Source organism: Cucurbita pepo, chromosome 14 (assembly GCF_057944985.1).
Source record: "Cucurbita pepo subsp. pepo isolate OVF chromosome 14, ASM5794498v1, whole genome shotgun sequence".
Lineage (NCBI taxonomy): Eukaryota > Viridiplantae > Streptophyta > Magnoliopsida > Cucurbitales > Cucurbitaceae > Cucurbita > Cucurbita pepo.
The window spans coordinates 10,381,728-10,516,694 of record NC_141811.1 but is presented as its reverse complement, the minus strand read 5'-3'; the positions used below and the strand labels follow the sequence as shown (position 1 = coordinate 10,516,694).

Genomic DNA, 134,967 nt, shown 5'->3' with positions numbered 1-134,967 from the left:
GGAAATTAAATAGCTTAAAGGGAAATTTTAAATTACAATGTTTATGGTCGTGAACTGAGAATCCTAAATTACCAAAAAAAAAAAAATGTTAAAAAATTTAATAAATTATTGAGGTAACCGAGCTAAAAAATTAATGACTATGATTTAAAAGTATAGATTCACCAGTCAGTTCGCACACTGCTGGCCCCTTTTCTTGTCTGGCGAGCATATTCTGGGAGCTCCTTATACTGGACACCCATTAGAAATAGTAGCCGTCATGACAACACTAGGTTAAATATAATGATTGTTTTCCTGATCATCACAGCATTATGATAGCCACATTGATCGTTTTCCTGCCTCGTAACGTACAGGTTTGTACTATCGTGAAGGATGAATGGTCGTTTATCATATCTTTCATACATACGGTGGGGTTGTATTTCATGCTAGTTCGTCGTTTTGCATGTCAATCATATCATAAAATATCATTCAAAGTACATAAATATGTCATATCATAACATTTCATGCTTTCGGACATAACAATTTTCATCATATACATATCATACCATAACATCGTATTACAATATATCATATCATAAAAATGTCAATTTATCACATATCTCGTACCATAACATATTTCATATCATATCACAACATATATATATCTGTCATTCACATGTCGTATCATAATCATATCATATCATATCGTAAACACTTCGTAGTCATATCATTCCCTAACTTGTCATAGCCTTAACATTCTTATACCTATCACAGTCATATCGTTACATGAACGTACCTTAGTCATATCGTTACAGGAACGTATCCTAACGCTATCATTCTATCAATCTATTGTAATCTTATCCCTTTCTACCCATAACCTAACTATATTCTTTTATCAATTGATCGTAACCATATCGTTTTTATCAATCTCTCATATCCATAGCACTTCCATACATAACCTATAACATTTCATGAACATATCTTACTCCTATCATTATATTATGTTTAGTGCATCATTCTCGTATCCTATCTCAAACATATCATTGAACACATCGTACCGTAAGCCATGAGCAAATCAATCCATAAATAATTCACATATTATAACATATACATATCAAATCATAAGCAAATTGATCCATAAACAATTCACACATATCAATATATATGACACGTGCAAAATCACGGGGCAAGTGTCAACATGAACTATAACCATGCCGATAGTAAAGCCAAGTTAATAAAAGTTTGATTCTATCCTTTAAAATCCAAGTTAACCTGTGAATCATGACATCCGTTTGTTTAAACTCCGATAAAATTATTTCTTTCAAAATATATATATATATATATATATATATAAATTTATTTTTTTTATTAAAAATCTCTTTTTCAAAGTATTTAGTTCAAGTTTTTAATTGAATTCACTAATTTTTTTTTCTTTCTTTCTTATCTATATTTATTATGTTTAAAGATCTTCTCGACTCTCCACAATGGCATGATGTTGTCCACTTTGAGCATAAGTTCTCATGGCTTTACTTTGGGTTTCTCCAAAAGGCCTCATACGAATGGAGTTAATATTCCTCACTTATAAACCGATGATCATTCCCTAAATTAGCACACGTGGGACTTTCATCATCCAACATTAGCTACTTATATAAATTTTACTAATCTAATACTAGACGTGATTTACTAGAGTTCATAGACATTTAGTTTCTAAATCAAAGCTAAACAATTGCAATGATTCAGTGAATATCTAAGTATAACTGATCTAACATATAATTGATTAGTGAAGAATGTACAATTGGCTGTGATTTCTAAAAAAAATGAATGATGATAAAATAAAAGGAAAATTTAATATATACTTATTGACAATATCTCTCCACGTAAATCCACAGGTGAATCTATCTCATGTACGGGTGAATCTGTCACGGGGTAAATCTGTAACTGGGTAAATACACAGGTGAATCTATCTCGGGTAAATCTGTAACTAGGTAAATCCACAGGTGAATCTATCTCGTGTACATGTGAATCTGTAACTGGATAAAGGCTAAATATTTTTATTTTTCCTTTGTTGTTTTTTTTTTTGTTTCCTTCTATTTGCAAAATTTGCAGTAACTATAATGTAAGGATAGGTTGAGGAGAGATAATTGGAGAAGGAGATGAAAGGTTGGCAGAGAAATGGAGAAGAGTTTCTTTTTATTTATTATTTTTTTTAATAGTTTTTTTTTTTTATAATTTTTTTGGGCAATTACGGTGAAAAGGAAATAAAAAATTATACAATAAAAATGGAATTAATATTGTCAAGGAGTTGGAAAAATAACAACAACAACCAAAAAAAAAAAAAAAAAAAAAAAAAAAAAAAAAAAATTGAACGATTCACTCTCATATTTTAATAGAATATCAATTTTAAACAAATTTAGAAAAGAAATTACTTTATAAAGGAATATACATATAATCTATTAAAAATTATAAACTAATAATTAAAAAACAATTCGGTTTAAAGTCTTAATTACATTAAATTAAATCCAAACATAGGAAAGATGAAATTAATATGAATTTGATGTTAATTTTTCGTTAATCTAACAAAGAATTAAAGATACATCAACCATACATTAGCTTATTAACAAACAAAAGAAACGACATTACTAATATTTTACAAAATTCAAACCTAAGATGTAATATCAAGCTTACAAACAAAATATATATATATAATTTTGTTTTGAGTTCGATAAGACTATATATTCAAACATAAGACGTCATTTAAGATAATATATATATAAAAAAAAATTATTATTTTTTGAGTTTTATATGATCTTAATCCGCTATACATATTAAAATCAGTTGAACTATGCTCAAGTGCTATACATATTAAAATCGGTTGAACTATGCTCAAGTTGAATAGAATTAAAATATTTTTATATTATTATTTATGTCGAGTTAAAATTTGTAATAAATTTAAAAGGGTTTAAAATGGAGAGATTCCATTGCTTAAAAAGTTGTATCTATTTGGGAAGGTGGTATGAACAAAATTAAAGAGGATGATCTTGGCTGTCAAATGGGACATGACCATATAACCATAACATATTCATTCTTGATTCCATGTTTTTGGAGGAGGATGAGTTGTTAAATAATTTTCATTTTCTTACCATAATTTTCTTAATAATTTCTTCAAATAAAACACTCATCAACGTTATAAATACAGTAAGAAGGGATGAGGAGGAAGGAACCATTATTCTGAAAGAGGAAAAGAAATGGAGGCCTTCAATCTTCCTCCTTTACTTCTCTCTTTCTTTCTTTTTGCTCTTTTGCAAACATCCACCATTGCAGCCAAGAAGGTTACTCAATCATCACTTATAAATCCTTTTTAATGTTTATATCAACTGGGTTTTAGATATTGAAACGTTTTGTTTATGTTGTGCAGTCTTATATTGTTTACTTGGGATCACATTCACATGGCTTGAATCCTTCTGCCGTTGATCTCCAACTTGCAACACAAACCCACTACAATCTACTTGGATCCGTGTTAGGAAGGTGAAGCTTTTAGTTTTAAATCATGTAGTGTAGATTTGTTGAACTCTCCCTCTTCATTTACGCTCTTATGTTTTTGTTTCCGAGTACAGCAATGAAGCAGCTAAGGAAGCAATCTTTTACTCATACAATAGACATATCAATGGTTTTGCAGTTGTTCTTGATCAGAAAGTTGCAGAAGATGTAGCAAGTAAAATAATTCATCGAAACACACCATCAATTTTGAAAACATTTAAAAAGCAAATAACAAATTAACAAACGAAAGAAACTCATAATTTGAAAGTATTGTTTATAAGCTTACTTTTAAAAAACGAAACCGTACTTAATCAAGACTTGTTTTTTCTATTTTATAAAGATCGTATTTCTCTCCTTATCTTTTTAGAACATCCGGATGTGATATCAGTACATGAAAATAGAGGAAGAAAACTGCATACAACAAACTCGTGGAGTTTTCTTGGAGTTGAGAATCATGATGTAATTCCTTCAAACTCAATTTGGAATCTTGCAAGTTTTGGTGAATCTACAATCATCGGCAACCTTGACACAGGTTGGTCTTGTTTTCCTCTCCTCTTGTAAGTTCTTGGACATTCGTCAGCTTTGGTAATAATTTGGATACCTTTTCTTTTTGTAATTGCGATCAATACAGGTGTTTGGCCAGAATCAAAGAGCTTTAGTGATGAAGGATATGGACCTATCCCAAAAAGATGGAAAGGAAGTTGTGAAGGTGGCTCCAATTTTAGTTGTAACAGGTCCCTTGCATCAAATCTCTTATGGTTACTTCACTTCTATTTAATTCTTTTACACTAAGATACACGTACATTTTTATTTGACTAATATGTTAAGCACAAATTAAAAACTGTTGTTGGTAGATATACACTCAACACTAGTATTATAAAGTTAATATTAATCTAACTTATAAATGCATAAACTCATCATATTTTGAATTTTCTTCTTATATAAAATCGATAATAGAACTTTCTTGATCGTGTTTGTGTTGTGTTCAAGCAAATTTGATATCGATGTAAAATTGAAGCTTTTAAATGCAGAAAGCTGATTGGGGCAAGGTATTTCAACAAAGGGTATGCATCGATGGTGGGGCCTCTCAACTCAACAGCAAGGGATGATCAAGGGCATGGAACACATACTTTATCCACCGCGGCAGGCAATTTCGTTTCAAAAGCAAATATTTTTGGGAATGGTAATGGTACTGCAAAAGGGGGTTCCCCTAAAGCCCTTGTCGCTGCTTATAGAGTATGTTGGCCTCCTGTGGCACTTGGTGAGTGCTTTGAGTCCGACATTCTGGCTGGCTTTGAAGCTGCCATTAGTGATGGAGTTGACGTTCTGTCTATTTCACTCGGTGGAAGTCCTCTAGAATTTCATGATGATCCAATAGCTATAGCATCCTTCCATGCAGTGAAGAACGGCATCACTGTCGTTTGTTCTGCTGGAAACTCAGGACCATCTCCAGGCACTGTTGCAAATGTCGCACCATGGTTGATAACCGTGGGAGCTAGCACAACGGACAGGCTTTTTACCACTTACGTGGCGCTTGGAGACAAGAGACACATTAAGGTACTATTTTATGAAACACAAACACTTTAATTTAACTAACATATTAGTGTTTGACATTTGTTAACTCTAGATAGTTAAGTGTTTAAGCTGTTTATATAAATTCTAATTGTGTATTGATCCATAAATATATAAATTCCTTTTGAATTTCTTTATGGTATTATATATATATCATATTTTTGTTGTCTTTAATTATCTTCAATTGTCAATACCAGGGTGGAAGTCTTTCTAATAAAATATTGCCAGTTCAGAAGTTTTATCCACTGATACGTGCTTTAGATGCAAAAAACAACAATAGCTCTGAAATGGACGCGTGAGTATATTTTTTTACGGTGTATGTTTCAAGATTCAGGCAAACAAAATTACAGTAACCACATGATATTAAGCAAATTTTATTTTGATATTGTAGCCTACTATGTCTTGGAGGGTCTCTTGATCCTAAAAAGGTAAAAGGAAAAATTGTAGTTTGCCGTAGAGGGAACAATGGAAGAGTGGACAAAGGTTATGTGGCTGCTCAAGCAGGTGCTGTTGCGATGATTCTTGTTGATGACGAGGTAGATGGGGATGGACTTATGGCTGATGCACACTTACTTCCTGCTTCACATATAAGCTACGATGATGGTGAATTAGTCTACCAATACATAAACTCTACCAAGTAATTATTCCATCATATTCCATCACCTTTCCCATTTATTCATGAACTTTGGTTGGAAAATTACATGTGTTTTGTTTTAAAGTTTTTAGGTATGTCTCGATTTCGTCACTCAATTCATAAAATAGTTCGACGAGTCTTTGGATTTTCAAATTTTTACTAATAGGTCTTTAAACTTTAATAAAGATCGTATAAGTTATTAGACATCTTATAAAGTTTTACAGATATATTAGACATAGGAATTAAAAGTTTTAATGACTTTTTCAACACTTTTAAATGTATGACCTATTAAACACAAATTTAGAAGTTTAAGAAAGTTGAAATCCTTCAGAAGTTTAAGAAAGTTGAAGTAGGACTCATATGTCAAGTTTTGTGGTTGAATTAGAACTCCAATGGCTTACGTGACTCGTGTGAGGACAGAATCGGGAGTCAAACCAGCACCAATTATGGCTACATTTTCATCCAGAGGTCCCAACACAATTGAACCCTCAATGCTCAAGGTGGGTTAAGAACGGTGTGTTTGAGTAACTTTTTAGTACAAAGTTTAATGTGCCAATTGCCAACCATAAATTTTTTTTGAGTTTTTCATTTATCTTTTTTGATTTTCAGCCTGATATAACAGCACCAGGTGTGAATATATTAGCCGCTTATTCGGAAGCAACATCACCAACTGGTGCACCTTTTGATAAACGACGAGTTCCATTTATTATATTATCTGGTACTTCTATGTCATGCCCTCATATTTCTGGTATCATTGGCCTTCTCAAAACCCTTTATCCAAAATGGAGTCCAGCAATTATGAGATCTGCAATCATGACTACAGGTTCGTTAATTGAACTTCTTCAATCATTATAAAGTTCAAAGACTAATTAAACTAGTGTATTTTCAAACAATGAATAGTAAGAGATATTATTTACTGTATTTGCATTATTTTACGTTAAAAAATATTTGACTTAAATCTTGAAAAACTAATAGTTTTGTTTGGCAGCTCGAACGAAAGCCAATAACTTAAATCCAATACGAAGCTCAAGAAAGGAGAAAGCAAACTCATTTGCATATGGTGCAGGCCATGTCAACCCAAACAAAGCAGCAAATCCAGGCCTTGTTTACGACCTCTCCATTGAAGACTATTTGAACTACCTATGTGCTCGAGGCTACAACAAAACACAAATGAAGCTATTCTCGAATGATACTTCATTTGTTTGTTCAAAGAAATTCAAAGTAACAGATTTGAACTATCCATCAATCACGATAGATAATATGAGATCAAAAGTAGTGAGGATCAAAAGAAGAGTGAAGAATGTGGGAAGTCCAAGCACGTATGTTGCTAATGTCAAGGCACCACCAGGAGTTTCGGTTTCAGTAGAGCCAAATACTTTGAAGTTCACTAAAACCGGTGAAGAGAAGAGCTTCTCGGTTGTGTTGAAGAGAGTGCCAAATGATTATCGTCGGGGGGCTATGTTTGGGAGACTTGCATGGTCGAATGGGAAGCATCGTGTTAGGAGTCCGATTTTAGTGGTATTAGGATGATTTAGTAAAAGAACCACATGGGTTGTGTTTGGTTTGGCTTGTTTTTAGCACATTTCTCATATCTAATAATAATGGATATTTTGGTGCTTCACCTCTACAAATCAAGTTATTAGAGCCTATTTGGGCATGGCCTTGGCTTTCTCTAGGTTTGGATTTAGAACTCAAGCTCATGTTTGGTGTAATGAAGCTGGGTGGAGGCTTCCTCCTTCAAGCCCCCATCCTCTCAAACTTAATCAAACCCGTCACTGAAATATTTTGTATGATAATTATGAACGATTCTTACTACCAGATGTGAGGAATTCGATGAATGTGACACAAACGTTCAGTAAATAAACATCTTAAAAATTTTGTTCCGTGACCATTTTTCTATATTTTTTTTTAAAAGGGTATTATTGACGACTTTTTTCATTTTTTAAATGAATGTCGTTGGCAAATTAGGAATTTTTTTCCTTCTTATTCTTATTTTACTAGAGATGATTGAAAACTAAAATTCAAAAGATACAAAATCTTTGAGTGTCCAATTCTTACAAGAAAACTCTAATTTTGTCATTTAAAACCTCAAATAAAAGAATTTAATCATGATCATTAATTTTTAATTTTTTTTTAGGAAGGTTTAAATTTGATTGATTCCAGCTTTTTTTTTTTTTTTTTTTTTTTTTTTTTTTTTTTTTTTTCAAAGGGGTAGCATTTGTAATTTTTTCATATTTGAAAATAGTGTGTTAGCAAGTTTCTTTTCTTATACTTAGTCTACTAGAGACTTCGTGAGATTAAAATTCAAAACAAACAAAACATTTAACCTTGTATACAGACCTTAAAATCAAAACCTAGACCAGAAAAATCCTAATTTTACCATTTAAAGCATAAGGTAAAAAAAACTGAGGTAAGATCAATGTTTTTCATTTTTTTTGTGAGCGTGTTAAAATTTGATGAATTTGATGTATATGTCCTATAAAAAACACGTTTTAAGAAACCATCATGATAACGTTGAAACAAATCTAGCTACCTAGGCCGATAGCAGCTGGTACAATGTTTGTAGTACTTCTACTTCCCATTTCACTTCGATACGGTATCACTGAGCTAGGCGTAAGGTTGGTTAGAGTTGTGTAACTTGATAGTTTGCTTGGATTACCTTGCATGATGGATTTGTCCTGTAGGTAGGCATTGATCATGCGGGTAGTCAATAGAGTTGGCATGTATAGGGTGTCGCTCCCCCTAACCTTGAACGACTACATGATCGGATAGGTTTGTCAACTAACCTCCCATGGATGACAAGTAGGCTAGCAATCACCATGTTGTCTCTGCCTAATAGAGAAAGTTTTTTAAGGTAGCACCTAAACCACATATACAGAGTATTGTTGCAGCATAGGCTAAACTAGTTACTTAATTATGTGAACAACAAGAGCTCTTCACCTAGAGCTGAGAGTAAAGCTCGTGGTCTTCTATTAGGTCAAGGATGCTATGAGAGTCTACAAGTAAGTTGCTTATTAAGTATATTTTGATACGCATCTTCTTTCTCCTTCTTCTTTAAGGTGTTTGTATCTTGTAGATCGAGGTGGATGAGTATTTGAGAGCTACGCAGTCATAGAGGGGATCGTTTTGGAGCGTCAGTGTAACGACCCGAAATTTTCTACTTAATTTAAAGTCGCTACTATATACATACCATAAACATTGAATGCGGAAGACTTCACTTAAATTCCATAAAACATAACCTTTAACTTAAAACACAGCCATGGACTTACGTGTTTCGAAAACATCTTTAAAACGACACAACAAAAGATCCGAAATAAAATAAATAAGCGTTTAAGTTTAAAACATCCTATTCTATCCTAAGTCTAAGAAAATGAATACCACTATCCTATGCATGTGCCATGATCTCGAGTTGCAATGCCGTCGTCAGCCGTACAGGAATGTCTTGCCTTAACCTGAAAAATGTAGTAGCACATGACTTGAGTATTTAGCACATGACTTGAGTATTTAAAGAAATACTCAGTAAGTGGCCCCACTATTGGGGTTAAATGCAACAATCACATGCAATAAAATGATGGGACCTATCTTTCGTTTCGTTTCATTTCGTTTCGTTTCGTTTCGTTTCGTTTCATTTTCCCTACGGTGTAATCCTAACAGGTAATCGTGGACGTGTACCATATACTCTACACGCAGCCCATACGTGAGAGTATGAGCTCACCAGCTAGTTCGCACACCGCTGGGCCACTGTCCCTAGCCGGTGGGCATGCTCTAGGGGCCCACCGGGACCCATTAAAACTAAAACCGTCACGGCAGCGCTATGCAGGGCATAACGATCGTTGTCCTGCCATTTGGATGTACGCGTCCGTACCCTCATGATGGGATAGGGGTATCCCCCCAAATGCATGATCACACAATATACATGAGGTCCCACTAGTCCTACAGTCATCATTTAATGAACATAGCCCCGTGTCACGTTTTCATGCTTACATGTCATTCTCATTCTCATTCTGTTGCATATCATACATATTCCTAGCGGGGTTATGTATCATGCAATTTACCGTATTTCATGTCATACAATTCATTCAGTTACATTCCAATACTCATACAACAAGCCATAATCGTACAAGGGTCACACATCGTCACATGCATTCATATCACATAAACTAAGCAACATAAATAACATACATTCACGTTCACATGATTTCGTTCTTAAGCACAATAATCTAGCATACAATGTATCATATCATAACCAAGTCATAACGTAAACACTTCATAGTCATATCGTTCTCTAACTTACCATAGCCTTAACGTTCCTATACCTATCACAGACATATCATTACGTGACGTACCTTGGTCATATCATCACAAGAACGTACCCTAACGATATCGTTCTATCAATGTATCATAAACCTATCCCTTTCTACCCATAACCTGACCATATTCTTTCATCAATCTCTCATATCCATAGCACTCCGGTATGTAACCTAACTCTAACATTTCATGAACGTATCTTACTCCTATCGTTACATTTCGTTTTGTGCATCCTTCTCGTACCCTATCTCAAACATCTCCTAGAGCACATCGTACCATAATTATTATCATACAATCCACATATAATAACATAACATAACATAACATATAGGAAGCATATCGATCCTCAGACAATTCACACATATCAATATATATGACATGTGCAGAACCACAGAGCACGTGTCAACATCAAATATAGCCTTGCCGATAGTAAGGTCACTTACCTAGTTAGCTTAAGTCGTTGTCACGAATATATCCTTAATGAAAGTTCGATTCCGTCATTATCCTTGATGAAAGTCCATTGAACTCCAAGTCAACCTATGTGAGCCCATGACATCAGTTTCAAGTTTGAACTCTATAAAATTATTTCTCTAATTTATGTTGACCCATGTGTTATACTTCATGTGAACGTTAGAGTCTTGAACGTTAGGGTCTTTGCTTGAGTTAGGTGTTGAAATATTTATATATGTTTGTTATAGTATTATTTTCATACAAACCATTTAATACTCATCAAAATTTACCAGATATTCTATTTTCTCTGATGGTGTTTAATACCCTTTTAACATTTTCCAGATAATTTTCAATTATATTGACAGTCTTCCCTCTCTGTCTCTTACTGTGTTTTCTTTCCTTTAATTATCTCTCTTTGTTTGAGAATGACTCTTAATATCATTAAATAAAATAAAAGGAAAACTACTGACTCTTCAGATGCAATATCTCCTCTTAGCAAAATATCTCTTTCTACCAAAACAAAACTGAATCTGAACCCTTTTTGTGCTTGTTTTGGCAGGAGAGAAGAAATTCTGATGAGTTAAATCTGTTTAATCCTTTCTTTTTATTTTTGTTTGTTACTTTTTGAATTAGGTTGGCAATTACTTCTGGCCAATTTAATCGATTCTATTTTGTTTCTGCTATTGATTATGACGTATCTTTCTAATTTAAATTGCTAAATAAAACTAAATAATTGGATAAAAGAGAAGGAGATCTGAGATATAACTTACGAAGAAATCTCAAATCTCTCTCCCCTCTCTCAGGTAAATCTTGATCATCTCTGTCAACCCATCTCCTATAAATTTGATGCAAGGCATGTCTGTTTTCTCAAATCTGAGATTTTTCGTTTCTATTTCATTTGGTAGGATTGTGAGGTGTGTTGAGGAGAGATTATTGGGAAAGTGACTTACGGGAGAGAAAAGAGGGAATAATGGTTTTTTTTTTATTTACTTATTTATTAATTTATTATTTATTAATTTATTATTATTTTTTTTTTATACATCATAATAATTTTTATTTGTTTATTTATTTATTTTTGGGCTTACAGTCCGTTCATCTTTATGTGAGTTTTTTGTACTTTGTTTTGTAATTGTATCTCAAACTCATTTACATCGTTTCTCATAAATTTGACCAGTTATCATCTTATAATTAGATGTAATTTTGTATTTTAATGGAAGGTTCTTTTGATAAATTTGATTTTAATTTTCTCGTATTTTCTTATTTTATTTTATTTTCGCTTTCATCATTTTAATTTCGATCCGAGTTTCGTACCCTTGAAATTCGGGTCGTGACAAGTATTCTTCATAATCTAACATTTATATTATAGATGTAGGAACATCGTTTTAGGATTAAGTTATTTCAAACAATTTCAAAACCCTTCAAAGTTCCATCAAGCCAAAATGCCTAAAGCTGCACAATAAATGATTTCTAACTGCAGTCTTGATTAAGAGTCTTCCTTAGAGTGGTGTATCTCACTTGCACGGGTCAAATCAAATGTATGGGAAATTGAGTACGCCACAGAAGGTCGAGAAGTGTTTCAATCTCCTAGGATGAATTGGATTGTTCTAATCTCTCGCTTGGATGTTCGACTCCCACAACTGACACATGTCTCATGCCACATTTCGTGAAGAACTATACCTCAACAGTTCTTTTGACTTTCCAAAGATATTGATAATAAGGGAAGTGAAGTTCAAATTATATCAATTATCATCTGATAGGTAACCCATTTTAAATTTTAGATGTTACAAAACTAAAAATAACAAAAAAGTATAAAGTAATATGCATGTATATCAAATCATTAGAAAAATAATATGTTTTTACTCTACACTAGCCTATTCAATCAAATCTAGGCTTAAAATGTTTAAAATGTTGATTTCATGAAATTAAATTCAAATCTAAATCAACATGAAATTAATATGATTTTTTTCAATTGTGTAGTTATAATTAATTTGGTCCTTTGGGTCCATTCTTAGTTAGCTAACATGGAGTTGAGATAGATTAGCTTCCTTTAGCTAATTCTAAAAAACTAACAACCATATCATCTTAATTTTCTACTCTTAAGTCTAATATATTTCTTTCTTGAATTCTAGGCTTTTGGAGGAGTGTGTTATTAAATCATTTTCATTTTCTTACCATAATAATTTCTTCCCCCATTTTTGCGTTTTGATCTTATCTCTTCTCTTTAAATGGAAGATTTCATCATCACTTTCTATACATAAAAATGAAACTCCAAATTTGAGTCCAATCATAAAACATTGACCACCATTATAAAAGGCACCAAGGAACAAAGAGTATACCATTCTAACAAACACAATTATTTTGAGAGAACAAGAAATGGAGGGCTTCAATCTTTCTCCCTTCTTCCTTTTTGCTCTTTTGCAAACACCCACCATGGCAGACAAGAAGGGTACTCAATCATCACTTATAAATGCATTTTAATGTTTATATCAACTGGGTTTTAGACATTGAAACGTTTTGTTTATGTTGTGCAGTCTTATATTGTTTATTTGGGATCACATTCACATGAGTTGAATCCTTCTGCTTTTGATCTCCATCTTGGAATACAAATCCACTACAATCTACTTGGATCCGTATTAGGAAGGTGAAGCTTTTAGTTTCAAATAATGTAGTTCAGATTTATTGAACTCCCACTCTTGATTTACCTTCTTATGTTTTTGTTTCCAATTCCAAGTACATCAATGAAGCAGTTAAGCAAGCAATCTTTTACTCATACAATAGAAATATCAATGGTTTTGCAGCTCTTCTTGATAAAAAAGTTGCCGAAGATATAGCAAGTAAAATGATTCATCCATTTTAATTATTTGATAATGATTTTCTTTCTTAGTAAAATCATTCTCGTTCATTCTTAATTGTTGATTTTCTTTCTTAGTAAAATCATTCTCGTTCATTCTTAATTGTTTGGGTTTCAAATTTTTAATGATTTTCTTACTTAGTAAAATCATACTACTTTTTTTAGTTTCCAAAAGTATGTAGGCTGGGAGTAGTATTTACAAACTAAATTTTCAAAAGTCAAATAGTCACCGAGGGAGACTCATTTTTCTAAATTAATAATGATGGTGTTTTTATCATTTTAGAGCATCCTGATGTGATATAGTATATGAAAACAAAGAACTAAAACTGCATACAACACGATCATGAAACTTTTTTGGAGTTGAGAATGATGGTAGAATTCCTTCCGACTCACTTTGGAACCTTTCAAGATTTAGTGAATCTACAATCATTGGCAACATTGACACAGATCAGACTTTTTCCCTCTCAACAGTTCTTAGACATTTCGACCGCTTTTGTAATAATTTGGGTACCTTCTTGTAATTGGGATCAATACCGGTGTTTGGCCAGAATCAAAGAGCTTTAGTGATGAAGGATATGGACCTATTCCAACAAGATGGAAGGGAAGTTGTGAAGGTGGTTCCAACTTTCGTTGCAACAGGTCCCTCAAATCAAATCTCTTAGTGTTACTTTACCTCTATTTAATACTTTTACGTTAAGAAATACACACCTTCATTTGACTAATGTGCTAAGCACGTATTTGACACTTTTGATAGTATAATAGATGAAAAACGTGACACAAGTTGTTCAAAGTGAATATTAATTTAATATTTATTAGATGCATATGGAATCATTGTTACCAATACTAAATAGCCACATAAATGCATATATTTTTAGAGCAAAATTACATCAAATTCACTTTCTTTGTTAAATCACAACAACAGTTCCTAAACTTACAACAACAGTTCCTAAACTTTCAGATTTATGTTTAAGATATCTTAACCTTAAAAAGTATTATATTTGAACTTTAATTAATGTGTTTAAAAATCTTTTAAGATTTGTAATAGGTCGGAAGCATTTAATTTTGTGTCTCATAGGTTTTAGACATATTAAGATATTTAAGAATTGATTGATCCGTTAGATATAAAACTAAATTTTATGTCTAATAGAACTCTAAATATTCAATTTATTGTTGAGTAGGTTCCTGAATTTGAAATAAACCTTAAATGCGTCAATGATCTATTAGACACAAAATTGAAATTTCAAGATTTATTGTTTGTCGAAAGTTTAAGGACTTTAAGATATTTTTTAAGGTTGAAGAATAAAATTGATACAATAGTAAAACCTATTAAGCATGATTTTAGTTTATATATATATATATATAAATACAAACAAAAAAAAAATTGAAGAACTAAACTTATCATTTAACTTACTAATCGACTTTTAAATTTTCTTTCTTATATAAAAATGATAACAGATCTGTCCTTCTCGTATTTGTGTTCTAGCTATTCATTGTACCAAACGCTTGTATCGATACGTGTGATGTAGATGTAAAATTATAGATTTTAAATGAAGGAAGTTGATTGGAGCACAATATTTCAACATAGGACATATATCCATTAGGAAACCTAGACCTCCGAATTCAAGCTATGATACAACAAGGGACCATAATGGGCATGGAATACACACCTTATCTACGGCTGGAGGCAATTTCGTTCAAGGAGTAAGCAGTTTGGGAATGGTTATGGCATTGCAAAAGGGGGTTCCCCTAAAGCCCATGTTGCCGCCTATAGAATATGTTGGCCTCCAATGGGGGTAGTGATTGTTTTATGGCCGATATTCTAGCTGGCTTTGAAGCTGCCATTAGTGATGGAGTTGACGTTCTGTCGGTTTCACTGGGTGGAGATATTCAAGAATTTTCTGAAGATCTAATAGCTATAGGGTCCTTCCATGCAGTGAAGAACAACATCACTGTTGTCTACTCTGCTGGAAATTCAGAACCATTTGCAGGCACTGTCTCAAATGTCGCACCATGGATGATAACGGTGGGAGCTAGCACAGTTGACAGGCTTTTTACAAGTTACGTGGTGTTGGGAGACAAGAGGCACTTCAAGGTACTTTATCCGACACTTGTTAGTACTATAAAGTTATGTACTTGACACTATTTATATAAATATTTAGGTAAGTATCGAACCATTTTTTAACATAGTAAATTGCATTGGGCATATAAAATTGTTCATATCAATTGAATTTATGACTTTGTACTATGTTTATGTTGTCTTCAATAATTTTTCATTGTCAATACTAAGGTGAAAGTCTTACTAGTAAAATATTGCCAGTTAAGAAGTTCTATCCGTTGATTCGTGCTTTAGATGCAAAATCCAACAATGTCTCTAGTAAGGACGGGTGAGTATGTTTTTATTTAAACTATACAAAATATATTTAAATTTTGGATACATGCCCTAGTCTTTAAAATTTTCAAAGATAAAAAGATAAAAAAAATAAAATAAAAAAAAAATAAAAAAAAACTAGCCTTAAGGAATTTTCTATGGTAAATGTATAAATAATGTTAGCCATTGAAATAAACAATAAAACTTTTGAAAATGTAAGAACATAGTTGAAATACGTATTTCGTATAATTTAATCGACATGTTTCCACCATAATAATAAGAACAAAGTAACAATAGTTATAGGAGCGAAATATGTAGTAAGGGGTCTCTTGATTCTAAAAAGGTAAAAGGAAAAATTGTAGCGTGCTGTAACAAGGACGATTTAGAAGTGGACAAAGGTTATGAGGCAGCTCAAGCAGGTGCCGTTGGGATGATTCTTGTTAATGATAAATAAAGTGGTGATGAACTTTTTCCTACTCCACACATACTTCCTGCTTCACATATAAGTTATACCAATGGTAAATTAATTAACCAATACATACGGTCCACTATGTAAGTGCTCCATCTTATTCCTAAACTCTTTTAAACTTTATGATCTAATAAATATAAATTTAGAAGCTTATTAAACATATTTTTTAAGTTAAAAAATTTATAAGACTCAAAAGTTGTAACTTATACATCACGTTTTGTGGTTGAATCAGAACTCCAATGGCTTACATAACTCGCGTGAAGACTGAATTGGGAATCAAACCAACACCAATTATGGCTTCATTCTCGTCAAGAGGTCCCAACCGAGTTGAGCCCTCAATACTCAAGGTTGGTTAAGATCTGTGTTGATTAATTTTATAGTATAAACTTCAATGTGTCAACTGCTAACCGTCACAAAATTTGAAGTATAGTTTTTTTTTTTCCCCAATTTCTAGCCTGATATAACAGCACCAGGTGTGAATATACTAGCGGCTTTCTTTGACGAAGCATCACCAACTGGTTCACCTTTTGATAAACGTCGGGTTCTATATAATGTATTATCGAGAACTTCCATGTCATGCCCCCACATTTCTGGAATCGTTAGCTTCTAAAAACCCTTTATCCCCAATGGAATTCCGTAGCTATCAGATTTGCAATCATGACCACAGGTTCATTATGCAAAATTCTTTAATCATTTTAATAGTTGAAGGACTAGTTAATCTAGTACTATGTCAAAGTGTATTTCCAAACAATTAATAGTAAGATGCATTTGCTATGGGATTTGCATGATGACTTAAATCTCGAAAGCTAATGGTTTTGTTTGGTAGTTGAAACCGAAGCCAATGACTTAAATCCAATACTAAGCTCAGAAAAGGAGAAAGCAGACCCATTGGCATATGGTGCCGGCCATGTCCAACCAAACAAAGCCGCAAATCCTGGCCTTGTTTACGACCTTTCAACCCAAGACTATTTGAACTTCTTAAGTGCCCGTGGCTACAATAAAACACAAATAAAACTATTCTCTAATGATACTTCATTTGTTTGTTCAAAGTCATTCAAAATAACAAATTTGAACTACCCATCAATCTCGATGAATAATTTGAAATCAGATACAATAGAGATCAAAAGAAGAGTAAAAAATGTGGGAAGTCCAGGCACGTATATTGCTCAAATCGAGTCACCGATAGGAGTTTCGATTTCAGTAGAACCAAGTACTTTGAAGTTCACCAAAATTGGTGAAGAGAAGAATTTCAAAGTTGTGTTGAGGAGAGTGCCAAATAATCAAACTAAAGGGCATATGTTTGGAAAACTAGTGTGGTCTGATGGGAAGCATCGTGTTAGTAGTCCGATTTTTGTGACATTAGAGAGGCAGTAAAAGAAGCACATTAGTTGGGTCGAGTTGAGCTTGTATTAAGTCCATAAATGAATTTTTATTTTTTATTTTTGTTCAAAGTTCTTCTCTCCCATGATAATGAACAACTTGCTTGAATAGAACATACGAGTATAACAAATTTTTTAAACTTTCATTAAAACAGGTAAAAGTTGTGTTTACTAACATTGCTCTTAATATAGCACTAACGAAATTCCTAACATTGCTCTAAGTTGATAAATGTCTTTATGACTCATATTCTCGTGAAACTTAACCTTACTAAAGATTCTTCACTTAGACCTACTCCAGCTTCGTGCCAAACCTGGTAAACGAACAAATAGGTGGTCTTTCCGAAAATGTTAAACAAAAGTTTTTCCCTCGCATCTCCGCCACTTTTACTTTTTCGTTATTTCGTAATCCTTAGGGTATGATACCTTATAGCTTCACAGTTACAAGTCATTTTCTCACTACTTTGGGTCTCTCATTTTCTCTTTTTATTGGTATTACTACAGTGGGATTTCAAAGAAATGGACTTCAGTTTTTAAGTTTTTCATTACCTGCGGAAGTCCCACTACCATTAGCACCTTTTTTTAGTACTCCTTGAGCTAATCCCTCATTGTCTTTGCGCATTAAGCTCAAGAATACGTTTACTTAGACCAACTCCGGCATATCTGCAATGTTTAACCCTGGCTACCTCCTTGGTTAGAATATCTGCACTTTTCTTTGTAATGTCAACTTTGTTGGGTCCCTTATCAACTTCGTCTTCTTCATGTTCTAAGTTACTCCTATGTCTTTCAACCTTGTTATTATTGGATTCTTGTTTCTTTTTAAGTCTGCCTCTAGGCCTCTTTGGTTAAGATTGTAAGTTTGATGAAACACACTGACTTGTAGGTTGCTCTTTTTTAACTGTGGCCTTTGATTTCTTCTTAGCTCTGTTCGTTGGTTTCTTCGTAGCTCTATTCTTTGGTTCCTTCTTCTCTTGACTCAATGATTTCTTCTTATCTTTGTTCAAGATGTTAAATGAGTTCGTGAGCGTATTTTCAGAAGACCTACCAAGAATACCCCGTCTCCAAAGCCTTTATAGCATGACATCAATATGATTAAAGGAACTTGAGACGTAATTACAAGGCTTATTGGGTAAGGGCTTTATCCGTCATATCCTTGAGTTGCACCAACACTAATGGTCAAGTAGAAAGATAACTAGATGCATCTAGACATCGATCATTGGAAACATAATATAAGGATCCTAGTTTAAATAAAATTTTGGAGACAAATTAGCGGAAAGTTCGATGGCATATAGACTACTACTACCTGACAGACTTCATTCACGTAAATGAACTATAAACCTTGTCAAATTAACAAGGACTTAAGTTACAAAGGGAAGCCTAGAAAAATCTTAATCTGCAAGTTGAAAGGTTTCGCAAGAAATAGATGGCCTTCGTCAAAATACTGAGATGAAACCCGTATATGAAAGAGATCACAGGAGATAAGGTAAGAGAAAAGTACCCGAATTTAGGATACAAATTTTGAGAAGAGAATTTTGTTAAGCTTCCTTCTCGGAATTAGAAAGGAGTTGAAAAAAAAATAAAGTTTGTGCCTTTCTGTTAGGGTCACAAGACAATGGTTAAAATGAAACTTTGAGGATGTATTGGCAAAGATGTCAGTTATTAAACCTTTAGCTAAGTTTGAATTTGACCTGGAGGACAATGTAATGCAGTAAACTAGTAGAACTATTGATCTAGTTGATGGAAGAAGACAATCATCAGGAAAAAAAACTGAGGATCTTGGGATTAAGGTTGAGTAAGTTTGTCAATCTTAGTATCCACGTGAATATTGATTTCAATGAAGCACCTGAACCACAAACCTACTAAATGAGTTTCGTTGTTCATGAAATTTTAGGAGAAGAATGAATGTGACATGATAAGGTTATTTATGAAATTTTGGTGACAGCTAGACTATGATAATGTACTAAACCAAAGGTAGGTGTAAAATGACTAAAATGTCCTTATTAATTATGTACCACTAGCTTAGGACCAAAGTGACCTCTAAATGACAGGAAAGTTTATATGTCTATAATTAAAAAAAAATACATTGTTTTTTTAATAAAATATTTGATAACCACAATTTTAAATACCTCTTGTATTTTATTTTAAAGAATTAATTTTCTCATATATATTTTTTTTGAAGTATTAATTTTCAATTGATTAGTTGAAAATAAAGGATTATGTAGGTAAGAAAAAAGAAATACTATGAAATAAAAAAATGAAATTGATATTATCAAAGCTTATATTAGAAAAAAGAAAAAAAATGTTATTCTAGGTTATGAAATATATTCCTTCTATTATTATTTTAACTCTCAATTTTTAATTAATTAGTTAATTTTCAATTAAGTAGTTGAAAATAAATAGTCTTGTATAGATGAGAAAAAACTAAAATAAAAATAAAATAAAAATGAAATTGTTTACAAATCAGATTATGAAATGTATTTTCACATTATTATTCTAAAATTTCAATTTTTAATTAATTAATTGAAAATAAATAAAATTGTGTAGTTGTGAAAAGAAAACAAAAATTATAAAATAAAAACGGAATTAATAATATCAAGGAGTTGGAAAAATAACAAACAATAGAAAATAAAAAAAGGAAAAATAAAAACCCTATACCCTAAACCCTAAACAACAAGGACGACAACAACAACTACAAGGACGACGACAACAATGACAACAAGGAATGGACTAACATTTTACTAAATTCAAACCTAAGACCTTAATAATATCGAGCTTGAAAACTCATGAACAAAAAAAATGTACTTTTTTCCATGAACTTTTTAGGTCATTTAAGGTAGTTTAAAACTGTGTGATCCAATATCAGTTAGAGATAGGAACGAAACATTTCTTAAAAGGCTGTGGAAACCTCTACTATTGACGACGATACGTAACAGGCCAAAACGGACAATATGTACTAGTGGTTGACTTAGTTGTTACAAATAGTATCAGAATTAGATGCTGACCCCGAACAAATTGATTGGTGAGATCCCACACCATTAAGGGACTCGAACCGAACAAAAGGACTTATAAAGATTCCATTACTTAAAAAGCTTTATCTAATTTGGAAGGTGTTGTCAAATGGGACATAAACGTATACCATATTTATTCCCTGCTCAAATTTGATAACATCCCTTGATTCCATCAAAATTTTCACTTACCATAATTATCCTAACAAGTTTTTCAACATACCATGAACTTCAAAACACTGATAAGTATCGGAAGGAACCATTATTTTGAGACCAAAAAGAAATGGAAGCTTTTAATCTTCCTCCTTTACTTCTCTCTTTCTTTCTTTTTGCTCTTTTCCAAACATCCACCATTGCACTCAAGAAGGTTAGTCGTTGATCACTTATAAATGCCTTTTAATGTTTATATCAAATGCGTTTTTAGACCCTCGATTTTTTTTTTTTTTTTTGGCAGTCTTATATTGTTTATTTGGGATCACATTCTCATGGGTTGAATCCTTCTGCCGTTGATCTTCAACTTGCAACCCAAACCCACTACAATTTACTTGGATCTGTGTTAGGAAGGTGAAGCTTTTACGTCCAAATCATGTAATGTAATGCAGATTTGTTGAACTCTCACTCTTCATTTACAATCTTATGTTTTGTTTCCAAGTACAGCAATGAAGCAGCTAAAGAAGCAATCTTTTACTCATACAATAGACATATCAATGGTTTTGCAGCAGTTCTTGATCACAAAGTTGCAGAAGATATAGCAAGTAAAATAATTTATCTGAGCTATGATAATGATTTTGTTTTTGAAAGCTAAATTGTTTCTCCCAAATTATTGGGTTTCTTATATTTTTATGGAAACAATTGAATTTGGCATGAATTTTGAAAACATTTAAACAGTAAATAATAAACAAGGGAACTCATTGTTTGAAAGTATGGTTTAAAGCTTACTTTAAAAAAAAAAAAAAAAAAACTAAACAGTTATCAAGCAAGACTCGTTTTTTTCTATTTAATAATGATGATATTTTTCTCATTTTTTTTTTAGAACATCCAAGTGTGGTATCAGTTCATGAAAACAAAGGAAGAGAACTGCATACAACAAATTCGTGGAGTTTTCTTGGAGTTGAAAATAATGGTGAACTTCCTCCAAACTCTCTTTGGAATCTTGCAAATTTTGGTGAATCTACAATCATTGGCAACCTTGACACAGGTTCGTTTGTTTTCCTCTTATAAGTTCTTGAACATTCGACCGCTTTTGTAATAATTTGGATACCTCTTCTTGTAATTGGTATTAATACAGGCGTTTGGCCCGAATCAAAAAGCTTTAGTGATGAAGGATATGAACCTATCCCAAAAAGATGGAAGGGAAGTTGTGAAGGTGGCTCCAACTTTAGTTGCAACAGGTCTCTAACCTAAAATCTCTTATTGTTACTTCACCTCTATTTAATTCTTTTCGGCTAAGAAATACGAACACTTTCATTTGACTAATAAGTTAACCACAAATTAGACACTTTTATTAGCAAAATAAACACGCTATGACACTATTGTTATGAATATTAATCCAACATTTATATGTTATTAAGAATATAAATGTATAAACTCATGAATTTTGAATTTTCTTCTTATATAAAAATTATAATATATCTATCCTTATAGTATTTGTGTTCTAGCAAGTTGTTGTATCCAATGCTTGTATGCTTACGAGTGACCTCGAAGTGAAATTAAAGCTTTTAAATTCAGAAAACTGATTGGGGCGAGGTATTTCAACAAAGGGTATGCATCCATCGTGGGGCCTCTCAACTCAAGCTACGCAACAGCAAGAGACGATCAAGGGCATGGAACACACACTTTATCCACGGCTGGAGGCCATTTTGTTTCAAGAGCAAACATATTTGGGAATGGTAATGGTACTGCAAAAGGAGGCTCCCCTAAAGCCCTTGTTGCCGCTTATAAAGTATGTTGGCCTCGTGTGAAAGTTGGTGGGTGCTTTGACTCCGACATTCTGGCTGGCTTTGAAGCTGCCATTAGTGATGGAGTTGATGTTCTGTCTATTTCACTCGGTGGAAGTCCTCTAGAATTTCATGATGATCCAATAGCTATAGCATCTTTCCATGCAGTAAAGAACGGCATCACTGTCGTTTGTTCTGCTGGAAACTCAGGACCATCTCCAGGCACTGTTGCAAATGTCGCACCATGGTTGATAACCGTGGGAGCTAGCACAACTGACAGGCTTTTTACCACTTACGTGGCGCTCGGAGATAAGAGACACATTAAGGTACTTTTTTAGGAAACACAAACACTTTAATTTAACTAACAGGTTTGTGCCTGACATTTATTGGATACGTATTTACACTTGTTAACACTAGATAGTTATGTGCTTAATGTTGTTTATATAAATTCATGCCTCAAACATATAAATATATAAATTAATTTGATATCAAATTTTGAATTTCCTTAGAATATTAAATGATATATATACCATGATTTTGTTATCTTTAATGAGCTTCAGTTGTCAATACCAGGGTGAAAGTATTTCTAATAAAATATTGCCAGTTCAGAAGTTTTATCCATTGATACGTGCTTTAGATGCAAAAAACAACAATGTCTCTGATATCGAGGCGTGAGTATATTTTCTTACAGTATATGTTTCAAGATTCAAGGAAAAAAAAAACCACAATAACCACATGATATTAAACAAATTTTATTGTGATCTTGTAGCGTATTATGTCTTGAAGGGTCTCTTGATCCTAAAAAAGTAGAAGAGAAAATTGTGGTTTGTCTTAGTGGGGACATTACAAATGTGGAAAAAGGTTATGTGGCTGCTCAAGCCGGTGCTGTTGGGATGATTCTTGCTAATGACGAGGAAGATGGGGATCGACTTGAGGTTGATGCACACTTACTTCCCGCTTCCAATATAAACTACATTGATGGTGAATTAGTCTACCAATATATCAACTCTACCAAGTAAATATTCCATCTTATTCGACTACCCCATTTATTTATGAACTTTCATTATGTTTTGTTTTAAAGTTTTCGGTTTGTATCGATTTCATCACTCAATTTAGAAAATGATTGGAGGAGTCTCTAGATTTTCAATTTTGTACAATTTTTTTAAAACTTTAAAAAATATCCTAAGGTTCATTTTGACATCTTATAAAATTTTATGTATATTTTATGTATAGACAACAAAATTAAAAGTTTTATTGACTTTTTAAACACTTAAAGTTATGACTTATTAAACACAAATTTAAAAGTTTAAGGAAGTTGAAGTAGGACTAAAGTTATAACTCATATGTCAAGTTGTGTGGTTGAATCAGAACTCCAATGGCTTACATGACTCGTGTGAGGACAGAATTAGGAGTCAAACCAGCACCAGTTATGGGTAGATTTTCGTCAAGAGGTCCCAATATAATTGAGCCCTCAATACTCAAGGTTGGTTAAAGACGGTGTGTTGAGTAACTTTTTAGTACAAAGTTTAATGTGCCAATTGCCAATCATTACAAATTGTTGTGTTTTTTGGTTTTTCTTTTTGATTTGCAGCCTGATATAACTGCACCAGGTGTGAATATATTAGCTGCATTTACGGAAGAAACATCACCAACTCATTTGTCTTTTGATAAACGGCGGGTTCCATTTAATATATTATCTGGCACTTCTATGTCATGCCCTCATATTTCTGGTATCGTTGGCCTTCTCAAAACCCTTTATCCAAAATGGAGTCCAGCAGTTATGAAATCTGCAATCATGACTACAGGTTCGGTGCTTAAAATTCTTCCATCATTATAAAACTCAAGGACTAATTAAACTAGTTTATTTTCAAACAATGAATAGTAAGAGATTATTTATTGTATTTACATAAGGAATATTTGACTTGAATCTCGAAACACTAATGGTTTTTGTTTGGCAGCTAGAACCAAAGCCAATGACTTAAATCCAATACTAAACTCAGGAAAGGAGAAAGCAAACTCATTTGCATATGGTGCAGGCCATGTCAATCCAAACAAAGCAGCGAATCCAGGTCTTGTTTACGACCTCTCCATCGAAGACTATTTGAACTTTCTATGTGCTCGAGGCTACAACAAAACACAAATGAAGCTATTTTCCAATGATACTTCATTTGTTTGTTCAAAGAAATTCAAAGTAACAGATTTGAACTACCCATCAATCACGATAGATAATCTGACATTAGAGGTAGTGAAGATCAAAAGAAGAGTGAAGAATGTGGGAAGTCCAGGCACATATGTTGCTAACGTCAAGGCACCACCAAGAGTTTCAGTTTCAGTAGAGCCAAATACTTTGAAGTTCACTAGAACCGGTGAAGAGAAGAGCTTCACAGTTGTGTTGAAGAGGGTTCCAAATGATTATCATCGAGGGGCTGTGTTTGGGAGACTTGCATGGTCTAATGGGAAGCACCATGTTAAGAGTCCGATTTTGGTGGTATTAGGATGATACACCATGTTAGGAGCCCGATTTTGGTGGTATTAGAATGATACAGTAAAAGAAGCATATGGGCTGTGTTGGGTTTTGCTTGTTTTCGTCTACAAATCAGGTTATTAGAGACTATTTTGGACATGGCGGGTTGCGAGGAAGGTTCAAATTCATCAAATTTGGTCTACAAAACATGTAAGCTAGTCTATAGAATCTATAATCTAGAGTTCTGATACCAACTATAACGACTCTAGTTTTCTACTAACCTAAAGTCGCTACCATATGTATGATGCAACTTTTTTATGCAGAAAACCTTCATTTAAAATGACTTCGTAAGACGATGTCATGGATTTATACGTTCAAGAAAGGATCCTATAACAATATAAAAGAAATATTTAAATAAACAAAAAAGAAACTAACAAAAATGTTAAATTAACAATGCCCTATACTAACATATGATCTACTAAAATAAACGCAACTACCCTATGCAAGTTTCATGGTTTTTAGATGTGATGTCTTCGTCAACTATACAGAGGTGTCTTGCCTTTACCTTACATATAAAAGTACCACTTTGAGTTGAGTATTTTAAGAAATACTTAGTAAGTGACCCCACTATTGGCGTCAAGGAAACTACAAACACATGCACTAATGATCAAAAACCTATCATTGAAAACAATCATAGAGGTGACCTCCTGTACGAAAAAATTTGAGGTGTAATACTTCCCTATACACGCGACCACACGTGCGAGTGTGGGCTCATCCAAGTTTGCTCGCACACCCCCTGGGCCTGCATGGTCGAGCTAGTTGGCTATAGCTGGACGTCTAGAGGTACAATAAACCCTTAAATACCATGCAAGGCATGATGAAGATAATCATCATCATAGTGTACACGTATGTAATCATCATAAAAAATGAAGTATCCTGATGTAAATGAATATACAATATACATGAAGTCCCTTATAGTTTTCATCTTAAACCATTCGATCAGCACAACCCCACACTTCCTTTACATTTAACTCTAGGTAACATGCATGCATAAACATTCGTACATTTATCATCATAACATTACTCAGAGGTTGTGCCTCGTAAAACTCCTTATAATAATACATGTTGTGACATGTCACATCATACATGTAATATAATGTCTCATACATGAAAATCATCGTAACATGAGATGACATCATATTATATCAATCATCATACATCTCACATCATCATATCATAATATGTCGTCATCATCATAACATATCATAACATCATCACATCATATTGCATCATCATAACACATCATATCAACTTACATATGTGCATGGACAACTTGGCACGTGCTACAAGACATAAGAAATGTCTTCCGACCGAGCTGATAGTAAGGTCACTTACTTGGATGGTTTTAGCCGACGTTCTCTTTTCAACTTAGTTTTCTTTCGTCCTTCGAGTTCTTTCTCACTTATGACGAGACTTCATCTATTTGCAAAATTCGCTCAATAGCCTTAGTAAAAGTCGAATTCTTAATTAATTTAATTTAAACTAAGAAAAATGGCTCATACTAACCTTAAATGCCTTAAATAAGGTCAAAGTTAGCCGTGGGAGGGTCCAAAACATAGAAAATGGGGTCCAAATATAAGACCCGAGCTGGATAAGCTGAATTTGAGTCATGGAGCCATTGAGCCACAACTGGGGCCTTACGATGCTGAATGAGGTAGATAAGTCGAGGTGTAACGACCCTAAACTTCCACATATCTAGAGTCGTCACTAACGTGTCATGCTCATCTATAAAGCGGAAATATAGCTCTTACATGAACATCATTTATAACGTAAACTTCAAAAGCGCTTAAAACAACTTCTTCTCTAGAAAACACAGTCATGGTCTTACGTGTTTAAATACCAAATACTAAAATTTAGAGAAAATAAAAACAAATACAAAATAATTTAAAACAATGGAATGCAAAACAACCTATTCTAACTTAAAACTAATAATTTAAATATGAGTCTACCCTATGCACGTGCCACAGTCTCTGCTCGCGATGCCGCCGTCCTCCGTACAAGTGCGCCTTGCCTTTACCTAAAAAATGATGTGGCACACGGCCTTAGTATTTCAAAGAATACTCAGTAAGTGGCCCCACTATAGGGGCCGTGCAAATGCAAACACATGCAATCATGATTTAGGGACCTATCTCTATTCATCTTAGGGGTGGCCTCCAGTCTCGAAAAAATTGGATGTGTAGTACTTCCCTACACATGACTCACACGTGCGAGTGTGAATCCCCAGGGCGCTCGTACACCCCCTAGACCCTCTGGTCAAGCTAATCTTTAGTGACGTCCGGAGGTCAGCGGAACCCCATAGTGTCATGCGCCTCATGAACACCCTCATCTGTGTGCGTTCGCACCTGTGCGCATTCGCGCTCATCATATGGTGCGCGTCCGCACTCATCATCTCTAGGGGAAGTAGCCCTATGCTTATGAACATACAATATGCATGACGTCCCTCTAAATCCATCATAATGTCTCTTCTGACACAACCCTCTAGTCTCATCTCTTTGTTACTCTAGGTAACACATACTCGTGGATATTTATATTAATATCATTTTCACACTCTTAGGGTTGTGTCCTATGTCGATCTAACGACATGATGCAATATGGCACTCATCATCATATAGCATGCTCAATGACATCATCATATTAAGGTAAACGTCACGCAATCATCATACTCATCATATTGGCACAAAGTGCATCAAACATATCAAGTAGGACATTCATCAAAATATATATATACTGAGCACATCATCAAGTATCGTAACTCACACATCATCATAACTCATACATCATCATAACTCATATACCGCATTATACGACATAGTTCATAAATCATCGTAACTCATACAATTTTTAGCCTATCCTATAGTAAGACCACTTACCTGGTTGGCCTTAGCCGAAGAATTCCCTAATTTATTTACGTAAGCTCCCGTTCCTCGAGAACTACACCAAATGTTGCTGAGGTTTGCTTCCTATCGCATCGTTCGTCGCCTTTTGTTAGTATTTCACATTTTAATTAATAATCCAACTAACCGTGTGAAAAACGGCTCTAAACGATCTCAATAAAAATCAAATTCCATGTTTTCATTGTTTCTAAATTATATAGGATAATAAAACTTAAAACTTGAATTAATAATATGTCAATATTATGAATATTTCAAGTGGCTTGGATAATTAACATTTAATGTTATATCCTATGGATATAAATATAAAAATTTCTCATATCTTCTTCTCTCACTTATTTCTCTTCTATGTCATATTTTAATTCTATTTACAGTACTTGTCATATGAATGGTAATTGCCATTTTCAAACGGTTCTAACTTTCTTTTCTTTCCTAAAATCCTCTCTCTTTTGTTTTTTTTTTTTTTTTTGTTTTTTTTGTTTTTTTTTCTTTCTTTCTTTTAACTCTAATTTTGTTTAGTCTTTCAACTCTACTTCCATATCTAATTATTTTAAGCAATTTAAATTTAGTTCTTTTAATTAGTTTCATTCGATTAAGTAGTTTATTCCAAGAGGTTTAATTCTACTTCCGGAGATTTTATTTGGCTTTACTATTTCCAAATCTAATCTTCCTCTCTTTCCATTATTTTTTACGTAAATCTCTTTTGATTATGTTTTCCAAATTTGGTATTTTTTTTTTAATTTGATCCGTTTTCCAATCTTTCTCTCTTCTCTTTTCCTTCTTTGTCTCATATTTTAATTATATTCTTAGATTTTTTTTTATTTGAATATGTTTTCAGATTTTTCTTTTCCCTATCTTCCTCTCCTTCTTATCCATCTATTCTTTTTTTCTCTGATCAATTTTAATGGACTCTGGCTATGATAGATAATTTCTAATTCAAACTTCAGATCTAAATAATTGCTAATATCCTTCACATCTTTCTTCCTCTGTCTACCATCTCTCCATTATCTGCCTTCATTCCCGATCTCTCCATTATTGTATGACCATCTCTCAATTATAGGATGGAGAGATTCTCTCCATTATTGTATGACCATCTCTCAATTATAGGATGGAGAGATTAAAGGAGGTGGTCAGTTTTTTTTTTCTTTTCTTTATTTGTTATTTTTATTTTAATACACACTCTCTCATATATATATATATATATATATATATATATATATATATATATATATATATATATATATTAAACCTAACGGGGCGTCACATTATCTACCCCTAAAAAGAACTTTCGTCCTCGAAAGTCCCAACTCTTGTACTAGTTCGGAGAATTTTTCACTTATTTCGACCTCACTCTCCCACGTGACCTCTTTGGTGTGGTGATTTCGCCACAACACCTTAACGAACGCAACGTTTCTGTTGCGTAACGCTTTTACTTCTCTTGTTAAGATTCTTATTGGTTTTTTTTTTCCTCGTAACTCAGATCTTCATTGAGTTGGAGTGGTTCATAGTCTATTACGTGGATAGGGTTCGTAATGTACTTCCTCAGCATCGACACGTGAAATACATCGGAAACTCCTGAGAGGGCGGGAGGTAGGGCCAACTTATACGCTACTAGACCGACCTACTCGAGAATCTCGAATGGTCCAATGAATTTAGGACTTAACTTACCCGTACGTCCGAACCTCCAGACACCTTTCATAGGTGCCACCTTGAGGAATACTAGGCCCCTTGTCTCGAACTCTAAGCTTCTACGCCTTACATTGGCGTAGCTTTTCTATCGACTTTTAGCAGTACACATCCTCGCTCGAATTTTCTGAACAGCCTCATTGGTGAGTCGAACCAGCTCGAGTCCTACTAACTCTCTTTCGCCTACTTCGTCCCAACATAGTGGAGACCTACACCGTTTTCCATACAAGGCCTCAAACGGTGTCATACCAATAGTGGCTTGGAAGTTGTTATTATACGAGAATTCCATGAGGTGGAGTATGGAATCCCAACTTCCCTTAAAATCTAGTACGCAAGCGCGTAACATGTCCTCTAGAATTTGGTTTAAACACTCCGTTTGTCTATCTGTTTCGTGGTGGAAGGCGGTACTAAAGTTGAGGCGGGTACCCAGCGCTTTTTAAAGTCTGAGCTAGAACGCTGGCGTAAAGCGTGGGTCCCGATCTGACAATATAGATACTGGGACTCCATGTAGTCTTACTCTTTCTTTCACATACAGCTTTGCCCAATTGTCAACTGTATATGTATCTTTCCCAGGTAGGAAGTGTGCTGACTTGGTCAACCTATCGACAACTACCCGATCATTGTATAGCCTTTAAGCGTTTTGGGTAATCCTACTATGAAGTCCATTGCTATGTTTTCCCACTTCCACTCTAGTATGCTTAGGGGCTGAAACAACCCCGCCGCCTTTTATCTAGGAGCTTTCACTTGTTGACAAACTAATCACTTGCTCACAAACTCGGCCACGTCCATCTTCATGCTCTTCCACCAGAAGTGTTGTTTTAAATCTTTGTACATCTTAGTACCTCCTGGGTGCATGGCAAATGACGAGTTGTGAGCTTCGTTAATATTTCTTTCCTTAGCTCCTCTATTGTCGAGACATATAGGCGTCCCTGATACAATAGCCCTTCATCTGAGGTCTTCGAGAATCCATTTACTAGACTCTCAGCTAGCTGGGTTAAGACTTTCTATAGGTTTGGATCCTCTCGTTGGGAGGTAACCATCCTTTGCCTAAGTGTAGGTTGCATGGTAAGTCGGGCCAGTTGTGCCATGACTCTCTCAGTCGCTACAACTATGTTGGCTCCCTCAAATTTTCTTTGTACCCTTACTTCCCTCGTAATGAGGGCTGAAGAGTGAGTCGCCTTTCTACTCAAAGCGTCTACGACCACATTTGCTTTTCTAGGGTGGTACTGGATACCTACATCGTAGTCCTTCACCAATTCTAACCACCTTCTCTGCCTCATATTTGACTCTTTCTAGGTAAAGAAATATTTAAAATCTTGTGGTCGGTTAAGCTTTGAATTTTCTCTCCATACAGGTAGTGTCACCAAATTTTCAGCGTGAACACTACAACGGCCAACTCCAGGTCGTGGATAGGGTAATGATCTTCGTATTCTTTTAGTTGACGGGACGCGTATGCAACAACTTTACCGTGTTGCATTAACACACATCCTAGTCCATTCTTTAAAAGCGTCACTATAGATTACGTACTCTTCTGAGATCTCAGGTACCATGAGTACTGGGACGGTTACCAATCTCTCTTTTAGGTTTTGGAAGCTTGCCTCACAAGCATCATTTCATATAAATGGTATCCCTTTTCTCGTTAGTTGTGTCAAAGGTGAGGCTATTCTAGCGAAGTCCTACACGACCTTCGATAGTATCTCACTAGTCCTAAGAAACTCTGTACTGATGTTATCGAAGTTGGGCGTTCCTCCAGATTTTTTTTTTTTTTTTTTTTTTTTATATTGATACCAAATGATGTATTTTAGGGGATGGATTGAGAGATTAAGGGAGGTGGTCAATTTTTTTTTTTCTTTTCTTTATTTTGTTATTTTTATTTTAATACACACTCTCTCATATATATATATATATATATATATATATATATATATATATATATATATATATATTAAACCTAACGGGGCGTCACACGAGAAGTTGCCACTCGTCACGTGCGTGTAGGGGCTCAAGGTCGCATGGGTCAGGTCATACTCTCGGGTATATGCGGGTCATGTTTTTGGGCATGCGTTAGGTGGTCCGTGGATGTGGGTTGGTTGAAGATGCAAGAGCTCCGGTGCCTTGCTGTTAATCTCACGTTTTCTGATGACTGCGAATTTCTTTGTACCGTTACAGTAACCGATGGTCAATCTATTTGTACATTTTAAAGTATTTTGTATTTTGTTTTATAATTGTATCGCAATCTCATTTCCTCCTTGGTAATATTTTGAATAACATTGTCTTATTATTGAATTTTATTTTATATGTAATTTTTGTACGATGGATTTTATTTTGATTTAAATTTTATCACATTTTTATTTTTTATTTCAGTACTTTTTATTTTTATTTATTTTTTATTTCCTCTTTTTAAGTCACATTGAAGATTTGAAGTCTCCAAAATTCTCTTATATATACCATTCCCTTACAAATTTTAACATACTACTATGTTGGTATTTTTTAGAAAGTTCATGATAAGCAAGAAATCAAATTTCTATTTTTAATACATGATAATTAAAATCTAAAATTAGGAGAAAAAATTTTCATTCACAAAGTTAGGATTATTTTTATTTTTATTTTTATTATTTTCACACGAAGTTTCTTAAATTTTTCAGCTAAAAGGCTAGCTCAAAAAAGTATTTACCATTTAAGTAAGTAATCACACGAATTCTAGGAAGCAATACTTATAGGGATAGCTTGTTAATATGCATGCAAGTAAAAACAAATCCTAGGTAGATAAATTATCTATGACCTGAGCTTAGGACAATTGGATAAGCACGAGAATAGTCACTCTAGTTAGTAGCATAACTAAATTACTCCTCACATGATGTAACAAACTATTTTTGACTAAGAGTCTCATTACGGTGGTGTATCTTGCTTGCACGGGTCAAATTGAAGGTATGGGAAACTGAGTACGCCATAGAAAGTCGAGAAGGGTTTCGACCTCTTAGAATGAATTCAATTGGTCTAATCTCTTGCTTGGATGTTAGACTCCCACCACCAACACATATCTCATGCCATATGCCAACATATCTCATGTCATATGCCATGTATAGTGAATAACTATGTAAAAAAATGACACGACTTACGTGTTTTGAAAAACACCTTTAAAATGACACGACAAAAGACTAAAGAAAATAAATAAACCTTTGAATTAAAACCATCCTATTCTAGCCTAAGTCTAAGAAAATAAATACGAATACCCTATGCATGTGTCATGGTCTCAAGTTGCGATGCCACCATCAACCGTACAGGGACGTTTTACCTTTACCTAAAAAGGAGTAGCACATGACTTGAGTATTTTAAGAAATACTCAGTAAGTGATCCCACTTCTGAGGTCAGGAAATGCAAACACATGCAACTCATAATCAAGGGACCTATCATTTAAAACCATCATAGGGTGGCCTCCAGTGTTAGACAAATTAGATGTATAGTACTTCCCTACACACGACCAACACGTGCGAGTGTGAATCCCCAGGGGACTTGCACACCCCCTGGACCCTCTTTGGTCAAGTTAATCTGTAGCGACGTCCGAAGGTCATCGGAACCCTATAGTGTCATGCTCCCCATGAACACCCTCATCATCATACTGTGCGCGTCTACACTCATCATCATGAAAGGAGAAGTATCCCGATGCATATGAACACACAAAATGCATGAGGTTCCTATAGTTTTCATCTTTAAATCATCTTTAAAACACAACCCTATACACCGTTCACACATTACTCTAAGTAACATGCATGCATTGGCCTTCATACATTCATCATCATTTGTTTAACTAGGGCTGTGTCTTTAAAATCTTCTCATCATAATGCATCGCAATATTTAATACACGCACAACATCTTAATATGGAACATCGTCATACGAAGTTGTTTCATCTTATTATTATGCATCATCATCATCATGTAGACATCATGTACAACATAACATCATCATATAACATCATCATATCATTATCTAACGTCATCAAGTCATCGTATAACATCACATTATTATCTATCATCATCAAGTCATCATATAACATCACATCATCATCTAACGTCATCACGTCATCACGTCATCACATAACATTATCACATCATCATATAATATCATCACATCATCATTTAGCGTCATCACGCCATCACATAACATCATCAATCATCATATAACATCGTCAATCATCATAACATCATTGTGTCATTATCTAACGTCATCAAGTCATCATATTACATCATCACATCATCATACAACATCAATACATCATCATCTAACGTCATCACATCATTATATAACATCATCACATCATCATATAACATAAAACATAAATGACACGTGCAAGGGCCACTGGGCACGTGTCGTCATACATAAGATAAGTCTTCCGACCGAGTCGATAGTAAGGCCACTTAATTAGCTTAGGTAGTATAACCAATTTGTCCTTAGTGAGAGTTCGATTTTTGTCTTTTGTATCCAAGTCAACCTATGCAGACCAATGACATCATTTCAAGTTCAATTCTCTATATTATACAATGTCTCACATATTAGACTTAATGCGAGTATCAAATACTTTGTTTATATATATAATTTTATTTTTATCAAAGATTTCATTTTCTATTACTACTATTATTTTTCAAGAAAATATGATTACTCTATTCTCTACTTTTTGTCGTTTTCTATTTCAAAAGTCGTTCCTTTTCGTGGCCTATAATTTGTAATTCTTATTCTTAGAAATTAAGTTGTGTTTGAAGTAAAAATTACCAATATTATTAAGTTGTTTAAATCACACGATAATAAAATCAATTCCATATCTTCCATTTTTTCTTTCCGTCTATATTTTCTCAATTTTTTAGTTAATTCTATTAACAATTATCTTTGGTCAATTTTTAATCATTTTTGAATTGCATCCAAAATAAAATACTCCCATTTTTTCTTGTGTATACTTTTTTATTTATTTATTTATTTTTTATGTATTTTGTGAACCGAATCTCGCCAAATCTTATTTAATCTTTCTTCTTCTTCTCTGTACTTATTTATTCTTCCCTTTTTTTTTTCTTTCTTTCCATCCATTCTAAATTTCTTTTCTTTCTTAAAAATAAAATAGCTATATATGATAAAGCAACCTAAGTATTTGATTTATAACTCAAATCTAAATATAAATAAAGTAACAATATAGAGATAAAATAAAAGGGGCTATATATATATGATGCTTTATCACTATAGAACTCTAGATATTTGATTTATAATTAAAATCTAAATATAAATAAAGTAACAAAATAAGGGATAAAATTAAGGACAGATTTAATTAAAGTGACAATCTTACATTTTTGTTTTCTTTGCCATTTGTGTTCTGTTCCTTTCTTTTAGAACCGTTCTAACTTAATGGTTGGTTGAGGAGAGATAATTGAGGTAAGAACGACTCGTCAGGGGAGAGAACCGGGAAGAGCTTTATTTTTTTTTTAACTTAATATTCTTTTTTTAATTTAATTATTTTTATTCATTTATTTATTCCTTCTTTTCTTTTGGCTATTACCATTATCCTCCTATAAAATACTTAAGAGAGGCACCCAAATTTTAAATTTTGGGTGTTAAAACAACACTTTTATAAAGAAATATGCATGTATATAAAATCTTAAAAAATTTCAAATCAATAATTCCTTTTTACTCATAAGTTGAGACAAATTAGCAAAACTAACAACCATGTCTGGGCATATCATTAAATAATTTTTATTTCCTTACCATTTTTGGGTTCTCTTCAAATGGAAGATTTCTTCATCACTCTCTATACATAAAAATAAAAGTCCAAATTTGAGTCCAATCATAAAACACTCATAAGCCTTATAAAAAGGCATTAAGGAACAAAACAATTATTCGGAGAAAAAAAGAAATGGAGGCCTTCAATCTTCCTCCTTTACTTCTCTCTTTCTTTCTTTTTGCTATTTTGCAAACACCCACCATGGCAGCCAAGAAGGTTACTCAATAGTCCCTTATAAATACTTTTTAATATTCATATCAAATGGGTTTTAGAGATTGAAACGTTTTGTTTATGTTGTGCAGTCTTATATTGTTTACTTGGGATCACATTCACATGGATTGAATCCTTCCGCTCATGATCTCCAACTTGCAACACAAACCCACTATAATCTACTTGGATCGGTGTTAGGAAGGTGAACCTTTTAGTTTCAAATCATGTAGTGTAGATTTGTTGAACTCTCACTCTTCATTTGCGCTCTTATGTTTATGTTTCTAAGTACAGCAATGAAGCAGCTAAGGAATCAATCTTTTACTCATATAATAAAAATATCAATGGCTTTGCAGCTGTTCTTGAGCAGAAAGTTGCAGAAGATATAGCAAGTAAAATAATTCATCCATATCTATGACAATGGCTATCATATTATTTGATAATGATTATCTTTCTTAATAAATCATACTCCATCTTTAGTTTCCAAAACTTTGTCCATGGGAAGTAACCAATAATCACAAGCTTAATTTTGAGAAGTTAAATAGTTATCAAGCGCCTAGTTTTTCTATTTTAATAATAAGGTGTTTTCTCTTTTTTTTTTTTTAGAGCATCCTGATGTGATATCAGTATATGAAAACAAAGGACTAAAACTGCACACAACACGATCATGGAACTTTCTTGGAGTTGAGAATGATAGTGGAATTCCTTCAAGCTCACTTTGGAATCTTTCAAGATTCGGTGAATCTACGATCATTGGCAACATTGACACAGGTTAGACTTATTTTCCTCTCATAAGTTCTTGGACTCGACTGCTCCTGTAATAATTTGGATACCTCATTGTAATTGGGATCAATACAGGTGTTTGGCCAGAATCAAAGAGTTTTAGTGATGAAGGATATGGACCTATCCCAACAAGATGGAAGGGAAGTTGTGAAGGTGGCTCCAACTTTCGTTGCAACAGGTCCCTAACATCTAATCGATCCTAAGATCAAATCTCTTATTGTTACTTCACCTCTGTTTAATTCTCTTAGGTTAGGAAATACAAACACTTTTTAACTAACGTGTTAAGCATTTATTTGACACTTTTGTTAGCACAATAGACAAACACCTTGACACTAGTTGTTCAAAGTGAATATTAATCAAACATTTGTTAGATGCATTTAGAATCATTGTTATCTATAAATAGACACATAAATGCGTATATTTTTAGTGAAAAATTACATCAAATTCATTTTTTTAGTTAAATTACAAGTATATTTCTTAACCTTGCACGCTTATGTTTAATATATCTTTGAACTTTAAGAAGTATCCTATTAGAACTTTAGCTTTTTGAGTCAAAACCTTTTAAGATGTGTAATACATTGGGAACATTCAATATTGTGTGTAATAGGTCTTATACATATTCAGATATTTAAAAATCAATTGATTTATTAGATATAAAATTAAATTTTATGTCTAATAGAACTCTGAACATTGTTTAATTGGTTCGTGAATTTTAATTAAACGTCAAATGTGTCAATGATGTACTAGATAAAAAAAATTAAAATTTCAAAATTTATTGGTTATCACAAAATTGTAAGATTAAGGAACTTAAAAGATACTTTTTAAGGTTTAAGAATAAAAGTTATACAAAACTAAGTTAGAAAAAAAAAAAAAAAAAAATTAGGAACTAAACTCGTCATTTAACCTTAAGTTTTTAAGCATACAAATGTGTAAGCTCATCGACTTTTAAATTTTCTTCTTATATAAAAATTATAATAGATATGTCCTTGTCGTATTTGTGTTCTAGCTAGTCATTGTATTTAATGTTTGTATCGATATGTGTAACGTAGAAATAAAATTGAAGATTTTAAATGCAAGGCAGGAAACTGATTGGAGCACGATATTTCAACAAAGGATATATATCAAGCGTGGAGCCTAGACCTCTCAACTCAAGCTATGAAACAGCAAGGGACTATGATGGGCATGGAACACACACCTTATCCACAGCCGGAGGCAATTTCGTTCCAGGAGTAAGTATTTTTGGGAATGGTTATGGCACTGCAAAAGGGGGTTCCCCTAATGCCCTTGTTGCTGCCTATAAAGTATGTTGGCCTCCAACGTTGGATGGTGAGTGTTTCATGGCCGATGTTCTAGCGGGCTTTGAAGCTGCCATTAGTGATGGAGTTGACGTTCTATCGGTTTCACTCGGTGAAGATGCTTTTGAATTTTCTGAAGATTTAATGGCTATAGGGTCCTTCCATGCAGTGAAGAATGGCATCACTGTTGTTTGTTCTGCTGGAAATTCAGGACTATTTGAAGGCAGTGTCTCAAATGTCGCACCATGGATGATAACTGTGGGAGCTAGCACAATTGACAGGCTTTTTACCACTTACGTGGCGTTGGGAGACAAGAGGCATTTCAAGGTACTTTATCCGACATTTGTTAATAGTATATAGTTATGTTCTTGACACTATTTATACAAATATTTAGCTAAGTATTGAACCGGGCATATAAAATTGTAGTGTATACGTGTCTCCATATTTGTATCGGTTGAGTTTATGGCTTTGTATTACGTTTATGTTGTCTTTAATGATTTTTCATTGTCAATACTAGGGGGAAAGCCTTTCTAGTAAAATATTTCCATCTAAGAAGTTCTATCCGTTGATCTGTGCTTTGGATGCAACATCAGACAATGTCTCTAGTAACGACTCGTGAGTATATTTTTATTTAAATTATACAAAATATGTTTAAATTTTGGATACATTTCAATTTTGCCTCAAGGAATTTTTTTAAGGAATTTTCTATTGAAACCATCATGTAAATTTGTAAATCATGTTTAGCTATATTTTTTTGAGTTGAAATAAACCATAAAAATTAATTTTTACCATGTTTAGCTTAACTTGATTTATATCCTTTGACTTTCTTTCTTTTTTCTTTTTGTTTTTTTTTTTTTTTTGTTTTGTTTTTTGTTTTTTGTTTTTGTTTGTTTGAGTTAAAATAAAACATTTGAAAAGGTAAGAACATAATTAAAATATGTTTTAAATTTAAGGGTATTTTGTATAATTCATAATGATATTTTCACTATAATAATAGAACAATATTAATTAAACTGATTGTGATCTTGTAGCGCACTATGTCTAAAAGGGACTCTTGATCCTAAAAAGGTAAAAGGAAAAATTGTAGTTTGCCTTAATTCGTACGATTTAGAAGTGGACAAAGGTTACGAGGCTGCTCAAGCAGGTGCTGTTGGGATGATTCTTGTTAATGACGAAGAAAGTGGAGATGACCTTTGGACGGCTGAACACTTACTTCCAGCTTCACATGTAAGCTATATTGATGGTGAATCAATCAACCATTACATCCAATCTACTATGTAATTACTTCATCTTATTCCATCAACTTCCACGTTTATTTTCGAACTCTTTTAAACTTAATGATTTAATAAACAAAAACTTAGACTCAAATGTTGTAACTTATACGTCATGTTTTTGTGGTTAAATCAGAACTCCAATGGCTTACATAACTCGTGTGAAGACTGAGTTGGGAATCAAACCAGCACCAATTATGGCTTCATTCTCGTCAAGAGGTCCCAACCGAGTTGAGCCCTCAATACTCAAGGTTGGTTAAGATTTGTATGTTGATTAATTTTGTAGTATAAAGTTCAATGTATCAACTAATATCAGTCACAAAATTTGAATTTTTTTTTTCAATTTCTAGCCTGATATAACAGCACCAGGTGTGAATATACTGGCGGCTTTCTCTGAAAAAGCATCACCAACTCATTCACCTTTTGATAAACGTCGGGTTCTATATAATGTATTATCCGGCACTTCCATGTCATGCCCCCACATTTCTGGTATCGTTGGCCTTCTAAAAACTCTTTATCCAAAATGGAGTCCAGCAGCTATAAGATCTGCAATCATGACCACAGGTTGACCACAGGTTTATTATGCAAAATTCTTCCATTTCCATCCTTTTAAAAGTTCAAATACTAGTTATACTAGTAATTTGTCTTAAGATACATTATTTATGGGATTTTCATTTTTACTTAAACCTTGCAAGCTAATAGTTTTGTTTCGCAGCTGAAACCGAAGCTAATGACTTAAATCCAATACTAAACTCAGAAAAAGAGAAAGCAAACCCATTGGCATATGGTGCAGGCCATATCCAACCAAACAAAGCAGCAAATCCTGGCCTTATTTACGACCTCTCCACCCAAGACTACTTGAACTTCCTATGTGCCCGTGGCTACAATAAAACACAAATGAAGCTATTCACTAATGATACTTCATTTGTTTGTTCAAAGTCATTCACAATAACAGATTTGAACTACCCATCAATCTCAATGAATAATCTGAAATCAGAGGCAGTAGAGATCAAAAGAAGAGTAAAAAATGTGGGAAGTCCAAGCACGTATGTTGCTCAAGTCGAGGCACCACCAGGAGTTTCTATTTCGGTAGACCCAAGTACTTTGAAGTTCACTAAAACTGGTGAAGAGAAGGATTTCAAAGTTGTGTTGAGGAGGGTGCCAAATAATCAAACTGAAGGGTATATGTTTGGAAAACTTGTATGGTCTAATGGGAATCATCGTGTTAGTAGTCCAATTTTTGTGACGTTAGAGAGGCAATGAAAGAAGCACATGAGTTTGCTTGAGTTTGGCTTGTTTTAGCTCCATAATTAAAATTCTATTTTCGTGTTCACTATACCAGGCTAATAGATTTTTTTGTTGCTTTCTTTTTAAAAAAAATTTAATTTATTTAAGTTTTCTATGTTGAATGGACTCAAAAATAGCCTTGAAAAATGTGGAGGGTATTGGTTTTGACCTACAATCTAATGATACGGAAAAAGGACTTGACAGGAGAGTTTCTTAGACTAAGAACCTTAACCACTATAATTTTCAATTCCCTTACGTGGTTGTGAATAGAGCATACATATATTTGTTGGAGAGAAAATACTAACAAATTTTCTAAACTTTCTCTTTTAAGTTTAAATGGCTGACAATTCTCCTAAATAAATCGGTAATTATTGTCCAAAACTTGTTCCCAACAATTAACGATTCTTTTAAATGGAGCACTAACTATTTTCCTACCCCAATAATGACAACTATGGACAACTATCTTAAATAAAACACTAACCATTGTTGTAAACTTACTCAAGTTAATAACTATTTTTACTAAGTCAAATTTATTGGCTCACATCCTCATCCATAAGCTTGACTTTACCCAAAGATTCTTCACTTAGAGCAACTACGGCATGACTGTAAAGTTTAATCCTTGCTAAGGCCTTGGTTAGAATATCTACACGTTGATCTGCAATGTCAATGTTGCTTGGTCCCTTATCAACTCCGTCTTCTTCAAAAGAAATTTTAATTCTGCAACATGCCATTTCTTGAGATTCTCTCTTCTACGTAGGAATTTCATCCTGTTGTAAGGTACTCCTCTCTCTCTCAACCCAGTTATTATTGGATTCTTATTTTTTTTTTTTAGGTCTGCCTCTAGGCCTCTTTGGTTGACACGGTAAGTTTGATGAAGCACACTGACTTGTAGGTTGCGTTTTCTTAATTGAAGTGGCATCTGATTTCTTCTTAGCTATGTAAGTTTGTTTCTTTTTAGCTTTGTTCTTGAGTTACTTCTTCTCACGGCTCACTGAGTTCTTCTTCTCTTTCTTGCTTCCACTGCTAATGGAGGCTTCTGGAAGATGTTGAGGATCTTTTATGTCTTATACCAACAGTTTGGCGACCATTTTACATTTCGCAACAAGGCTCTGTTTCTGTTGAATATCTTGAGAAATGAGCAAACTAACTGCATTCTTCTTCGTTCTTCTGTCATTTGACCAAGACTAATAATATTGCTCTTCAAACTCAAGATGTAGTATACATTGGTCAATAAACGTTCATCGTTGTTCTTACACTAGAACAAGATGAATCATTTTTCTTGGGTCGATACAATTGTTGATTGATCCACGATCGAAATATAAGAAACAAATAAATGAAGCAGAAATAACAACGTGAGGGGAGAGTTTCTTGGACTAAGAATCTTAAGCACTGTGTATTCTCTTTTGTTGTTTTGAATCTCATACATCTAATGAGTATTTATACTATATAAAACCCTAACAAATTTTCTAAACTTTTTTCTCAATTTAAAACGGCTAACAATTCTCCTAAATAAATAATTTACTATTTTTCAAAACTTGCTCCTCAACCCCTAACAATTCATTTACATAGTTGTCAAGTTCTCCCTACATATACGGTTTAAGCGGTTGTTATCTTTTTGCTTGTATGCTTTATAACACCACTCTCAATCTCTTTCTCATTCTTACTTTCAAGACTCTTTTTCCTAAACCTATCTCCCCCATTTTCTAAAATCTTTTCTTCAAAATGGGACCTAACATTTGAACGCATGTTGCTCTACTGTAGGCAACGTGGTCCGAAGTTGGCTTGACTCACTCAGTGTTGAGAGTGAGTGACGCACAATCGACATATCCGCTGCCAAGAAAGGGCGATTGTGACAGTTGGTATCAGAGCCTAGTTGGCTCCAAAGTGACCGATAGACATGTCTTCGACCAAACAGTTGAAAAAGTCTCACGTTGACAGATTAGTCGAAATAGAAGAATAGATGCAATACTCGCAGAAAGTCACCGACAGTATGAATGTCCAAAGAAGGCGTCACTACAGGCATTTCAAGCCGCATTAAATGCAGACTTAGATGAAAAACCCGAAGGGGAAGAAGCTGAAAAGAACATTGAACGTAGAAACCCCTCGAATGGAAAAAGAAGACCGGGGAGCAAAGGGAGCCGATCGAAAAAGCTCTCATGTATGTGGAAGCGTGGGTGACTCACAAGTTGGCCAAGAGTACGATGGTCGATTCAGGAGCCACCCACAACTTCATGACCGAGACTAAAGTGAATCGATTGAACATCAAATGGCATCGAGCCTTGGGGAAGATGAAGGCCATCAACTCTATGGCTATACCGATTCTGGGAATAGCGAGAAAGACTACCCTTAAGTTAGAAACATGGAGTAGCCTAGTGGACTTTGTAATCGTCAAAATGGACGACTTTGATGTGCTACTGGAGATGAAATTCCTATTGGAACATAAGGTGATCCCCATGCCCTTGGCTAAATGTCTAGTCATAACAGGGTCAACCCCGACTATTGTCTAGACAAGTATCAAAAAGCCTGATGGAATTAAGATGATTTCGGCGTTCCAATTTAAATGTGGTCTTGCACGTAACGAACCAACGCTCATGGCCATCCCTGTGGTTGAAACTGAAGGAATGGTTGAATTTGTTCCCATAGAAATACAATGTATACTAGAGGAGTACTGCGAAGTAATGCCAGAGAGTCTACCAAAAAACTTACTACCTCGTCAAGGCATAGACCACGAGATTGAACTGATGCTGGGGTTGAAACCCTCGGCAAAGAACGCCTGTAGAATGGCTCCACTTGAGTTCGAGGGAGATGAACCCAAGACTTACGTCACTAGATATGTGGCCCTTGAATTTCTAATCATGCCTTTTGGGTTGATTAATGCTCCTGCCACATTCTGTACCTAAATGAACCAATTCTTCCACGAGTACCTTGATAAGTTCATGGTAGTCTATTTGGATGACATATTGGTCTACAGCTCCACCATGGAATTGTATGAACACCACCTACAGTTAGTTTTCGAAAAGCTAAGAGAACATCAACTATATGTGAAGACGGAAAAATGTGCATTCGCGCAACAGAGAATCAACTTCCTAAGACACGTAATAGAAGCAGGCAAGGTAGGTATGGAAGAGAAGAAAGTCAAAGCCATCAAGTAGTGGAAGACCCTCTCTTCAGTGATAGAAGTGCGCTCCTTCCTTGGGTTAGCAAATTACTATCGGTGGTTTGTTGAAAGATTCTTGAAGCGCGCACAGCCCTTGACCGAACTACTAAAGAAGGAAAACAAGTGGAGCTGGACTACACGTTGTCAAGAAGCCTTCGACAACCTTAAGAACACCATGATGGAAGGGCCAGTTTAAGGGATTGCCGATGTGATGAAACCCTTCAAAGTCGAGATGGATGCGTCAGACTTCGCCCTAGGGGGTGTCCTATTGCAAGAGGGACACCCCATTTCATACGAGAGTAGAAAGCTAAATTAGGCAAAAAGAAGGTACGCAACATCCGAGAAAGAAATGCTGACACATGTCTACTGTTTACGAACTTGGAGACAGTACCTCCTCATAACTAAGTTTGTAAGTCAAGACAGACAACAGTTCCATATGCCACTTCTTTGACCAACCCAAGTTATCGTCGAAACAAGCACGTTGGCAAGAATGCATGGCCAAATTCGACTTTCAGTTCAAACATAGGCTAGGTAAAGCAAATCAAGCTGCAGATTCCCTAAGTTGGAAGAGCGAACATGCGGCCCTGTGCATGTTAGCTGATCTACAAGCAAGTAAGCTGAGCGGACGATACGAGAAAGTATCGAAGAACACTTAGCCACCGAACCGCCCACACCATCATGCAGCTAGCCAGAGAGGGGAAGACTCGCCAGTTTTGGGTAGAAGATAATTTACTCTTCACCAAAGGAAATCGTCTTTACGTCCACCATTCGGGGAACTTGAGAAGACTCCTACTGAAAGAATGCCACGACACACCGTGGGCGGGCCACCATGGTTGGCAGAGAACCTATGCCCTCCTAAAAAGGGGTACTATCGGCCGAACCTCCGGGACAATGTGACACAGTTCACAAAGACCTGTCTTATCTGCCAACAAGACAAGGTTGAATGAAACAAAATTGCAGAACTGCTGGAATCTCTAACGGTCTCGTCCCGACTGTGGGAAATTACAGGATTGTTGGAATTTCGGCTGAAGTGACCGCACACCTATTCTTTCGACACGTAGTCAAGTTGTGGGGCATTCCCACCAGCATTGTCAGTGATCACGATTTGAGATTCACAGGGACCTTTTGGACTAAGTTGTTCGAGCTATTGGGATCAAGCCTAAATGTCTCTTCGAGTTATCACCCCAAAACTGACGGATAAACTAAAAGATTCAATAGTATGCTTGAGAAGCTCTTACGTCATTTCATCGATGCACGACAGAAGAATTGGATATAGATGATCGATGTTGCTTAGTTTAGCTTCAATTGTCAATAAAGCTCGTCGACAGGAAAAATCCATTTTGAAATAGTATGGGGTAGACAACCATTCATGCCCCATGTTATTGACGATTTGATGGTTTTCTTTATTTATTTTATTCACTTTTTTTTTTCTTAAATTAATTAGTTGAATCTTTATTAGACAATTTGATACATATCGGGAATAACATATTTTTAGCTGGCCATGTTTAGGCCAAGTTTAGTTGGCCACTTCAGCCATTTTTAGGATGTAAGTTTGTTTTAAATACTCCAATCACATGAGAAACACCAGCACCAGTGTTTCAGCAACAACAAAACCCAAAACTTCCGTTCCCTTGCTCCTTCTGTTATTTTCGTGCGCTTTATGCTTTTCTTTCCCTTCTTCTAACAATTTCTTTCGACGAAGAAAAAAACTTCAAGTGGTATCAGAGCGTAGTTTATCTACCTGTGGTATATCATTGTGGAGGAGCTAAGTTTATTAGCTCAATTGGTTAGAATGTCGTGTTAATAACGCATAGGTTCCAGGTTCAAGGTAGAAGAAAATGCACCAAAGCACGAAAATGCACAAGTCGTGGGGTCCATCCTAGACAGGCTCACGCACTCCTTCATGACGTCGTCGAGCCCATGATCAAGGAGACGACTATCTCTATGCTAGTACCCGATGCTGACGAGGTCCAACTACAACAAGTGGGCTGTGGAACGTCGTCGAGCTAGAGGAAGGAGAAGCGATCGTGAAGAAGATGCTGTTGTAGGTCACCCCAGATCACCACCTCGAGCAAGTCGCGATTTTGATCGAGACATTGCTTGACGTAAACGACCTCTCGATTGAAGAGATCGAGACATTGCTTGACGTAAACGACCTAACGGTTGAAGAGGTGACCAGAAGATTGTGCAACATCGAGCAGAGGAAGAAGAATGTCGCTTTAGCTAGCGACAAGCAGGGTCGTCTTCTCCTCAAGGAGGAATGGCTTGCACGCCTCAAGCGATGCGACAACTCTGACGAGGGCAACGACTCTCCAGCGGCAAGAAGCAGTGGAAACCTCGCGGGCGTGCACGCGGGAAAGAAGGGTGCCCGGGAGAAAGAAGGGGAGCAGAAGAAGGAGTCGGCTAATAGCGGGTCAATCCGGTGCTCGAACTACGGGAAAAAAGACTGTCTGAGCAAGGATTGATGGAGCAAGTTCGGGCCAATCTGGTACGATTGACGACGACTCCTCACGCGAGTTCGTCACATGGCAAACTGCCTCTACATCTTGGAGTTGAAGATAGAACAACCGGTCAGCTTCTCGGTTAAGGACCGAAGAAGTAGATTGGAGGTGGCATGCAAGGTACGGGCACCTGAGTTTTCTTGCTCTACAAAAACTACACAAGGAGCAGATGGTGTATGGTTTGCCAGCAATCGAAGGCGTGTCTCATCGGCAAGCAGAAGCGCATTCTACTGATAACTCTCTAAAAGTAGAGTCTTATCAAGTCTTTTTATAGTTAATATTGCACTCTTATTCACCATTTACTCATTTATTATCCCATTTATTCTACTTAGTGAGCATGAAATCGTTTATTGCCGTCCAACATGAAAAAAATATGATTTGACATAAATCGATCTTAATTGTATATTTAATTGAGTTATGTGGTATAATTTCAGGCATTTATGTTAAACCATGTGGGAGTAGCAAATTTGGAAACAAATGGGGGATGACATGGAAATTTTAAAACCGTCAGCAGTCTAAGTGGATCATTGACTACCCAATGAGGAACATCCTATTTGGACTACTTATTTCTTTTCAGCCCTAGAGGGGAACCCATGCTCAATATAAAAGAAAAAGGAAGATCAAGAGGGGGAGAGCCACACACTTTGGGAGAAAAAGATTGAATTACATAGTAGCAGCCTCTGCTGCAGTGAACTGCTGTGAAACCAGAGAAGAAGAAGAAAACCCTAATCCAGCAGCGGTTGACAGCAGAAGAAAAAGGAGACCAACAAGGATTGATTAGGGCAAAGAGATGGACGTGAGAGCTCAAGAGAAGGGAACTTCCATTGACGAACGGCAACAAACCGGGATAACTCTCTATTTCCTTATTCTCTTTCCTTATTCCATCAATTTTACGTGATGAAGATGCAGATTCCTTTGTTTAATTCAGTTTGTATGGAGAGCTAAACTTAATAGGGGAGGCGAGAGAGTTTTATATAGTTTAAGTATGTTGACGGTATGATTTTAGTTTATTAAAGAGTTGTTCTTAATGATTTACATGTATGTTTAATTAGCTACTTTACATACATAGTTGTTCTCTTATTCGGGAGAAGAGAGGGAGCAATGAAATCCTCTTTAATACTATAGTTCCATAGTAAGGAGACTTGAAGTGTAATAGAAGGGTTATGAATAATTCTTGTCCTAGAGCCTTGTTAATAGAAATTACAACGATTATGGAAATAATCACCATTCATGACCCTTGGAAGCGGGCTTACGAATCTATTTAAAAGGAACTAAAATCTACCACAAAACTCAACAACTTATTTATTTCATCTCTCTTAGCCGAATCTTTCTCATTATAGTTGATTTTCTCATCATTTTCTGTTTTTCGACAGCAGTGGCACTCTTTTTTAGTTTTGTTTAAATAGTTAAAATCTCCAACACTCATTTGAATGTTACCCAAAAACTCACTTAATTTCCAGCGATAATATTAACCAAAAAATTAGGTTCTCCGTGGAATCGATAATTTAGTTATTACTTGCTACTTGTGATAATGTATACTTGCACTTATTCTTGTGAATTTTACATCATTTTATTATATACATCCACAAGCGATCATCTATCGGGCCAGTGAACCATTGGAGCTCATACACGACGATCTCTATGGGTCTATCAAGCCAGCGAAGAGAGAGGTGGCATAAGCGATTAAGCGCATTCAAGCGGGCACGGAGGCCGAATGCGGGAAGAAGATGCGAGTGCTGCGCACGAACCAAGGCAGAGAATTTGCCTTGGTGAGTTTTGATAAGTTATGCGACGAGCTCGGCATGCAGCGGTACCTAACAATGCTCTACTCCTGCCAGAAGAACGGGGTGGTGGAGCGCTAAAATCAGACAATCGTTGAAACGATAAGATCACTGGTGATGACGGTTGGGATGTCCGAGAGGTTCTGGGGAGAGGTGGTCATGATGACCGCCTACCTCCTCAACCGGTCGCCAACACAAAGCCTCGACAGGAAGACGCCACACGAGGTCTGGTACAACAAGAAGCCTGTGGTACATCATCTCCGAGTGTTTAGCTACGTCGTGTACATGAAGATCACACATCCTCACCTCGCCAAGCTCGATCTTAGGGAGATGAAGGTCGTCTTCATCGACTACAAACCTGGGAGTAAGGCATACAGGCTCTATGATCCTGCAAGGGAACGTTCTCATGTGTCGTCTGGCAGTGACACGACGTGGCTGAGGTGATCCAGACCCTAGAATAATTCACGGTGGAGTACCTCGTCACCGAGCCAAGAGAAGGAAGGGCCCAACACCTGGCACTGTCACCGCCTCCAGCAGCTGCACCGAACATGCCTACGCAAACACCGACCACAACTCCTGCTACGCCCCCTGAGCCAGTGGAGTTCGCAACACCATGTATTGTAGATTCAACGCTGGATGCCAATCACGATGATGGCCTGGAGGCCAGGTACCAGAGGATTAAAGACCTACTAAAAGGAGGTGAACCACCGGGACTGGCGACACGCGAGCTCGAAGAAGAGGGGGCCTAACTCCATGCCATCGGCATGGATGAACCGAACTCTTTTGTCGAAGTAGAGAAGAACCCGTGCTGGCTGAAGGCAATGCAGGAAGAGATGACGTCTATCACTGAGAACAAGACGTGGAGTCTAGAGGACATGCCGCCGGGACACCAAGCCATAGGGCTCAAATGGGTGTTCAAACAAAAGCGTAACAAAGAGGGAGAACTTGTGAAGCACAAGGCCCATCTAATGGTGAAGGGCTACGTCCAGAAGCAAGGGGTGGACTTCAAAGAGGTGTTTGCACCGGTGGCAAGGTTGGAATTTGTCCACCTGTTGCTGGTGATCGTGACACATCATTCCTAGAAGGTCCACCACATGGACATGAAATCCGCTTTCCTCAACAGAAAGCGGAAGGAGACCATCTACGTCCGACAACCACCTCGCTTCCTCGACAATGACAAGGCCGACAAGGTATTGTGCCTGCAGAAGGCACTCTACGGGCTTCGGCAAGCACCACGAGCCTGGAACGCGAAGCTCAACAGTACCCTGTTGTCACAGAAGTTCAAGCGATGTGCCTTTGAGCATGGTATGTACACGCGTGGCCAGGGCGAGCAGCGGCTGATCGTGAGAGTGAACGTCGACGACCTCATAATCACTGGAGGCGACATGGAAGTTCTTAGAAGATTCAAGAGGGATATGTCAAAGACCTTCAAGATGAGGGATCTCGGCATGCTTAGCTACTACCTTAGCATCGAAGTGCAGTGGAGTACTACTAGCATCACTATCTGTCAAGGTGCGTACGCGAAGAAGCTGTTGGACACAGCTGGGCTAGCAGACAGTAACCCTACAAGGACACTAATGGATGACCAGCTCTAGCTCAAGTGACCTATTACCGCAACATTGCTGGGAGTAACACTACGCCGACAGTCAATGCCACCAATTACTGCAACATTGTCGGGAGTCTGCGTTATCTGGTAAACACATGCCCTGACCATGCAATCAAGCACATCCTGCGCTATTTGGCCGGAACCAGAGGCTAGGGTATGAGATATTATGCAGGGAGAGGAAAGAAGAAGCTTGAGCTGGTCAGCTACAGTGATAGTGACGTGACCGGTGAAGTTGATGATCGTAATAGCACCGTCGGGATGATTTACTTCCTCTCTGGCAGTGCGATTTGCTGGCAATCAACTAAACAAAAGGTAGTTGTTCTGTCTTCTTGCGAAGCAGGGTACATCGCCGCTTCGATGGTGGCCACACAGGGGGTTTGGCTTGCGCGGTTGATGGAAGAAGTCATCGGAAGAGAAGGCGATCCACCAATGCTATAGGTGGACAACAAAGCTATGATCTCCCTAATAAAAAATTCAGTTTTGCACGACCGGAGCAAGCACATAGAGATCAGGTTCCATTACATCCGTGAGTATGCAGGTCGGGGGCTTATCAAGATTGACTTTATTCGAACAGAGAACAGCTTGGAGACATCTTCACCAAGTCTCTGGCGCGGGTAAAATTTGAGGAACTCCATTCGAAGATCGGAGTTCAAACAATAAGGTAGTATACCACATGTTTTACGAGGAGATTGTTAGATAAAAGCCTGTGGTTTTTCTTTATTTAGTTTATTTAGGTTTTTTATTAAATTAGTTAGTTGAATCTTTTTTAGACAATTTGACTCATACACGTACGTACGAGCACCATATTTTTAGCTGGCCATTTGGGTATGTTTAGGAGCAAGTTTAATGGGCCACTTCGGTCATTTTTAGAGTGTAAATTTGTTTTAAATACTCCAACAAAATGAGAAACATCATGTTTCAGGAAACAACAAAACTCAAAGCTTTCGTTCCCTTACTTATTTTCTTGTGCTTTCTATTTTTCTTTTCTTTCTTCCAACAATTTCTTCCGACGAAGAAAAAAACATCACGTACTTGGAGAAAGTCTCACGAAGAATGAAGAAGTGGGCAGACACAAAATGAAGATCATTAGAGTTTTAGGCTGGTGATCAATTTATGATCAAGCTAAGATTAGAACAATTTAGATTCCATGGGAATCGGGACCAACGACTAGTGCAAAGATATGAGGGACCAATTGAAGTCATTGAGAATGTCGGAAGGACTTCATATCGCCTCCAATTGCCTACATGGATGAGAATTCATCCCGTCATCCATGTAAGTAACCTCAAACCGTACCATCTAGACGACGACGACCATCAACGCAACCAAGTGACACTACTACCAGTGACGATGAAGGACTCGAGTAAGAAGGAAGTAGAAGAGATTTTGGCCGAGCGAACCCGTCGCATTGGCAAACCAAAGCGCAACTTACGAGAATTTTTACTTAAGTGGAAAGGACTTCCAGAAGAAGAAATCAGCTTGGAACGTGTTGACGACCTGTAGGCAACCGCACCTCAGATTGTAGAGTTCGAAGAAATGAGACGGTTGACAAGGACGTCAACCAATTAAGTGGGGGACGATGTCACGGTCATGCTTGTCCAAGGCGTGTCGCCCATGGCCGCATGACCGTGACACACTGAAACTCATGCCTTGTATTACTTTACCGCTTTCATATTGTATAATTTCTTTCTTGATTTCTTTAAGAGTATGACGTTTCGGCGAAGTCATGGCTACGCTTGGTAGACATGAAATGCCTCAAAATGTATTATAGGGGAATGCAACTAGTGGTAAAATTCTCCCTACCCGAAAAGTTGTATACTGTTTAAGTCGTTGTTGTTGCCTTTTTGCTTGCATGCTATATAACATTACTCTCAATCTCTCTCTCATTCCTGCTTTCAAAACTCTTTTTCCTAAACCTCTCTCCCCCATTTTCTAAAATCTTCTCTTCAAAATGGGACCTGAGGTTTGAACGTATGGTAACGTAATCCGAAGTTGGGGTGACTCACTCAGTGTTGAGAGTGAGAGCCACACGATCGCCAAATCCGCTACCAAGAAATGGCGATTGTGACACAAATTATGTTATAGAACACATGTCTCACCAGCTATAATACAGGTAGGAGATTGTTGGGATTTACGTCATAAAACCTCGTAATTTATTATTTAATTTTTGTATAGGACATGTTCTTGTATAGGTCAGTGAACTTAGATCCATCTATGAGTCAATAAGCTTGACTTAGTAAAAGAATTGTTAGTAGTTGCTAAACTATTAGCAAAGTTTTAAAAAATAGTTGTGATTTATTTAGGAAAATTGTTAGCTATTTTAACTTGAGGATAAAGTTTAGGAAGATTGTGAGTGCTTTCTTCCCTATAAATACTCATCTGATGTACACTTTATTCACAACAATGGAAGAGAACTAAAAAGCATAATGCATAAAATTATTTGTACAAGAAACTCTCCCTCAAGTTGTTATTTCTTCTCATTTATTTGTTTCGGTATATTTCGAACGTGGGTCAAAAATAACAATTGTATCAATCCAAGGCAAATTATTCATCTTGTTCCCGTATAAGAATGACAATCATTTTTTACTAACCAAGGTATATTACATCCTAAGTTTGAAGAGCAATATTATTAGCTTTCGTCAAATGTTAGAAGAATGTAGCAGAATGGAGTTATTTGGCTCGTTCTCGAGATATTCGATAGAAACAAAACCCTATTGATAAAGGTAAAACAGTCGCAAAACCGCCCGTATAAGATACTAATAAAATACCTTCAGCATCTTCTAGAAGCCTTCATTAGCATTAGAAGCAATAAAGAGAAGAAGAAATCAATGAGTTGGAAGAAGAAGGAATCGAAGAATGGAGTTAAGAAGAAACCAACGAACAGAACTAAGAAGAAATGAGAGGCCACTTCAGTTAACAAAGAGCAACCTACAAGTTAATGTGTTTCATCAGACTTATGTCTCAACCAAAGAGGCCTAGAGGTAGACAGAAAAAGAAACAAGAATCCAATAATAAGAGGGTTGAAAGACAAATGAGTACCTTACAATATGATAAAATCCCTATGCAGAAGAGAGAAACTCAAGAAGTTGCACGTGGCATTATTAAAGTTTTTTATGAAAAAGATGAAGTTGATAAGGAATCAAACAACATTGACACTATAGAACAACGTGCAAAAATTCTCTCCAATGCCTTAACAAGGGTTATACTTTGTAGATATGCAAGAGTTGCTCGAAATGAAAAATCTTGAGTAAAGTCTATGGGGGAGAATGTGAGTCAATAAAGTTTGAATTAGTAAAAGTAGTTATTAACTTCATCAAACTTAGAAAAACTATTAACGATTTATTTAAGAGAATTGTCAGTAGTTGCTAAATTGTGGAATAAGTTTTGGACAATAGTTAGTGATTTATTAGGAGAATTGTTGGCCGTTTTAACTTGAGGAGAAAGTTTAGAAAATTTGTTAGTGTTTTTATCCGATAAATACTTATTAGATGTATGCTCTATTCACTACAATAGAAGAGAAACGAAAAATATAGTGCTTAACGTTCTTAGTCCAAGAAGCTCTCCCCTCAAGTTATTCTTGATGGTGTTAATAGAACACATACGGAATCAATTTAGAACTTAGGCACTCTAAGTACATCAATTATAATAAATTAGCTAGCATGTTCAAAAGTATTCAAACTCAATACTAACTTTTTGTAGTTCAAATTTCTTATTCCTCACGCGCCGGTTTCGAACCACCTATAATGTATTCCCTACTATTCTCCAGTTGTAGAATCCAGTAAGTGACTAAACTTGGAAGGAATTTAGTATATGTGAAGAGAGATTTTTTGAGGAATTTTTTCAAAGTTTTCCAAGAACATTTCCATCTACCTTGAATCTCTATCAGAGTGATATTTGTAAGCTCATACAAATGTGAGATTACCAATACTCTTTATAATTTTCGTTCTCTTTTTTAGGCCATTAAACATAGAAAAGCTTTAATAAATTTAAAAAAAAAAAAAACAACAATAAAAGAATCCATTATTATTGTAGGGAAGAACTTTGAATAGGAAAATAAAATTTCTATTATTGAGATAAAACAAGTTAAACTCAATCTAACTCATGTGCTTCTTTTACGGTTTTTTTAATGTCACACAAATTGGACGGCTAACACGATGCTTCCCATCAGACCACACAAGTTTTCCAAATGTATGCCCGTCAGTTTGATTATTTGGCACCCTCCTCAACACAACTTTGAAATACTTCTCTTCACCAGTTTTGGTGAACTTCAAAGTATTTGGGTTTACTGAAACTGAAACTCCTCGCGGTGCCTCGACTTGAGCAACATACGTGCCTGGACTTCTCACATTTTTTACTCTTCTTTTGATCTCTGCTGCCTCTAATTTTAGATTATTCATCGAGATTGATGGGTAATTCAAATCTATTACTCTGAATGACTTTGAACAAACAAATGAAGTGTCATTGGAGAATAGTTTCATTTGTGTTTTATTGTAGCCACGGGCACCTAGGAAGTTCAAGTAGTCTTGGGTGGAGAGGTCATAAATAAGGCCCGGATTTGCTGCTTTGTTTGGTTGGACATGGCCTGCACCATATGCCAATGGGTTTGCTTTCTCCTTTTTTGAGTTTAGTATTGGATTTAAGTCATTTGCTTCAGCTGCCAAACAAAACCCTTAGCTTGCAAGATTTAAGTCAAAATGAAAATCCCATAAATAAGGTATCTTACTATTCATGGTTTGGAAATACTCTTGACAAATTACTAGTTTAACCTTCACCGAACTTTTAAAATGATGGAAGAATTTTGAATAATAAACCTGTGGTCATGATTGCAGATCTGATAGCTGCTGAACTCCATTTTGGATAAAGGGTTTTGAGAAGGCCAACGATACCAGAAATATGGGGGCATGACATGGAAGTGCCCGATAATAGATTATATAGAACCCGACGTTTATCAAAAGGTGAACCAGGTAGTGATGCTTCGTCAGAGAAAGCCGCTAGTATATTCACACCTGGTGCTGTTATATCAGGCTTGAAATTGAAAAAAAAAAAAAAATACAATACTTCATATTTTGTTGACACATTGAAATTTATACTATAAAATTAATCAACAGATAAATCTTAACCAACCTTGAGTATTGAAGGCTCAACTATGCTGGGACCTCTTGACGAGAATGAAGCCATAATTGGTGCTGGTTTGATTCCCAACTCAATCTTCACGTGAGTCATGTAAGCCATTGGACTTCTGATTCAACCACAAAACATGACGTATAAATTACTACTTTTGAGTCTAATAAAATATTGCAAAATGTGGAAGTTGATGGAATAAGATGGAGCAATTACGGTTGATGGAATAAGATGGAGCAATTACTGAGTAGACTGGATGTATTGGTTGAGTGATTTATCATTGGTTAGCTTATAATGTGAAGTAGGAAGTAAGTGTGCATAAGTCAAAAGTTCATCTCCACTTTCCTTGTTATTAACAATAATCATCCCGACAGCACCAACTTGAGCAGCTACATAACCTTTGTCCACTCTTGAATTGTCTCGATTAAAGCAAACTACAATTTTTCCTTTTACCTTTTGAGGATGAAGAGACCCTTCAAAACATATTAAGCTACTAAGATCACAATAAATTTTGCTTAATACCATGGGACTACCGTCAATTTGTTCTTATAATTATGTTGGAAATATGTGGATTAAATTAAAAAAAATATTGTTAAATTTTAAAATATATTTCAATTATGTTCTTACAACTTGAAAAATTTGCAAAAATTATCAAATGATACAAATCAATTTTAGCTAAATTTAAGCTAAAAATGGTAAAAATTGGAGAATATACCTAACATCATTTATAACTAAAAAAATATGATAAATTTTTATTGTTTATTTCAACCCAAAAATATTGCTAACATAATTTACAAATTTACATTAGATGGTTTTAATAGAAAATTCCTCCAAAGGCTAGTTTTTGGATCTATTTCAAAATTCAACGGATAATTTTAAATACTCATGCATGATAGAAATGTATCCAAAATTTAAAGATATTATGTATAATTTGAATAAAATTATACTCACGCGAGGTTATCAGAGACATTGTTGAATTTTGCATCTAAAGCATTGATCAACGGATAGAACTTTTTAGCTGGCAATATTTTACTAGAAAGACTTTCACCATGGTGTTGACAATAAAAAATCATTAAAGACAACATAAACGTAGTACAAAATCATAAACTCAATCGATAGGAATATAGAAACACGCATACGATACAATTTTATATGTCAAATGCAATTAATTGTGTGAAAATGGTTCGATACTTACCTAAATATTTGTATAAATTGTGTAAAAAACATAGCTTTATAATACTAACTAGTGTCGGATAGAGTACCTTAAAGTGCCTTTTGTCTCCCAATGCCACGTAAGTGGTAAAAAACCTATCAATTGTGCTAGCTCCCATAGTTATCATCTATGGTGCGGCATTTGAGACCTTGCCTTCAGATGGTCCTGAATTTCCAGCAGAACAAACAACAGTGATGTCGTTCTTCACTACATAGAAGGATAGTATAGCCACTAGATCGTCAGAAAATTCTTGATCCTTTCCACCGAGTGAAACCGAAAGAACGTCAACTCCGTCACTAATGGCAGCTTCAAAGCCAGCTACAATATCGGCCATAAAACACTCCCCAACAAACGTTGGAGGCCAACATACTCTATAGGTAGCAACAAGGGCTTTAGGGGAACCCCCTTTTGAATTGCCATAACCATTCCCAAAAATGCCTACTCCTTGAACGAAATTGCCTCCAGCCGTGGATAAGGTGTGTGTTCCATGCCCATTATCGTCCCTTGCTGTTTCATAGCTTGAGTTGAGAGGTCCTACGATGGATGCATACCCTTTGTTGAAATACTTTGCTCCAATCAACTTTCTGCATTAAAATTTTCAATTTTACATCTACGTCATACGTACCGATACAAGGACTAGCTAGAGCACAAACCCGACAACGACAGATCTATTATCATTTTTATAATAAGAAGAAAATTTAAAACTGGATGAGTTTATACATTTGTATGTGGTTAAACCTTTAGTTTTTTTTTTTTTTTTTTTTTTTTTTTTTTTTTTGTATTTTATATATATATAAACTAAAAGAAATGTCTATTAGGTTTATGAAGGTTTCCTTTTGTATCTATTTTATTATTAAACCTTAAAAAGTATCTTTTAAGTTCAAACTTACTATTTTCTGACCACTAATAAATTTTGAAATTCGATTTTGTGTCTAATAGATATATTTGACTTTTATTCAAAACTGACGAACCTACTAGACAATAAATTGATTGCACGGAGTTCTACTAAACATAAAATTTGATTTTATATCTAATAGATCAATTAATTTTAAAATATTTAAATAGACACAAAGTTGAATGTTTCAAATCTATTACAAATTTTAGAAGTTTTTTACCAAAAAAAAAAAAAAAAAAAAAAAAAAAAAAAAAAAAAAAAAAAAAAAGTTAAAGTTGGAATAAGATACTTATCCAAATTCAAAGATATCTTAAACATGAGCGTGAAAGTTTAAAAACTATACTTGTAATTTAACCAAGAACATGAATTTGATGTAATTTTGCTCTAAAAATATATGCATTTATGTATCTATCTAATGTCAATAACAATGATTCTATATGCATCTAACAAATGTTAGATTAATATTCACTTTAAACCATTGTCGAGTTCTTTGTCTATTATGCTAACAAAAGCGTCAAATACATGTTTAATATATTAGTCAAATGAAAGTGTATCTATTTCTTAACATAAAAGAATTAAATAGAGACGAAGTAACAATAAGAGATCATAGGGACCTGTTGCAACGAAAGTTGGAGCCACCTTTACAACTTCCCTTCCATCTTGTTGGGATAGGTCCATATCCTTCATCACGGAAGCTCTTTGATTCTGACCAAACACCTGTATTGATCCGAATCACAATAAGAAGAAGTACCCAAATTAATACACAAGTTGCCGAATGTCCAAGAACTTATGAGAGGGAAACAAGTCCAACCTGTGTCAATGTTGCCAATGAGTGTAGATTCACCAAATCTTGAAAGATTCCAAAGTGAGTTTGAAGGAATTCCACTATCATTCTCAACTCCAAGAAAGTTCCATGATCGTGTTGTATGCAGTTTTAATCCTTTGTTTTCATAAACTCTATAAAAATATGAAAACCCAATAAATTAGGAACAAACAAATATGGTTTTAGGAAGAGAAAAATCATTATCAAACAAAATGATAGCCATAGAAATGAATCAATCATTTTATTAGCTATATCTTCTGCAACTTTCTCATCATGAATAGTAGCAAAGCTATTGATATTTCTATGGTATGAGTAAAAGATTGCTTCCTTAGCTGCTTCATTGCTGAACTTGGAAACAAAAACATAAGAGTGTAAACGAAGAGGGAGAGTTCAACAAATCTGCATTATATGATTTGGACGTAAAAGCTTCACCTTTCTAACACAGATCCAAGTAGATTGTAGTGGGTTTGTGTTGCAAGTTGGAGATCAACCGCAGAAGGATTCAAGCCATGTGAATGTGATCCCAAGTAAACAATATAAGACTGCACAACATAAACAAAACGTTTCAATGTCTAAAACCCAGTTGATATAAACATTAAAAAGGCTTTATAAGTGATCATTGACTAACCTTCTTGGCTACCAAGGTGGGTGTTTGCAAAAGAGAAAAAAGAAAGAATGGCAAAAGTAAAGGTAACAAATTGAAGGCCTCCATTTCTTTTTCCCTCGAAATAATTGTTTTGTTAGAATTGTATGCCTTTTATAATGCCTATCAGTGTTTTATGTTGTGACTCAGATTGGAGACATCTTCCATTTGAAGAGAACAGAGAAGATCCAGACGCAAAAAATGGAGGAAATTCATAGTATTTTAAAGAAATTATTATGGCAAGAAAATGAAAAGGATTTATTTGAAGTTTGAACTGGTTCAAATGCCAACTCATTATTCCATGATGAGTCTAGCAAAATAATAATAATAATATAAAAGTGTATTTAACTTTAAGTAGACTTGAACATTGTTAATTAATTAAGAATGGATCAAATGGATCAAATGGACCAAATTTCTATCAAATTTGAACTTTAAATAAAACTGTAATTTTATTCACGTTAAGATTTTAATTTAATTTAATTAAATCAAAATTTCAAGACTAAATTTGACTGAATAGGCTAGTGTGGTGTAAAAATTTTAGAATTATCGAAGGAATTTGGTGAACATCTTTAATAGGGTGAAGCGCCTTGACATAAGTGGGAACAAATTCGAAGGACGAAAGCAAGGTAATTTGGAGTTGGATAGAACTTTGGCTAAGGTCATCCAAGCAAGTGACCTTACTATCGACATGGTTATATTTGATGCTGACACGTGCCCCATGGTTTTGCACGTGTCATAAATTTGATATGTGTGAATTGTTTATGAATTGATATGACTATGATATGTTATGTATGTGTTATGATATGTGAATGATATGATAACTCTTACGTTATGATGTGTTCAATGATATGTGTGAGATAGGATACGAGAAGGATGCAATAAACGTAATGTAATGATATGACTAAAATATGATTGATATAACGATATGGTTAGGTTATGTATTGAAAAGGATATGATTATGATAGATTGATGGAACGATATGGTTAGGATTCATTCCTGTAACGGAATAACTAGGATACGTCCCTATAACGGTATGTCTAGGATACGTTCATGAAACGATATGGTTAGGATATGTTCGTGTAATGATATAACTAGGATACGTCCCTATAACAGTATGACTAGGATACGTTCATGAAACGATATGGTTACGATGTGTTCCTATAATGGTAAGGATAAGACTATGACAAGTTTAGGAAACGATGTGACTAAGATATGCATATGGAAACAATATGAGTAAGGTATGTTCATGAAATGATACGATTATGAGATGTATAAGGACGAAAAGACTGACAAGTTTAGGAAACGATATGGCTAGGATATGCATATGGAAACGATATGACTATGAAGTGTTTACGAAATTATATGATTATTATATGAAATGTGAATGACGGATATATATATATGTTGTGATATGATACGAAAATTATATGAAATATGTTATTGTACGAGATATGTGATAAATTGACATGTTTATGATATGAAATATTGTGATGCGATATGTTATGGTATGATATGTATATGATGAAGATTATTATGTCTGGAAGCATGGAACGTTATGGTATGACATATTTATATAATCTGAATAATATGATATGATTGACATGCAAAATGACGAACTAGCATGAAACACAACCCGACATATGCATGAAAGACATGATAAATAATATGAGAAATGATATGAAAAACGATATGATATGTACAAAACGCTAGCAGAATTGTATTAAATGATGATGAAAATGGAAAAATGTTGGGACCTCATGCATGATTGTGTGTTCATGCATCGGGGATACCCTTTTTTCTGATGGTACGGACGCGTACTTTACGAGGCTAGAAAACGATCATTATGGATATCATAATACTGCAACAACCAGGCAGAGAAACATTATATTTATCATAATGTTGCGACGTTCAGGCAGGAAAAAAATCATTATGTTTATCCTCATGTTGCGACGACGGTCACTATTCCTAAACAGGTGTCCAACATCAACAACTACTAGAGAATGCTTGCCCTTCAAGAAAGGGGCCCAGGAGGTGTGCGAACCGACTGTTGGGTCCATACACGCACATGTGAACCAACAGTGGGGTCACTTGCTTAGTATTTCTTTAAATACTCAAACCACTTGTTATTCAATTTCAGGTAAAGGCAAGACATTCTTGTACAGCTGACGACGACATCTAACTCGAAACCATGACACATGCATAAGCTAGTCGCATTTATTTTCTTAGACGTAGGCTAGAATAGAATGTTTTTAATTTAATCATTCATTTATTTTATTTAGTCTTTTTTTTTTTTTTTTTTTTGTTTCAAAGATGTTTTCAAACACGTAAATCTATGACTGTGTTTTAAGATAAAGTTATGTTATATGAAAGTTTAATGAGGTAATTCTACATTCAATGTTCATGATAGGTAAATAGTAGCGACCTTAGATTAAGTAGAAAATTTAGAGTCGTTACATTAAAGAACTCTCTCTGTTAGGTGGGGACAGCATGGTGAGTGCTAGCCAACTTGTCATCCATGGGAGGTTAGCTAGCGAACCTGTTCGGTCATGTAGCCGCTCAAGGTTGGGGGAGCGACCCCCTATACGTGTGAGCCCTATTGATTACCCGCATGATCAATATCTACCCACAGGATGAATCCATCCTATAGGGTCATCCAAGCGAACTATCAAGTTACACGACTCAATGATACCGTACCGAAGTTAAAAGGGAAGTAGAAGTTCTACAGACACTGTAGCAACTTCTATCGGCCTAGGTGGCTACATTTATTATCGAGGTTGTTGTGGTGGTCTTTTAGGTCCCTAGTGCAGGTTAGAGGCCTAAACATGAATTCACTTCTCCAGGTTCCTTGCTCGGGATCGGGAGCACTAGGGCATCACCTACTAATCATCTCTCATAGTTCTAATGCACTTGGATTACAAGATGCATTCCATCCTAGGTATTGTCTAGCCTAACTAATGCTCACACCATATTTTTATTCTATTTCAACTACTTACAATGTAACAACTGTTAAGGATAGTTGATCGTTCATTAGAAGGCAAATATCTAGATATTTGCCTTACATTACGGGTTACCATATTTGCCCTCTTATTAAAGGCAAATATATTGCATTCATTTATTATTCTTTCCTTTTATTACTATTTCCATATTATTTGTAATTTACCATATTTTTGTATCCTGTAAATGATTATAAATAAGAGAACTCTCACCCCATTTAGGTGTGGTGGATTAATCAAACATTCACATGACTTGCAGTTGATGAAACGTGGCACCAAACCTGTTGCTGAGTATGCCCGTGCCTTCAAAAAAATTTGTGACCAACTTCATGCCATTGGCAGACCGGTCGAGGACATTGATAAAGTGCACTGGTTCCTTCGTGGACTCGGCACCGAATTTTCAGCTTTTTCTACTGCTCAGATGGCTCTCACCTCTATCCCCTGTTTTGCAGATTTAGTCTCTAAAGCTGAAAGTTTTGAGTTGTTTCAGCTCTCCCTTGAGTCCTCTAACTCCACTCCTACAGCATTCACAGTCACTAATCGTGGTCGCACCCATGGAAGCCACCCTGCTTCCTTTACCAACCAGCGAGGTCGTTCTTATTCTCACAAAAACAACTCTTCTAATCGAGGACGAACCCACTCAAGTCAAGGTCGTCGACCACCTCACTGCCAAATATGCCGCAAAGAGGGCCATTATGCTGACCGCTGCAACCAACGGTATGTTCGACCTGATTCTTCTCATGCTCACCTTGCTGAAGCCTTTAACACGCCATGTTCTATTGCTGGACCCGATGCTGCTGATTGGTTTCTGGACACTGGAGCTTCGGCCCATATGACTGCCGACCCATCTATTTTGGATCAGTCTAAAAATTACACGGGTAAGGACTCTGTGATTGTAGGAAACGGTGCATCCCTACCCATTACCCACACCGGTACTCTTTCTCCTGTTCCAAATATTCACTTGTTAGATGTCTTGGTTGTCCCTCACCTCACTAAAAATCTTCTTTCCATAAGTAAATTAACGTCTGATTTTCCTCTCTCCGTTACATTTACTAATAATCTTATTACTATCCAGAATCGTCAAACAGGAAGGGTGGTGGCAACCGGTAAAAGAGATGGAGGGCTATATGTGCTGGAGCGCGGCAACTCTGCTTTTATTTCAGCCCTTAGAAACAAATCTTTACGTGCTTCATATGATTTATGGCATGCTCGTCTAGGTCATGTGAATCATTCGGTTATTTCTTTTTTAAATAGAAAAGGTCATCTTTCTCTTACGTCTTTATTGCCTTCTCCATCATTATGTAATACTTGTCAGCTTGCGAAAAGTCATCGATTGCCTTATTCCCGCAATGAACGTAGGTCGTCTCATGTGTTAGATCTTATTCATTGTGATCTTTGGGGTCCTTCTCCCGTCAAATCAAATTCGGGTTTCCTTTATTATGTTATTTTTATTGATGATTATTCTCGATTCACTTGGTTTTACCCTTTAAAATTTAAATCTGATTTTTTTGATATTTTTCTTCAATTTCAAAAATTTGTGGAAAATCAATATTCTTCTCGTATCAAGGTATTTCAAAGCGATGGTGGTACCGAATTTACTAGTACTTGTTTCAAAACTCATTTACGTAATTCTGGCATCCACCATCAACTCTCTTGTCCATATACACCTGCTCAAAATGGTCGTGCTGAGAGAAAACATCGTCATGTGACTGAGACTGGCTTGGCCCTTCTCTTTCACTCTCATCTTTCTTCTCATTTTTGGGTTGACGCCTTCAGCACTGCAGCTTATATTATCAACCGGTTGCCTACTCCACTTCTTGGAGGTAAGTCACGCTTTGAACTCCTTTATGGCTACACTCCACGTTATGACAATTTTCATCCCTTTGGTTGTCGTGTTTATCCTTATTTGCGTGATTATATGCCCAAGCTTTCTCCACGCAGCATTCCTTGTATTTTTTTGGGTTATAGTCCTGCTCATAAAGGGTTCCGCTGTCTTGATCCCGCCACCACTAAGCTATATATCACCTGTCATGCTCAATTTGATGAAACTCACTTTCCTGCTATCCCTAGCTCCCAGACCCAACCTCTTTCCTCTATTCCTATTTCAAATTTCTTAGAACCACATTTTCATCATATTGATTTATCCCCCCCTACCACTTCATCACCGCAAACTCCTCGATCCAGTTCATCCCCGTGTGATATTTGTTCTGACCTTGTAGATGAGTCTGTGCAGGTTGATACTTCTCTTGCAGGTTCCACTTTGCCACCCTCGACTTCTAATTCGACCTCTATTGAACCTCCTGTTGATTTCTCTTCTTTGGGCACTCATCCTATGATCACACGAGCCAAAGCTGGTATATTCAAGAGTCGTCATCCAGCAAATCTTGGTATTTTGGGCTCATCTGGACTTCTTTCTGCTCTTCTTGAATCCACTGAGCCAAAAGGATTCAAATCTGCGGCTAAGAATCCTGCTTGGGTGGCTGCCATGGATGAAGAAATTCGAGCATTACAACAAAATGATACTTGGACTTTGGTTCCTCGCCCTGCCAACACCAACATCGTGGGCTCTAAATGGGTGTTTCGTATTAAATATTTGCCTGATGGATCCATCGAGCGTTTCAAGGCTCGTCTTGTTGCCAAAGGTTATACTCAGGTTCCTGGTCTTGACTACACTGACACTTTCAGTCCGGTTGTCAAAGCTACCACTGTCCGTGTTGTGCTTTCTATTGCAGTCACAAATAAATGGCCTCTTCGACAACTTGATGTCAAGAATGCTTTTCTCAATGGAACTCTTATTGAACGTGTTCATATGGAACAACCTCCTGGGTATATTGATCCTCGATTTCTCACTCATGTTTGTCTATTAAAGAAAGCCCTCTATGGTTTAAAGCAAGCTCCTCGTGCTTGGTTTCAGCGTTTTAGCTCATTTCTTCTCACACTTGGATTTTCTTGCAGTCGCGCTGACACGTCCCTTTTTGTCTTTCATCAGCAATCTAACATTATCTATTTGCTTCTTTATGTTGATGACATTATTGTTACCGGCAACAACTCATCTCTTATTGACAGCTTTACTCGCAAGCTTCATTCTGAGTTTGCTACCAAAGATTTGGGTTCTCTCAGTTACTTTCTTGGTCTTGAAGCTTCACCCACTCCTGATGGTCTCTTTATTAGTCAGTTAAAATATGCTCGAGATATTCTTACTCGTGCTCAGTTGCTCGATAGCAAACCAGTTCACACTCCCATGGTTGTTTCTCAACACCTGACTGCGGATGGTTCTCCTTTTTCTGATCCTACTCTCTACAGATCTCTTGTTGGCGCCCTTCAGTACTTGACTATTACGCGTCCAGATATTGCCTATGCTGTCAATTCTGTCAGTCAATTCTTGCATGCCCCTACTGCAGATCACTTTCTTGCTGTCAAACGTATTCTTCGCTATGTCAAAGGAACACTCCACTTTGGTCTTACCTTTCGTCCATCCACTGTTCCTAGTACGCTAGTCGCTTATTCGGATGCTGACTGGGCTGGTTGTCCTGATACTCGTCGTTCTACATCCGGCTATTCTATTTATCTTGGTAACAATTTGGTTTCTTGGAGTGCCAAAAAGCAACCTACTGTCTCACGCTCCAGCTGTGAATCTGAGTATCGTGCTCTTGCCACAACCGCTGCTGAACTTCTTTGGGTTACGCATCTTTTGCATGACCTCAAGGTCCCTATTTCACAGCCCTTACTCTTATGTGACAACAAAAGTGCTATTTTTTTTAGCTCTAATCCCGTTTCTCACAAGTGGGCCAAACATGTTGAACTAGATTATCATTTCCTTCGAGAACTTGTTATCGCTGGCAAACTTCGCACACAATATGTACCCTCTCATCTCCAAGTTGCTGACATCTTCACAAAGAGTATTTCTCGACCTCTCTTTGAATTTTTCAGATCCAAGCTTCACGTTCGTTCAAATCCGACGCTCAGCTTGCGGGGGGATGTTAAGGATAGTTGATCGTTCATTAGAAGGCAAATATCTAGATATTTGCCTTACATTACGGGTTACCATATTTGCCCTCTTATTAAAGGCAAATATATTGCATTCATTTATTATTCTTTCCTTTTATTACTATTTCCATACTATTTGTAATTTACCATATTTCTGTATCCTGTAAATGATTATAAATAAGAGAACTCTCACCCTCATTTAGGTGTGGTGGATTAATCAAACATTCACAACAACCATAAAAAAAAAAAAATTAAAAACAATGATAATCTATTTTCCCATCTCTCTCGAGAGGGACGTGGATTGAACAAATTGTCACAATAGGTTGGTTAGATCTTCCTTTATATTTACCGTGATTTTGTTCCTAATTTGATTGCAATTACTTGGATTAAACTAGAAATTAAATATCAAGAATATAAATTGCATGATACATTGGCCAAGTACGTGTGAACTGAATTTAAAATGAAAAGGAAAAATGTGGAAGGGTAAACTACTTTTAAATTGTTGTACGAAAATAACATTATAACAAACGATATTTGTATGGTATGATCCAAGCAGCATGAAATAATATTTTTAAATTTTACTACAAAATACAATTTAGAAACAAATTAAGTGTGAAATTCGATTTCTTCGATATAAGTGAGAACGAATATGAAGGATGAAAGTAAGCAAATTTCGAGTTAGATAAAACTTTGGCTAAGGTCAACCAAGTAAGTGATCTTACTATCGGCTTGGTCAGAAGACTTGTCTCATGTATGATGTCATATGTCCAGTGGCCCTTGCACGTGTCATTTATACTTTATGATGATGTCATGATGTTGACATGATGATGATGATGCATGATAACAAGATGATGTGAGACATATAATGATGAAATGAATTAATATGATGATGTTTCATATTAAGATGATGTGCATGTATTAAATGTCATAATAAATTATGATGATGAGTTTTCAAAGACACAACCCTAGTTAATGTTTGTGATGATGAAAGTGTAAAGGTGCATGTTACTTAGAGAAATGTTTGAACGGTGTATAGGGTTGTGTCATACAGATGATTTAAAGATGAAAATTATAGGGACATCATGCATTTTGTGTGTTCATATAAGTCGGAATACTTCCCCATTTATGATGATAAGTACGAACGCGTACACTATGATGATGATGATCATGCCTCGAAACATCGCTATGGATAGCTAGCTCGACTATGATGGGTTCAAGAGGTGGGAACCGCCAAGAGACCCCCGCTCGAACGTGAGTTGTGTGTAGCTACACGTCCAATTTTGTCTGGACTGGAGGTCACCTATATGATGGTTTGAATGATAGGTAGAATCATGAGTTGCATGTGTTTCGATCATCCTTTAGGCTGGAGTATCATACTTGCACGAGACAAATTGAAAGTATGGGAAACTGAGTACTTCATAGAAAGTCGAGAAGAGTTTCGATCATCCTTTTGACCTCCCAGAATGAATTGGTTGGCCTAATCTCTTGTTCGGATGTTTCCCACCGTCGACAGATTTCCCATACAACATTTCGTAAAAAACTAGGACAGGCCAACGTAAAATATATATATAAAAAAACACTAACGACCATATCATGTTAATTCCCTATAATTCTTTCTTGGATTCTACTTTTTTGGTGTGGATATTTTACTAAATCATTTTCATTTCCTTGCCATAATAATTTCTTTAAAATACCATCAATTTCTTCCATTTTTGCTCTGTTCTCTTCAAATGGAAGATTTCATCGTCACTTTCTATACATAAAAATGAAACTCCAAATTTGAGTCCAAACATAAAACACTATTCATCATTATAAAAGCCACGGAGTAATAGAGAGTATACCATTCTAATAAAACATATAGAAATGGAGGCCTTCAATCTTCCTCCATTACTTCTCTCATTCTTTCTTTTTGCTCTTTTGCAAACATCCACCATTGCAGCCAAGAAGGTTACTCAATCATCGCTTATAAATCCTTTTTAATGTTTATATCAACTGGGTTTTAGACATTGAAACGTTTTGTTTATGTTGTGTAGTCTTATATTGTTTACTTGGGATCACATTCACATGGGTTGAATCCTTCTGCTCTTGATCTCCAACTTGCAACACAAACCCACTACAGTCTACTTGGATCTATGTTAGGAAGGTGAAGCTTTTAGTTTCAAATCATGTCATGTAGATTTGTTGAACTCTCACTCTTTATTTACACTCTTATGTTTATGTTTCCAAGTACAGCAATGAAGCAGCTAAGAAAGCAATCTTTTACTCATACAATAGACATATCAATGGATTTGCAGCGGTTCTTGATCAGAAAGTTGCAAAAGATATAGCGAGTAAAATGATTCATCCGTTTTTATGGTTATGGTTATCATTTTATTTGATAATGATTTTCTTTCTTAGTAAAATCATACTCCTTTGTTCCTAATTTATTGACTTTCATATTTTTATGGAAATGTTCGAATTTTCACACAAAGGGCCAGTCTAGTTTTTCTAATTTAATAATGATGGTGTTTTTGTCCTTTTCTTTTTTAGAGCATCCTCATGTGATATCAGTACATGAAAACAAAGGACTGAAACTGCATACAACGCGATCATGGAACTTTCTTGGAGTTGAGAGTGATGGTGGAGTTCCTTCAAACTCACTTTGGAACCTTTCAAGTTTTGGTGAATCTACAATCATTGGCAACATTGACACAGGTCGGACTTGTTTTCCTCTCATAAGTTCATGTACATTCGGCAGCTTTTGTACTAATTTGAGTACCTCTTCTTATGGTAATTGGGATCAATACAGGTGTTTGGCCAGAATCAAAGAGCTTCAGTGATGAAGGATATGGACCTATCCCAACCAGATGGAAGGGAAGTTGTGAAGGTGGCTTCAACTTTAGTTGCAACAGGTCCCTAACATCTCGCCTCTATTTAATTATTTTATGCTAAAAGCACAGGACACTTTCATTTGATTAATATATTAAGCACATATTAGACACTTTTATTAGCATAATAAACAAACACGGGATAATAGTTGCTTAAAGTGAATATTAATCTAACATTGGTTAGATGCATATCGATTCATTGTTAACGATACTGAATAGACACGTAAATACACAACTTTTTAGAGCAAAATTACATCATATTCATTTTCTTGGTTTATTATTATTATTATTATTTATTTATTAGACACAAAATTAAAATTTCAAAAATTATTAGTTATCACAAACATTTAACTTAACACTTTTTAAGGTTTAGGAATAAAATTGATAGGAAGCTAAAAGTTTAGAGACTTATTAAATATTTCAAAAAAAAAAAAAAAAAAAAAAAAAACTACAAACAAAAAAGATTTGTCCTTGTCATGTTTGTGTTCTAGCTAGTTATTGTATCAAATGCTTGTATTGATACGTGTGACGAAGATGTAAAATTGAAGATTTTAAATGCAGGAAGCTGATTGGAGCACGATATTTCAACAAAGGATATATATCCGTCGTGGAACCTAAACCTCTCAACTCAAGCTATGAAACAGCAAGGGACCATAATGGGCATGGAACACACACCTTATCCACTGCGGGAGGAAATTTCGTTGAAGGAGTAAGCTTTTTTGGGAACGGTAATGGCACTGCAAAAGGGGGTTCCCCTAAAGCCCTTGTTGCTGCCTATAGAGTATGTTGGCCTTCAACGAGGAGTGGTGGGTGTTTTATGGCCGATATTCTAGCTGGCATTGAAGCTGCCATTAGTGATGGAGTTGACGTTCTGTCGATTTCACTCGGTGGAAATACCGAAGAATTTTCTGACAATCTAATAGCTATAGGGTCCTTCCATGCAGTGAAAAACGGCATCACTGTTGTTTGTTCTGCTGGGAATTCAGGACCATTTGAAGGAAGTGTCGAAAATGTTGCACCATGGATAATAACTGTAGGAGCTAGCACAATTGATAGACTTTTTACCACTAATGTGACATTGGGAGACAAGAGGCACTTCAAGGTACACTATCTGACACTAGTTAGTACTATATTTTTATGTTCTTGACACTATTAATACAAATATTTAGGTAAGTATCGAACCATTTTCAAACATAGTAAATTACATTAGGCATATAAAATTGTATCATATACGTGTCTCTATATTCATATCGATTGAGTTTATGGCTCTATACTACGTTTCATTGTCACTACCAGGGTATAAGTCTTTCTAGTAAGACAATGCCAGCTGAGAAGTTTTATCCGATAATTCGTGCTTTAGATGCAAAATTCAACAATAGCCACGATATCGACGCGTGAGTATATTTTAATTTAAATTATGCACAAGATCTCTAATTTTTTGATACATAATTGAGATATGTTTTAAATTTGAGAGTATTTTGATAATTTAGTCCGCATATTTTTACCATAATAATAAGAACAAATTAACGATAACACATGATATTAATTAAAATTTATCGTGATCTTGTAGCGCACTTTGTCTAAAAGGGTCTCTTGATCCTGAAAAGGTAAAAGGGAAAATTGTAGTTTGCCTTAATTGGGACGATATAAGATTGGAGAAAGGTTATGTGGCCGCTGAAGCAGGTGCGGTTGGAATGATTCTTGTTAATAACAAGGGAAGTGGGGAAGGACTTATGGCTGATGCACACTTACTTCCTGCTTATACTGATGGTGAATTAGTTGACCAATACATTCCGTTCAATAAGTAATTACTCCATCTTATTTACAAACTCTTTTAAACTTTATGATCTATTAAATATAAACTAACTTATATGTCACGTTTTTGTGGTTGAATCAGAAATCCAATAGCTTACATCACTCCCGTGAAGACTGAGTTGGGAACCAAACCTGCACCAATTATGGCTTCATTCTCATCGAGAGGACCCAACCCAGTTGAGCCCTCAATACTCAAGGTTGGTTAAGATATGTGTGTTCAGTAATTTCATATTATAAAGTTCAATATGTCAATGGCTAACGGTCACAAAATTTGAAGTATTTTATTTTTCTTTTAAATTTTTAGCCTGATATAACAGCACCAGGTGTCAATATATTAGCGGCTTTCTCTGAGGAAAATTCAGTAACTGGTTTACCTTATGATAAACGTCGGGTTCTTTTTAATGTATTATCTGGCACTTCCATGGCATGTCCCCATATTGCTGGCATTGTTGGCCTTCTCAAAACCCTTTATCCAAAATGGAGTCCAGCAGCTATTAGATCTGCAATCATGACCACAGGTTCATTATTCAAAATTCTTCCATCATTTTAAAATTAACATACTAATTAAACTAATAATTTATGACTAATAAGAGATGTTATTTATGGTATTTGCATTATTTTGTTTGGTAGCTGAAACCGAAGCTAATGACTTAAATCCAATACTAAGCTCAGAAAAGGAGAGAGCAAACCCATTGGCATATGGTGCAGGCCATGTCCAACCAAACAAAGCAGCAGATCCTGGCCTTGTTTACGACCTATCCACCCAAGACTACTTGAACTTCCTATGTGCTCATGGCTACGACAAAGAACAAATGAAACTATTCTCCAATGATACTTCATTTGTCTATTCAAAGTCATTCAAAGTAATAGACTTGAACTATCCTTCAATCTCGATATATAATCTGACATCTGATGTAGTGAATATCAAAAGAAGAGTGAAGAATGTGGGAAGTCCAGGCACCTATGTTGCTCAAGTCGAGTCACCGCCAGGAGTTTCAGTTTCTGTAGATCCAAATACTTTAAAATTCACTAATACCGATGAAGAGAAGGATTTCAAAGTTGTGTTGAGGAGGGTGCCAAATAATCAAACTAAAGAGAATGTGTTTGGAAAACTTGTGTGGTCTGATGGGAAGCATCGTGTTAGCAGTCCAATTTTTGTGACATTACAGATGCCGTGAGAGAAGTTGTAGTTTGCCTTAGAGGGGACCATGCAAGAGTGTACCACGGTTATGTGGCTGCTCAAACAGGTTCTGTTGGGATGATTCTTTCTAATAACGAGGAAGATGGGGATGGGCTTGTGGTTGATGCACATTTACTTTCTGCTTCGAATATAAAGTACACCGATGGTGAATCAGTTTACCAATATATCAACTCTACCTAGTAATTGCTCCATCTTATTCCATCAACTCCCAAGTTTATTCACAAACTAGATCCATTATACACATTTTTTAAGTTAAATTTTTTATTAAACGACAAAAGTTGTAACTCGTATGACATATTTGTGGTCGAGTCAAAATTTTAATGACTTACATGAATGACATGACGACAGAGTTCGGAGTCAAACTAGCACCAATGCTGGCTTCATTCTCATCAAGAGGTCCCAACATAGTTGAGCGCTCAATACTCATGGTTGGTTAAGAACTATCTTGAGTAATTTTACAGTATAAAGTTCAATACGTAAACTACCAACTGTCACAAAAAAAATTTAATATTGCATTTTTCCTTCTAATTTCCGACCTCATATAACAACATGTGAATATACTAGCAGCTTACTCGGAAGAAACATCACCAATTGACTTACTAGTGTCATTCTTATATTACCATGAGTAATATAAGTGCATTAAGTTTTCATCTTATCACGGTTGTGTCCTAGGCATAACTATCGTCAAAATGCAGTATGACATTCACAACATGCTTCCTAACTTAACATGGAAATAACATCATATTAAGAAAATAACATCATGCATCGTTATTAGCATATAAAGTCATCATAACACATCATAATCATCATAGAACATCATTAACCATCATTATATAACTCATACACGTCATCATACATCATAAATCATACATCATAATCATAAAGCATAAAGAACACGTGCCGGTGTGACTAGGCAGGTGTCGTCATACATCAAGCAATTACTTAGTCTATCCTATAGTAAGACCACTTACTCAAAATCTTCTACAAGTGTCGTCGGAGTTCGTTTCCTATTAGGTTGTTCATCACCTTTCGTTACTATTTCACAATTGTAACATAATTAAATTTAAATTTGTGAAATAAGGTATTATAATGACCTTTGTTACCTCAAATGAAGGTCAAAACCAGTTCTGGGAGGTTAAAAATTTAGGGGTCGGTGTCCAATTTGCTAAACCAAGTTGTCTAAGTCGTTTTAGCCTTTTAGAACTATGCAGAGCCAAGCCGAGCTTAGCCAAGCCGAGTCGTTTTTCATTCCTCTTCTTTAGGTCATTCAACATAAAAACTTGAATAAATTTAAATTAAAAAAAATGAAAAATCCATTATCCATAAGAATTGTGAACAGGAAAATAAAATTTCAATGGAGTTAAAACAAGCTAAACCCAAAATTGGACTGCTAACGCGATGCTTCCCATCCGACCACACAAGTTTTCCAAACACATGCTCTTGAGTTTGATTATTTGGTACCCTCCTCAGCACAACTTTGAAATCCTTCTCTTCATCAGTTTTGGTGACTTCAAAGTACTTGGGTCTACTGAAACCCAAATTCCTAGTGGTGCCTTGACTTGAGCAACATACGTGCCAGGACTTCCCACATTGAACAAACAAATGAAGTGTCATTGGAGAATAGTTTCATTTGTGTTTTATTGTAGCCACGGGCACATAGGAAGTTCAAGTAGTCTTGGGTGGAGAGGTCATAAATAAGGCCCGGATTTGCTGCTTTGTTTGGTTGGACATGGCCTGCACCATATGCCAATGAGTCTGCTTTCTCCTTTTTTGAGCTTAGTATTGGATTTAAGTCATTGGCTTCGGTTTCAGCTGTCAAACAAAACTAATAGCTTTCAAGATTTAAGACAAAAAGAAAATCCCATAAATAATTATCTTACTAATCATAGTTTGAAAATACTCTCACAAATTATTAGTTTAACTAGTCCTTAAACTTGTAAAATGATCGAAGAATTTTGAATAATGAACCTGTGGTTATGATTGCATATCTAATAGCCGCTGAACTCCATTTTGGATAAAGGGTTTTGAGAAGGCTAACGATACCAGAAATATGGGGGCATGACATGGAAGTGCCCGATAATACATTATATAGAACCCGACGTTTATCAAAAGGTGAATCAGTTGGTGATGCTTCGTCAAAGAAAGCCGCTAGTATATTCACACCCGATGCGGTTATATCAGGCTAGAAATTGAAAAAAAAAAGAAAGGATATACTTCAAATTTTGTGACTGTTATTAGTTGACGCTTGAGCTTTATACTACAAAATTACTCAACACAGATCTTAACCAACCTTGAGTATTGAGGGCTCAATTGAGTTAGGACCTCTTGACGAGAATGAAGCCATAATTGGTGCTGGTTTGATTCCCAACTCAGTCTTCACGCGAGTTATGTAAGCTATTGGACTTTTGATTCAACCACAAAAAAAACTTGACGTATAAGTTACAACTTTAAAGTATAATAAATTTTTAACGTTTTATGTTTAATAGATTCCTAATTCCTAAGTTCTTAGTATATGTTTATTAGACCATAAAGTTTAAAAGAGTTCGAGAATAAACGAGAAGTTTCATTCATCTTTCACTAAAAACATAGGTTAAACGAGAAGTTTAGTTCTTAAACTTTTTTTTTGTTTGTATTTTTTATATATATGAACTAAAAGAAACGTCTAATACGTCTCTCAACTGTTATCTTTTTTTATTAAGTTCCTTAAACTTACAAGATAGCCAATAAATCTTGAAATTATAATTTTGTGTCTGATAGATCAATGAACCATTTGACGTTTATTTAAAATTTACAAGCCTACCAGAAAATAAATTGAATATTCACATTCCTATTAAACATAAATTTTAATTTATATCTAATATATCAATTAATTTTTAAATATTTGAATATGTCAAAAAACACAATATTGAATGTTTCAAACCTATTACCCATTATAATTCGATATGCAACTAGTGTCCCGTGTTTTTTCTATTATGCTAACAAAAATGTCAAATACGTGCTTTACACGTTAGTCGGATTAAATTGTCCATGTTTCTTAGCATAAAGTAATTAAATAAAGGTGGGGTAACTTTAAGGGATTTGAGGTAAGGGACCTGTTGCAATGAAATTTTGAGCCGCCTTTGCAACTTCCCTTCCATCTGGTTGGGATAGGTCCATATCCTTTATCACTAAAGCTCTTTGATTCAGGCCAGACAGCTATATTGATACCAATTACAAGACGAAGAGGTACCCAAATTATTACAAAATTTGCCTAATATCCAAGAACTTATACGATGGAAACAAGTCCGACCTGTGTCAAGGTTGCCAATGATTGTAGATTCACCAAATCTTGAAAGGTTCCAAAGTGAGTCTGGAGGAATTTCACCATCATTCTCAACTCCAAGAAAGTTCCATGATTGTGTTGTGTGCAGTTTTAGTCCTTTGTTTTCATATACGGGTCAGGATGCTCTGGAAAAAAGAAAAAGGATAAAAAACATTATATTATTAAATTAAAAAAGACTTTTGAAAATTAAGGCCGTAAATACTTCCAACCTACAAAATTTTTGAAAGCTAAAAAAAGTCGTTTTTGTTTTTGGAATCTTTCTGTAAGAATTCGAATGTTTCCATAGAAGTATGAAACTACATAAATTAGGAACAAATGAATATTATTTTACTTGCTACGTCTTCTGCAACTTTGCGATTAAGAATGGCTACAAAGCCATTGATATGTCTATTGTATGAGTAAAAGATTGCTTCCTTAGCTGCTTCATTGCTGTACTCGGAAACAAAAACATAAGAATGTAAATGAAGAGTGAGAGTTCAACAAATCTGAACTTCATTATTTGAAACTAATAGCTTCACCTTCTGAGCACAGATTCAAGTAGATTGTAGTGGGTTTGTGTTGCAAATTGGAGATCAACCGCGGAAGGATTCAAGCCCTGTGAATGTGATCCCAAATAAACAATATAAGACTGCACAACATGAACAAAACGTTTCAATGTCTAAAACCCAGTTGATATAAACATTAAAAAGCATTTACAAGTGACGATTGACTAACCTTCTTGGCTGGAACAGAGCAACGAGAAAGAATGAGAGAAGCAATGGAGGAAGATTAAGAGCCTCCATTTGTTTTTATCTCATGTTATACTCTCACATCCTTGGTGCCATTTTATAATGTTGATTAATATTTTAGGTCCGGGAATATGGGTATCCGATCTTTATGAATTAACCGGAAAGATACAAGCTGTAAATCCTGCGTGTTTCAACTCATATTTAGAGTTTTATTTTTATGTATAGAAAGTGATGAAGAACAGTGAAGATAGAGAGGCAAAATGGTGGAAATTGATGGTGTGATGAAGAAATTATGGTATGGAAATAAAAATTGTCTAATAAGAACCCAACCCTAGAAGGGTAAGATCCAAGAAAGGTTCGTGTTTTAACTTTCGGTTAATTAATTACGGGATAGACGAAATGGTATCAAATTTAACTTTTCGAAATAAAAAAATGTGATTTTGTTAAGTTAATTTTGATATGAGCACAAAATTGAAAAGAAAAAAAGAGCGAGAGATCAGACCGTTCCGATTCATATTGGGAGATGGAAACTTGGCTCAACCTTCACAATCTATGCCACCACCACAAGCTGCACCACCCCGGAAGTCCCACATCGGCTAATTTAGGGAATGATCATGAGTTTATAAGTGAGGAATATTAACTCCATTGGAAGGAGACGGGAAGCCCAAATCAAAGCCGTGAGAGCACAGTGGACAATATCATACCATTGTGGAGAGTCCTGTTCGTTTAACAGGATTCAGTTCAGGCGAGAATGCACGTCATGATGGTTACCCAACAAGCGCTAACATTTTGCGAGCGAATTGGCTATGAGACTTCATATCCTGGTACCCGTCCTATCTTCCTGTTAATAGAATATACCGACAATCATAAAGTACCCTACCCGTCTATGGAGACTATCTTCCTGTTAATCATAAAAAAAAAAAAAAAAAAAAAAAAAAAAAAAAAAAAAAAAAAAAAAAAAAAAAAAAAGAGCTCATTCCTTCTTTCCCTCTTTGTTTCACTCTGATCATCTGATGTTGGAGCTGCAGCATTGAGAATTTGAAACTTGCGTGTTTCGGGTGAAGGGAGGGCCTTCGTTGCCAATTTTTTTGAAATGGGTTCTTGGAATGTTCATTGGAAAACGCCATTTTAAGTCACTTCAGGAGCCACCATCGCCCTGCATCCTTCTCAGAATTCACTGGATTGCAGTTGAGAAACTATGGAAAATCCAGCATCAACACCCCGTTGGAACCTCGAGAGGCCCTTTCTCACTGGGCGTTTCCACCAGGTTTCTATTTCTCCTCCCTTCTCTTTTATTCACGTTTATTATCTTCCGAATCGAACAGAAATGTATTTTTCTAAACATCAATAGCGTCTATGCTATACCATTACGTTATCTTCCGAGTTATAGAGGCTTAAATGGAGCTTCTGCAATCGAATTCGATCAATTACCAGTTCTGGCATCATTTTAATTGTTCCTGAATTCCCTGTTCTGTTATGAGTTATGATCATTATAGTTTTAATTCTTCGTTTGCTCTATTTTATAGTTCAAATTTATACCCCAGGAAGCAAAAACTACTTCTCGTTTTTCTGAATTAAAGTTGGATTCCTTCAGGTAAGAACAATCTTAATAATTGCAGTATTAGGTTATCTAGTTACTCCTTGAGTCCGAGTATCATTCCTACATGAAACAATACTTATGGTACACTTTAAAATTCGAATATCTCAGCAATGGGGGGCTGGAAAAGGCCATAGGTTGTTATGATGCTGCAATTCAGGTATGATATAGTTCGTCAATTTGTTGTTCCTGAATTACTTGTTCTCTTACAAATTTGGTCGCCACGCTTCTATATGTAGGAACTTATTGTAATTGATGATCTCCTCTCTGCCCTGCTTGGAATTGAGGGACGCTATATTTCAATTAAAAGAGTTCATGGGAAAGAGAATGAATTTTCTTTCCAGGTTGATGCATCTATGGATTTGGCTCTTCAGGTAGAAATTTTGGAGGCCTGAAGTTGCTACAACTGTTGATTTTTAGTTATTTATTTACCATTTGAAGGTGTAATTAATATGTTAATGAATAAAAATTTGTTCTCAGGTCTCTAACTATCTTGCTAATCTTATTTTTAGCTGAATAAGACATCAATTAATTGTGTACAGTGGATTACTAACATTTTATCAGATTATGATGTTTGCACTAAACTCTTCTTGTGCTAATTAAGGCTACTATTGCAGGAATTGGCAAAAAGAATATTTCCTCTGTGTGAGAGCTTTCTGTTCATTAATCAGTTTGTTGAATCAAGATCTCAGTTCAAAAAGGGCTTGGTTAATCATGCCTTTGCTGCGGCACTTAGAGCTCTCCTTCTGGTAACTGCTTTGTTTTTGTTTTTATTTTTTAGCCCTGATGTAGAAATTGTATTCTTCTGAGTAAAATTGGACAAATGTCTTTGTATTCTTTCCATTCTGTCAGCACATTCTTACAATGAAAAAAACATAACAATCCGTACAAAGTAACGGGAAATAATTAGTGGAAACAATACATGAGAATCACACAATTCCTTTCTTGTTTTCCTTTTTTGGATGGGAAAAATGACTTTCATTAAGAGCGAATGAGAGAATGTACAAGAGCAATACAAAAAAGGAAAGCCTAGTCCAAAGGAGTCAAAAGGACTACCAAGAGCAGAAAAGCAGAAGAAAATAAGAAAAAGGGCTCCAATTTAAAAGATAGGTAACATGTGTAGTGTTAAACCTTGCCATCCTTCACTTCTATCACACTGGATCTTTCAAAGAAGGCATTAAGTATGATGTACTCAACCCTACCTCAGGTGGCGGAAGCAGCCCTTGTAAGAATAAGCATCTCCAAAACACACACGGTACTACCTAGTACACACACACAAATAATCACTCAAGGAGAAGAAGAATGGACTAACCTTGGTGGTACATGTTTGATGACCAATCAAGGTTGAATGTTTTCTAAGGAACGTGCAACCTAAGCTAGGATGCAACGTGTTCTCGGTTTGGAGCAAAGAGAGGAACCCTTTCCGTTTTCATTTCACCATAATGTCCAACTCCTCAAATTTACAAATGAAGGCTTAGCCTCATATGATTGGTCAACTAAAGAAACTAATAGCAACTAAATAAAACCCTAAGCTACTCTAATTAAAATAGTGTTTAGTTACGAGTTGAAAGCTTCTCAAATGGGCTAATTAACACTTGGCTCCACTCTTAAGCCTAATAACTATTAAATACATTTACACATGAAGTAGAAAAGAAGATTGCATGAGAACTACATGGAAAACACTACTTCAGGGTTTTAAACCCTGGCACTAATTATCCTTAAATGAAGCTTTTTGGGTTGGTGTCTTCATGTTGTCATAATGTTATTTTCTTCAACTTTCCTTCTCATGAATCTTGATACTTCGAATGTTGGAATGGAAATCTCCTTCTGCTTAACTTCATGATATGATGGGCTTTGCTTGTTGCATATGAAAGTGCTTTTGGTGGAGCCAACAATTTTCAAACTTAAAAGGTGATAGGACCTTGTAGGAAGACATCCTTCACTAAGAGAGTAGGAAAATAATTTAGGGTTGTGAAATCCTCTATTAGTTGGAGAGAGGAACGAAGCATTCCTTATAAGGGTGTGGAAACCTCTCTCTAGTGGACGCCTGGAAGGGAAAGCCCAAAGAGAACAATATCTGCTAGTGATAGGCTTGAGCTGTTACAAATGGTATCAAAGTCAGTCACAAATGGTATCAAAGTCAGTCACCGGATGATGAGAGGCACTGGACTGTTACAAGGGTTCTTATAACATTCCTGGAGACCCTTCATTCCTGGAATCTAGAGGAAGACTTAATGTTGGAGCTAAAAGCTTTTAACTTGTTAGACATCCAGTTAATAAGGCGTGTGTGAAAATGGAGGAAGAAACATAGGGTCTGAAAGTAGGGTGTAGTTCGTAAGTAGTTATTTGCTTATGCTTCTTGTTTGGAACTCTTGTCTTGTGTTTATGTTAACTGTCAGTCGATTATTGTAAATAAGTTAGGGAAATGTTTGTAGGTGAGGAGCCATTGGTTATTCTAGAACTTTGGGAGAGAGACAGCCAACTTGAATTGGCTATCTTTGTAAGCTGTTCTCAATCCTAGTTTATATTGCAAAGATTCGTATCAGAACTTCAAAGGAGCTATGACCCAGGAAAGGCATCCTTGGCTAAAAGAATAGGAGGATGATCTAAGGTGCTTCCAACTTTCTTGAAGACCCTTGAGTTCTGAATGAAGAAATCCACCTTTTGAAACCAAAAGTCTATTGGTGAAGGTTTAAATGGGATATCTAAAGCCAGACTAGGTCTAAGAGGTCAATAGCAGGTCATTTATGCATTTATTAACGTGTTTCTGGTAAAATGGCCCCCATTAGACTTCTCAGAGGGCCATCTACATGACCTTGAAGTCTCCCTATAGACTCCATCAATCTGAGCACAACCCCAGCTCTATCCAGAAATCAGTCCTGTTAAGATTCAGGTCAATATGTTACTCGTAGTCCACCCCTTCTGAATCACCAAGCAAAGACAGGTTAAGAGAATTTTTTTTATGCATGCACCATGCATTACCTCGGTAATACATCACAACAATCCTCTCTACACACAGTCTTTAGTGTAGGTCCAGCCACTGCTTCAAGCTCGAACTCATCAGACTTAGTAAGCCCCCTTAACAACCTCTTTCAGTTTTGGTTACTAGAGGAAGGTAATGTCTGAACTGAAGGTTCTAACTTCTAAGAAAGTCTTTAAATCAGATGCTGGATAAATGATTAATTTATAAGTGTCTCTAACACATTCTCTTCATGGTAATTGTAAAAAAAGTGCATATGTTTCTTCTAAACCACAGTTTTGGACTAGGTTAGGCATTGTCATGGTGATAATTATGCTGACTTGCTAATTGAATGATCAACAAGGAATTGCGTGTCATACAAGTGTCTACTGTATCCTCATTAAGCCATTCCTGTGTATGTTCCTCTATGATAATTTACTTTTTGACATAATATTTAGTGTCTGAGCTCTTGAGGATCAAATTGGATTTTACAAACAAATTTGTACTCTTATTCCGTAAAAAAGATTACGGTGTATGATTACGAAAAATGGACCTAATTTTGTCTTATGATTAACATGTTCGTCAACAAGAAACATACTTATCATTATCGTTTGAAAAGTTACAAGTAACAGTAACAGCTTATAACAACAGAATTATTGCTCAAGAGAGGAGATTCAATACACATCGGAGTAGATCGAACACTGTCCTATAGGATTATGTTTAGAGTCTGATAATAATGTGTTAGGTTAAGAATTTTGAATTGAACACTGAATGTTCTAATTTAGTTCTGCTGTTATTCCATAGGATTATCAAGCAATGGTAGCCCAGCTTGAGCACCAGTTTCGACTTGGTAGACTTTCCATCCAAGGATTGTGGTTTTACTGTCAGGTTTGAGCTTATCTTAATTTCTACAAATTCATTTCAAGCATACGACCTCACGTTTTATGCTATGACACATTGCAGCCTATGATGGGTTCCATGCAAGCATTATCTGCTGTGACACGGAAGGTCTCGGCTAGTGATATTGCAGGTTCTGCAGTTCTTAACCTCTCGCAGAGCCAGGTATAAACTTGTATTTATAGTGAATGTATTTTGTGATCATCAGATTTTCTCAGCAAGTTTTGTATCTTTGAGGGGCTTGCCTTGTTTCTAGTAAAACCCTTGGAAATTGATATTTGAGATACTGTATTCTGTGATTAGATGTAGGTTGTTGGGCACTTGTTCTTTTACTGCCTGCCCTTTCACTTTTCCTTTTCCCTCATTTTTCTTCCTTGAAGACATGTATTATATATAATGAAAAAGGATCTAAAAAGGGAATATATGATCAGAATTCAAAACTGTTGTTTTATGCTTCAATATCAACTTTGTTATATTTATTATTTGCTGTACTAAGAGTGTGATTATGTGTAAGATTCTTTTCTTTTTATCTATTAGGAGATAGGCCCTTGTAATCATTGTGAATGAAAAAGAATAATTCTATTAAATTCCTACTTTATCTTGATATTTAGCATGGTATCATACGAAAATAAAATCCTAAAAATGCCTCTAACCTAATTCTAACCCAAGCTGCCAGCAGCCTTCTGCTGTCGCTGCTGTTCATCACCCTGGTTATACGTCAGTCATCCAAGTCAGAGCTTGATGATTATTGATCCCAACCACATGAGCACGAGATTGTTCTGCTCCGTTCCTGACCATTCAACCTGCCCCATGGTTCGCAAATCCAATCCAACCACTAGTTAGAAAAGATTTTTTTCTTCTATTGCAGCTTGCAAGGAGTCACATACATGAGATCATGAGCTTTTTTTCTAGTTCAAATAATCGATTTTGATAACCCAAGCTGTAATCTTGAAGCTTTACCATCAATATAATAGAATCAATAGTTTGTTTAACATTTATTAAGGACATTTTCTTATTCCATTTGCTGAAACTTAACCAAGATTTTTATTTATGATCTTGACCTAGTGAATGACAATTCACTCATATTGGAAGCCTTGGATTTTTTAGGAATTAGACAAATGAACGTCTTCTTGAGACATGCATTGGAACATTCAGGAAATAGAGTCTTAGAACATCATGAGTATATCATCTTTAATGATGCTAAGTCTTTACTTTTATTGTTTAGGCCAAGGCTATGGCTGGTGATAATGCAGTGAGGTCTTTTCTGGAAAAGATGACACAGTGTGCAAGCAATGCTTACCTTGGTATATTAGAAAGGTTGGTTCTGGCAGCAGTGAGGTCTTTGCATTTTTCTATGCATTTCTTATTATTATTTTCATTTGATAGGAAGACATACATAAAGGATTTCTTGTTTTCATTGGAATAGAAGTCTCTCCTGTAAAGATAGGAATGGAAAGTGTGGTTACATGAATATTGATATATATCTTCCATAAAAAAGTATATTTTCTTCTAGTGATTTGCTTTGTTTTCCACGGCACTCTATATATATTTTTAAAAGGATCTGTTAAAATATTCAAAACTCGAATAGCATTTTCCGTATATTTTGGCAAGTATCATATATTGTGTGTGTGTGTGTATTATATGTACATATATTTATAATTTTTTGGCTAATAGGAGGGCCTTTTTATAACCTCTAGCTGTAGAGTTGACTTCTCTTCTTAACTATGGGATATTTCATTGTTCTAATGATGTCTTGTTGGCTATAAAAATATATACGTTCCTACATATGCCCACCTATTCTTAATTTTGTCTCCTATGCTATTTGAATGCCTGTCTATTTAAATGAAATGAAGTTTACTGAAATATGGAAGTACAAAAGGCAAGTGGCAGTAGAAAAACACATCCAACCCACCAACTGGAGCTTGGCAATAGACAAACACATCCAACTCGCCAACCGGAACCAAATTATAAGCCACTTCAATTTTCTTTGTAGCTTCAAATATATCTGTTCAAGAAGTTAAGTGCTTTCAAATATTATGATTAGGTTCTTGCATTTTACTGAGGTCAGAGCTGCATGGTTGAATATTTTGAAAAAAATTGGAGATGACACTGTAGGGACTCGTGAATAAATATATTTGATTTCCTTGTGCATTACTCCTAGTATGCTTCTATATATACTGTGCATAATCTTGATTTGGAAGTCTTAATTTAGTAATAAGTTTATGCTGATAAATCATTTTTATGCTGTGTTTATGATTAAATAAATGATAAATCATTAGTATGCATTTTGTATAGATTGAGAAAAAAGTTGGGATGTTTCATAAATTACTGCGTAGTATGCATCCAACAAGGCGCCAACCTATTAGCATCCAAAGTTGAAAGTTCTCCTGCTATTTTTATGGCATTGCTTTCTGAAGGGGTAGGGGGAAATATCAGTTGCTTTTTTATTAAGAACTTTTGCCCAAGGTCCTTGCTGAATCTCCTTAGATTTAGAAGCACGCCATTATTTTGGTCAGTGTACTTACCATCCTTAATTCTCCAATTTCTATCGCAACATGGTTTTTTATTCCCACAAATTATTATGAACCACACTCCACTTACCCAACACGTAAGCGTACGAGAATTCGCTTTTTCTGAAGATTTGGTATTTCCCTGTAGTATGACCTGGTGGGCAAGCTGAGGTCAATTAAGCATTACCTTCTGCTTGATCAGGTATATGATCTTTGATTTGTAAACTTACGCTGTACACTAGGAACCTAGGAACTGATATGTGCTTTAGATTTTATTCCATTTTTGTTATGTTATTCCTTATAGATAGTAGTATTGAATGCTTTGAAGTATTGTATGCTTATAAATCCATAAGAAATATCCTTCTATCACAGGGATCTCCTGATGGACCTGTATCTAAGCTTTCCCATTAGTGGTTTTTTCTTATTTATTTTTTGTTAGAAATTCATATTACATGATTGCAGGGTGATTTCTTGGTTCATTTTATGGACATTGCTCGAGACGAACTTTCAAAAAAGCTTGATGATATTTCTGTAGAGAAGTTGCAGGTTTGATCCTAACCTCTCGAGCTAACTTTTACCGATTATTACCTAATGAATAATGTTTGTGCATCAATATCAAATGATATGCCTTAATGCGTATCTAGTCTCTGCTGGATGTTGCCTTACGCTCCACAGCAGCTGCAGCAGATCCTTGTCATGAGGACTTAACGTGTTGTGTGGTAAGCTGATTGCAGTTTATTCTTTGTATGATGCAGAAAATACCAAAAAACTGCATGATTTCTTCATTTCTAAACATATTTTCAGGAAAGAATGTCGTTGCCTAAAAGCTTGCGTGCACTTAAGGATCTAGTTGATAGTAGGACTCTTCCAGGCATCAACGATGAGGAAGAACCCATGGGTATTACTGGCCTTGAGACATTTTCTTTAAGTTCTAAGGTAATTTTATCAAGTGGCCCTTTGAAATGTTATTTTTGCCCATGTTTTTCCTTCAGTGTTGCTTCAAGCTAAGGCCTGTGGCCTTAGCCAAGGGCCAGTCCCTTTGGATAATATCTGGATTGAAGTTTCGGATCAGCTTTCTTTATCAAACTAGGTTGAGCATTAGTTTTCTAAAGTGATACAGTTTATCTCAAAAAAGTTGAAACAATTTAAAGAAAGCAATGTTATAAAATAAAAGCGAGTAGGCACCAACGGCTTTGATAGCATATAACTTGGGTAGGAAGAATTGATAACTAGTCACATCCCCCTATAGTATACCTTGAGGCATTTTAGCCATGGCGGGTGTAGACATGATTTTAGTGACTGGTCATAGACCCCCGTATTGACACAATAATAATAGTAAAGGTCTATCTAACATGGAAGCAAGAAAAAGGGGTTTGGAACGGACATGCGGTCATGGACAACACATCTTGAACAAGCATGACCGGTACATCCGACATGTGGCCATAGGCAACACGCCTTGGACAAGCATGACCGTGACATAGCGCATACAAAATTATAATATATAAAACTTATTGTATAATTAGAAATATGTAACTAGATTCTTGATTCTGAACCACTAGGCATTCTTAAACTAATATTTGGCATGAACCATTTTCATTTGATCTATGTATTTTTGTCTGTATTTATCTTGACTATTTAATGGGGGCTAAATTTCAGGTCAGATGGCCATTGTCTATAGTTATATCATGGAAATCTCTATCAAAGTACCAGCTGATTTTCCGCTTTCTTTTCCACTGCAAGCATGTGGAGCGTCAGCTTTGTTGGGCATGGCAAGTACACCAAGTAGGGCTTGGTTTTCTCTTTTCCTGGTTAGATTCTCATTTAGCTTATACATTTTTCACACATAAATAATGGTCTTTGGCAGGGTGTTCGTTCCCTTAATATCAGTGGTACATCCATCTCAAGATCATCGTTACTCTGTCGTTCAATGCTTAAATTTATTAATACCCTTCTACACTACTTGACATTTGAGGTAAGTTTTATCTATATGTTTGTAGCCATTCTGTTTTTCCCTGACCGTAACCTTAGTTCCCATAACCTATCATCACGAGTTTTTTGGTTTTAGGTTCTTGAACCCAATTGGCATGTAATGCACAACCGGATTCAGACTGCAAAGAGCATTGATGAGGTACATTCCCTTCTATAGCTTATGTTGGAGGGATAAGTCTTTTATCATGTTGGAGCATGTGGCTATTGTAAGTATATTTGATAAGCTCCTTTGATCAGGTTATCCAACATCATGATTTCTTCCTTGACAAATGTCTCCGAGAATGTTTGCTTTTGTTGCCACAGTTGCTTAAGGTCAGTTAATGAAATATGTTTTTCCCTTCAATGTAAGTAGATTGGTGATAACTACGTGATCACTCTTTTAAAAACCGTAGACATGAACACCCCCCTGGGTCTAGGTGATATGCAGCAAGTGACTTCATTCACATCCTCCCCTTTGTACTTAAGTGTATCATGATCTTGGAGAAATCTGTTAGGAATTTTCATTTGAAAAAGGTAGCCTCCTTGTGAATTGTAAGTTCTCCTCCCTTTCCTCGGAGGGCTATACATTGGCTCCCTTAGAGCGAAAAAACTCCCTCCAGTAATGGTTGTTGAGGTTGTTTCTATTCGAAACCACGATCCTCTGCAACGGTATATGATATTGTCCACTTTGAGCATAAGCTCTCGTAGCTTTGTTTTTTTGTTTCCCCAAAAGGCTTCGTACCAATGGAGATTCTATTCCTTACTTATAAACTCATGATCTTCCCCTTAATTAGTCAATGTGGGACTATGTGATGTCCCACATTGGTTGGGGAGGAGAATAAATCACCATTTATAAGGGTGTGGAAACCTTCCACTAGCAAACGTGTTTTAAAGTCTTGAAGGGAAGCCCGAAAGGGAAAACCCAAAGAGGACAATATCTGCTAACGGTGGATCTGGGTCGTTACAAATGGTATCAGAGCCAGACATCGGACGATGTGCCAGCCTTCTCGCTGTTCCCTGAAAGGGGTAGACACGAGGCAGTGTGGCAGTAAAGGACGCTGGGCCCCGAAGGGGGGTGGATTGTGATGTCTCACATTGGTTGGGGAGGAGAACAAATCACCATTTATAAGAGTGTGTAAACCTTCTCCTAGCAGACGCGTTTTAAAGCCTTGAGGGGAAGCCCAAAAGGAAAAACTCAAAGAGGACAATATCTGCTAGTGGTGAATCTGGGTCGTTACAGACTCCCTCCCAAGAATCCGAGCATTGCAGAAAGAGGTTATTAGCAGTAAATATGGGCCAGAGACTCCGGTTGTCTGTCTTTTTAAGTCCAAGAACGAATAGAGGCAATTGTCTTTGGTCTTAAATTATAAATCACAAATTGTTTATTCTGTTCATTTGTTGTTGGGATCTTCTTCTACTAATATTTTCTCTATGTGCAGAAAGTGGAGAGGTTGAAATTACTATGCCTGCAGTATGCAGCAGCTACACAGTGCAACGTCAGCGGAATCGTCGAATAGCTTGACCCGTTCCGAAACATCCAAGCAACGGAATGGAAGAACTCCCAAGGGAGCGATACTAAGCGCCTCCAACTCGACAGTCACCGAGTCTATCCTGTAAGTTCGTAACGAGCAGCTATTTACATTCATAACTCAACTCAAAATTTCTTGTACTCACGTTCGTGTTGCACATGTTGAGCTTCAGAGTTTGGGACCCCTTCTGAGTAAAAGCTCCCAGGCTGAGCCATATTTAACTCACCTTGCTCAGTGGATTCTTGGCATGGAAATAACAAATAGGTTCTAAATTTCTTCCCTAACTGCTGCAACTTTACAGAATTGATTTCATAGAGGTCTAGAAAGCATAATGGCTCAGTTTGTCTGTCTGTATCGTCTTACGCTTTTTAGGAGTCGGGTTTTTTACGTGCTTTATTTTTACTTGTGAGTTGTTAGAAAGTTAACAAAATTCTCCCCTACTCACGTAATCTTCCCTCTAGAATGGTACTCTCGTGTCCCTCTCTTGAATAATTTTCTTCTGATGTTGACAAATTCTTCTTAGATGACTATTCGACCGAACATACAATGTAGTCAAACTTTGAAATCATTGATCTCAAGATTTTTTTCAATGATCATTACTTGCTACATGTTTTCATCATGAATCTTCGTCTTGTTTACTATGGTGAGTGTTCAAGCGAAGTACACATCAACACTCCACCCTTTTTATTTTTTTCTTTTTGACATTAAAAAAAAAATTATTAGCAAAATTTGGGTCGTATTTTAATTTAATAATATTAACCATAGAATTGTTATTTATTTTTAATTGACAATTATTATATACTAAAATTTAGATGAGTGAAAATAAAATTTTATTTTTACATATTTTAAAAAGAAAAGCCACGTATTTGAGATATTTGAAAATTTTTGTATTTTTAAAATTTCTTTAAAAAAATCATTTTTATAAATAATGAAGGCCCATCTTCAACCAATCCAGCCCAAAGGCCCAAATTTCTTTAAAAAATCATTTTCATAAATGATCAAGGCCCATTCTTCAACCCATTCAGCCCAAAGGCCCATTCTTCAACCCATTCAGCCCAAAGGCCCATTCTTCAACCCATTCAGCCCAAAGGCCCAATCCCATTTTATTTTGTTTTCAAAGAAAAAATATGAAATTGTTAAACCCTAGGCCGCCTTATTCTTCCACCTTCCGTCTCCACAACCTCGTCTTCTCCTCTTTTTCTTAGCAGTTCAGTTTGCATTATCCCACAGCCTCCGCGGCCGCCGACGCCGCCGCCGCAGCACCCTTCTTCACGGACGTTACACCCTCTCTTGATCTCAGGTATTCTCTTTATTTTTCTTTCTTTCAGTTTCTTATTGCGTACAGATGGATGAACCTCTGCAAGCTTTGATCATCGGTTTTGAGTTTTTCCAGATTTGAAATTGGATTATAGTATTTTAGAATCCGGTACTGTTCTGGATCAATGTTACTTACATTGGATTGCAGTATTCTAGAACCAATCCATCGTTTACCTGAGAATTTTTTGACGTTCTCAGGAGTGCGCCACTGAAGTTTCTTCAGATTATTTACGCCTAAAATTGTGCTGAACTTCATCGTATGTATATTTTGTTGTTTAATTGTAGTTTTTGGGTGTGGTTTTCAGAGTGGAAACTCAGTACAATTCGATAATGCAGTCGACCGAAGCCTCCACTTCTATGGAAGTGGAAACGGTCTCAACCGAAACAAAGAATGTGGTTAGCACATTGCCACCGAAACCACAGTTTGATCCCCTAAAGCCTCATGAGATGAATGATGGACGAATTCAGTTCCGAAAGGTCTCTGTTCCTCCGCATCGCTATACGCCTCTCAAGAAAGCATGGATGGAGATATACACCCCAATTTATGAGCAGATGAAAATCGACATCCGAATGAATCTCAAGGCGCGTAAAGTCGAGTTGAAAACCAGAGCAGACACACCTGACATCAGTAACTTGCAGAAGTGTGCAGATTTTGCTCATGCTTTCATGCTTGGATTCGATGTGATCGATGCCATTGCTCTCCTAAGGGTGGATGAACTCTATGTTGAATCTTTTGAGATTAAGGATGTTAAAACGCTACGAGGCGAGCACTTGTCGCGTGCCATAGGCAGATTGTCTGGTAAAGCTGGTAAGACCAAATTCGCGATTGAAAACGCCACGAAGACGAGGATTGTTATTGCAGACACCAAGATTCACATATTAGGATCCTTTGCAAATATCAAGATTGCAAGGGATTCTCTTTGCAGCCTGATTTTAGGGTCCCCTGCAGGTAAAGTTTATTCAAAACTAAGGGCGGTTACAGCCAGATTAGCAGAAAGGTTTTGATCTTTCATGATCATAATGAGATTCTTGCTGAGTTTGTCTTGATTAATGAATTTTGCATACACTAGTTGTTTGAGGAACAGAGTGTATCTTTGTCGAAAAGATTGCACATTGAAGTTTTGTCTCATTAAGTAGCCTATGTTCACAACAATGGGCATCAGGTGATTGGCCTTTTTCTGGGTTTGTTTTGTCTTGTAGGTTTTTGTATGTAGTCGATGTGTTGATTGATTTTGAAAGCTTCGTGAGAATGTTGCAGAAATTTGAAATAAAGCGAACATGAAAAATGAAATAAATATACTATCAACTACTAAATGAAAATTAATGCATGCTATAAGAGCGATTTACCCTTATCTAGAAAATATAAGGGTATGACTTCAATGGTCGTTCCAGCATTCAACGTCATTCGTGCAGGGGCGCTAAAGGTAGCACGTGGAAATATAAAGATAACAATTGGCTCAAGTATTTTAAGAAATATTAATAAGTCACCTTATTATTGGAGTTAGTAAGGTAATCGCATACATGTAATCATGGAACCAAATATTAAAAAATGTCAAGACTATTTCATATTTCATAGGATTATATAATCCAAATATTATTTATTTTGGTACAACTTTACAAAAATAATATATATATATATAGAAGTTTGGAAGAATTGACTTATTGCGACGACCTCTACTAAGGCAATCCTTCCGACCCGAAATTATATTATTTGAGCTATTATATTATATTTTTAAGTTTGGAAGAATTAACTGGCATTAACTTCAAAATAATTTCAGTTCTCTTCTCTTCTCTGTACTTTCTTAAATTGGGACAATCACACACTCCAATATAACAAACAAAACAACAATACCTTATTATAAAATCCAAAAGAATTCAAACAAACAATTCATCCAACAAAAGCTATGGACCTCTCAAATTTTGCTTCATTTCTTTTGATTCTCTTTCTTTTCTCTGTTCTTCAAACATCTACCATGGCCACCAAAAAGGCAAACTCTTTCGTTTTATTTCCCATTTCGAAAACTCAATCTTTGTTCCATCTAATTCTCTTTTTCTCATGCAGCCATACATCGTATATCTCGGATCGCATTCTCACGGTTTGAGTCCTTCCTCGTTGGATCTCCAACTTGTAACAAAATCCCATTATGATTTATTGGGATCAGTGTTGGGAAGGTGAAACTCTTTCGATTCATCGGGCTTGGTTTCTTACCATGGTTATTCTCACTATTCGTTATCCTTCTCTATTCATTGTGCAGCAAAGAGATAGCCAAGGAAGCTATTTTCTACTCATACAATAGATATATCAATGGCTTCGCCGCAATGCTCAATGAAATACAAGCAGCAGATCTTGCAAGTAAATTGTTCATATGTTTTTGAAGTCAATGGGCTATCACCTTGGTCAAATAAGCTTGAAACTGACATTGAACAAATATATGGTAGGAATTCCAAATGTGATTTCTGTTTTTGAAAGTAAGGAAAGACAATTGCACACAACAAGATCATGGGATTTTCTTGGACTAGAAACACAAGAAACAGTTCCTTCCGACTCTATTTGGGACGTTGCGAGGTTTGGTGAAGATGCAATTATAGCTAACATTGACACAGGTTCTGTTTTTTCTTTTGTTCTCTGTCATTGTTTTTTGTTAAGACTATGTTGGTGTTGTGTTTTTCTGTAACTTCACGCAATTGGAACATAGGTGTTTGGCCCGAATCTAAGAGCTTCAGTGACGAAGGATATGGGCCCGTCCCTTCAAGGTGGCTGGGCAGTTGTCAAAGTGGCGCTGACCCCAACTTCCATTGCAACAGGTCAAGAGCTTCAATTTATCCAATATATATCTCTTTTTCTTCCATTATGGTGGAGTAGATTTGAAATGAATACCTTAAAATGCAGGAAGCTAATTGGAGCAAGATTCTTTAACTTAGCGTATGGTCCACTCAATGGCAGCTTCAATTCTTCAAGGGACCATCAAGGCCACGGAACCCACACTTTATCCACAGCCGGTGGCAACTTTGTCTCTGGAGCTAATGTTTTTGGCTACGCAAATGGAACTGCCAAAGGTGGCTCACCTCGAGCCCGTGTCGCGTCCTACAAGGTCTGTTGGGAAGCGGAAGGTGGAGGGTGTTTTGACGTGGATATCTTAGCTGCCTTCGAAGCTGCCATTGGTGATGGGGTTGACGTTATCTCAACTTCTCTAGGTGCAATTCCCACAGACTTCCTAAACGATGGGCTATCTATAGGAGCCTTTCATGCAGTTCAACATGGCATCGTTGTTGTTTGTTCGGCTGGGAACTCAGGACCAGCTCCTAGAACTGTATCAAACGTGTCACCATGGATGTTAACAGTTGGAGCTAGTACCATTGATAGGGAGTTCACAAATTTCGTAGTCCTTGGGAACAAGAAGAAACTTAAGGTACTTGCTTATATCAAACACAACCTAAACTTAGAAAACTTGAATTGAGTTCTACTTTCTATCTTAACTATGTCCCAACTAACAAAAACCAGGGTGCAAGCCTTTCTTCTAAGGCATTGACAGTTGACAAGTTGTACCCTTTAATCAACGCTGTGGATGCAAAAGCCAACAATGTCTCCGAACTTGATGCGTGAGTATCTTACTCCATTTTTGCAAAAGATCAGAAGAAAATGAATGAACAACTAAGAACAGACTAAAAAGAATTTCCAAATAAACTTATAATGAATTCTTACAGGGAAGTTTGTGAGGAGGGAACACTTGATTCCTCCAAATTGAATGGGAAGATTGTGGTTTGCCTTGTTGGGGTTAATGCAAGAGTGACCAAAGGTTATGTGGCTGCTCAGGCAGGGGCTGTTGGGATGATCCTGGCTAACGATCAACAAAGTGGGAATGAGATTAAAGTTGATCCACACATCATTCCAGCATCCCATGTAACCTATAATGACAGTATAACCATCTCTCAATATATTAGCTCTACAAGGTAACTCCCTATGTTTCCTTTTTTTTCCCTTCCAAAGAGTGTTATTTCCCCCGCATATTAACATATACTTGATCAGGACACCCATGGCTTACATCAGTTCGATAACGGCAAAGCTCGGTGTCACGCCAGCCCCAACCATGGCTAGGTTCTCAGGAAGAGGCCCAAGTATAATCGAGGAGTCAATCCTCAAGGTTTCTTTTTCTCAAGCTTTAAAACGTTTCAATTCAAATGCATGCTAATGTTGTAACGATAAGGAAGATCATTTATACTAACAAGTTATGTTATGTTTGAGATCAGCCAGATATAACAGCACCAGGTGTGAATATAATTGCGGCTTACCCTGATGGAATACCATTGGCAAATCTGCCCGTTGATGATCGTCGAGTTCCTTTTATGGTATACTCTGGCACATCCATGTCTTGCCCCCATGTTTCCGGCATTGTAGGCCTTCTCAAAACCCTAAATCCCAAATGGAGTCCAGCCGCCATTAAATCAGCGATTATGACCACAGGTTCAATCATATACAATCAAATAAAAGCATCGAATCAAAACAAATGTTGATGTAATTGAATAAATTTCCATGAATTTTCATCTCTACAGCCAAAACAAGAGACAGCAGCTTACATCCAATTGTCGACCTCGACGGAGTGATAGCAACTCCATTAGCATACGGTGCAGGACATATTCATCCAAACAGTGCGATGGACCCTGGCCTCGTTTACGACATTACAATGGACGATTACCTAAATTTCTTGTGCGCTCGAGGCTACAATGCAACGCAAATCAAACAATTCTCAAACAATACATTGGTTTGCAATAAGTTATTCAAAGTGACTGACCTCAATTATCCATCCATCTCAGTCGCGGATTTGAAAACAGCCCCTGTGACGATCAATCGAAAGGTGAAGAACGTGGGAAGTCCAGGGAAGTATGTTGCTCGAGTAACATCGCCTTTGGAAGTTTCAATCGTCATTGAGCCGAGTACATTGCAATTTACCGCCATGGATGAAGAGAAGAGCTTCAGGATTGTGTTGCAGAGAAGTGGAAAGGGAAATCAAGAGGGTTATGTGTTCGGAACATTGGAATGGTCAGATGGGAAACACAGTGTTAGAAGCCCCATTGCTATCAATTTGGGGAAATAGTTTCGAAATTCTCTGATGGAGTGCTAAAGAATTTAGAACAAGAGATGAAATTGATTGTTCATGTGTCAAAAAGAATGAAAAATAGAATGGAATCAATGTCAGAGAGTGTATGTCAATCACACCCAACTTAGTCTTTAAAAAAATCAAATTGATGTCTTCCCAAAGCTTGAGTGAAAATATCTGTCAATTGCATTTTAGTCAAACATAACACGGTTTGATGATTCTAGCTTGTCATTTTTCTCGAACTATATGACAATCTATTTCAATGTGTTTCGTACGTTCGTGAAAAACTGGATTGGGTGCTATGTGTAATGCTGCTTGATTATCACAGTACAATAATGTTGATTCAGACCGTGGAACTTTCAAGTCTTGGAGAATGTATCTTAACCAAGTTAACTCTAAACAAGTATTTTTCATAGCTCAATACTCGGCTTCTGCTGATGATCTGGACACATTGGTTTGTTTTTTAGACTTCCAAGAAATAATTGAATTTCCAAGGAAAATGCAGAACCTAGAAATAGACCGTCTGGAAGTTCGACAACCACCCGAATCGTAATATGCTTGTAATCTTAAGTTATTTTCAGATGGTAGTAGAAGTCCTTGACCAGGAGTACCTTTAATGTATCTCAGAACTCAAAGAGTTGCCTCCCAATGTGGTTTTCTTGGTTCATGCATAAATTGACTAAGCATACGAACTGAATACACTGTGTCAAGCCTAGTAACGCTTAAATATATTAATCTGCCAACCAACCATCTGTATTTACTTGGATCATTCAACTTTTCTCCTCCTCTTAAAGGAAGTTTCAGATTTTGCTCCATACAAAAATTTTCTGGGCGTGCTCCTGTAAGACCTATGTCTTGAAGAATGTCTAGAGCATACTTCCTTTGAGACATAAATATTCATTTTCTAGACCTAGAAAATTCAATACCGAGGAAATATTTCAAATTCCCTAAATCTTTCATAAGGAATTTCTCGAGTAAACTAGTCTTAAGATGTTGAATTTCTTTGAGATCATTGCTTGTCAACAGAATATCATCAACATAGATAAGAGCTGCAGTGAAAGAAGTACCTTTACTCTTAGTAAATAAAGAGTAATCTGCTTTAGACTGAGTGTAGTCTACATTTTGTATTGTGGTAGAGAATATGGAAAACCAATTGCAAGAAGCCTGGTTTGAAGCTGACATATTGTATTCCCAACATATCATCATATTCCCTTTCTGTAAAATCTGCATTTTCTTTTCCAAATACTTGGTGGTAAAGACATATACACTGTTGGGTTTTATGTCCTAAAACTTATAGTTGGTAAACAAAAACATATTCTATTTTCAAAAAAGTTATTATTGTTGTTTATTCAGTAAAGATTGTTATTGAATAAAGTGAACTTTACGATCATTAATCTAAATCTAATAAACTAAGAACACTCTGGCTATAGTATGATTACTTGAACTATCTGTAGAGACATAAGAGTGGATCAAGTTCAAGTATATAGTCAAAATGATCTATAGTATAAGGATAAGGCTGCGTACCTTATTCTGGGGACACTATGGATGCAACCCACTTTTGTATATGATATAAACAATGTGATCACTAAATTTTACATGTGGAGACATGTGAGTGGGGGCATCCTATGCAATGAGTATTGCATAAGATCGGACCATGAAGAAAATCACTCTCACTTTATAATGTCGTTTACTATTGAGACTGATTTTCTTTTCATTCGATAACCTAGGTAACTCGGTTTTAATCCTGAGCTAACCATGAACTCCTGTTTATTCGGAATTATTCTTAGATTTGCATGGGTGAGAGTGGCTCTAGTTCGCCGACTGGGTGAATGGCTGGAGACGTGGGGTGCAAGATGGAATTCACTCCTACCCACTTTTAGGGATAGAAGAAAGGTAGTTCCCTTAAGCACTGACTCCAGGTCTTGAACAAGGGGCCCCACCCTCTCATTGGCCTGAGAGGGATTCGGTTTACTGGTTGGACCACAAACCAATTGTTCATTAGAGGATCAGTGAGACATAAGGACAAGAAGTAACTTTAAGGGTAAAACGGTAAATTGACCCAGCTCTAGTTACAAACAACCTGTGAAGGATCGACTTACTAATCATGGTTATATCAAATGGACAGAAATATATCTATAGTGAGGGGAGTGCAACTACTAGGCTACAGTGGAGTGTCCTAGTAGTTAACGAATGTTGGTTAACAAGGTTAAGTAGTTTTGCCGGTTAATCTTGGATCGTTGGAGTCCATGATCTATAGGTCCATTAAGTCCTCTGCTAGCTCATATCGGACTAAACCATAGAACAGTGTGACGAGTGAGTTCGAAGTGTTCGAATTCAAATTAGGGAATATGCGCTACATATATACGATATATTTAACCGCATTTTTGTTTTATTTACGAATTAAACAAAAGGAGAGAATCTGAGATATTTAAATAAGATTTAAATATCTTAATCAGTTATGTGTCGGAATTGATTGGGATTGGCATTTGAATTAATATTAAATATTAATTAAATAGTTTAATTAGTCATTTAATGTTACTTTAATTTGAAATTCATTATTCAAATTAATTGTTGAATTAAAATGAAGAAAGTCAAAATGTTGACTTCATTTAATGGAAAAATACATGTTAGTGGAATTTTGAGGTGTCAAAATTTGGTTTAACCAAACTTGCATGCTTGCCAAATAAACCCCACAAGTTTGAGTGGAATTTTAAGTGTCAAATTTTGGTTAACTCAAACATGCATGCTTGCCACATAATCCCAAACATTTGAGTGGAATTTTGAGTGTCAAAATTTGGTGATCTCAAATTTGCATGAACATGCAAACATGACTCTTTAAATAGAGTGATCATGGTACATGGAAGGTCTTCTTCTTCTTGGTGAAAAAAAAAAAAAAAAAAAAAAAAACCTTGAGAAAAACCTCTCACAAACACTCTCTTCATATATACAAAATCTCTTCCAAGTTTAGTCACTCACCGGATTCCACAATCCCGTTCTAAGGCCGGAGGATAGTGGAGAAGACACTATTAGTGGTTCGGAACCGGTTCGTGAGGAAAAAGAAGTTTGAACTACAAAAGGTTAGTATTCAAACTCATTAAATTTTAATACTTATGAACATGCTAGTTATTTACTATAATTGATGTTCTAAAAGTGCCTAAGATCCAAATTGCTTCCGCATGTGTTATATTAACACCATCATACACTTCCTCATTTAGATTACCATGGAGAAAGGCATTTTGAACATCCAACTGATGAGTGAACCATTTTTTAGCAGCGGCAATAGTGAGTAAGCAACAAAGTGTAGTAAGTTTCACTGTAGCAGAAAATGTCTCTTTGTAATCAACACCTTCAACCTGAGTGTATCCCTTTGCTACCTGTCAAGCTTTTTTTTAACGTTCAACAGAACCTTCAGAGTTGTGTTTAATCTTGTACACCCAACGACAGCCAATAGCTTTATGGCCAGGTGGTAGAGGAACGAGAGACCAAGTATGATTACGTTCCAAAGCTGCAATTTCATCCTTCATAGCCTGCTGCCATAATGGGTTGCCAACTACCTCACCATAGATTTTAGGTTCTGTCTCGGCTGTAATAAGAGCTAGAAAAGCACGTTGAGTAGGAGAAAGACGAGAGAATGAAAGGTAACGATGAAGGAGATATCTGGTACCAGTGTTGGGACTTGAGCTAGAGGTTAAATGATTGGCTCCAAGAGACATCTCATAATCATTATAACAAGCTGGAGGTTGTTTGGTACAAGTAGAACGTCGTAGTGGAACTGATGTATCAGGTGGGATAAGATTAGATTTAGTGGGTGAATCTGGTGAATTTGAAACTAATGAACTTGGAGAAGGAATAGATGGCAGAGGAGACGACGAAGGAATAGAAGGAATAGAAGGGGGAGGACTATTAGAATGGATGTTTGAGTAGGATGAATCATGAAGTGATAAAATGGGAGTTGAAGGAGCTAATGTCAAAGTTTGTGAAGCTGATGAAATTAGAAAATCATCTTCACAAAACTTAACATCACGAATGATAAAGAATTTTTTAGATTGCATGTCATACAACTTGTAATCTTTGTGACCACAAGGATATCCTATGAAAACACAAGGAATTGCCCGATGTTCAAATTTTCGCTTAGGATGTACTACAGTTGCATAACACTTACAACCAAAAACTTTAAGATGGTGAAATGTTGGTGGTCGTTTGTAGAGTGCTTCAAAGGGTGTCTTGTTAGATAACAATGGTGATGGTGTTCTATTTATAAGATAAACAGTACTTAAAATGCATTCTCCCCAAAAATGTGACTAAAAAAGAAGAGACCTAGCTACATTTAGGATATGACGATGCTTGCATTCTACGACTCCATTTTGTTGTGAAGTATAGACACAAGTGCGCTAAATTCAATGCCATAAGAAATAAAAAATGGTTGCAAAGATAGGAACTTAGTCTCATTGTCTGATCTAACTATCTTGATAGTAGTATAAAATTGAGTTTGAACGAATTTAACAAAGTTTACTAACAAATGATGTACTTCTGATTTGTGTTGCATAAGAAAAACCCAAGTACGTCGAGTAAAATCATCAACAACAGTGAGAAAAAAACGCAAACCAGAATGTATTGGAATTTTATGTGGTCCCCAAACATCACAATGTAACAGATCAAAGGCAGAATGTGTTGTTATTGAACTTCTTGGGAAAGACAACCTAGTTTGTTTTGCTAATGGGCAAATACTACCGTTATGAGAAAGACTAGCATTATTAATATGCAATTGATCAGCTAGAAATTTAAAATGAGAAAAAGAAGGATGACCTAGGCGTAAATGCCAAAAATCATATGACTGAGATACTTGATTTACTGAAGATTTGATTGGAGATGAAGAAATATGATAGAGACCTCCGAATTGTTTACTCGAGCCAATCATCTTTCCCGTAGCCAAGTCATGAATAACACAAAAATCAGGATAGAAGGTGACATAACATTTCAAGTCATGGGTAAGTTTACTGATGGACACTAGGTTTAAATTGAATAAAGGCACACATAAAACATTCTTTAATTTAAGGTCAGGATTAAAGGAAGCATTGCTAGTATGTGACACATGTGTTGTCTCTCCATTAGGCAAATTTATCGTAGATATGGTGGTAGCCTTTGGTTCAGTCATAACAAAAGTTTTGGATACTATATGATCGTAGCTCCACTATCGAGAATCCATGGATTAGAACTTGTAGAGTTAATAAATAATGCAGATACTGGAAACAAGCCTGCAACATTGATGTTATTTTCAAAATTTCCAAAAGGACGATGATTGAGTGCAAATAAGGCTTGTATAATCTGTTGTAATTGCTCATAAGAAAAATTTGAGATGGAATTAGGTGACTATTCTTCTGTATTCAACTGAGAAATATCGGCAATATTTGCAAATGATCAATATCCTCGATTGTTGCGTTGATTGATTTGTACTGCCCTTCTAGAATTATTTTTCTGTTCACATCGATCTTTTGTATGTCCCCTTTTATCACAAAATTTACAGTGAAACCTAAGAATTCGACACTCACCAATTTTGAATATGTTGTTTTCTTCTGCACTACTGATGCAATCGAGAAATTCTTAGTAGGTTCAGAAGTTACTTGACGCTTCATCTCTTCTTGTACGAGTAATGAATAGACTTGCCTCACATTAGGTAATGGGGTCATCATCAATATGTTAGATCTCACCGTTGTATAAGACTCATTGAGCCCCATGAGTAGTTGCATCAACTTGTCTTCTTCGCGTTGATCAACATGTATTTGACGTTTATTACAAGTAAATGAAATATAATGTTTATGGGGCTCAATATTATATTTCATGTAAGGACGTTGATTACATGAAATATTATTCTTTATGGGGCTCAATAAAATATTATTGAGATATAATAGTTAGAGTATATATTATTTATGGAATATATCTTAGATGTTATATTTTAATATATAGTATATTTTATTTTATTCACAATATTTAATTAGTTTATATTTTCATTATTAGTCGATATTAGTTGTTAGCTTGTATTCTATTTAAAGCTTATGAATATCAATGAGAACACACACCTTCGATTCCAATTCTATTTTTCATTCTTAACATGGTATTAGAGCACCGATCTTGGTATTCTTAAATATCAAAATTTTCTCTATGGCGAAATCAGTCAAATTTAGCTTCAAAATTTCAGATGTTGATTTAACACATCCTTATTATATTCATCACTCTGATCAGTTAGGATATTCACTTGTTCCAATCAAATTAAATGAAACAAATTACCAATGAGTAAATCAGTTATGCATGCTCTTATTGCCAAAAAGAAAATTGGTTTCATGGATGGCACAATTGAAGAACCGTCTCAAGATGCAAATTCGACCGAATTTGAACTCTGGAACCAATGCAACAGTATGATAATATCTTGGTTAACTCATTCAGTTGAAGCAGATATCGCTGAGGGTATTATTCGCGCCAAGACAACTCATCAAGTGTGGATTAATCTTCACGATCAATTTTCACAAAAGAATGCTCCAGCAATTTTTCAGATACAAAAGTTGATAGCAATGATGTACACAACGAACCGTGACACTGTCAGCATATTTCACCAAGCTCAAAACATTCTGAGATTAATTAGAAGTGTACCGCACACCTTCGATTTCTATTCTATTTCTATTTCTCGTTCTTAACATTATGAAAAATCACAATATAAATTTTGAGTAAATTTTGTGTTCTACATTAACCATGAAAAGCTATCAAAGCCTATTGAGGTGTGTTCAATCAATAAAGTCTTCGTGAAAAGGGAGTGATGAGATTGTTTGACCTTTGTTTATGGGGGAGACCTTTTGTAGAATAATTTTCTTTCTAAAATGTTTTTATTTGGCAAAATTTCATATAAACATTGGAGAGTTCATATGACTCAGGACCTAACGAACTACTCAACCTAAACCATATAAATTGGGTTTCGTTAAGTTCTTTTTCGGTTTTGGTTGGGTTAAATTTTTTGAAACTCAAAAATTTAAGTCGATATGATTATGAGGATATGGTGATGATAGATTGATAGAACGATATGGCTAGGGTACGTTCTTGTAACGGTATGACTAGGAAATGTTCAAGAAACGTTATGGTTAGGATGTGTTACTGTAACGGTAAGACTAGGATACGTTCATGCAACGATATGATTTCGGATATGTTAGGCAACGATATGACTAAGGTATGTTAGGAAACGATATGGCTAGGACATGCATATGGAAACGATATGACTACGAAGTGTTTACAATATGATATAATTATGATACGACATGTGAACGAAGGATATATATATATATATATATATATATATATATATATATATATATATATATATATATATATATATATATATATATATATATATATATATATGTTGTGATATGATATGAAAATGATATGAAATATGTTATAATACGAGATATGTGATAAATTGACATGTTTATGATATGATAGATTGTGATGCGAAATGTTATTTTATTATATGTATATGACGAAAGTTTTTATGTCTGGAAGCATGGAATATTATGATTTGACATATTTATGTAATGTAAATGATATGATATGATTGACATGCAAAACAATAAACTAGCATAAAATACAACCCCGACGTTTGCATGAAAGATATGATAAATTATATGAAAAACGATATGATATGTATGAAACGTCAACGAGATTGTATTAAAAGATAATGCAAAATGGAAAAATATTGGGACCTCATGCATTAATGTGTGCTCATGCATTAGGGGATACTAGAACTCGTAATTGAATTTTTACAATATTGACTATATTATAGTTGACTGTGTTATTGTTGACTTAAAACTATATTTATTATATAATGCAGAATATGTTATGTTTTACCTTGCATGGAATGTGAATGTAAATTGATGTATTGATGATGTTTTGATTTAGTAAGCTTGGTACTATGGATGGAGAGTTATAGTTTTAGTAAGCTACTAAATGTTAGTGTATGCACGAAAATGATTTTGCTAAGAAATGTCATATGTTTCAGTTAGATGTCTCAAACATAGATAAATTATGCAGTATTATGACCATAGAGATGGAAAGGAATGTACTACCGTATACGGATAAGTAATTAATTTCAAATGAAATGAAAATGACCCAGGAAGCTTGATACAGGGCAATATCTTATAGTATGCGAGAGATAGAAAACTTTCACCTCGATTAGAATTTAAAAATTTTAAAAATACAACTGCAAGTATGAAGGTTATGAGGTGATTTAAAAGTAACAAGCCACGATTTGGATGAGGTATTACGATCATGGTCAAAATTTTAAAGGTATATGGAGAGGGACTACAATATGAGATTGTCGGGATACCTTAAATGTAAGATACCATGATTTTAGATGCAATTGGGTGGGGGATACGTAAAAAGTTCAACATAAACAAATTGTTGTAGAAAATTATGATGAATTTTTCCTAGCAATGTCAACGTAGTTAAAAGGTTAATTAAGGTTTCAGACTGTCAATTTAAGTATCCCAAGTTTTATGGCATCTAAGGATATCCACCATGTTTATTAATATCAATTTTTAGAACATAATTTTGGTAAGCTCATTCTTGATATCACAAAAGAGTTGGGAAAAAAAAAATGGTTGTGGTGCCTTTCCGTTAGGGTTATAGGGCAATTGTTAAAATGAGACTTTGGGGATATATGGGCAAACAGGTCAATTATTGAACCTTTAACAAAGCTTAGAGAATGTGACTCGTAGAACAATGTTATGCAGGAAAGTAGTAAAGCTATTGATCTAGTTGATGGAACCATCGAAAAAAAGTGAGGATTTTGGGATTAAGATTGAGTAAGTTGGCCAACCTTAGTGTCCACATGAACATTGATTTCAATGAAGCGCTTGAGTCACAAATCTAATTCTCATGAAATTTTAGGAGAATGCTCAATATGACATTATAATGTTATGTATGAAATTTGGTGACCATTAGGTTGATAACGGGCTAAACCAAGTGTAGGTGTAAAATGATTAAAATGCCTCTATAATTATGTACCACTAGCTTATGACCAAAAAGACCTCTAAATGACATGAAATTTAACGAGGAGCCTTATGTTAAAGGGATTACACAAGTCACAAAGTTTCAAGTCCATTGGAATATGTTGAAGAATTAAATCAAGATTTTGGGTGGTAAATGACAAAGAGATCCTTATGAAAATTCTATCATGTTTTCAAGATCTTAGGAGACTCAAAATACTATAGAAAATTATATGTGACTCATTTATGATATTAAGGAGAAGTATACGATCCCACTAGGTGGGTCCATGTGCACGTGGGTGGGCCATGTGTGGGGAAGTACCACACATCCAACCGTGCCCGAAACTAGAAAGAGTCCAAGGTCATGTTATAGTTTCAAAGAATAGGTCCCATCATTACATGTGTGTGATTACATTACTAACCCCAGTAATGAGATGACTTAATGAGTATTGCTAAAATACTCAAGCCTCATATACTATAATACTCAAGTCACACCCTTATTTTTCACGTAAAGGCAAAGCATCGGTATATGAACGACGATGAATGTTGGAATGGCCATGGAAGCCACATGCTACCCTTATTTTTGAGGTAAACGTAAAGCATCCCTACACGGATGACAATGAAGGCTGGAATGGCCATGTTAGTCGAAACATGATGGTAATATGCATTGGTTTTCATTTAGGGGTTGATAGGTTTTCATTTTCGTATTCAAATATTATGTCATTTTTATTTTATTGTTTTAAATTAAATGTGCAAGTGCATGACTTCGTTTAAAAACGTATTACACATCCTTTTATGCCCCATGAGATCGATTATAGCCATTACCTACTTTGCAAGAACACAACTGGCATTACCTTAACAATAATCACTTACTCCAATTTTAGAAACAAGTTGGAACTTACATCTACAACTACACAACAATACATTATTTTAAAATGCAAAAAGTTTCAAACAAACCATTCATCAAACAAAAGCCATGGAACTCTCCAATTGTTCTTCATTTCTTTTGATTCTCTCTCTTTTCTCAGTTCTCCAAACATCGACTATTGCCACTAAAAAGGCAAACTCTTTCGTTTTATTTCCCATTTCGAAAACTCAATCTTTGTTCCATCTAATTCTCTTTTTCTCATGCAGCCATACATCGTATACCTCGGATCGCATTCTCATGGTTTGAGTCCTTCCTCGTTGGATCTCCAACTTGTAACAAAATCTCATTATGATTTACTAGGATCAGTGTTGGGAAGGTGAGGCTCTTTCGATTCATCACGCTTGGTTTCTTACCATGGTTATTCTCACAATTTGTTACCCTTCTCTATTCATTGTGCAGCAAAGAGATAGCCAAGGAAGCTATTTTCTACTCATACAACAGATATATCAATGGCTTTGCCGCAATGCTCAATGAAAAACAAGCCGCAGATCTTGCAAGTAAATTGTTCATATGTTCTTGAAGTCAATAGGCTATTCCCTTGGTCAAATAAGCTTGAAACTGACCTTGAACAAATATATGGTAGGAATTCCAAATGTGATTTCTGTTTTTGAAAATAAGGAGAGACAACTACACACAACAAGATCATGGAATTTTCTTGGACTAGAAACACAAGAAGGAGTTCCTTCCGACTCTATTTGGAATGTTACGAGGTTTGGTGAAGATGCAATTATAGCTAACATTGACACAGGTTCTGTTTTTTCTTTTGTTCTCTGTCATTGTTTTTTGTTAAGACTATGTTGGTGTTGTGTTTTTCTGTAACTTCATGCAATTGGAACATAGGTGTTTGGCCCGAATCTAAGAGCTTCAGTGACGAAGGATATGGGCCAGTCCCTTCAAGGTGGCTGGGCAGTTGTCAAAGTGGCGCTGACCCCAACTTCCATTGCAACAGGTCAAGAGCTTCAATTCATCCAATATATATCACGTTTTCTTTCATTATGGTGGAGTAGATTTGAAATGGGTACCTTAAAATATGCAGGAAGCTAATTGGAGCAAGGTTCTTTAACTTAGCCAATCGTCCACTCAATGGCAGCTCCAATTCTCCAAGGGACCATCAAGGCCACGGAACCCACACTTTATCCACGGCTGGGGGCAACTTTGTCTCTGGAGCTAATGTTTTTGGCTACGCAAATGGAACTGCCAAAGGTGGCTCACCTCGAGCCCGTGTCGCGTCCTACAAGGTCTGTTGGGAAGCGGAAGGTGGAGGGTGTTTTGACGTGGATATCTTAGCTGCCTTCGAAGCTGCCATTGGTGATGGGGTTGACGTTGTCTCAGCTTCTCTTGGTGCAATTCCCTCAGACTTCCTAGACGATGGGCTATCTATAGGGGCCTTTCATGCAGTTCAGCATGGCATCGTTGTTGTTTGTTCGGCTGGAAACTTAGGACCAGATCCTACAAGTGTATCAAACGTATCGCCATGGATGTTAACCGTTGGAGCTAGTACCATTGATAGGGAGTTCACAAATTTCATAGTCCTAGGGAACAACAAGAAACTCAAGGTACGTACGTACTTATATCGAACACAACCTAAACTTAGAAAACTTGAATGAGTTCTACTTTCTATCTTAACTAAACTATGTCCCAACTATAAAAATCCAGGGTGCAAGCCTTTCTTCTAAGGCATTAACAGAAGACAAGTTCTACCCTTTAATCAACGCTGTGGATGCAAAAGCCAACAATGTCCCAGAACTTGCGGCGTGAGTATTTTACTCCTTTTTTTTTAAAAGAACATAAGAAAATTAATGAACAACTAAAAATTTCCAAATAAACTTATTGTCACGGCCCAAACCCGTCGCTAGCAGATATTGTCCTCTTTGGGGTTACCCGAAAGCAGATATTGTCCTCTTTGGACTTTACCGAAAGTAGATATTGTTCTCTTTGGGCTTTCCCTTTTGGGCTTCCAATTAAAGTCATATCGTCCTCTTTGGGTTTGCTCCGATACCATTTGTAACGGCCCAAGCCCACCGCTAGCTGATATTGTCCTCTTTTGGCTTTTCCTTTCGGGCTTCCTTTCAAGGCTTTAAAACACGTCTGCTAGGGAGAGGTTTCCACACCTTGATAAAGGGTGTTTCGTTCTCCTCTTCAACCGATATGGGACATCACACTTATATTAAATTCTTACAGGGAAGTGTGTGATGAGGGAACACTTGATCCCACCAAATTGAATGGGAAGATTGTGGTGTGCGTTGTTGGGGTTATTGCAAGAGTGACCAAAGGTTACTTGGCAGCTCAAGCAGGGGCGGTTGGGATGATCTTGGTTAACGATGAAGAAAGTGGGAATGAGATTAAAGCTGATCCACACATCATTCCAGCATCCCATGTAACCTATAATGACAGTATAACCATCTCTCAATATATGAGCTCTACAAGGTAACTCCCTATGTTTCCTTTTTTTTCTCTTCCAAAGATTGTTATTTCCCCTGCATATTAACATATACTTGATCAGGACACCCATGGCTTACATCAGTTCGATAACGGCAAAGCTCGGTGTCACGCCAGCCCCAACCATGGCTAGGTTCTCAGGAAGAGGCCCAAGTATAATCGAGGAGTCAATCCTCAAGGTTTCTTTTTCTCAAGCTTTAAAACGTTTCAATTCAAATGCATGCTAATGTAGTAACGATAAGGAAGATCATTTATACTAACAAGTTATGTTATGTTTGAGATCAGCCAGATATAACAGCACCAGGTGTGAATATAATTGCGGCTTACCCTGATGGAATACCATTGGCAAATCTGCCCGTTGATGATCGTCGAGTTCCTTTTATGGTATACTCTGGCACATCCATGTCTTGCCCCCATGTTTCTGGCATTGTAGGCCTTCTCAAAACCCTAAATCCCAAATGGAGTCCGGCTGCCATTAAATCCGCAATTATGACCACAGGTTCAATCATATACAATCAAATAAAAGCATCGAATCAAAACAAATGTTGATGTAATTGAATAAATTTCCATGAATTTTATCTCTACAGCCAAAACAAGAGATAGCAGCTTACATCCAATTGTCGACCTCGACGGAGTGATAGCAACTCCATTAGCATACGGCGCAGGACATGTTCATCCAAACAGCGCCATGGACCCTGGCCTCGTTTACGACATTACAATGGACGATTACCTAAATTTCTTGTGCGCTCGAGGCTACAATGCAACGCAAATCAAACAATTCTCAAACAATACATTGGTTTGCAATAAGTTATTCAAAGTGACTGACCTCAATTATCCATCCATCTCAGTCGCGGATTTGAAAACAGGCCCTGTGACAATCAATCGAAAGGTGAAGAACGTGGGAAGTCCAGGGAAGTATGTTGCTCGAGTAACGTCGCCTTTGGAAGTTTCAATCGTCGTTGAGCCGAGTACATTGCAATTTACCGCCATGGATGAAGAGAAGAGCTTCAGGATTGTGTTGCAGAGAAGTGGAAAGGGAAATCAAGAGGGTTATGTGTTCGGAACATTGGAATGGTCAGATGGGAAACACAGTGTTAGAAGCCCCATTGCTATCAATTTGGGGAAATAGTTTCAAATGCTAAAGGATTTAGAACAATCTCTTATGAATTTGATTGTTCATGAAAAATCACAAATTATAACTAATAATAATCATTACTAGAGTAAATTTTCTAAAAGTTGTCATTTAATTCTTATAAAATAAAAAAGCATTTCATCTCCATAAATACCTATAAAAGGGACTTGTTCGTGTAGGTTAGTACATTCATTTCTATCTCTATGGTCATAACACTGAATATGTTAACTATGGTCATAGCACGTTCATCTTAAATCATGCCTTCGTTTTTGAAATATTCTATCGATCGTGGTTTCCCAATTTCCACTTTTATTTGTCTAATTGAATGTGTTAAGCCTACCTCGTAAGCTAGTCTATAGAATCTATAACCTAAGTAATGATACCAACTATAACGACCTTATTTTTCTAATGAAATAGAGTCGTTACTACATGCATGACATATGACGGTTAACTGTGACCACATTCTTTTAAAATATTTAAAAAACGAAAGAATGGACTTACGCGTTAAAAATTAAATCCTTAAATCGATACGGAAACATATAAGAAACGAGAATAGACAATATATTCAAAAACTAGAAAATAACACATTGCCCTACTCTAACCTAAGAGTATAAGATGAAATGCAACTACCCTAACACCGGTTCCATGGTCTTCACGCATCACCTCCATCGAAGTATAGAGATGTCTTGTCTTTACCTAAAATGTAAGAGTAGCACATGACTTGAGTATTTCTTAATAGACTCCAATATTGGGGGACGTGAAACACAAACACATACAACATGATGGGTTGGATGTGTAGTACTTCCCCACACACGGCCCATACACTGCACATGGACCCACCATGTGGGCTCCTATACATACCCCTGGGCCTGATTTAGTCAGGCTAAACGTGCTAACGCATCGCCAGACACCACGGAGGAAAAGGCCCACATGATATCATGGCGAACATAAATATCGAAAGTACTTCATCCATAGTAACTTAACATAACAGGGGAAGTATCTCAATGCACGTGACCACACAGTTATGCATGAGGTCCCCATACTTTCCATCATGACATAATAAAATGATGCAAGATAAGCTTGATTCTTTCGTAACATATTAAATTTGGTAATTACGCGTACATAATTCTTATATATCATTTCATGCATAACATAACTTCCTTATTTAAAAACATATCCCGACATGTCGTAGCATATCATGACATTTCATAATATAAAATAGCTATCATTACATAACATGGCATTTCCTTTATACCTTAATAATATTTGACATATCTTATAACGTAATATAACACAACATTACATATCAAAACATATCATACATATGATACAAGTAGGGGCCACTAGGCACGTGTCGTCCTACATAAAACAATTCTTTCAACCAAACGACAGTGGAGCCACTTAGTTGACCAAGGCTCGAGTTACTAATTATTCTTGATACTAGCCTGAATCTACTCTTCAAAATCCAATTCAACCTTAGATCCATGTTACGAGGATAAGACGTAAGGATCAGCCACCGTAGTCAAAATCCAATTTCTACTCATATACATCTACTCTATCTCTTTTTTCTTCCCAAATCAAGTCTATTGTTTCGTCTCTCTCGTGGAATTAAATTAATCAACTTAAACCGGGAAAGCAAGCTATTTTTTTTCTTTTTTTTAGTTAACTTATTAATTATCCTATTTTATTTTATTTTATCATTATTTTTAAAGGTTTTTATACTTTCTAATATTTTTAGTATCCGATCTAAATGAGTTTTTTAAAAATAAAAAAAAAAAAACTTTATGAAAATAAAAAATATCATTAGAAATTAAAAAATATCATTAGAAATAGAATGGGAAATATCATTAGAAATAGAGCTAGTAGACTGGTAGCTCAAATTATTATAAAAAGTACCAGCGAAATAAATTTCTTGGACGGATTTTTCCGAAAGTTTACTTAACCATATAACGGAGCAAAGTTGTGAAATATATTACGCGCTCAAATTCTTTAGATGATAAAAACACCATTAACCTATATTTTATTTATTACTTTGTTTTATAAATTTCAGATTATTTTTCTTTTAGTTTCTCATTCTAATTACAATATAATATGCATTAATTATAATATATATATATATATGAAAAATACTGTTTGCAATAATTTTCGATGAAAATAATTTATATAAACTATAATATAAATTATTTGCATCCTGTAATAAATAAAAAATAAAAAAATCTTCAAATCAATCTCATCCTAAAACCTATTTTTCAATAATTTTATTTAAACCCAATTCATGTATTTATCGTTTTAAAAAAGAAGTAAAAAGTAAAAATGCATTATTACAGTATGGGGAAAAAAGAATCGTGTAAACTGTAATTAAAACAAGACAATTACGAGAATGATATGCAGCAGCCCATAATATCCCTAAATTAAAAATAAAAAATAAAAAATAAAAAATAAAAATCGAAACGAAGATCCACAGAAGAAGAGAAACCCTAGAAACGAGGAGGCGGCGCAGCAGCGAAGAAAGGCCTTCCGCCGCCGCAGATACCTCCGTCGCAGAAATCGGCCTTATCTTTGATCTTATGAAATCCGTCTTTGAAAACTCCGAATCCGAAGAGGAATCCGACGGCCACGACCACCAGAATCAGGCATGTGCACAGCATGCACACCTTTCCGAAGCAGCACATCGTGGCTTCGCCGGCCGGATCTTGGTTACAGTGCTTGCGAATTAGCGATTCAGAGGAAGAAGGAAGACGGAGGATCGGAGTCTGTTCAACGGACTTTGGATTTGTATTTGGTTGGGAAAAGTGAGGTTTCCTATTTCAAAAGGAGTTTTGCTTCTAGTTTGGATTAGGTGAGGATTTCAAGTTTGAAACATTCTTACACGCAACAAATTGTTCAAATGGTTCAAATCTGCCTGCTTAAGCCCATCATTAGTAAATATGGGTTTTAGTCTGTCCCACTCACCATTTTAAAAAGTGTCTACTAAAATATTGCGTTTCCCTCGTCAACCAATGTCAGATTTCACAATCTACCCCCTTGGAACTTCGTCTTCATTGGCACATCGCTCAATATTTTGCTCTGATACCATTTGTATCAGCTAAAGCCTACTAGCAAATATTGTTCTCTTTTAACTTTATTTTGTTGGATTTCCTGAGGTTTTAAGATGGTGAAACACTTGTTGGAATAAGGTTAGACCCTCTCCACAATGGACACGTTTTAAAACACGGAAGGAAAACTTGAAAAAAAAAAAAGCCTAAAACAAACTATATTTGTTAGGGTGGGATTCAGCTGTTACACCTTGATCGTTTGGTCGACAAATTATTCGGACCTACGATCGATAATTTAAAACTGAAAAATCAAATATTCAATGAAGACTAAATTTGAGCCACTTAATATACATGAGGTTGGTACGAATATATGGCTAGGTTATATATTAAAAAAATGTTATTGTTTTATTTAAAAAATAAAATTAGGACCATAGTACCCAAATAAATAAATAAATATATATATTACTTATTTTTAAATCTCATCTAATTCCTACTTCAAATATATATTTTCTCTAATATTTTTAATCTACTCTAATTCTTTTAATATCTAATATATCAAATTTCATATATATATATATATATATATATATATATATATTTCTTTAATATATTTAAAATACTCTTAATTCTTTTAATATTTAATATATTTAATATAATAGATATTTTTATATGTTTAATATATTTGATATTAAATATAAAAGAGATTAGGGTGACAAAAGTTCTTGCCAAGGCCCAAAAATATAAATGAGACTGAAAGAGACTTCGGAATGCGATCTTATATATGTCAAAGCGTAGGTTGACTAGAGGCATACGAAAAGCCCGTACCTAGGCCCAACTTTGTTGTAGAGATAAAAGTTCTTTTTTCTATGCCTCTAGAAAAACGCTTAGTGATTATAGGGTTCAATTCTACTATCATTCACACTAACAACGAGCAACTAGACGGAGTGAAGATGATGCATGCTCTACACTTGAAATGGATTATCACCGATGATGAACACTTTTATGATCATTCCCGTGGTTGAAGATGAAGCCTTGAGAGAGCTAGTTCCCATATAGATCCATCTTCTTTTAGAAAACTATCACGATATAATGTTCGAGAATCTATCTAAGTTTTGTCCCAACGCATCGGGATAGACCATGAAATTAAGTTATCAACAGGAATAAGACCTTAAGAAAAAATACGTATCATATATATCCATAGAGTTAGCGGAACTTCAAGGTGGTTAACTTTGTTTAAATTAACTATTAACGAATCTATTAAATAGAATATTAACTTTTCAATTTTATGTTAAATAAATTTTATGTTAAAATAAGTTAAGAGATATTAAGAAATAAACTGCTAATGGGCTTTGAGATGGGCCTGAATTATGTTATGGTCTCCTCACAAATGGGCCTTGTAAGGCTTTTTGTACAAGCCCATTGAAGCCCAATGGATTGCAAAGACCAACGTTTGAGTTGAGTCGAGTCATATTTTTTAAACTCTGACTCAACAATTATTGGGGTTGTAAAATTTTCAACCTAAAGAACTCTTATTAAATGATGAACCGAACTCAACCGAACTCAACCGAACTATAGATTTTTTGAGTTGGGTTGGTTCAGGTTATTCGAGTCATTTATATTTTTTATTTTTAATAAAAATAAAATGATAATTTTTATTTTCAAACCTTTAATTAAAATTTGCAACTTAATTTCAATATATATTTTGTAAAATTAGCTTTAGGCTAAGATCACGCAAATTGAGACCAATGGTGGTTAAACCGAGGCTTGATCGATTCCAAAATCTATTGGCAAGCCACGTGTTGAAGAGCCTATGGGCCCACCTCGACCAAGGCAAACGAAGGCGGGGCTAAGGTGAATTCTTTTTACTCGGAGTGTGCAATTCGCACACCCACAACCCGCGGAAGAGCCATTGAACCTAGTTAAACCCTTCTCATCCTAATCCTAATTGGAAGAGAAAATGAAAATATCCTAAGTTGTTTCACATATAAATACATTTCAACTTTAGATGAGGAAACTTAACGTCACTATGATTCTCTAAAATCTTGTTACATTCTCATAGCTCTGATCTAACTTAAATATTAAAGACGGTGTGGAAAGAATCATTTCTTATCCGAAGACAATAATAAAGTTTCAAATTCCATTTTTTCATAATTTATTCATTACAATCGAGAACGAGACCTTCAAAGTAGACGAGTAAAAAACATGAGATAAAATATACTAATTCTAATAATTTATTAAAGGAAAACAGTAACAATTTTTGTACAAACATTCCTAAAAAAATAAAAAAAAAATACATTTCTTAAAATAATAAAAACATTAGTAACAATTTATATAATCATAGATTTCTTGAGAGGCTAAGAGCCTTGTGCTCTACCAACTGAGCTAGACGGGCTTTTGGTCTCTTCGGAACTCAAGCCTACAGTCCACCATCAGGGGGCCGAAAGGTTAAGAGCCTTGTGCTTTACCAACTGAGCTAGACGGGCTTTTGGTCTCTTCGGAACTCAAGTCTAGCAGTCCACCACCAGAGGGCCGAAAGGTTAAGAGCTTTGCGCTCTATCAATTGAGCTAGACAGGCTTTTGGTCTCTTCGGAACTCAAGCCTAGCAGTCCACCACCAGAGGGCCGAAAGGTTAAGAGCCTTGCGCTCTACCACCAAAATCGGAGTTAAAACGGTGAATTACACAAAAAGGGCCAAACCGGCTCAATTAAGCTGGGTCAGGCCAGGCCGCTACCCGAGTTGCGCGCATTGGGCCACGTAGGACACGCAACCCTCACATGCCCCCGATTTTCCTTTCTCTTTCCCTCACATCTGCATGCTCGCCATCGCCTCTCCCTTCGATTTCGTCTCCGCTTTTCTGCAACTTCTTCTCCAACCTCCTAGGTCTGACCAAGCTGAAAATAAAATCTGAAATACAAACAAGATAATCGCCCACCGTGTGGGGCCTATGTGGCGTGGGGCCATCGCCTCTCCCTTCGATTTCGTCTCCGCTTTTCTGCAACTTCTTCTCCTCCAACCAAGCTGAAAATAATGGCCTAATCTTGAAGCAAAATAAAATCTGAAATACAAACAAGATAATCGCCCACCGTGGGGCTCAAATTCACAACCACAAGGTTAAGAGCCTTGCGCTCTACCAACTGAGCTAGACGGGCTTTTGATCTCTTTGGAACTCAAGCCTAGCAGTCCACCACCAGCGGGCCGATTGGAGCAAAATAAAATCTAAAACACAAACAAGATAATCGCCCACCATGGAGTTTAAACCACAACCACAAGATTAAGAGTCTTGCGCTCTACCAAAGCTAGACGACAAGATTAAGAGTCTTGCGCTCTACCAAAGCTAGACGACAAGATTAAGAGTCTTGCGCTCTACCAAAGCTAGACGGGCTTTTGGTCTCTTTGGAACTCAAGCCTAGCAGTCCACCACCAGGGGGCCGATTAGAGCAAAATAAAATCTAAAACACAAACAAGATAATCGCCCACCATGGAGTTTAAACCACAACCACAAGATTAAGAGTCTTGCGCTCTACCAAAGCTAGACGACAAGATTAAGAGTCTTGCGCTCTACCAAAGCTAGACGGGCTTTTGGTCTCTTTGGAACTCAAGCCTAGCAGTCCACCACCAGGGGGCCGATTAGAGCAAAATAAAATCTAAAACACAAACAAGATAATCACCCACCGTGGGACTCAAACCCACAACCACAAGGTTAAGAGCCTTGCACTCTACCAACTAAGCTAGACGAGCTTTTGGTCTCTTCGGAACTCAAGCCTAGTAGTCCTCCACCAGGGGGCTGATTGAAGCAAAATAAAATCTAAAACACAAACAAGATAATCGCCCAACATGGGGCTCAAAGCCACGACCACAAGGTTAAAAATCTTGCGCTCTACCAACTAAGCTAGACGGGCTTTTAATCTCTTTGGAACTCAAGCCTAGCAGTCCACCACCAGGGGGCCGATTGGAGCAAAATAAAATCTAAAACCCAAACAAGAGAATCGCCCACCATGGAGTTTAAACCCACAACCACAAACTAGACAGACTTTTGGTCTTTTCGGAACTCAAGCCTAGCAGTCCACCACCAGGGGCCGATTGGAGCAAAATAAAATCTAAAACACAAACAAGATAATCACCCACCATGGGGCTCAAACTCACGACCACAAGGTTAAGAGCCTTGCGCTCTACCAACTAAGCTAGACAAGCTTTTGGTCTCTTCGGAACTCAAGCCTAGCAGTCCTCCACCAGGGGGCGGGCTTTTGATTTCTGTGGAACTCAAGCCTACCAGTCAACTACCAGGGGGCCGATTGAAGCAAAATAAAATCTGAAACACAAACAAGATAATCTAGTAGGGGGAAACACAAACAAATAATCGTTTCAAACAAGATAATCTACTAGGGGGAAACACAAACAAATAATCAACCACCATGGAACTCAAACCCACGACCACAAAGTTAAGAGACTTCAAACCCACGACCACAAAGTTAAGAGACTTGTGCTCTACCAACTAACCTAGACAAGCTTTTGGTTTCTTTGGAACTCAAGCCTAGTAGTCCACCACTAGGAGGCCGATTGGAGCAAAATAAAATCTAAAATACAAACAAAATAATTGCCCATCGTGGGAATTGAACCCACAACCACAAGGTTAAGAGCCTTGCACTCTACCAACTGAGCTAGACAGGCTTTTGGTCTCTTCAAAACTCAAGCCTAGTAGTCCACCACCAGGGGGCTGAAAGGTTAAGACCCTAACAGTCAGGGGCCGTCCACCACCACGGACCGATTGAAGCAAAATAAAATCTGAACTACCAGGGAGATTGAAGCAAAATAAAATCTGAACTACAGGGGACCAGCGGATTGAAGCAAAATAAAATCAAACACAAACAAGATAATCGCCCACCGTGGCCTAGCAGTCCACTACCAGGGGGCCGATTGAAGCAAAATAAAATCTAAAACACAAATAAATAATCACCCACCGTTGGGCTCAAAACCCACAACCACAAAGTTAAGAGCCTTACGCTCTACCAACTAAGCTAGACAGACTTTTCATTTTTTTGGAACTCAAGCCTAGTAGTCCACCACCAGGGGGCCGGTTGGAGCAAAATAAAATCTAAAACACAAATAAGATAATCGCCCACCATAGGGCTCAAACCCACAACCACAAGGTTAAGAGCCTTGCACTCTACCAACTGAGCTAGACGAGCTTTTGGTTTCTTTGAAACTCAAGCCTAGCAATCCACCACCAGGGGCTGAAAGGTTAAGAGCCTAGCCGTCAGAGGCCGTCCACCACCAGGGGCCGATTGAAGCAAAATAAAATCTGAACTACCAGGGATTGAAGCAAAATAAAATCTGAACTACCAGGGATTGAAGCAAAATAAAATCTGAACTACGGGATTGAAGCAAAATAAAATCTGAAACACAAACAAGATAATCGCCCACCGTGCTAGCAGTCCACTACCAGGGGGCCGATTGAAGCAAAATAAAATCTAAAACACAAACAAATAATCTGGGGTTTGAGTCCACCACCAGGGGCCGATTGAAGCAAAATAAAATCTGAACTACCAGGGGGTTGAAGCAAAATAAAATCTGAACTACCATGGGGATTGAAGCAAAATAAAATCTGAAACACAAACAAGATAATCGCCCCCCCCCCCCCCCCCCCCCCCGCCCCGTGCTAGCAGTCCACTACCAGGGGGCCGATTAAAGCAAAATAAAATCTAAAACACAAACAAATAATCACCTACCGTGCGGCTCAAATCCACAACCACAAAGTTAAGAGCCCAATGCTCTACCAACTAAGCTAGACAAGCTTTTAGTTTCTTTGGAACTCAAGCCTAGTAGTCCACCACCAAGAGGCCGATTGGAGCAAAATAAAATCTAAAACACAAACAAGATAATCGCCCACTATGGGGCTCAAACCCACAACCACAAGGTTAAGAGCCTTGCGCTCTACCAACTAATCTAGACGAGCTTTTGGTTTCTTTGAAACTCAAGTCTAGTAGTCCACCACTAGGGGGCTGAAAGGTTAAGAGCCTAGCAGTCAGGGGCCGATTGAAGCAAAATAAAATCTGAAACACAAACAAGATAATCACTCATCGTGGGGCTCGAACCTACAACCACAAGGTTAAGAGCCTTGAGCTCTACCAACTAAGCTAGACAAGCTTTTGGTTTTTTTTGGAACTCAAGCTTAGTAGTCCTCCACCAGGGGGCCGGGCTTTTGGTTTCTGTGGAACTCAAGCCTAGTAGTCCACCATCAAGAGGCCGGAAGGTTAAGAGGATATGGGCCGATTGGAGCAAAATAAAATCTTAAACACAAACATGATAATTGCCCACCATGGGGCTCAAATCCACGACCACAAGGTTAAGAGCCTTGCGCCCTACCAACTGAGCTAGACGGGCTTTTGGTTTTTTTGGAACTCAAGCCTGAACAGACGGGCTTTTGGTTTCTTTTGAACTCTAGCCTAGCAGTCCACCACCAGGGGGCCGATTGAAGCAAAATAAAATCTGAAACACAAACAAGATAATCGCAGTCCACCACCAGGGGGCCGATTGAAGCAAAATCTGAAACACAAACAAGATAATCGAAGTCCACCACCAGGGGGCCGATTGAAGTAAAATAAAATCTGAAAAAAAACAAGATAATCGCAGTTCACCACCACGGGCCAATTGAAGCAGAATAAGATATTAAACACAAACAAGATAATCGCAGTCCACCACCAGGGGCCGATTGAAGCAAAATCTGAAACACAAACAAGATAATCGCAGTCCACCACCAAGGGGCCGATTGAAGCAAAATAAAATCTGAAACACAAATAAGATAATCGCAGTCCACCACCAGGGGGCCGATTCAAGCAGAATAAAATCTGAAACAGAAACAAGATAATCGCAGTCCACCACTAGGGGGGCGATTGAAGTAAAATAAAGTCTGAAACAGAAACAAGATAATCGCAGTCCACCACCAGGGGGCCGATTGAAGCAGAATAAGATCTGAAACACAAACAAGATAATCGCAGTCCACCAACAGGGGGCCGATTGAAGCAAAACAAAATCTGAAACACAAACTGATGGTGTTAATATAACACATGCGGAAGCAATTTGGATCTTAGGCACTTTTAGAACATCAATTATAGTAAATAACTAGCATGTTCATAAGTATTAAAACTTAATGAGTTTGAATACTAACCTTTTGTAGTTCAAACTTCTTTTTCCTCACGAACCGGTTTCGAACCACCACTAGTGTCTTCTCCACTATCCTCCGGCCTTAGAACGGGATTATGGAATTCGGTGAGTGACTAAACTTGAGAGGGATTTTGTATATATGAAGAGAGTGTTTGTGAGAGGTTTTTCTCAAGGTTTTTCACCAAGAAAAAGAAGACTTTCCATGTACCATGATCACTCTATTTAAAGAGTCATGTTTGCATGTTCATGCAAATTTGATATCACCAAATTTTGACACTTAAAATTCCACTCAAATGTTTGGGATTATGTGGCAAGCATGCATGTTTGAGTTAACCAAATTTTGACACTCAAAATTCCACTCAAACTTGTGGAGTTTATTTGGCAAACATGCAAGTTTGGTTAAACCAAATTTGACACCTCAAAATTCCACTAACATGGATTTTTCCATGAAATGAAGTCAACATTTTGACTTTCTTCATTTTAATTTAACAATTAATTTGAATAATTAATTTCAAATTAGAGTAACATTAAATGATTAATTAAACTATTTAATTAATATTTAATATTAATTCAAATGCCAATCTCAATCAATTACGACACATAATTGATTAAGATATTTAAATCTTATTTAAATATCTCAGATTCTCTCCTTTTGTTTAATTCGTAAATAAAACAAAAATGCGGTTAAATATATCGTATATATGTAGCGCATATTCCCTAATTTGAATTCGAACACTTCGAACTCACTCGTCACACTGTTCTATGGTTTAGTCCGATATGAGTTAGTAGAGGGACCTAATGGACCTATAGATCATGGGGCTCCAACGATCCAAGATTAACCGGCTAAACTCATTAACCTTGTTAACCAACATTCGTTAACTACTAGGACACTCCACTATAGCCTAGTAGTTGCACTCCCCTAACTATAGATATATTTCTGTCCATTTGATATAACCATGATTAGTAAGTCGATCCTTCACAGGTTGTTCGTAACTAGAGCTGGGTCAATTTACCGTTTTACCCCTAAAGTTACTTCTTGTTCCTTATGTCTCACTGATCCTCTAATGAACAATTGGTTTGTGGTCCAACCAGTAAACCGAATCCCTCTTAGGCCAATGAGAGGGTGGGGTCCCTTGTTCAAGACCTAGAGTCAATGCTTAAGGGAACTACCTCTCTTCTATCCCTAAAAGTGGGTAGGAGCGAATTCCATCTTGCACCCCACGTCCCCAGCCATTCATCCAGTCTTACCCCTGAAATGGGAGGCCTATTGAGTCGGCGAACTAGAGCCACTCTCACCCATGCAAATCTAAGGATAATTCCGAATAAACAAGAGTTCATGGTTAGCTCAGGATTAAAACCGAGTTACCTAGGTTATCGAATGAAAAGAAAATCAGTCTCAACAGTAAACGACATTATAAAGTGAGAGTGGTTTTCTTCATGGTCCAATCATATGCAATACTCATTGCATAGGACGCCCCCACTCATATGTCTTCACATGTACAATTTAGTGATCACATTGTTTATATCATATACAAAAGTGGGCCGCATCCATAGTGTTCCCAGAATAAGGTACTAAGCCTTATCCTTATACTATAGATCATTTTGACTATATACTTGAACTTGATCCACTCTTATGTCTCTACATATAGTTCAAGTAATCAAACTATAGCCAGAGTGTTCTTAGTTTATTGGATTCAGATTAATGATCGTAAAGTTCATTTTATTCAATAACAATCTTTACTGAATAAACAACAATAATAAATTTATTGAAAATAGAATATCTTTTTGTTTACAAACTATGAGTTTTAGGACATAAAACCCAACACAAACAAGATAATCGCAGTCCACCACCAGGGGGCCGATTGAAGCAGAATAAAATCTTAAACACAAACAAGATAATCGCAGTCCACCACCAGGGGGCCGATTGAAGTAAAATAAAATTTGAAACACAAACAAGATAATCGCAGTCCACCACCAGGGGGCCGATTGAAGTAAAATAAAATTTGAAACACAAACAAGATAATCGCAGTCCACCACCAGGGGGCCGATTGAAGCAAAATAAAATCTGAAACACAAACAAGATAATAGCAGTCCACCACCAGGGGCCGATTGAAGCATAATAAAATCTTAAACACAAACAAGATAATCGCAGTCCACCACCAGGGGGCCGATTGAAGCAAAAAGCAGTCCACCACCAGGGGGCCGATTGAAGTAAAATAAAATTTGAAACACAAACAAGATAATCCCAGTCCACCACCAGGGGGCCGATTGAAGCAAAATAAAATCTGAAACACAAACAAGATAATAGCAGTCCACCACCAGGGGCCGATTGAAGCATAATAAAATCTTAAACACAAACAAGATAATCGCAGTCCACCACCAGGGGGCCGATTGAAGCAAAATAAAATCTGAAACACAAACAAGATAATAGCAGTCCACCACCAGGGGCCGATTGAAGCATAATAAAATCTTAAACACAAACAAGATAATCGCAGTCCATCACCAGGGGGCCGATTGAAACAGAAATAAAATCTTAAACACAAACAAGATAATCGCAGTCCACCACCAGGGGGCCGATTGAAACAGAAATAAAATCTTAAACACAAACAAGATAATCGCAGTCCACCACCAGGGGGCCGATTGAAACAGAAATAAAATCTTAAACACAAACAAGATAATCGCAGTCCACCACCAGGGGGCCGATTGAAACAGAAATAAAATCTTAAACACAAACAAGATAATCGCAGTCCACCACCAGGGGGCCGATTGAAGCAAAATAACCACGACCACAAGCTTAATAGCCTTGCGCCCTACGAACTGAGCTAGACGAGCTTTGGTCTGTTCGAAACTCAAGCCTAGCAATCCACAATCAAATAATCGCCCACTCTGAGGCTCAAACCCACAACCACAAAGTTAAGAGTCTTGCGCTCTGCCAACTGAGCTAAACGGGCTTTTGGTCTCTTTAAAACTCAAGCCTACTAGTCTACCACCAGGGGGCCGATTGGAGCAAAATGAAATCTAAAACACAAACAAGATAATAGCCTATTGTGGGATTCAAACCATCGACTATAAGGTTAAGAGCCTTGCACTCTGTCAACTGAGCTAAATGAGCTTTTGATCTCTTTGAAACTCAAGCCTAACAATCCACTCTACGAACTGCTAGACGGGCTTTTGGTTTCGAAGCCTAGCAGTCCACTCCCAGGGGCCGATTGAAGCAAAATAAAATCTAAAACACAAACAAATAATCGCCCACAATAGGGCTCAAACCCACGACCACAAAGTTAAGAGCCTTGCACTCTACCAACTAAGCTAAACAGGCTTTTGGTTTCTTTGGAACTCAAGCCTAGTAGTCCACTACCAGAGAGCCGATTGGAGCAAAATAAAATCTGAAACACAAACAAGATAATCGCCCACCATGGGGCTCAAACCCACAACCACAAAGTTAAGAGCCTTGCACTCTAACAACTGAGCTAGACGGGCTTTTGAAACACAAACAAGATAATCGCTCACCGTTGGGCTCAAACCCACGACCACTATGTTAAGAGCCTTGCACTTTACCAACTAAGCTTAACCAGGGGACCAATTAAGAGCCTTGCGCTCTACCAAATGAGCTAAACAAGCTTTTGGTTTCTTTAAAATAAAATCTAAAACACAAACAAGATAATCTGATAAGCGCCTACAATGCTGGAATTTGCAAAGCTAGAGGTCCTTCTAGAATCCTTGCAAAACGCTCACAGAGAAAGCTAACTTAACGGATTGATTCCAACCAAGAGCTGGTTAGAAGATGAATGACTCTTAGATCGAACTTGGAATCTATGATGGTCACTCTTAGATACCAAGACAATTAACTCCAGAATTAGCTTGATCAAAACTAATTCAATGAATCGGTTTAAACATCAAACCAAAGCAAGGTTTGAAAAAGAATAACACCAAAAGGGTATCAAGAAAACACAAAGGCTTTTTCTGTATTCAACAAATGAATATTACATGCCTTTAAATAGGCCCAAAAAATAACCCTAACATAATAAGATCCAGCCACCAACTACAAATCATTAATAAATGCTATTAAATACAAATTGAAGAAAATAAGGCATTCATACAAACTATTAATAAATGCTATTAAATATAAATTGAAGAAAATGAGGCATTCATAAATTGTATGGGTAGTTCAAGGCATGCTATTAAATATAAATCGAAGAAAATAAGGCATTCATAAATTGTATTGGTAGTTCAACTACGAATGATAAGTCTAATCACTTTAAATTGTATTGGTAGTTCAACTACGAATGATAAGTCTAATCACTTTCTAATGTCAGAATCTTCGTAGTTCAAGGCATGCTATTAAATATAAATCGAAGAAAATAAGGCATTCATAAATTGTATGGGTAGTTCAACTACGATAAGTCTAATCACTTTCTAATGTCAGAATCTTCTCTTTGTATTGCTTCTTGTAATAGAATCTTCTCTTTGTATTGCTCCTTGTAATTGCTCTTCGGGTACATGAAGGTGATCAGGTGAGCAGTTATTATTGCTTCTTGTAATTGCTCTTCGGGTACATGAAGGTGATCAGGTGAGCAGTTATTAGATTCATATCATAATCGCCCACTGTGGAGCTCAAACCCACGAGCTAGACGGGCTTTTGGTCTCTTCAGAACTCAAGCCTAGCAGTCCTAGCACGAGGCCGATTGAAGCAAAATAAAATTTGAAACACAAATAAGATAATCGCCCACCATGGGACTCGAACCCACGACCACAAGGTTCAAAGCTTTGCGCTCTACCAACTGAGCTAGACGGGCTTTTGATTTCTTTGGAACTCAAGCCTAGTAGTCCACCACCAGGGGGCCGATTGAAGCAAAATAAAATCTCGCCCATCGTGGGGCTCAAACACACAACCACAAGGTTAAGAGCCTTGCACTCTACCAACTGAGTTAGACAGGCTTTTGGTTTTTTTGAAACTCAAGCCTAATAGTCCACCACCAGGGGGCCGAAAGGTTAAGAGCCTTGCGCTCTACCAACAGTCCACCACCACCGGGGGGCCGAAAGGTTAAGAGCCTTGCGCTCTACCAACAGTCCACCACCAAGGGGCCGAAAGGTTAAGAGCCTTGCGCTCTAGGGGCCGAAAGGTTAAGAGCTAACTTTGGAACTCAAACCTAGCAATCCACCACCAGGGGGCCGAAAGGTTAAGAGCCTTGCGCTCTAGGGGCCGAAAGGTTAAGAGCCAACTTTGGAACTCAAACCTAGCAATCCACGACCAGGGGCCGAAAGGTTAAGAGACAACTTTGGAACTCAAACCTAGCAATCCACCACCAGGGGGCCGAAAGGTTAAGAGCCTTGCGCTCTAGGGGCCGAAAGGTTAAGAGCCAACTTTGGAACTCAAACCTAGCAATCCACGACCAGGGGCCGAAAGGTTAAGAGACAACTTTGGAACTCAAACCTAGCAATCCACCACCAGGGGGCCGAAAGGTTAAGAGCCTTGCGCTCTACCAACAGTCCACCACCAGGGGGCCGAAAGGTTAAGAGCCTTGCGCTCTAGGGGCCGAAAGGTTAAGAGCCAACTTTGGAACTCAAACCTAGCAATCCACGACCAGGGGCCGAAAGGTTAAGAGACAACTTTGGAACTCAAACCTAGCAATCCACCACCAGGGGGCCGAAAGGTTAAGAGCCTTGCGCTCTAGGGGCCGAAAGGTTAAGAGCCAACTTTGGAACTCAAACCTAGCAATCCACCACCAGGGGCCAAAAGGTTAAGAGCCAACTTTGGAACTCAAACCTAGCAATCCACCACCGGGGGGCCGAAAGGTTAAGAGCCTTGCGCTCTACCAACAGTCCACCACCACTCGGGGGCCAAAAGGTTAAGAGCCTTGCGCTCTACCAACAGTCCACCACCACCCGGGGGCCGAAAAGTTAAGAGCCTTGCGCTCTACCAACTTTGGAACTCAAACCTAGCAATCCACCACCAGGGGGCCGATTGAAGCAAAATAAAATTTGAAACACAAACAAGATAATCGCCGACTATGGAGCTCGAACCCACGACCACAATGTTAAGAGCCTTATGCTCTACCAATTGAGCTAGACAAGCTTTTAGTCTCTTTGGAACTCAAGCCTAGCCACCACAGGGCCGATTAAAGCAAAATAAAATCTAAAACACAAACAAAATAATCATCCACCGGGGGGCTTGAACCATGATCATAAGATTAAGAGCTTTGCGCTTTACCAACTAAGCTAGACGAGCTTTTGATTTTTTTAGAACTCAAGCCTAGGAGTCCACCACCAGGGGGCCGATTGGAGCAAAATAAAATCTAAAACACAAATAAGATAAAATTACCCACCATAGGGCTTGAACCTACAACCAAAGGTTAAGAGCCTTGCACTCTACCAACTAAGCTAGATGAAACCCATATATATGAGAGACGGAGGAATAAGCTATTCTTTGTTTTGAAATTGCGTTGACCCGAGTTGAAGCTGCATAGATTATTTGAATTATGCCTACTATGATCAACCAGGGTGAAAAAAGAGAATGGGCGGGGGGTAATCCATATATATTGATCTGAACCAATCCATATGCTACCATTTTAAGAGAAAAATAATTCTATTTTAAGAGCTTTAAAGAGAAATTTGTAAGTATTTTGATTGTTATAAAAAGTATTGAGAACCCATTACAAAAATGAATTTGTGAGATTTTGCTATAATATTCACAATATTAAAATAGAACATTAATTATAGAAAACTGGCATAGTTCTAAGCAAATTAGTATCGACGGTATAACCCTACTAAATTTTCAACATCTAGCTAGTTTGATAAGCAAAAATTCTTCATTTTTAGAGTGATTGCTTAAGTTAAGCCTTCTTGACACGTTTTTTAGTTCAGTCTTAGTACAATGGATTACATAGATATTTCCTGTGCTCTTTCGTTTCCAAACAGATTTGTTCATCGGTAATGACGATCACGTTGGTGAGAATACATACTGATATGTCTCTAACTTATTTTAATGATGAGTAAAGCAGTCAAGCTACTGCACCTATCTATTATAATAATTTAGTAGTTGGGTAGGATCGAATCATTGGCTCTCTATATTTATGTAACCTTAGAAAAAGAAATGAAAATAATAATAATATAACATAAATATGACTTACAATCTTCAATTATAGAAAAAATTGAAAGAGTAATTTTTTTTTAAATGAAAAATTTAATAATAATTAATATATATTTGGAACAAAAAAAAAAAAAAAAAAAAAAAAAAAAACTCTCACTTATTGTATTAAATATAGATTATAAGAAAAAAAATATTTTAATGCAACTAATCTTTTTTTTTAAGGCACAACTAATCTTTTTTTAAGGCACAACTAATTTTAATTATCAACTTAATTACAAACACACCCTTATAGAGAAAGGTAATAAAAAAAAAATTAGATAATTCAAAAAGATCAACCAATCAAACTGGTTGAGTTAAGAATCGAACAAAACTGAATTATGGTTAATTACAAAAACTACATATATTTATTTAATTTCATAATTATTTATTCTTTTGATCTCTCTAAAATAATTTTTAACTGTTTAAAAAGTAATTTTTTAAAAAGTTTTAATTAAATATTTGAGAAAAGAATAAATAAATATTATACAAATTAACATTATATTTTTATTAAAAATAAAAAATTAAATAAAAAATTCAATTAATTGGAACTAATTTAATTTGATTGGTTTATTTATTTGGATAAAATAATTAAGTATCGACGGACCCTATGGTCCCGATTTTTTAATATTATTGGCGGCCAAAATCAAATAATTTGCAAAAAAAAAAAAAGAAAAAAGAAAAAAAAAAGTATTTTATTTATTTATTTACTTATTTTCCATTTTCTCTTCCAATCTTCATCGGGTATATAATCCTGGTCTCTCCGGTCTTTGGCTCTTCACTTCTTCTGGTCTTCTGGGTTTCTCAAGATACCAATTTCGATACCCCTCGTTTCTCTCTCTCTTTCCCTTTCTTCATTTCTTTTTTGTCTCTCCTTCTCAGATCGCGCGCCGTTTCTGTTCTCCAGATTCTTCCCACTCCAAAAATTGATACCAAAATCATCCGGATTCGTCTGATATCGGGGAGTTGCAGATCTGGGTTTTGCGCAATTCAGCTGATTCTTCATGGCTTCCACTGGGAATCCAAATCCAAATCCAACGAATCCACCATTTGATGTCCAGAAATTCTTTAAACCCACCATTTCAAACCCTCCGCCGACCTCCCAAAACCCTACCCTTTTGAATTCATCGCCATTTCCGCCTCCTTCTTCCTCTTACCCTCCTCCCACTGGTCCTTTCTCTTACCCACTTCAGAACGCCCCATTTCATCATCCCTATCATTCTCCTCATCTTCCCAATCAAGTTCCGTACTCTCAGGACCAGTTCTCTAATCTTCACCATCAGCGCTCTCTTTCTTATCCCACGCCGCCGCTTCAGCCTTCTCCTCCTCCGGTCAACGTCGGCGTCCCGCAGAACAATCCGGCGCAGAGCTCTGGTGCTCGGATAATGGCGATGATTAGAGCCCCTGGTTCTAATCTCGAACAACTCCCTCTTCCCCCTGCTCCATTGGCTTCGATGCCGTCTCCTTCCTCGGGCATTCCTGAATCTTCAGCGCCTCCTAATATTCCCATCATGACTACCATTCCCATGATACAGGGGGTTAATCCTGGCATTTCTCCTACCGGGCCGGTTCGAATGCCGAGTAGTAAGCTTCCTAAAGGCCGGCATTTGATCGGTGATCATGTGGTGTATGATGTGAATGTTAGGTTGCAAGGAGAGATCCAGCCACAGCTCGAAGTGACGCCTATTACCAAATATGGTTCAGATCCTCAGCTTGTGCTGGGGCGTCAAATTGCGGTCAACAAGACATATATATGCTATGGATTGAAACAGGGGAACATTCGAGTTCTTAATATCAATACCGCACTAAGATCTTTGTTTCGAGGCCATGAAAAGGTTTGGCTTACAACTTTTGTTTCTTTGTTCTTTTAATTTGAATGAATTGCTTCGTTGCTTGCTTGGGGATCTATCATTTTGCTGGTTTTTCATTGATCATTGTTTTACATTGTAATACTTGGAATATTACAATAGTTACTTTTTAATATTTCCGTCGTAAACAAGTAACCCCATTTGATGTATGGAGATTTACCAAGAGGCAACCTACTGGAGCTAACGAGAAGGTGCTCCAATTAGAGTTAGTATAGGAGGATAAATAGATGCAAAATGGTTTGAGCAAGAGCTCCAAGAGAAGTGGCAGACGTTTGTTTCAGTCCCAATCCTGTCTTAACAAATGTGAGTATATCTTCTGTCATAGGTTTATAATAGGGCACATCCTTGAAAAAGTTCAACTAGAGACCTTGCCACGATAAAAAAAAATTTGGCCATAAACTAACTCTTTAAACTTCTAGGACTTCAAAGCGTTGATAAAAAAAAGTGTCTCCATCACTTTGTCATCGCTGCGTGGAATTTTTTTCCATTGAAATTGACGCAAGTATAAGAGATATGCTAGGGTAAAGAACTGGGCATGACGTTATCTAATCTTTTTCCCACCAGTGGGGTTCCCTTGCTTGTTAGTTGACAGCTTCAAGAACTTGATTGGCTGTTCTTACCTTCAAACACTTGTGTTATATGATGGAAATTGAAGTCATGGTTCCGTCTAGTGATAACCAGAAAGGTTAGTCCTACATTCTAGGTTGCTTTCTATCCCTAGCCTCTTTTGACCACTTGAAAGGAGCAAACATTGAATACTTCAGAAGCAGCTAGTGCAAAGCTTGACTATACGGTGCTTTGGGGCTGTTATTCGTATGCAAGATACTTTCTCTATGTAATCTGCTAATTTGGGCGCACCCTTATTATGTTTATGGTATCCCATCACTAGCTTCACTTGCCTAAAACAAATCCATTCCACAGATCATAGACTCTCCAGTGTTTTCATTTGGACCTATCCGTAATCCCTCTTCCTCCGAGGAAAAAAAAAACCAAAATTTTGGTTCACTTAATGTGAGTGTATCCATTTGAAGTTTTTGTTTATTGGCAGGTTAGAACTCTCCACCTGCTGTAGTTTCTTGGAACTAACTCAAGCAATTATCTCTGTAGCCCATGATCATTGTTCCTCTCCTAGTCCTAACTTCGACCCCTACTTTGAACTAGTTTATATTACCAATTATTTTTATTTAGCTTCATACTAATGTAGTCTATTCTATAATGTACCCTATCTATGATGAAAACTTCTATCTAACATTCTCTTAGAATCAAATTCCAACGTTGGAAATATTAGGTGGCCTCGATTCCTCGATTTGGCTTTTCTGTAAAATATTGGTTTCTTTTTTTTTTTATTTACTTTTTAATATCTTTGAGTGTTTGTGTCAGTTTGCTTGCCACATTTGGCTATTTTTACACATTTTGTTGGATGGAAATTTGTAGGATATTAAATTCTAAGTAGATGGACAATTAATCTACTTTACCTAAGCCCTTTTTATATCTGTCCTCGATTCCATGGTGTTTTTCGTATTATTGTTATTATTCTTCTATTTTACACTTGTGTTGCATTCTTATCCTTCAACTGGGTTACGGTAAATTGTGACTGGTAAAATCCTCTTCCTCACTTATCTTCATCCTTCCTTCCCAAATTCTCAATAATGTCTTATTCACGCAGAGGGTCACTGACATGGCATTCTTTGCGGAAGATGTTCATCTTTTGGCTAGGTAATTATACACTGCATCCCAAACTTAATTTTGTATCTGCTTGGATTATTGTTTTATGGGCCTCTTTTACTCTCTTTTTGGAAGGCAGTTTTCCATAATAAAACTAAAATCCTCCCCCCCCCCCCTGCCCCACTGTTTTAACTGGGTTATGGCATATTTCTTTTATTCAGTGTTGACGTAGGTGGACGAGTTTATGTTTGGAAGATTTCTGAGGGCCCTGATGAAGAAACTAAGCCACAAATCACTGGGAAAGTTGTTATCTCCCTTCATATGGAAGGAGGAGAGGGGGAAATTGTTCATCCACGAGTTTGCTGGCATTGTCACAAACAGGCAATAATTATTTTAATGCAAACACCCATATTAGCCTTGATTCATAATTAGTTTTCTTTATGGTTTATAATTAATCATCATTGTACAGTTGCTCAACCTCCATACATGAATGTTGTCTGAATTTGTATAGGAAGTTTTGGTTGTTGGATTTGGGAAGTCTGTTCTGAGGATTGACACAACAAAAGTTGGAAAGGGTGAAAGCTTTTCTGCCGAAGCTCCTATCAAATTTTCTCTTGATAAGTTGATTGATGGTGTCCAGCTTGTTGGTAAGCATGATGGAGAAGTGACTGAGTTGTCCATGTGCCAGTGGATGACTTCTCGATTGGTTTCTGCTTCTATGGATGGAACGGTTAGTACTTATCCTGTTGAAGTTCTGAACTTGTTTATTTGACAAGTTCTCTTTGTGATTTATTCATTTTGCAAATACTTGCTGAAATTGACAAGTATTTTCTCAAAGAACTGAAGAAAATATTGTCCTTTACTTTTATGTTTACCAATTAAGTATTATTTTCCCATGTAGATGTTTTGCGGCATAGTGTTCTGTTTTCATGTAGCATAGTGTTCAGAACATGTATTTTCCATGTAAATGTTTTATTTGCACAGTTCTTTTTCCCCCTTTTCTTGTCTCAAATCTTCTGATTTTTATTTTGCTATCATGTTTTGGAAATTAATACATTATATTATCTATTTTCTGAAGACAATGGTCATGGATGTTTACTTTCAGAAAACTGCTTTATGGTTTCTTTCTTTTTTGTATGTGTATGTACATTATAGATCAAAATCTGGGAAGATCGCAAGGCATCACCTTTGCTGGTTTTGAGACCTCATGACGGCCAACCAGTTAATGCAGCTACTTTCTTGACTGCTCCTAATCGACCAGATCACATTATACTCATAACAGCTGTAAGTAATACAAGAACCTCTTTTTTCTTCTTTCAATTTGGTTGATTGATTGTCCGTGCTTTCCCTAATTTTAGCTGGCTAAGCATTTTCTCTCGTTTTAAACTCTTGATAGGGGCCTCTAAATCGGGAAGTGAAAATATGGTCATCTGCAAGCGAGGAAGGTTGGCTGCTTCCTAGTGATGCCGAATCATGGAAATGCACCCAGACCCTGGAGCTGAAGAGTTCAGCTGAAAGTCAAGTTGAAGAGGCTTTCTTTAATCAAATTGTAGCATTATCTCCAGCTGGCCTTCTTTTGCTTGCTAATGCTAAGAAGAATGCTATATATGCAATTCACTTAGATTATGGTCTTAATCCAGCCTCGACACGGATGGATTATATAGCAGAGTTTACTGTCACGATGCCGATTTTAAGTTTTACTGGAACGAGTGAAATATTAGACCGTCTAACACATATTGTCCAGGTCTATTGCGTACAAACACAAGCAATACAGCAGTATGCTTTAGACTTATCTCAGTGCTTACCCCCACCATTGGACAATGTGGTGTTAGAAAAGGCAGATTCTAATGTTTCACAAGATTCTGCTGGGGTTGAAGGACTGGCTGCCTTGTTTCCGTCTGGGAGCAAGCCAACTGACACACCCTTCACTAGTTCCACACCCAGGGGTTCAGTGCTAGTCAATGGCTCTGAAAGTGCTACTGCAGAAAGATATCCTGCAAGCACCACTTCTCAGGATGCCGCATCCATTGCAAATACGGAATCTAAACCTGCTACACTGTCACCTGTAGCTAGTAACACAGACATTGTCTCTACTGCATCACCTCCTCTTCCTTTGAGCCCACGCTTGTCTAGAAATCTGTCTGGTTTTAGAAGTCCAGTGGTTTCCTTTGAGCCTATTACTGCAGTTAGTGATCATGCTGGTGACCGACGTGGTAATGACTTTTCAGTCAATCGACAAATGGATGCCATTCACACAAATTTGTCGGAAGTGTCTTCCCTGGATGATGAGTCCAGAATCATTGAGGAGAAAATTGCACGGGAAGATCTGTCTAATGTCCTAAATCCTCCGATTGTGTTTAAGCATCCAACTCATCTTATTACCCCCTCTGAGATACTGATGGCTGTTTCTTCCTCTGAAACAACGAATGTCACTGAAGGTAAGAGTGAGGGAGAGACAAATATCCAGGACGTAGTGGTTAACAATGACGTTGAAGATACAGAGCTGGAGGTTAAAGAGGTAGAAATGAAGTCTCCTCAGAATGGTGAATATGGTCGTAGAGGTGAGCCTCAAAACCTTTCTCCGGAGAACAAGGAAAAAATTTTCTGCTCACAAGCTTCAGATCTTGGTATGGAAGTGGCTCGAGAGTGTAGTACACTATCATCTGAAACTTATATCATTGAGGAATCTCCACAAGTTGATGCTAATACAATAAACACAGAGGAAGACTCCCAAACTGGTGAGGGTGATAGAACATCTGCCAAAGATGTGTCGGAAAAGGTTTCGGAATCATCTATATCAACAACTCTTCAAATTCCAACTCCTAATACAAAGGGGAAAAAGAACAAGGGGAAAAATTCTCAAGCCTTAGGCTTGGGTTCCCAATCTTCCAGTGCTTTCAATTCTAATGAATCTTCCACTGAACCTTGCGGTAGTTCAAGCCTTCTTCCACCTGAAGCTGCTTTTCCTCCTTTACTGGCCATTCAAGATACGTTGAATCAGGTTAGGATTAGTAGATCTTTTAGCACAGAGTTGTACTCTAGATGGCCCTTTGGCCTGTCTAATTGTATTGGTTAATAATTTCAAATACTTTTGTATAGATAATGAGCACTCAGAAAGAAATGCAAAAGCAGATGCAGACGACACTTGCAGTTCCAGTTACTAAAGAAGGTAAAAGGCTGGAGGCAGCTCTTGGACGGAGCATGGAAAAGGCCTTGAAAGCGAATGCTGATGCATTATTGGCCCGGATTCAGGAAGAGAGTGCTAAAAATGAAAAATTATTACGTGATAATACTCAAAAGATATCTAGTCTTGTTGCAAACTTTGTAAACAAGGACTTGCCTGCCTTTTTAGAGAAAGCTCTGAAGAAGGAAATGTCTACCATTGGACCTGCTGTGGCTCGCACAATAACACCAGCTATTGAGAAAACAATTTCTTCTGCCATCACTGATTCCTTCCAGGTTTGAATTTATTTGCATACAGACTCTTCTCTTTTTCGTTCTCATCATGGGACCTTATTCATGGCTTGTGTGATGTAGAGAGGAGTAGGCGACAAGGCAGTAAGTCAACTAGAGAAAGCTGTCAACTCAAAGCTTGAAGCAACTGTTGCTAGGCAAATCCAAGCACAGTTTCAAACCTCCGGCAAGCAAGCTCTTCAGGTTTTGTTAATTTTTAATAAGCCATCGTCTCTATAATTCATTGATAATATTTCTTTGCAGGTCTTGGTTGTTGAGAATTTTGGTTAGAATAATAATCTTCTTATGCAGGATGCACTAAAATCTAGTTTCGAAGCATCAGTAATTCCTGCCTTTGAAATGTCGTGCAAAGCCATGTTTGAGCAAGTAGATTCTACCTTCCAGAAAGGACTGGTTGAACACTCAGCTGCAGCTCAGCAGCACTTCGACTCCTCACATTCTTCATTGGCACTTGCTTTGAGGGTACAATTGCTGAGCTGACATTCTTGATAGAATATAATTTACTCCCAGTTATAATCCCATGTTTCACTTTTTTATTATGGTGAAGCTTATCTTTCGTCTTACGGCCTTGTGAGTAATGTGCTAATCAAGTTATGACATGATGTTTTTAAAACTTTGGAGCAGTATGGGAAATGGTTATCTGTCTATTATGGTTATGATCTGTAAAATTAATTGGTAGTTAGCTCTCTAAGGATGGATGGACTTTATCCATCTGCTCTGCATGCAAAAAGAATCAGTTCTAGCTATAATTCATAGATAAATCCTGTTTTGTAGGTCCATGCTGGACATAAACGAAGTCATATTTTGGATTTTATGTTAGATAAGTCCACACAACACTTAAGATTTTCTTTGCATATCTGGATGGTGGATTTATTTGAAGTTCCTTGGATTTTCATGTATCTGGTTCAACCCAAGTTGAATTGTTAGGTACATTTGAAGGTTGAAGACGATGATATTTGATTAGCATGATTTGGCACCTTCTACAATCACCTTATTTTTATTAATTATTGTTTGTTTGCTGCTTTTTCCACCCGTGAACTAATTTAAGCATCGATACAGGATGCAATAAATTCAGCATCAACAATGGCACAGTCCTTGAGTGGAGAATTGGCTGAAGGCCAAAGAAAACTGATAGCCCTAGCAACTGCTGGAGCAAATGCTAGTTCAATGAATCCTTTGGTTACCCAACTAAGCAATGGACCATTGGGTGCTCTCCATGAGAAGGTTTACTCTTTTTACTTTTCTTCCTTGTATTTCACCTACTGGCCTGGTCTCATGTATTCTCAACGCATGCACTAGGTTGAGGTTCCTTTGGATCCTACCAAAGAACTGTCGAGACTGTTATCTGAAAGGAAATATGAGGAAGCTTTCACCACTGCTTTACAGAGAAGTGATGTGAATATTGTCTCTTGGTTATGTTCTCAGGTAATGTATGGAGTGACTGATTTTTGCATGCTTATGTTTTTAGGTTCATGCGATGTCACCTTGTGGTTGTTTTTTCAATATTTCTTGTGTATTCCTTCTTCTAGAATCCTCTTCAAAGATTTGTTTTTCTTCCGTTGTTACCGTCGTTACCATGTTGACCGCCTTCTTTTGATTACAAATGTTTGTTCTGGAAAGTATGGTCAGTTTTAGGACTGTATAGGCCATTACAAGCTTAACGAATGATGGATCCTTTTTCTGGCTATCCCATAGTTAGTGGTCTTGCATCTGTTTCTTCACTAATTTTGATCATCTTGCTATGAATGTAAACCGCAGTGGGTAACTACTGATTCTGAGCACTTCAACCACTAAACTAGGAAGATATATTGTATTGTTTGGCAGGTTGACCTTAGGGCCATTCTGGCAAATCCCCTTGCTTTGAGTCAAGGAGTACTGCTGTCACTTCTGCAACAATTAGCCTGTGATATCAACAAGGATAGATCCCGGAAAATTGGATGGATGACAGACGTGGCTGCAGCCGTTAATCCCACAGATCCAATGATAGCAATGCACGTACGACCCATCTTTGAACAGGTGTATCAGATTTTGAACCATCAACGGACCTTGTCAACGATCTCTCCCGTTGAGCTCACTGGCATTCGTATTATAATGCATGTTGTCAACTCCATGCTGGTAACTTGTAAATGATTCTTCCCTCTCTTTTTGGTATGTAATTTTGTTCTGTGGCACTTCAATACCCTAATGTGCAGATATAGAGCATGGAGAATAGATACACATCTCCTCTTTCATGTTTGTTTCTGTAAAAGGCACCGAAACCGTGTAGATCCGTTGTCGAATCTGTTGTGAAGTAGGCGTAGCATAGGCTCGCTCACATTTTGTTTCTCTTTGTTTCATTTCGTTTTTACGGGTGATTTTCTGTTGTCATTGTGCTAGAGTAGAGATGTGGCAGATGAGAAAAGCTGTTGGAATATGTTGCATTTTCCTTCTCCTCATGATTCCCACAAAGGTTGTGGGAAAGAGAGATTTTGTAGGTGGTTGGAGCTAAAAAAGAATAGAAGAGTTCCACCTCCCTTATTTTTTGTCCAAATTTTTTAACTTTCAAAAACCTAATCTTTCTACTACTTTATCCTTTTTGGTTTTGTGTCAAATATTTCTTGGCCTTGTGGTCACTGTTCAAGGTTATAATTGTCATTTCTTATCTTTGCCACATCTCCCGTCCCGTAACGAGACGGGTCAAAATGAAAGTTGGTGGACATGAGATACTCAGATAAAAGACGAGCAATTGAGATCACATTCAAATTTCTATTATAGAACCCGTAGTAATCTTTGATTATCAACAATTTTATTTTCAAATATATCATGTCCAACCACTGTAGGTGATGCTTCAGAATACGTTGCAATCAAGTTCAGGGGCTTGAACATATGTTGTCCGGACGTAGGTGACGTGATCCTAAGTTAGCTTGGTCACTCAATGTTGAGAGTAAGTATCGCACAATTGATAAATCCGCTGCCAAGAAAAGTGCGATTGTGATATATCAGTAAAAGAAAGCAATAAAGTGATACGTGGTTGTGGGTAACACGCAATAAAGTGATACGTGGTTGTGGGTAACACGCCTCGAATAATCATAATCATGACTCCTCTACTTTTGAGCATCTATAAAATTGTAAACCGTGAAATTATCTCGTTGAAAAATAATTCTCTAAATTTTAAATTAATAATTTGATTTGGATTCGAACCTACCTATTAATTACAAATACAAAATAAAAATTAATACCTAATTTAGATGGATTTTTTTTTTCCCACTAAAATTGTTACCCAATTTAAAAATCTTAAATTCATTACTTTCATGAACCAAACGTATTATTTGAATTAAAATTTTATTTAGTAGGAAAAAAAAAAGTACTAATTGCAATATTAAATGTCTAATCCATTCAACTTAAATAAATAAATAAATAAACGAACGTTAGTGGTTGAAAGACAGACGTGAAAATCACAGAGACGACAGTCATCCAAAGAAGACGATGGCTTCAAACTTCGAAGCAATTCGCTGTTCGATCGCTCCTCTTCACTTTCGAGTGAATGTGGCTCATCATCCTAAACCTTCTTCGAATTCCATTGCACGCCATTCCAATTCTGCGTTCAAAAAGCGTACAAATTTTGTTCCTGTCCTGTTGGTGTCGGGGTAGCCGATCGATGACAACCGAACCTTGTTTTTTGGTTTCTTCGGCGTTCAGGATTTTTCTTCGCCAAATTTTTGCTCACCTGAGTTGGCTTCAAGTCTCTTCAACCTCTTTTGTTCTGCTTTCACTGCCAATTATGGTAAGACACAACGAACTAATTGTTGTAACTTGTCTAGAAGATGTATTTTATTTAGTTTATAGTTCATATTAACTCTTTTTGGTTATTGACTCTCATTTGGATCATAACTCTTTTAGTTCATATTCTCATACATTTAGTTCATATATGAGGATTAGTATTGTTATGTCTATACAAGGGTTTGTCTAGCATTGTTTTAAGAGGAAGAATCATTGCCATTTTGTATTTGCCTAGAGGCAATTGGGAGGAATTTTGTTGTGAGACTTTGTAGTGTGAGAACGTAAGAGATACACTTGTAAACACTTTGGTTATAGTGATTGGCTACCACTTGTGGATGTAGAGGAATTTCTTCTCTTCAAACCACATAAATTTTTGTGTCTCTTTGTTTAATTTCTGTTTGTGGGTGTGCGAGTGCGAGCTTCTGCTTCTGCTACAACAATGGGGTATCAAAACATTGAAGGTTGTGGCATTTAAGAGTACAACAAGTAGTATCAAAGCACCATGTGGTATTTGGGGTATTTTGAAATGATGAACATCATTGATCACAAGACGTGATACAACAATTAGGTACCAGAATCAGAACATTTTGATTGTGGCATTACGGTACAACAAGTGGTATTAGAGTATTTTAGTTGTGG

At 36.4% G+C, this 134,967-nt stretch overlaps 8 protein-coding genes, 2 long non-coding RNA genes, 11 other non-coding genes and 5 pseudogenes across 24 annotated transcripts; 10 read left to right on the top strand and 16 right to left on the bottom strand.

Annotated features, from left to right (window-relative positions):
- Nucleotides 1-2,948: 2,948 nt before the first annotated feature.
- LOC111810770 (subtilisin-like protease SBT5.4) lies at nucleotides 2,949-7,250 on the top strand. The gene is made up of 11 exons (XM_023697549.2): nucleotides 2,949-3,305; nucleotides 3,392-3,501; nucleotides 3,591-3,688; nucleotides 3,881-4,045; nucleotides 4,145-4,247; nucleotides 4,545-5,070; nucleotides 5,283-5,380; nucleotides 5,477-5,722; nucleotides 6,105-6,219; nucleotides 6,329-6,542; nucleotides 6,708-7,250. The coding sequence occupies exons 1-11, from the start codon at nucleotides 3,222-3,224 to the stop codon at nucleotides 7,247-7,249; spliced, it is 2,301 nt and encodes a 766-aa protein (XP_023553317.2). The 5' UTR covers nucleotides 2,949-3,221; the 3' UTR covers nucleotide 7,250.
- A 5,543-nt stretch (nucleotides 7,251-12,793) lies between these two features.
- LOC111810473 (subtilisin-like protease SBT5.3) lies at nucleotides 12,794-17,539 on the top strand (annotated as a pseudogene).
- A 3,290-nt stretch (nucleotides 17,540-20,829) lies between these two features.
- Nucleotides 20,830-25,059, top strand: LOC111810766 (subtilisin-like protease SBT5.4). The gene is made up of 11 exons (XM_023697544.2): nucleotides 20,830-20,913; nucleotides 21,001-21,110; nucleotides 21,204-21,301; nucleotides 21,580-21,744; nucleotides 21,835-21,937; nucleotides 22,275-22,809; nucleotides 23,057-23,154; nucleotides 23,253-23,498; nucleotides 23,852-23,966; nucleotides 24,075-24,288; nucleotides 24,442-25,059. Exons 1-11 carry the CDS (start codon nucleotides 20,830-20,832, stop codon nucleotides 24,981-24,983), a joined length of 2,310 nt encoding a protein of 769 aa, XP_023553312.2. The 3' UTR covers nucleotides 24,984-25,059.
- A 10,407-nt stretch (nucleotides 25,060-35,466) lies between these two features.
- Nucleotides 35,467-40,235, top strand: LOC111810760 (subtilisin-like protease SBT5.4). Its single transcript, XM_023697538.2, has 11 exons — nucleotides 35,467-35,562; nucleotides 35,649-35,758; nucleotides 35,848-35,945; nucleotides 36,160-36,324; nucleotides 36,412-36,514; nucleotides 37,418-37,958; nucleotides 38,149-38,246; nucleotides 38,663-38,908; nucleotides 39,039-39,153; nucleotides 39,253-39,466; nucleotides 39,618-40,235. Exons 1-11 carry the CDS (start codon nucleotides 35,479-35,481, stop codon nucleotides 40,163-40,165), a joined length of 2,322 nt encoding a protein of 773 aa, XP_023553306.2. The 5' UTR covers nucleotides 35,467-35,478; the 3' UTR covers nucleotides 40,166-40,235.
- A 13,108-nt stretch (nucleotides 40,236-53,343) lies between these two features.
- Nucleotides 53,344-57,995, bottom strand: LOC111810470 (subtilisin-like protease SBT5.3; annotated as a pseudogene).
- An 8,774-nt stretch (nucleotides 57,996-66,769) lies between these two features.
- Nucleotides 66,770-70,766, top strand: LOC111810469 (subtilisin-like protease SBT5.4). The gene is made up of 11 exons (XM_087117314.1): nucleotides 66,770-66,853; nucleotides 66,940-67,049; nucleotides 67,139-67,236; nucleotides 67,436-67,600; nucleotides 67,695-67,797; nucleotides 68,335-68,875; nucleotides 69,070-69,167; nucleotides 69,344-69,577; nucleotides 69,671-69,785; nucleotides 69,893-70,106; nucleotides 70,219-70,766. The coding sequence occupies exons 1-11, from the start codon at nucleotides 66,770-66,772 to the stop codon at nucleotides 70,764-70,766; spliced, it is 2,310 nt and encodes a 769-aa protein (XP_086973440.1).
- A 1,566-nt stretch (nucleotides 70,767-72,332) lies between these two features.
- On the bottom strand, nucleotides 72,333-75,432 carry LOC111810468 (subtilisin-like protease SBT5.4; annotated as a pseudogene).
- A 302-nt stretch (nucleotides 75,433-75,734) lies between these two features.
- Nucleotides 75,735-86,583, top strand: LOC111810839 (gamma-tubulin complex component 2-like; annotated as a pseudogene). Its single transcript, XR_015411706.1, has 17 exons — nucleotides 75,735-76,106; nucleotides 76,384-76,433; nucleotides 76,548-76,596; nucleotides 76,676-76,810; nucleotides 77,054-77,185; nucleotides 80,200-80,283; nucleotides 80,359-80,457; nucleotides 81,518-81,609; nucleotides 82,588-83,004; nucleotides 83,265-83,348; nucleotides 83,447-83,521; nucleotides 83,607-83,738; nucleotides 84,459-84,584; nucleotides 84,667-84,774; nucleotides 84,868-84,930; nucleotides 85,029-85,103; nucleotides 86,210-86,583. The product of XR_015411706.1 is annotated as a gamma-tubulin complex component 2-like (transcript).
- A 699-nt stretch (nucleotides 86,584-87,282) lies between these two features.
- Nucleotides 87,283-88,848, top strand: LOC111810815 (uncharacterized). Its single transcript, XM_023697619.2, has 2 exons — nucleotides 87,283-87,599; nucleotides 87,922-88,848. Exon 2 carries the CDS (start codon nucleotides 87,947-87,949, stop codon nucleotides 88,619-88,621), a length of 675 nt encoding a protein of 224 aa, XP_023553387.2. The 5' UTR covers nucleotides 87,283-87,599; nucleotides 87,922-87,946; the 3' UTR covers nucleotides 88,622-88,848.
- A 402-nt stretch (nucleotides 88,849-89,250) lies between these two features.
- LOC111810467 (subtilisin-like protease SBT5.3) lies at nucleotides 89,251-92,897 on the top strand. The gene is made up of 11 exons (XM_023697176.2): nucleotides 89,251-89,604; nucleotides 89,679-89,788; nucleotides 89,872-89,969; nucleotides 90,056-90,220; nucleotides 90,313-90,421; nucleotides 90,507-91,026; nucleotides 91,119-91,216; nucleotides 91,322-91,567; nucleotides 91,644-91,758; nucleotides 91,865-92,078; nucleotides 92,168-92,897. Exons 1-11 carry the CDS (start codon nucleotides 89,521-89,523, stop codon nucleotides 92,707-92,709), a joined length of 2,301 nt encoding a protein of 766 aa, XP_023552944.2. The 5' UTR covers nucleotides 89,251-89,520; the 3' UTR covers nucleotides 92,710-92,897.
- LOC111810835 (uncharacterized) lies at nucleotides 90,946-92,548 on the bottom strand. Of its 2 annotated transcripts, XR_002817449.2 has the most exons (4): nucleotides 92,407-92,548; nucleotides 92,192-92,333; nucleotides 91,907-92,026; nucleotides 90,946-91,522 (listed from the first exon to the last, which is right to left on the bottom strand). It is a non-coding gene; the product is annotated as an uncharacterized LOC111810835 (long non-coding RNA). The 2 variants fall into 2 exon arrangements; XR_015411675.1 differs by having other exon boundaries at nucleotides 90,946-92,026.
- Nucleotides 92,898-102,596: 9,699 nt separating the features above from the next.
- On the bottom strand, nucleotides 102,597-106,076 carry LOC111810837 (uncharacterized). The gene is made up of 4 exons (XR_002817452.2): nucleotides 105,935-106,076; nucleotides 105,720-105,861; nucleotides 105,436-105,555; nucleotides 102,597-104,118 (listed from the first exon to the last, which is right to left on the bottom strand). It is a non-coding gene; the product is annotated as an uncharacterized LOC111810837 (long non-coding RNA).
- LOC111810831 (subtilisin-like protease SBT5.3) lies at nucleotides 103,549-106,585 on the top strand (annotated as a pseudogene). Its single transcript, XR_015411674.1, has 6 exons — nucleotides 103,549-104,225; nucleotides 104,326-104,423; nucleotides 104,851-105,096; nucleotides 105,173-105,287; nucleotides 105,394-105,607; nucleotides 105,696-106,585. The product of XR_015411674.1 is annotated as a subtilisin-like protease SBT5.3 (transcript).
- Nucleotides 106,586-108,541: 1,956 nt separating this feature from the next.
- Nucleotides 108,542-109,129, bottom strand: LOC111810828 (uncharacterized). The gene has a single exon (XM_023697634.2). The coding sequence runs from the start codon at nucleotides 108,910-108,912 to the stop codon at nucleotides 108,718-108,720; it is 195 nt and encodes a 64-aa protein (XP_023553402.1). The 5' UTR covers nucleotides 108,913-109,129; the 3' UTR covers nucleotides 108,542-108,717.
- Nucleotides 109,130-112,351: 3,222 nt separating this feature from the next.
- On the bottom strand, nucleotides 112,352-112,424 carry TRNAK-CUU (transfer RNA lysine (anticodon CUU)). Its single transcript has one exon. It is a non-coding gene; the product is annotated as a tRNA-Lys (tRNA).
- Nucleotides 112,425-112,940: 516 nt separating this feature from the next.
- On the bottom strand, nucleotides 112,941-113,013 carry TRNAK-CUU (transfer RNA lysine (anticodon CUU)). The gene has a single exon. It is a non-coding gene; the product is annotated as a tRNA-Lys (tRNA).
- An 88-nt stretch (nucleotides 113,014-113,101) lies between these two features.
- On the bottom strand, nucleotides 113,102-113,174 carry TRNAK-UUU (transfer RNA lysine (anticodon UUU)). Its single transcript has one exon. It is a non-coding gene; the product is annotated as a tRNA-Lys (tRNA).
- A 219-nt stretch (nucleotides 113,175-113,393) lies between these two features.
- TRNAK-CUU (transfer RNA lysine (anticodon CUU)) lies at nucleotides 113,394-113,466 on the bottom strand. Its single transcript has one exon. It is a non-coding gene; the product is annotated as a tRNA-Lys (tRNA).
- Nucleotides 113,467-113,870: 404 nt separating this feature from the next.
- On the bottom strand, nucleotides 113,871-113,943 carry TRNAK-CUU (transfer RNA lysine (anticodon CUU)). Its single transcript has one exon. It is a non-coding gene; the product is annotated as a tRNA-Lys (tRNA).
- Nucleotides 113,944-114,388: 445 nt separating this feature from the next.
- On the bottom strand, nucleotides 114,389-114,461 carry TRNAK-CUU (transfer RNA lysine (anticodon CUU)). Its single transcript has one exon. It is a non-coding gene; the product is annotated as a tRNA-Lys (tRNA).
- An 885-nt stretch (nucleotides 114,462-115,346) lies between these two features.
- TRNAK-CUU (transfer RNA lysine (anticodon CUU)) lies at nucleotides 115,347-115,419 on the bottom strand. Its single transcript has one exon. It is a non-coding gene; the product is annotated as a tRNA-Lys (tRNA).
- A 164-nt stretch (nucleotides 115,420-115,583) lies between these two features.
- TRNAK-CUU (transfer RNA lysine (anticodon CUU)) lies at nucleotides 115,584-115,656 on the bottom strand. The gene has a single exon. It is a non-coding gene; the product is annotated as a tRNA-Lys (tRNA).
- A 4,187-nt stretch (nucleotides 115,657-119,843) lies between these two features.
- On the bottom strand, nucleotides 119,844-119,916 carry TRNAK-CUU (transfer RNA lysine (anticodon CUU)). Its single transcript has one exon. It is a non-coding gene; the product is annotated as a tRNA-Lys (tRNA).
- A 1,243-nt stretch (nucleotides 119,917-121,159) lies between these two features.
- On the bottom strand, nucleotides 121,160-121,232 carry TRNAK-CUU (transfer RNA lysine (anticodon CUU)). Its single transcript has one exon. It is a non-coding gene; the product is annotated as a tRNA-Gln (tRNA).
- A 69-nt stretch (nucleotides 121,233-121,301) lies between these two features.
- Nucleotides 121,302-121,374, bottom strand: TRNAK-CUU (transfer RNA lysine (anticodon CUU)). Its single transcript has one exon. It is a non-coding gene; the product is annotated as a tRNA-Lys (tRNA).
- A 2,945-nt stretch (nucleotides 121,375-124,319) lies between these two features.
- On the top strand, nucleotides 124,320-132,894 carry VCS (Transducin/WD40 repeat-like superfamily protein). Its single transcript, XM_023697524.2, has 12 exons — nucleotides 124,320-125,397; nucleotides 127,097-127,146; nucleotides 127,317-127,476; nucleotides 127,607-127,825; nucleotides 128,251-128,379; nucleotides 128,492-130,096; nucleotides 130,195-130,554; nucleotides 130,633-130,752; nucleotides 130,861-131,031; nucleotides 131,629-131,793; nucleotides 131,869-131,994; nucleotides 132,394-132,894. The coding sequence occupies exons 1-12, from the start codon at nucleotides 124,567-124,569 to the stop codon at nucleotides 132,697-132,699; spliced, it is 4,242 nt and encodes a 1,413-aa protein (XP_023553292.2). The 5' UTR covers nucleotides 124,320-124,566; the 3' UTR covers nucleotides 132,700-132,894.
- Nucleotides 132,895-134,967: the final 2,073 nt, after the last annotated feature.

What these genes read in the sequence shown, in the direction of transcription:
- LOC111810815 (XM_023697619.2), top strand. Translation starts at nt 87,947, where the DNA reads ATGCAGTCGACCGAAGCCTCCACTTCTATGGAAGTGGAAACGGTCTCA.
- LOC111810766 (XM_023697544.2), top strand. Translation starts at nt 20,830, where the DNA reads ATGGAAGCTTTTAATCTTCCTCCTTTACTTCTCTCTTTCTTTCTTTTT. An exon ending in AATGTCTCTGATATCGAGGC is followed by an intron (nt 23,155 to 23,252) that starts GTGAGTATATTT and finishes GTGATCTTGTAG; the next exon opens with CGTATTATGTCTTGAAGGGT. An exon ending in ATCTGCAATCATGACTACAG is followed by an intron (nt 24,289 to 24,441) that starts GTTCGGTGCTTA and finishes TTTGTTTGGCAG; the next exon opens with CTAGAACCAAAGCCAATGAC.
- LOC111810770 (XM_023697549.2), top strand. Translation starts at nt 3,222, where the DNA reads ATGGAGGCCTTCAATCTTCCTCCTTTACTTCTCTCTTTCTTTCTTTTT. An exon ending in CAATACATAAACTCTACCAA is followed by an intron (nt 5,723 to 6,104) that starts GTAATTATTCCA and finishes TGGTTGAATTAG; the next exon opens with AACTCCAATGGCTTACGTGA. An exon ending in TTGAACCCTCAATGCTCAAG is followed by an intron (nt 6,220 to 6,328) that starts GTGGGTTAAGAA and finishes TTTGATTTTCAG; the next exon opens with CCTGATATAACAGCACCAGG.
- LOC111810760 (XM_023697538.2), top strand. Translation starts at nt 35,479, where the DNA reads ATGGAGGCCTTCAATCTTCCTCCTTTACTTCTCTCTTTCTTTCTTTTT. An exon ending in AGTTGCAGAAGATATAGCAA is followed by an intron (nt 35,946 to 36,159) that starts GTAAAATAATTC and finishes TTTTTTTTTTAG; the next exon opens with AGCATCCTGATGTGATATCA. An exon ending in TCCAACTTTCGTTGCAACAG is followed by an intron (nt 36,515 to 37,417) that starts GTCCCTAACATC and finishes AATGCAAGGCAG; the next exon opens with GAAACTGATTGGAGCACGAT.
- LOC111810467 (XM_023697176.2), top strand. Translation starts at nt 89,521, where the DNA reads ATGGACCTCTCAAATTTTGCTTCATTTCTTTTGATTCTCTTTCTTTTC. An exon ending in ACAAGCAGCAGATCTTGCAA is followed by an intron (nt 89,970 to 90,055) that starts GTAAATTGTTCA and finishes AATATATGGTAG; the next exon opens with GAATTCCAAATGTGATTTCT. An exon ending in AATGTCTCCGAACTTGATGC is followed by an intron (nt 91,217 to 91,321) that starts GTGAGTATCTTA and finishes GAATTCTTACAG; the next exon opens with GGAAGTTTGTGAGGAGGGAA.
- VCS (XM_023697524.2), top strand. Translation starts at nt 124,567, where the DNA reads ATGGCTTCCACTGGGAATCCAAATCCAAATCCAACGAATCCACCATTT. An exon ending in CTGCTTCTATGGATGGAACG is followed by an intron (nt 127,826 to 128,250) that starts GTTAGTACTTAT and finishes TGTACATTATAG; the next exon opens with ATCAAAATCTGGGAAGATCG. An exon ending in ACATTATACTCATAACAGCT is followed by an intron (nt 128,380 to 128,491) that starts GTAAGTAATACA and finishes AACTCTTGATAG; the next exon opens with GGGCCTCTAAATCGGGAAGT.
- LOC111810828 (XM_023697634.2), bottom strand. Translation starts at nt 108,912, where the DNA reads ATGTGCTGCTTCGGAAAGGTGTGCATGCTGTGCACATGCCTGATTCTG.
- LOC111810469 (XM_087117314.1), top strand. Translation starts at nt 66,770, where the DNA reads ATGGAGGCCTTCAATCTTCCTCCATTACTTCTCTCATTCTTTCTTTTT. An exon ending in AATAGCCACGATATCGACGC is followed by an intron (nt 69,168 to 69,343) that starts GTGAGTATATTT and finishes GTGATCTTGTAG; the next exon opens with CGCACTTTGTCTAAAAGGGT. An exon ending in TTGAGCCCTCAATACTCAAG is followed by an intron (nt 69,786 to 69,892) that starts GTTGGTTAAGAT and finishes TTAAATTTTTAG; the next exon opens with CCTGATATAACAGCACCAGG.